This window comes from Gossypium arboreum, chromosome 10 (assembly GCF_025698485.1).
Source record: "Gossypium arboreum isolate Shixiya-1 chromosome 10, ASM2569848v2, whole genome shotgun sequence".
NCBI classification, from domain to species: Eukaryota; Viridiplantae; Streptophyta; class Magnoliopsida; order Malvales; family Malvaceae; genus Gossypium; species Gossypium arboreum.
In genome coordinates, this window is record NC_069079.1 from 119,004,732 (window position 1) to 119,148,910 (window position 144,179).

General features: G+C 33.1%; 8 protein-coding genes and 2 long non-coding RNA genes across 17 annotated transcripts; 2 read left to right on the plus strand and 8 right to left on the minus strand.

Moving 5' to 3' along the window:
* Positions 1–11,851: 11,851 nt before the first annotated feature.
* On the plus strand, positions 11,852–13,607 carry LOC108488751 (cytochrome P450 CYP94D108-like). Its single transcript, XM_017793034.2, has one exon. The coding sequence runs from the start codon at positions 11,978–11,980 to the stop codon at positions 13,481–13,483; it is 1,506 nt and encodes a 501-aa protein (XP_017648523.1). The 5' UTR covers positions 11,852–11,977; the 3' UTR covers positions 13,484–13,607.
* A 17,031-nt stretch (positions 13,608–30,638) lies between these two features.
* On the minus strand, positions 30,639–37,048 carry LOC108489609 (proteinaceous RNase P 1, chloroplastic/mitochondrial). Of its 2 annotated transcripts, XR_008271650.1 has the most exons (7): positions 35,421–37,048; positions 34,421–34,510; positions 33,395–33,564; positions 31,609–31,729; positions 31,185–31,253; positions 30,799–30,963; positions 30,639–30,706 (listed from the first exon to the last, which is right to left on the minus strand). XR_008271650.1 is itself a non-coding variant. In XM_017794273.2 (6 exons), exons 1-6 carry the CDS (start codon positions 36,594–36,596, stop codon positions 30,862–30,864), a joined length of 1,728 nt encoding a protein of 575 aa, XP_017649762.1. In that variant the 5' UTR covers positions 36,597–37,048; the 3' UTR covers positions 30,639–30,861. The 2 variants fall into 2 exon arrangements, 1 of the variants encoding a protein (XP_017649762.1); XM_017794273.2 differs by having other exon boundaries at positions 30,639–30,963.
* Positions 37,049–65,634: 28,586 nt separating this feature from the next.
* On the minus strand, positions 65,635–69,319 carry LOC128281440 (uncharacterized). 2 transcript variants are annotated; one of them, XR_008271652.1, is made up of 3 exons: positions 69,159–69,319; positions 68,427–68,803; positions 65,635–68,273 (listed from the first exon to the last, which is right to left on the minus strand). It is a non-coding gene; the product is annotated as an uncharacterized LOC128281440 (long non-coding RNA). The 2 variants fall into 2 exon arrangements; XR_008271651.1 differs by having other exon boundaries at positions 65,635–68,803.
* Positions 69,320–71,226: 1,907 nt separating this feature from the next.
* On the minus strand, positions 71,227–73,641 carry LOC108489171 (MATH domain and coiled-coil domain-containing protein At3g58270-like). 2 transcript variants are annotated; one of them, XM_017793496.2, is made up of 5 exons: positions 73,471–73,641; positions 73,140–73,341; positions 72,890–73,047; positions 72,107–72,414; positions 71,227–72,034 (listed from the first exon to the last, which is right to left on the minus strand). In XM_017793496.2, exons 2-5 carry the CDS (start codon positions 73,319–73,321, stop codon positions 71,363–71,365), a joined length of 1,320 nt encoding a protein of 439 aa, XP_017648985.1. In that variant the 5' UTR covers positions 73,322–73,341; positions 73,471–73,641; the 3' UTR covers positions 71,227–71,362. The 2 variants fall into 2 exon arrangements, with proteins under 2 accessions (XP_017648985.1, XP_052875609.1); XM_053019649.1 differs by lacking the exon at positions 73,471–73,641 and having other exon boundaries at positions 72,890–72,982; positions 73,140–73,289.
* Positions 73,642–74,055: 414 nt separating this feature from the next.
* LOC128281442 (uncharacterized) lies at positions 74,056–75,300 on the plus strand. The gene is made up of 2 exons (XR_008271654.1): positions 74,056–74,679; positions 75,102–75,300. It is a non-coding gene; the product is annotated as an uncharacterized LOC128281442 (long non-coding RNA).
* Positions 75,301–75,604: 304 nt separating this feature from the next.
* On the minus strand, positions 75,605–83,427 carry LOC108489172 (ubiquitin C-terminal hydrolase 12-like). Of its 5 annotated transcripts, XM_053019651.1 has the most exons (9): positions 83,209–83,426; positions 82,761–83,022; positions 82,581–82,649; positions 82,175–82,498; positions 77,769–78,356; positions 77,528–77,657; positions 77,273–77,439; positions 76,457–76,764; positions 75,605–76,384 (listed from the first exon to the last, which is right to left on the minus strand). In XM_053019651.1, exons 5-9 carry the CDS (start codon positions 77,773–77,775, stop codon positions 76,103–76,105), a joined length of 894 nt encoding a protein of 297 aa, XP_052875611.1. In that variant the 5' UTR covers positions 77,776–78,356; positions 82,175–82,498; positions 82,581–82,649; positions 82,761–83,022; positions 83,209–83,426; the 3' UTR covers positions 75,605–76,102. The 5 variants fall into 5 exon arrangements, with proteins under 5 accessions (XP_052875611.1, XP_052875613.1, XP_052875610.1 ...); XM_053019653.1 differs by having other exon boundaries at positions 76,457–76,593; positions 82,581–83,022; XM_053019650.1 differs by having other exon boundaries at positions 82,581–83,022.
* Positions 83,428–85,040: 1,613 nt separating this feature from the next.
* LOC108488118 (uncharacterized) lies at positions 85,041–86,605 on the minus strand. The gene is made up of 4 exons (XM_053019654.1): positions 86,431–86,605; positions 86,184–86,246; positions 85,939–86,075; positions 85,041–85,866 (listed from the first exon to the last, which is right to left on the minus strand). The coding sequence occupies exons 3-4, from the start codon at positions 86,017–86,019 to the stop codon at positions 85,204–85,206; spliced, it is 744 nt and encodes a 247-aa protein (XP_052875614.1). The 5' UTR covers positions 86,020–86,075; positions 86,184–86,246; positions 86,431–86,605; the 3' UTR covers positions 85,041–85,203.
* Positions 86,606–99,818: 13,213 nt separating this feature from the next.
* On the minus strand, positions 99,819–101,623 carry LOC108488119 (MATH domain and coiled-coil domain-containing protein At3g58270-like). Its single transcript, XM_017792424.1, has 5 exons — positions 101,436–101,623; positions 101,193–101,353; positions 100,570–100,754; positions 100,070–100,393; positions 99,819–99,965 (listed from the first exon to the last, which is right to left on the minus strand). The coding sequence occupies exons 1-5, from the start codon at positions 101,621–101,623 to the stop codon at positions 99,819–99,821; spliced, it is 1,005 nt and encodes a 334-aa protein (XP_017647913.1).
* A 22,132-nt stretch (positions 101,624–123,755) lies between these two features.
* Positions 123,756–125,475, minus strand: LOC108488120 (ubiquitin C-terminal hydrolase 12-like). Its single transcript, XM_017792426.1, has 4 exons — positions 125,469–125,475; positions 124,679–124,858; positions 124,151–124,287; positions 123,756–124,073 (listed from the first exon to the last, which is right to left on the minus strand). Exons 1-4 carry the CDS (start codon positions 125,473–125,475, stop codon positions 123,756–123,758), a joined length of 642 nt encoding a protein of 213 aa, XP_017647915.1.
* Positions 125,476–127,633: 2,158 nt separating this feature from the next.
* On the minus strand, positions 127,634–129,862 carry LOC108488608 (MATH domain and coiled-coil domain-containing protein At3g58270-like). Its single transcript, XM_017792895.2, has 4 exons — positions 129,426–129,862; positions 129,180–129,337; positions 128,510–128,796; positions 127,634–128,432 (listed from the first exon to the last, which is right to left on the minus strand). Exons 1-4 carry the CDS (start codon positions 129,611–129,613, stop codon positions 127,761–127,763), a joined length of 1,305 nt encoding a protein of 434 aa, XP_017648384.1. The 5' UTR covers positions 129,614–129,862; the 3' UTR covers positions 127,634–127,760.
* Between the last annotated feature and the right edge of the window lie 14,317 nt (positions 129,863–144,179).

The window sequence follows — 144,179 nt, forward strand, 5'->3', positions numbered from 1 at the left end:
GGTATATTGTGAGATACAAGTAATTTGGACATTAGGTTTAAAAAGGGACATAAATGTAAAGACGTACAAATATGCTTGGTTGTTGGCATGTCTTTACTAATTGAGGAATTTGTAACATCCTAATTTTTTAGTGGTGTTGGAAACAGTGGTTTTAAGGGTACCAAATCCGACGAGTAAGTTCGTAAATATTATTATTTAATATTTATGAGTCAAATATGGTTTTAAAAAGGTTTTTGATTTGGGAATTTATGTTTTATAACGATTTATTAGGTTCAAGTGATAAGACCCTAAGGTCAAGTGGTTTTAAAAAGTTAGGTATCAGGACCTTGTTTCTATAAACCAAGCTGTAAATATTTTTATAAATATTTATAGAGTTTCATTAAGGTGGTATCAAAGTTTCGTTGAAAAAATTTAACGTTTCAATAGTTAATTAATTAAAATAGACTAAATCGTAAAAGATGTAAAATATAGTCACTATTTGATTTAAGTGATTAAATGGTTTATTGAATAAGGAAAGGGACTTAAATGGTGATTAAAACATTCAATGGTTGGTGGACATTAGTGGGCTTTTAAATTGTTAAAATTTGATTATATTTATAAGGGTAAAATGGTATAAAATTTCATTATCATTTTCTTCATTTTAAAAGCCACCACAGAAACACTAAAGGAGAAGAAAACATTCGGTCAACTTTGGTTTGGTGATTTGGTAAGCAAACTTTACCCGTTTTTAATAATTTTTATATTTTTGAGATCGTTGCAATTAGGTCCAGCTAATCCTTACGTTCGTTTCCGATTCTGTTAAAAATTTTGGAAGTTTCTATTGATAAATATTAGATTTTTTTGATGAATAACATGGATTTGGTGCTTTTATTGTGTCGTGTGATGATTTTGTAAAGTGATTTTTGTTAAATATTGATTTTAGGATTAAATTGTGAAATTGTTAAAATATTAGGGTTTGATAGTAAATTTTAGGTTTATTAGGGCTATATGAGGGCCTATAATATTTGGATAGATTATTGATTTGATAAAATTAGGTAATTTGATAGATTAACTAATTAAGGGATTAAATTGTAAAAATTGTAAAAGTTTAGGGTAATTGCATAAATTTAAAAAATAAAAGGGTATTAATTGTAAAATAGATTGGAAATGAAATATATGCTAATAAATGAGTAATTTTATATTCTAGATCAAGATCCCGTAGATACTCGTAGAAAAGAAAAAATAGCGGAATAGTCCCTAAACTTCTACAATTACTACAATTCAGTCCAGGTAAGTCCGTACGGTTAAAATTTGATTATACTTCTGTAATAAAATTTCTCATACATAGCTAATGACAAGGTCGGAACATCAAGTGGCAGGGCAAAAGCAAGCGACCGATAACAAAATTGGTTTGTGCTCTCATAATTTGATTAAAAGCATGCTTTATTAGGTAGTAAAATATAATAAAATTAAAAAGGAATAAAACATGATACGAGGTATGTCTAAATTTGATTTTTGTAAAAATTCAGTTTAAAAAAAAAGGTTTTTAGCCATAGTGGAATTTTAAAATTTTAAAAACCGAGTTGATTTGTGATATTTATAGTAATAAACTTTTTCCTAAAAAAATATGTGCTTTGTGCACGACGAATATGTATTGTTCTTGATTTTCAACCGAACGATCTTTTCTGCTATCCTTGTACCTCGAATTGCGCCAAATGACTTGAGTAACAAGAACTAAACACAACCTTCTTTGCTATCCTCAAACCTTGAATTGCGCCGAGTGACTCGAGCAACAAGAACAAAACAGAAAAAAAGAAATGATTTTATTACTTTTAGTATTAAAGCAATTTCTCCCAATAGAAACCGATAGAAATTGTAATTTCTAGAAAATAGAATTTATTCTTAGAAAATAAAATCACACAACTTTCTAAGAAAATAACAATATATGAAACTTGTATGTAAAAACTTATGTGAATAGTTCTACCAGTGTCATCTATTTATAGGAAGAAATAGAAGAATATTAGTTGAATAATAGTAACACAAATAATATTTATTTAATATAAAAATTAGTTTAGTAGTTTAACTAGAAGAGAGAGGGGGACTCACCCTCTCGATTCCTTTAGTTGTTGCTGCCCCTCACATGTTTAATGAGGCAGATTGGGCCTCTCATGTATTGAGTCTAATAATATATATTTTCTAGACTTTTGACCCAATATTTTATTATTTAATCCAACCAAATAATTTTTTTTATTTCGCAAAATAAATATTATTTATTTATTTTAATTAACTAAATTAATTTCCGATTAAATAATTTTCTCAATTCAATTGAAATTTTGTTAAAGTTATTTTTCGGTAAAAAATCTATGAGAAAATATATTTAATTTCCATTTTCAACTAATTCATGATGACTAATTAATTTAATTTCATTTTAATTTCAATTATTTAATTATAATTAATTAAATAATAATTTGAAAACCTTAAATTAATTCTCAAGTCATTTTTATAGTGAGAAAACACATTCATTTTTTAACACGACCCAATTTTTAACATCATCATTTCTATTCATTTTGTTCATTTGGTTCTACATACAATTCATTTATGGTTTTAGCAAGTTAGAGGAGGGACCGATTGGAAATATATAATTAGAGCTCAAATGACTTATAATTAAGTTTCAGTTTTTGTCTATTAATTATAAACTCATTTAGTCACAAAGTCATTCCACTATAGTGTCATGACTGAGCTTTTTCTAATTACATACCATTACAAAATCTACTAAATCAATGTTCGTCCAATGACCTTGTCATAAGTGTGTTACCCTCATAGGATATCCTTAATCTATTTGGGATAAATTCGTTCTCCCGATATGATCTTATTTTATCTCATGGTAACCATTATATCTCCCTTCATGAAAAGTCAATAACTATCAAATAGTAATTAAGGCATTTATCACAAAGACAAACGACCCATGGTCATATTTTTTTTTTATCTATCACGTAATGCTGATAAGATGGTATCATTTACCCATTAGTTGAGATATAAATTCCACTATTGTGAATGATGCTACATACTACAAAAGTTGTATGCCTAACGCACCAGTTTTCAGTTCATTATCTATTTGAAATCAGACTTTTACTTACATCAAAGTATATGAGTCATGCATTCATAGTCCATCACCTATTTAGGATTTAGGTATGCCACACTAAGGACGCCACAAGTGAATAAATCCATAAATGGATTTAGGATTTTTTCTAAATTTTGAATTGTTAAATTATGTCAAGTGATTTAATCTGTTTTAGTGGTTAAGTGCCTTGAATGTGTGTTTTAAGTGTTGTGTTCAATTCCCTTCCCTTTGGATTTTTTCCATTAATTTTGAAACTATGTCTGACTTGGTTCGTAAGGGTTATCTTTTATTTTTGTAAGATTGTTAATAAGAATGAGCCTATTGGTTTAGTGGTAAAGCTTCATCTTATTTAGAGGTTTTGTATTTGAATCTTATGCGTGTGAAACAAATTTAATTTTTGCCTAGATTCTACTGTTGTCGCCCAATGGGTTAGATTTTATCAGATTTATTTTTATTTGAAAATATAAAAAACATCCCTAAAATCCCTTCCCATTTTTTCCATCAAGTATCTCCACTTCTCTTCACTTTTTTTCTTTCCTCTTTTCTTTTTTTCTTCTGTTGATTTTTTTTCCTCTTCTCTCTCTACCGTTTTCCTTTCTGTTTATTATTCTTCTTCTTCTTTTCGTTTTGCTTGGTTTCTTAATTTCACAGGCGATTCCTTGTTCGGTTGTTTTACCGCCGATGTCGGTCCTCCATTCTTAGTTGCTGGTTGCCTGTTAAGGGTGATTTAGTAGCAAGAGGTTCGTAAGACGCACAACCATTCTCCGGTGATTTAGGTGTTGTAGGACTACTGGTTTTTTTGGGACCTTGTTGTTGTTTTAGTGTCGATATTCCAACAACATCAAGGTGTGTGTTTCTAACCCGAAAACACCGAATCAGTCATGAAAATCTAGAAATTTTTGTGAAAATTCGAAACTGGTAGACATCACCAAATGACCATGTGGTTGGCCGTGTGATCCACACGGGTCCAGTAGGTTAGGCCGTATGAGCCACATGAGCGTATGGGCCTTTTCCGAGCAGATTTGTTCAAGTTGTGTTATAGACCGTATGTTCGAAAACAATGATCTATATGTATCCATAGATGGCAACAAAGTAATCAATTATAACTTTCCGGTACGTTAATGACGTTTGTATAAATATTGAAATCATGCTTAGTTATATAAAATTGGCATGTTCTGATCTGTTTTGTTAATAATGAACACAATATCTCTGTGTATGACATTTTGATATATCTGAATCTGTTTATGACTGTGCATATGCATTGGGGTGGGATACGGTAATGTGACAAAGGAAGTGTGTTTCTGGAAATTTTACTACAATTCAGGCAGTATACTCGTAATATATATTCTAGCAGCACAGCTGCAAAAATTTTGAGTGGTAGACGATCACATTTTGGTGTGATGGATGGATGGATTCTTGTAGCCTTAATTGGTGTGATTGGTTGGACGAAGTTGGTGTGTAACAAATGGGGGTAGGAGTGTTTTTTTTTATATATGCATTTACGCATGTGAAATATCTAGTTTGTCTGTTCTGATGAATACATTGAAGCATGTTCGGATATGATTGTTGCTTGTGGGACATGGCACACACTAGGCTTTTTAGCTCACTCTGGTTGTTTAACATTTTTTAGGTGATCCTCAAACTTATGATTTGGCAGTGCTCGGGAGCTCGATTCGATTTACTGTTTTTAATTCTTTTAGAAAATTTTATTTTGGATTATCTGGACTATCGGGCTGTTTTATTTTTTTCGGACTTTAACTTTGCTTTAAAGTTTATTAAATATTTTTATTTAGTTGGTAATTTGTTTTTAACTGGGATGATTTCTGATAATACAATTAGAATGAACAGTTTTCAAAGTTAAACAACTCTAAGAACTTTTTCGTTGCAAAGTTTTGATTCAAAATATGTATTTTACGAAGTAGGTAACTAAAGCGTGACGGTTTTATAAATATTGAGTTTATAAGAAAATGGTTTTAAGATGCTCTCACACGTTTTTGTAACAAACATTCTTACCAAGATATAAAGCTAGTTTTATAACTTCAAATTTTCGATTTTCAAAATAATAATTGTTTTGAAAACAAATGATCAAAGTTTTATTTTTTCAATGTGACCTTCGTAATCCGGCTATAACATTTGGGCCGAGTTTGGGGTGTTACATAAGATCTATTCTACTTGGGTCATGCCTGATGTATTTTCAATTTAGTCAGTCACATCTATGTCGCTATGTTCTGGAAGCCATCCACTTCAATACTCAAGATAAAACATCTCCCAATTGGATTTGATAAATGACATATTAGTTTGTTAATCGGTTTGCTCATTTCCAATTACACAAAGGACTTGTTTAGGTTCATCTACCAATACAAGTTGTCTTTCCGTATTACTATCTAACCATATAATACCGCCTATTATTAGTCAAATGTTATATAACCAGTGAGCCATTATTTTCTTCCATTTTGCTTTGCGTGCAAAAATTGTTGAGGACATTATACAAAGGGTATTAACGTAATTAATGGATATTTTTATTAAATCAATTTGTTTGAAAAATATAAGTATATATAGACGAAAATTGTAACACCCCGTACCCGAGACCGTTTCCGGAGTCGAACACGAGGTGTTAACGGACTTAATTCATTAATTAAAGAGCTCATACAATTCATTTTAAAATTTCCAGACAAGCTAGCTAACTGCATCACAGTCGCTTTAAAAATCATATCTGGAGTTACGAAACTCGAAATCCAATTCCGTAAATTTTTCCTGAAACTAGACTCATATATATATCTACTAATTTTTTTCTAGAATTTTTGGTTGGGCCAATTAGTACAGTTTATTAGTTAAAGTCTCCCCTGTTTTAGGGCTCAACTACTCTGACCTCTGTGTATTACGAATCAGATATCTCCCTATACAGACCTTCAATGACTATGCCGTTTGTCTCTAATAAAACTAGACTCAATAAGGAATCTGTACATATAAAGTGTGACTTCTAATTATCTTTGTAAAATTTATGGTGAATTTCCAATGTCAGAACAGGGGATCCAGAAATAGCTCTGGCCCTATTTTACAAAAATTTAAACATTTCATAAAATATAGCTCATATACCTGTTTCGCTTATTCCATATGAAAATAGACTCATCAAGCTTCGATTCCATAACTTATTCATTATTTAATTCCATTTCTACTATTTTTAGTGATTTTTCAAACTCACGTCACTGCTGCTGTCTGAATCTATTTTATGGTAAATTTTACCTATTTCATGGTTTCCATGGATTAGCTAGCAATTTGACATACATAATACCAAATATGATCATGATTAGCCATTCCAATGGCTAATCATTACCAAGCATTTCTATTTCCATACCACTCAATAACCATATCATAAGACCATATATACAAAATGATTATAATGCTATACATGCCATACTCAAAATATACAAGCCATTATGCCAAGATGGTATACGGATAGTGTGAGCGTGCCTCCGACCGCTTCCGATTTCGAGCTGGCTTGTCAACACTACAAGGAATGAAAAGGAGGAGTAAGCATAAATGCTTAGTAAGCTCACATGCAAATAGCAAGTAACATAACCATATAAGCAAACATAAAACATCATTTGCATAATCATCACCAAGACATTCATATCACCTTTTCATTTATCATCTTACCATATTGTTGTTATATCGAGTTTTCAACCCGAGGGTTAAGTACATACCTGTTCAAAGTATCCATTTCACAACACTTACCAATATGTCCCTTTCATCTTGAGTATTCCTCCATTTGAGTAGAACTTTACCCGTTGAACACATCGGAATATAATTCGGATACATGGAAAGTTTGCACATAAGTGCCACATATGTAGCCAAGCTACCATGTAACCCGCCCATAAGTGAACTCGGACTCAACTCAATGAGCTCGGGCGTTCGCATCCATAAGTGAACTCGGACTCAACTCAACGAGTTCGGATGCCTAGTTACATCTCACGAACTCGGACTCAACTCAACGAGTTCGGACGCTCGCATCCATAAGTGAACTCGGACTCAACTCAACGAGTTCGGATGCTCAACCATCCTAGTGACATCTCACTTGTATCCTAATCTATTCCTAAGGTTCAAACGGGCCTTTTTCCTCGATCTCACATCTTTTCCGTCTTCCACGGAATATCGAAATCGATACTTGGTGATAGTTCATACTCATCAAGTAATTCACATAATTACATATTATCAAACAATTATCACAAGTATAATATTTCATAATAATTATCATATCATTTAAAAACATTAAAACATTTAAAATAATAACTATGTTACCAACATTTACATATGAACTTACCTCGTATGCTAAAATGGCTATTTTACCATTTCGTCCACAACTTGGTATTTTCCCATTTTAGCCCAAATTTTAGTTTTCCTTGCTCTATCATTTAAAATATAGTCTAATTAGGACTCACATTATTCAAATTGACCCAAAATCATATTTTTGAAAAATTACAATTTTGCCCTAAACTTTTGCATATTTACACTTTTGCCCCAAAGCTCGTAAATTAAAATTCAGCCTATTTTCTTATGTTTTATGACATGCTGATCATTTTTCCTTCTATGGCAACATCAAATTCTCACTCTAACATGTACTTATGACTATTAGGTATTTTTACCGATTAAGCCCTTTTGCTCGTTTTCACTTAAAACCGAGTAGCACAAGTTGTCTAACATAATTTAAAACCTCATATTCTATCATAAAACACCAAAATACACAAATTTCACCTATGGGTATTTTTCCAAATATAAACCCTAGGTTAAATTATTGCTAGCATAAGCTAAATCGAGCTACGGACTCCAAAACGTAAAATCATTAAAACGAGGCTAGAACGGACTTACAATCGAGCTTGGAAGCTTGAAAAACCCTAGCCATGGTTTCTCCTTGCTATATTCGGCCATGGGGTTGAAGATGAGCAAAATTGGCTTTTAATTTTGTATTTTAATTCATTTTACCCCTAAATGACCAAAATGCCCTTACTACTAAACTTTCCAAAAATTCCATCCATGTCCAATTTTTGTCCATAGACTTAGAAATTGGTAAAATTACTCTTTAAGGACCTCTAATTAATAATCTAATTCAATTTTATGCAAAATACTTCTAGAACACAAGTTTTGCAATTTATTCAATTTAGTCCCAAATTTCAAATTAAGTACTTTATGCATAAAATTTCTTCACGAAATTTTCACACAATCATGCAATCATATCATAGACCTTAAAATAATCATAAAATAATTATTTATATCTCGGATTTTGTGGTCACGAAACCACTATTCCGACTAGGCCCAAAATCAGGATATTACAAAAATATTATACTTAGGGCACTAAATTCAACATTAATAATTACTCAATTTCGATTGAGATATTTTAGACATGAATATATTTTGATTGTGGAATTATTTTATGATAATATTATGCTATCCTGGCTATAATGTATTTTAACGTTTGATATAAGGTGGAATATAAATTAAATGCAAATGTTGAGTTACCAGGTATATGTTTGTGATTTAGATATGTATATAAATATGTTTGTTGTTTCTAATATCTATGTTTTGATATGAAATGATATGGCGATAAATGTGCATGAAATTTATGGATAGGTTCTGATAATTAGAAAGATGAGATACGCCTTAAATATGATTTGTATACATTAACTATCTATGTACAGGGGCGAAGCCAGAAAATTTTTTTAGAAGGGGCCGGATGAAATTTTAATTTTTTATAGTTTATATATTTTTAATTTATAAAGTATTAAATCGAATTTTTATAATTTTAAGGGGCCAAAGAGAAATTTTATCTTTATTAATTTAAAATTTTAAAAAAAATTAAGGACCTAAAATGTAATTTTACATTTTAGGGGGGTGGGGCCCATGCCAGCCCCCCTGGCTCTGCCCCTGTCTATATATGTAAGTAATTATGCTATTGTGATTAGTTATAAAGATTCATATGATATTAAGGTAAAAATGGGTCATTTTGACGAGAATATATATGATAAAAAACAGAAATAGTATTCAATTTTAACTGTTACTATGCATTAATAATTGAATATGATTTATATAACATTAGAAAATGATATGTCTATCGAAAATATTATTTTATTTGTAATGTGATTTAATTATAAATGAAACAAGAAAATGTCTATTAACAATGTTGGATAGAGTTACGGGTATAGTTGATATGCCATAGGGTTCTTTTGATAGGTGGGAGATTCAACGCTTTATGTGTGTTATATTTAGCGCTTTATGCGTGTTATAATCATCACTTTACGTATGTTATATTTGATTCAATGCTTTATGCATGTTATACTGGTGTGGTTGGTGGGATCGGTCTATTTATGCTAGACTAGCACTTTAGTGCGTATATTAATGTGTTGGTGGACTGATCTGTGTATCTGTCCTCAAATCTAAGTCAATTAATAAGGGTCAAAATGAGAAATGAATGTGAAATATAATTGATAATTAAATGTGATTTAAAATGGGAAATTATATGTTAAGTATATGTGTTATTGAGATGGGAATATAATGACAATGTGAGATATGTATTTGATATGATTAAACAAATGCAAATACCTTGAAGGTTCATTGAAACTTCGATATGTGTAAGCAAACATTACATAGATACGAACATGGTTAAGTGATAAATGACTATGGAATACCCTGAGAGTTTATTCAAGTTACTTAGCTTATTTATTTGATTTTTATTATGTTATAATTGAATTTAAATTATGTTAGCATCATTAAGTATTCAATACTCAGAGTATGGTTATGTTTGTTTCTGTGCGCAAGTTTTGGTCAGAGTTTTAATAAATCGAAGTCGTAAAGCATCCACAGTCAATAGCTTAGCTCAACTCTGCTCAGTTCAAGTTTATGCCTTTTTGTATGTACATATTTAGTCATTGGCATGTACTTAGATGGAGTCTCATGACTTGGTGCACATTTGATGGTTTTGGCATGTTTTGGTGGTATGGACTTATAAGGTCTTAATTGATATATTTCAATGCTTGATTATGAGATTGATATGCATGTCTATAGGTGTTTGTTTATGTAAATAACTTTACTAGGTTATGAGGCCTTGAATGTCATGTTGAGAGGTGTATGATTATGTTGAGGTTAATTTGATGTAAATGTATTTGGTAACAAGTTGGCATAAGTTAAGTGTCAAATTAGTCGTGGGTTGTTTGCATTGAAATGTTCATTTTAAGTAAATTTACATTAGTGTATCAAGACATCAAGAACATATCTCGAGACCTCAAGCACAAAAGTGACCATTTGGTGCACCTCATTGCATTTAGTCTCGAGACTAACCAAGTAAGTCTCAAGGCAAGTCTTGAGACAATGACACATCAAAGCTAAAATAGTTTTTTTTTTCTTATTTCTTGTCTCGAGATAACCTAAAATCAGAGCTAAATTAAGAAAACAGAAGGCCTATCTATTCATTGTCTTGAGACACATTGAAATTCTATGATTTGGGTTTGGAATTGAGTCCTAACTCTGTAATTGACCCCGTTAAACCCCTAAATACATAGAACATGGTTGATTGGCATTCACTTTAATCTCTCAATGTGTGTGGGTAAGAACGTGTGGTAATTTTATTATTTTTGAATATCAAGTTAATCAATGATACGAATTGAAATGGTCTGAGTTGCTCCAACAACGTGATGTGATGTCACACATCTGGATCCAATGATTGGGTTGGGTGTGAGGTATCACAGTATAAAAAAAAACTATTTAAAGAAATCTACAATTTAACTAAATAATGGTTTTTTCTAAAAATAACAGTAGCTTTTTTATTTGAGAAAATTTTCTAAAAAGATGGTTTTAAAAGTAGGTAAGGTTGTTAAATAATTTTAGATAAATTAAAAGTCACTAATATCGAATTTACATTGAGTAATAATTTTTAAAATGGGCTTTTAAGGGTTAATTAAGTTTTAGCTTAGTTGACATGAACATTATTATTAATGTAAAAGGTTTCGGGTTAATGTGCGTTTTATTTTTTTATTTAAGGGTTGAGGAGAGATTATAAATAATTCTTGCACTATTGATATTTGATTAACTTGCCTTGTTCAACATAAGTTAAAATATATTGTCAGTCTTTATCCTTCTACAGAATTTGAGATTTAAATCCATATACTTTAAAGTTGAAAATTCAATCATCTTACTTTATCAATTTGAAAATCGTAATCCAATTATTATTATTTTTTGTTAAAATTGTCAAATTAACATGTTTTTTTGTCAATCGCATACAACGTTATACGAGGACAGTCAAATTAATATACTAAGTTGACAAACTTTGATAAAAAATACTAATAAGGTTACTGATTAGATTGGTGATTTTAAATTAAAAAAATCAGAAGACTTAATCTTTAATTTTTTTGATATAGCTACAAGTGTTATTATCATTTTTATGATTTGAGCGAACTAAAATAATATTTAGATAAAATTCTCTCAATAATATTTACTCTAGTATTTGAACTTCATTCAAATGTCAGGGAAGAAACTTATTTCCATTTTCTCCAACCAGTTTTGATTAATCTTTAATTTTTCAAATATATAAATTAAATTGATTAAAATAGATCATATTTTAACCTCAAATTGTATAATATAGATAAGTTACAACTTGCATACAAAGGTAGCGTTCACAGTAACTCTCAACCTGCTTCATGTAAAAAGTAGGAAAGGTTCCCCCAAGGGCAGCTATTAGTGACAGTGATCCCTTTCCTATATATCAGTTCAAAAACTATTGTGATTCGGTGATCTATCCCCCATTTCCTCCACCATCCAATCCCCACAAACCAACAAATCTTATCTCTTCACTCAATATCTCCCACCTTTTTCCTCTCTCAACCTCTACCCATGGCAATGGACCTCTTTTTCTCAGTACAATCTTTACTACTCCTTTCTCTTATCTTTCTTTATTCTTACTACTGTTTACACCATAAGAAGAAGGGTAATGATCAAGGGTTCAAAACCTACCCCATACTCGGTGCCTTGCCTGAGTTTTTGAGGAACCGACATCGGTTCCTTGATTGGACGACCGAGATTTTAATCCGGTGTCCGACCAACACTGCTGTTTTTCGTCGTCCTGGTAAGATCCATGGGATCATTACTGCCAACCCTTTGAATGTCGAGCATGTTCTCAAGACCAACTTCGAGAACTATCCCAAAGGGGAACGGTTCATTTGGCTTCTCAAGGACTTCCTTGGGCAAGGTATCTTCAACTCCGATGGTGATTTATGGAAGATTCAAAGGAAGACAGCTAGCTACGAATTCAACACCAAATCGTTACGTAATTTCATCATGGACAACGTCAGGCTCGAGATTTCAACGAGGTTGATTCCGGTCTTGAACAAGGCTTTGGAAACGAATCAGGTACTTGATTTACAAGAGGTTTTGGAGCAATTCGCGTTTGATAATATATGTAAATTGGCTTTCAATGTGGACCCTGGTTGTCTCGGCGGCGATGGAACATCTGGTTCCGGTTTCATGCGTGCCTTTGAGGAGGCTGCCACGCTTAGTTCCGGTAGGTTCATGTATGCTTTTCCGTTTTTATGGAAGATAAGGAAGATTTTCAACATGGGATCGGAGAAAAACTTGAAGAAATCAATCGAAATCGTTCACGAATTCGCAGATAACATCATAAAAACACGATTAGAATCCAAAGACCAAAGCAAAGACGAAGATTTACTATCCAGGTTCATTACAAGCTACGACAATTCACCTCAGTTTCTCCGAGATATAATCATAAGCTTCATATTAGCGGGCCGAGACACCACATCATCAGCTTTGACTTGGTTCTTTTGGCTTCTATCACTAAACCCAAACGTTGAAAAAAACATAATAACCGAACTCGAAACGATTCGAACCCGAAACAGGAAAAACATCGGAGACGGATACACATTCGATGAACTACGAGACATGCACTATCTACACGCAGCGCTTTCAGAGAGTTTAAGATTATACCCACCAGTTCCTGTCGACACAAAAGCTTGTCTAAACAACGACATACTATCAGACGGGACATTTATAGGGACTGGTTGGTTTTTCACTTACCATGCGTATGCAATGGGGCGAATGGAAGCTATATGGGGCAAAGATTGCAATGAATACTTGCCTGAAAGATGGCTTGATGAAACTGGGAACTGCAAACAAGAGAGTCCATTTCGATTTCCCATATTCCATGGTGGACCAAGGATGTGTTTAGGGAAAGACATGGCGTATATTCAGATGAAATCGATTGTAGCAGCAATGTTGGAAAGGTTTGTGGTAGAGGTACAGGGGAGTGACAAGTGTCCTCAACACTTGTTGTCTTTAACTCTTAGAATGAAAGGTGGGTTACCAATTAGGGTCAGGGTAAGATGAGTGGACTGTTTCTTTTTTTGCCTTTTTTTTATATGTTCTTTAGCTTATTTTTCGTTTTTCCCTCTTATAATACTATTCTGATAGAATGAGTATGATGAAAAATAAAAAATGAAAAATATTGATATATTTGGTAGGAATATTTTCATCCATTACTTATTGAGACAAAATGATAAAAGATATATAAAAATTTTTAAAATTTATAGTGATATAAATAAGTATGTTTTTATCCATTAGAATGAAAAGTTGATTTTTTTATTTTTATTCTCTTTTATTTTTACTATCTGCTTTCATTTTATTGATATATTTTTATAAATCATATGTTGAGTTTTTAGACTTTATAAGTAAGTTAAGAGTTTGATAAATGTACTATAATGTTTAGAAAAAATAATTATTTAAATAAATGCGACAGTTAGTTGTCGTACCCTCAACCTATTCATTGACGGAGTGGCTATGTATCAAATAATTATCCTATTTTTATTAGAATAATATTTGGTATATTATTGACAGAGATTTTAAACTCCACAAACGACAAGTATCTTATAAGAGTTAATAAAATATTAAAAGAATAAATATTTTAAAAAACACATGACACTTTTTTACAACTGCTTGTGGAATAAAAATATATAATGGTAATAAATCAAATATTAACTCTTTTCATTTATTCAATAGAGATAAAATAAATAATAAAATAAAATATTTTTAAAAAGTATAATATTTTATATTTGCATTTTATTTCTCTTTTCTTTATTTTTATCTATTAAGATGAAAACTATCATTCCTTTTTCTCTCTTCATTTTTCCTATTAAGCATTTTTAATTTTTTTCTCTTGCATCCCTAGAATGGCTAGATTTTAAAAAAATTAAAAGAAATGGACATGTTGGATTGAATCAAAATATCTCTTATTTTATGCTGAACATATTAAAATAAAGGAGGAGTTCTATCAAGTTGTAATAGGATCAATTTGTTTACACTAGAATATTAATGGTTGGAAATTAGAATATGGATGAATTTGTAGTTTGTTTTTTATTATAATGATGAACTCACTTCAAGTTGTTACATAAATTTTGGTTTGGTATAATCATATACATAAAATTTTAATTTTAATTCAATTGTATATTTTTAAAAAATAAATACATTAATTTATTTATATATTAGATAAATATAATTATTTATGTATATAATATGTAAACGTAAAATGGTTAGATATTAATAATTATGTTAGGCCAACAACCTCTTAGCCAGTAGTAAGAGTATTATGTTGAAGGCATGAGAGCTTGAGTTCGATCCCAAGCAATCCTATTCCCTCTCCAATTATTAAAAAGTAAAATAAAATACTAATAATTATGTTAGTGATTTTTGAAAATTGTATTAAATAAAAAATTCACATATAAAATTACATAAAATCTAAATTTATATATAACATTATACATTTAATCAAAGTTAGATAACGTTTACCCTTTTATTTTTTAATTAATTCATATTCTTTTTAAGAATAATTCAATTGAGTTAGATAACGTTTTATATATGAAGTGGTTGTTTCTTTTCGTGGACGACATTGAAGGTCACATATATATGGTATTTGCGAAATTATTTCTTTCGAAAATCCCCCAAAGATGGAAGGGTGTAGAGGAATGATTTTGATTGCTAAAATGCCGAAATCTATTTTAGGAGAGATATTTTGCCAAAAAAATGAGATATTCTTCACTGAGGAAGTTAGAGGAGGCCACGTATATATCTATTTAGATTAGAAAGAAAATCTATGATAAGACATAAAATAAAAATTTAAATGCGTTACTGGTGGTACAGTTAATTCAACGACATTTTGAGATTAATTATACTCTACATATTTTAATTAAAGATAATTTTAACTTGATAAATGAGGGATGGTTGACCGAAATTAAATACATTCATCGTGAAGAAAATAGTTGCACGAGCCACTTGGCGAATTTAGTTCTAAACATCAAGAGAAGTCTAGATCGTTTTAATATGCCGTCGACGAGTCTAGAACCCTTACTCCATAACAACACTTATAGAAAGAGGTAATTCGAATTTAGTTTCCTTATTTCCTTCTTTTGTACAAAATAAAATTTAATATGAAATCTCAATTATTGAAGAAAGAATACTTTATTATTCAATTAAAATTTTATTTCACCACAATAAGAATGATAAATATCCTATGCTATGTAGGGTGTTACAGCTTTCATATAGCTGCCATTTTATTTATTTATTTATTTTGTGTTTTAAGTTATAACATAAATTGAAAAAGAGAGTTAAATACAGTTTTTGAATTTGGAAATTATTTTCATTTTTTTTTGCTTATATTAGTTTACTTATAACTTTTATTAATTTGATCTTTTAAATTTATGTGATGATTTGGTATTATGAGATTATATCATATCATCATACATTGATAATAAAGCTTAAATTTAAATTTTAATGTTAAAAGATTAAATTAAAATTAAATTAAAACGACAAGTGAAAAGATGAAATCCAAAAAGTTATCAAATTTAAGAAATGAATGTTACGTTATTCATTAGGTTGTATGAGTGTATACAACTATCTGGAACGTGAAATGCATGTATGTTATGAAATCTTTTGTTGTTAAAATAATAATTTAATATTATAATGTAGTATAAAAAATTATGTTAAATTATTTATATTTAAAATATTAATAAAATAAATATTATTTTTAAAATATATAAAAAGGTAATAATTTATAAATATATTCAAACCCGTAAAATTTAAATAAACATAAATCGTTATCTCGATTCATGAAGCCTGGTCAAATACCAAGTTTGTGAATTTTCTAGTCGAGAGAACTCCTTTGAAAATTATCCACAACGATGGAAGGGCCTAGGGAGTAGAAAGATTATTTTAAATTCTATAAGGCCGAGAATTAGTTTTTGTGAATAAGATAAACTCTGACAACTTCTCAAGTATAAATTGATGGCTAAATAAATTAGAGGATGGATCAAAATCCTTTTTATGATGATATATCGAGCAAAGGGTTTTACTTTTGTGATACTAGCAGATGAGATGTAACACCTTAAACTCGGCCTAGACGTCTAGATCAAGTCCAGAGAATTATATTATTGATACTAAAAATATTTCATTTATAATGTAGTCAAAATGAACCATTCATCACATAATATCTACCATAGCAATTAACTAAGTATATAATCCTCCCAAACATTATAATATCATAGAATATCGAAGTTCCTAATAGTAGTATTTAAAAGAAAGATAAAAGTTTGACCTAGTTCCTGTGGCGTCGACCTGTTCAAGTCTGAGAACCACTTGAAATCCAATCAATAACAAAATGGGTTGTAAACTCAATGCATAAAAGATGTTTGTTTAATTAGAATACATTTATCAGATAATTCCCAAATCCCAAGATTCGGTTTGGTAACAAAAGCAATTTCAGTTCAGATTCAGGATAGATCAGTTACATATACAAAAGCAATTTCAGTTTCATATGCAGAACAAATCAGATTCAGATACAAATGTTCCTACCTTCATCCGCTACACACCATCTTCGGCCATCTCAACACACCATTAAGGGCGTTAAATGCTCAACCAACCCTACACACCGTAGAGTGTCTGTCTGGCATGTTTACAGAGACGCAGCTTAGCTGCTAGATCGAAATGCGACAAAGCGTCAGATTCAAATTTATACGCATTGTGGCTTAGCCACTAATTCAGAGTAGATTACTTTATTCGTCACAATATCTCAATCCACGCAAATGCAGAGTACAATATCCACAATATGTGTTCAGTCATTCTAAATTATTTCACAATTAGATAATACATTGCAATATCAGAAATAACTACCACAGTACACATACATTTATATTATTCATATGTTAGTCACAGAGCATTAGAGAGTTCTCGTACAATCAAATTCAGATCATTCATACATTAAGGAGGTCAATATTAGTGTTGGGAAACACTCACGGTCCCAAAAACAGGATTCAGACCCTATTTATATGCCACACGACTTGGACACACACCTATGTCCTTGGCCGTGTGGCTCACACGACTTGGACACACGCCCGTGTCTCTACCAATGTGACTCACACAGCTTGCGCGCACGCGCATGTCCTTGGCCGTGTGGTCCTAAGTCATAAATAATCAGTTACACGGCTTAGACACACGCTCGTGTCCTTTGCCCGTGTGAACCCTACACTAACATAGTCATGCATGGCCTAGACACACGCCTGTAGGCCTTGCCCGTGTGGCCCCAAATCGATGAACAGTGAGTTACACGGCCACCCATACGGCCTGGCACATGGCCATGTTTTTCGGTGACTGAAATTCACAAAATGAGGTTTTCGGCATGCACCTAAAATAATTTTGATGCAGAAACGACGTAAGAGGATTCCAGAACCTTGCATGTAATAGAGGAAACCGGACTAACGCGGTGAAGGAACGTCTCTCTAAGATCCTCGTACAACAATCACACAACTGGCGTAACAAGCAATGAAAGAATTCCCAATTAACGCAGAATCAAGTATAGAAACAAGCAGAAAGGATAAAAGAAAAGAAAGAAGAAAAACAAGTACTAGAAAAAAAATAAAAGGAAAAGGACGATAGAATTAATCTCAGAATGATTTAAGTTAACCACCAACCAGCTTTCAAGTGTTTAGCAAAAAAATATTTCCCTATCATATACTTTGGGATTCAAACATAGAACCTAACGGAATGCAAATGCTTAACCAATGAACCAACAGGCTCATTCTTAAGATAATTTTACACTAACTTGAACTTAACTATATAATGCATGATTAACGGTTGTTTTTAAAATAACAAAACTTTTAATGATGCGACTCGAACTCCAAACCTTAAACACAGTAATAGAACACAGAACCACAAATACAAAGATTTAATTACTATAGATTCTCACAACTAAATCCTCAAAATTTTGGGGCGTTACATGAGAAAATTCTCCCAAAAGTTGTCTAAATTGGTGGAAAGGGCAAAATTAGAAAAATTTCTAGGGGCTAAAAGTAAATTGTAATTTTACTGTAGTAAAAATATAATTTCATCATTTTACTAGATTATAATTTTAAAGGATTAAATTAAATTTTTATATTTTTAAGAGGTCAAAATGTAATTTTACCTTTACTAATTTAAACTTTTAAAAATTTTAAAAGGCCTAAATAAAAAAATTTCTATTTTAAGGAGATCGGGCCCTACCAGCCCCCTAATTTCCCCCCTGGTGGAACGGTTTAGAGGAATGAATTTCAATATTACAAGATTTAAGTGTCATTCATTGCTAATTTCAATATTACACGTTTGGGTTTATATATATTTATATTAAGTGTTTTTATGGAGTATGATGTTACAAGTCAATCAAAAGCTAATTCATTTAAAAATATTACTAAAATACTCATTATATGCAAAGTAATGGCTTGTTTGATAAGCAATTGAAAATATAAATCAACAGAAAATGGATATTTTAAGTGATTTAATTTTTTAACTATGTTTGATAATCCATAATAAAAAGCAAATAATAGAAATTTTCAATGAAAAGTGTGGAAAATGATAAGTAGCAAAAGTAGATAAAAGCTACTTATCACTTAATAAGTTGAAAATTTTCAATTCTTTTTATTTCATTTATTTTAAAATTATCCTTTAAACAATTTACCTTTAAAATTTTAAAATTAATTTTATCAAATAGTTCAATTATAGTCCATACTTAAGTTTAAGAATTATATCAAATAGATTTTATAACTTAAATTAAGTACTTAATTTTTCAGTTTAACAAACAACACCTAATTTATGTTATTATGAAGGTGTAATAAAAACTTAATCATATAGTAAAATTTGAAACTCGAGAAACAATGGAATTTAAATAATTAACTTGACCATTTCAACTAAATGTTTATTTGATTTTTATATAAACTTTTAATAAATATATTTACTATATAATTTTTTAACCCACATCGTGGGTGTGCCGTAATTTAGCATCGAATTAAAGATTTTAATAGAGGTGCCAAACGAGCGAGCTTTGGTAGAGATGGAGGAAGTCCTTGACCTTGAGGACTACAATGGAAACAAAAGTCAAGGTTGGAATGGCTTCAATGTGGAGATTGAAATACTAAATACTTTCATAGTAAAACCCTTGATAAAAGAACGCAAAATCCTACAGGTGTGTTAAAACTTAGTAATGGAGAGTGGTGCTTTGAAGAAGAGACTCTAAAAAATGAAGCTACCTCTTTTATTTCAATAAGGTAGAGGGCCCTCGAGAAAATTTCCACTCCATAGCCTCTTCCTTACACTTCAACTAGAAGATATGTTGATATTGCAATTTGAGTAGGGTGATAATGGAACTAAATGGGTGTTAGAGATGGCCCCTCTGAAGGCATCGAGAATCGTGGGTTACATGCTCAATTTCATGAGAGTCAGTGGTATACTATTAGTGCTTCAGTTTCTTTGTTGGTGAAAAAAGTGTTCTAAAGTGAATGGTTGGAGCCCTTTTTAAAATAGAACCTTATTGGGGTTGTTTCCGAAAGTTCCTAGTCCAGAAGACTTCACTCAATTTAGACCTATCAATTTGTGTTCAACGCTCTATGAACCGTAACTAAAATATCTGCAATCAACTTAAATGCATCATGCCTTATATTAGTGCTCCAAATTAGGTCAGCTTTATATTAGACAAGAGCAAATAGTTTATTCACCAGCTGTTGATAAATGACTTATGCATTTTTCAACCCAAAAGATATCATCTTATAATAGAACAACCCGTCTTTAGTGATGAAAGTTGTTTTTTTTCTATCATTCAAATCAATAAAAATTTGATTATATCCAAAGAAAGTGTCTATGAAGCTCATGAAATCATGTCCAACCGAGTCCACTAACCGATCAATGGAAGGCAATGGACTATCTTTGGGGTAGGCTTTGTTCAAATTTGTGAAGTCCACACACATTTGCCATTTGTTTCTAGGCTTAGGCACCATTACTACGTTTGACACCCAGCCCGGGTAGGTGACTTCACGAATAAACCTAGCGATTAATAATTTATGCACCTCTTGTATTGTCGCCACTACTATTTCCGAAGAAAACCATTTTTTTTTTTTTACTGGTCGAACATGGGAGTTCACCCCCAAAGGATGTTGAATAAGGAAGTATGAATACCGGGCATATTAGCAGCCAACCAAGCAAAAACATTCTTATATTAGTTAACGACCTGAATTTTAGTGGTGTCAAAAATATGATTTCAAAACCCAATTTTTATAAACCGAGTCCTTAAAGACGAAATATAAAGGTTAATGAAACTGTTAAGAAAATATATTGAATTTTGATTTAGTAATTCAACGAAGAAAAAGTAATTAAAGCTTAAGGATTAAATTGTAAAAATTTAATCATTCTTGATTTTTAATTTTAAAAAAGCTTGGAAGACTTAGATAACAATTATCTAAAGGACCAAAATGGTTACTTTAACCATTTTCCATCATTAATTAGTGGAATATGATGATCCACTTTGTTTAATTAATAGTTATTTAAGAATAGTGAAATCTTAATTAAACCAATTAAATAAGCTTAATTAAAATCTAAACCAAGTATATATACTTGAGATAGTGGAATGAAAGATGAAAGAAACATTCTCTTCTTCATTCTACAGTCCACAATTGAAGAAAAAGAAAGAAAGAAAACCTTCAACCATTTAAACATTCGGCCACCTATTCAAGTAAGTCCCTAAACTAGTTTTTTATTTATTTATAATTTTTATAGATTTATGATCATAGGATTTTGATTTAGCTAGACCATGTATAAATTTTTTCAATTTTTAAGCTTTTATAAAGTTACCATTACAGATATATAACACCCTTAACCCGTATCCGTCACCGAAATGGGGTTACGAGGCATTACCTATCATTATACAATTCTGAACAGACTTTCATTTCAAAGACTTTCATTTCAAAGTTAATCATCTAATAATTTTTTTTTAATCTTTTATTTATCTAACTAAAATACTTTGATTCTATAATTCATAATGTTATTCAATTAATACAACCAAATAATCATAAGAACCAAATGTTAAACATGTAACCAAATATGTTTCATTTCACATGCCAAACATATGTGTTTACTTAACTCAAGCATACATATATCAATCCATTTCACATAAGTAATAGAATACATTATAGCATTTGTTTACCTCAATACAACATTTGCATATCATAAATACATATAAGTAATATTCCACTTAACATATGCCAAATATTACTTTATTGCAACTTTTATAATGCACAAAATATTCAAACCATATTACACTTCAATCCCATACCAAATAAAAATCATACCTAAATAGAACTCACAAAACCAATTACATTTGATCACATCATTTTGACTAAACCGGGCATAAATGCATCATGTAAAGTTCATATTACCTATTTGTTTTACCACTACAAATTTTACTATTCATTTAGTCATTTATTTCAATGCATTAACCGAATGTTATAAATATGCTTGTTAATCATGTTATGTTCAAGGTTACATTTTCTTTATTTTTCCCTATCACTTCATATGCATATATCCTATCATGGAAATGAATTATTATACATATACATATACAAATGCCGAATCATAATTAGTTCATAACCATCACTTACATTTTATCACCTAACCAAAAAAAAAAACAAATATTTTTACCCAAACACAAAACTTACATACCATGAGACAAATATATCAAAATATCTCTTACCATGTTCGGACATAATTAACTATTCATCGATGCTAAATCACATGTAATTCCTTAACCGAAATTAACAATCAAGTTCACATGTATATTTTGTCTATGCATAACCATAACCGAATCAACCATAATTTCATCCAAAATCATCAACCATTTCCAAAGCATATAACACATATAAGCTTATCTAATGTTTCATATTCTCACATAACATATTAGCCATTTTCGCATGGCTTAATATATACATACTTCAAAATTTACCAAAAACAATCTAGCTTATACATGCCATAGGTTCAAGTGTAAACTTATCAAATACCAACAATGATCGATAGTGTGATGAACTTTGCTGATGATCCTCGAGCTCATAACTAGATCTCAAAATCTATAAAATAGAGGCAAACATAACACACATTAAGCTATTTAAGCTTAGTAAGTCATAAGCAAACCTATAACTCAAAGACATTATCAACTTAAGTTAACCAAAACCAAGTTATAGTCACATTTAATCTCAAACTTACAATTTCATAAATAATATATACTTTCATACATAAATGTTACCTTGGCCAAATGCTCATATAATTATATTAACAAAATATCATTCAACTTTCAAAGCCAAAATGTCATTATATAACCAAGTATACTTACACTCATATACACAACTCATGAATTAAAATATAACATCATATACATACACTTATTATATGGCGAATATACATAACCTTATATACACATATTCAAGAATCATTTAAAAATATTCATATTATTTATTCAAAAGGCGAATACACTTTCCATATTCACATACATTCTTTATTTACATCATACATGATTTGCAATAAATATCAAGTAACTTACTTACCTTATTTCAAGTAGGTTGTTAAATATGACTACTATTTTCAGTCAAATTTGAAAAATAGTCTTTCAGTTAAACTCTATTTACTTGTTTCAATCAAACACTGATTAGTTTAGATTATTTTACTATTATTTGACTTATGAATTTAGCCTATAAATAGGCTCTTTTACAACCTTAGAATATATACCCATTAGAGATTAGAACTCATAACACATTTAGAGAATTTTGTATTTACGTTTTGTGGGTTCTTTGTTTTCGGGTTTTCGAGGTTTAATTTTTATCTCCATCTTTTGTACTCTTCGTTCTTTTGCCATTATAATAAAATTATCTTTGCCCGTGGTTTTTTATCCTCTTTAGAGGGGTTTTTCCACGTTAAATTTGTGTGTTCAATTTCTCAATTTATTCTGCTATTTTCTTGTTCGTTGCTTAATCGGGTCGAAATCCTAACAAGTGGTATCAGAGCTAGTTTAATTTTTATAGATCAGCCCATTCAGAGATAGTAACAACAAGGTTTGAAATTGAGAAGTTCGATGGTGAGACAAATTTCAATCTGTGACAAGTTCGGATGATGGCAATTCTAGTTCAATCAGGCTTAAAAAAGGTTGTTATCGGGAAAAAGCCTGAGAATCTAAATAAAACAGAATGGGAAGAGCTTGATGAAAAGGCTTTATCTGCAATCTAGTTGTGCCTCACGAATACGGTATTGCAGGAGGGATTGATGGAGAAGACCTCATTTGCCTTGTGGAAAAGGTTAGAAACTCTTTATGCGACTAAGTTTCTGGCTAACCGTTTAGTGTTGAAACAATGTCTATTTACGTTTCGCATGAACGAAGGTGAGCTTCTTAGAAATCACATCAGTCAATTCATTACTCTTTTAAATGATTTAAAGAATGTTGAGGTTCATATTGGCGATGAAGATCAGGCTATGCTATTATTGTGCTCTTTACCCCCTTCATACAAGTCTTTCAGGGAGACCCTGATTTATGGCAGAGACAAACTCTCGTTCGAAGATGTGAAGGGTCATTTGTTGAGCAGAGACAAACTCGACAATGATCTTCATTTGGATAGCAAGACAGATAGGCAAGCTTCCGTTTTGGTAGCATCAAAGAAACGATATAAAAGGTGTCGCTATTGTAAAAAGTTAGGTCACGTCAATGCAGATTGTTATAAACTGTGAAATAAAAAAAGCTGCTGAAAGTATCGAGGAAGATGTAGCTGGTGCTAATTTGGCCGATGGAAATGGGGATGATTTCTTGTTAGTGTCAACAAGTGATAACACCAAGCTCACGTCCAAGTGAATCCTAGATTCAGGATGTTCTTTCCACATGTGTCCCAATAGAGAATGGTTCTCCACATACAGTTCGATTGAAGGTGGAGTTGTGCGCATGGGAAACGATTCATCTAGTAAGGTAATTGGTATTGGTACTGTTAAAATTAAGATACACGATGGGACGATTAGGACACTCTCCGATGTCAGATATGTACCTGATTTACAAAAGAATCTCATCTCCTTAAGTATTTTAGACTTGAAAGGATGCAAAATCAACATCGAGTCGAGCGGTATTAAAGTATCTCGTGGAGCTCTCGTTTTGTTAAAAGGAAAAGAACCGCATCTTTATATTCGGAAGGTTATACAGATGATGAGTGAAATCGGACGTCCTCGTCTGCTACTGAGTTGAAGTCAACTTGTTTGGAGCGGAGGCAACTTGGTCATAGGAGGGAAAATGTATGACTGTTTCGTTGAAGAGAGGTTCTTTTTTAGATGCAGGTTTTGAAAAGTTAGGGCACTGTGTTCGTGAAAATTAGACCCGGGTTAGTTTTGATTTGGCAGTGTACAAGTCGAAGGCTAGAAGTCTTCCAGTTTCTAAGCACAAATTCGACTCAGTTAATTCTCTGCATAGTTCAAGATAGGCTCGTGGCGGGCTTTGGCTAAGATGGTGTTGTGGAAATATGAGTCAAGGTGGAGATTTGTTAAATATGACTCCTATTTTCAGTCAAATTTGAAAAATAGTCTTTCAGTTAAACTCTGTTTACTTGTTTCAATCAAACACTGATTAGTTTAGATTATTTTACTATTATTTGACTTATGAATTTAGCCTATAAATAGGCTCTTTTACAACCTTAAAATATATACCCATTAGAGATTAGAACTCATAACACATTTAGAGAATTTTGTGTTTACGTTTTGTGGGTTCTTTGTTTTCGGGTTTTCGGGGTTTAGTTTTTATCTCCATCTTTTGTACTCTTCGTTCTTTTGCCATTATAATAAAATTATCTTTGCCCGTGGTTTTTTATCCTCTTTGGAGGGGTTTTTCTACGTTAAATTTGTGTGTTCAATTTCTCAATTTATTCTACTATTTTCTTGTTCATTGCTTAATCGGGTCGAAATCCTAACATAGGTAATAAGCTAACTCATACCTGGTCATTTTAGCTCGTTTTAGACATTCAATCACAACTTATCATTGCCCGATGAACCATTCGAAATTGGATAGAACACTCAGATAATCATATATATCGTACAATGCCAACGTCCCAGGTGTGGTCTTACATGTAATCACATATCGATGCCACTGTCCCAAATAGGGTCTTACTCGCATACATATATCGGAGTCACATATCGATGCTAACATATAAAACGTGGTCTTACTCGCACACATATATTGATGCAATGGTCTTACTCGCACATCACATATTGGAATCGTATGTCATGACATATGTATCCTAGCTATTCCTAAGGTTCACATGGGGCTTTCAGACGTCATAACTCGATCAAATCGAACTCGTAAACTTAATTCTTAAGCATATACACATTCAGTCATTAAGTATATAAAATCATAAAATTCAATTCAACATTTAAAAAACATATATATATATATTCAAAATTATTAACACTTATTTTCTTATAAACTTACCTCGGACGATGAAAATTGAAACAGGACGGCTAATCGACAACTTTAGTTTTCCCCTAATCCAAATCCAATTTCTTTGGTTCTTGATCTAAACATATTCAAATTAAACTCATTCAAACATATTTTCATTCAACTTAGTCAAAAACACATAAATGGGTAAATTACCATTTTACCCCTGACATTTCACACTTTTTACAATTTAGTCCAAATTGCACAAAACACAAAACATACAAAATTTGCACACACCATGCCCAGGTCGAATGTTCCTAGTGTTCATACAAGTCCATACATTTCATTTATTTTACATTTTAGTCCCTCAATTTATTATTTTTTCAATTTAGTCCTAATTACTCAAAATTATCAAAAATTTCAATACAAAACATGTTAATCCAAAACATATCTTTCATATTTCATCAACTAACATCACATAGCTCAAATATTCATCAATGGCATAAAAAAAATATTCATCAAAATAAAAAATTCAAGCTTGGGCTTTGTAGATAACATAACAACGATCTCAAAAACGTAAAAATTATCAAAAATCGAGCTAATTACATACCTTGATTGAGCTTAGCAATGGCCGAACATGAGAAAACCTTATTCTTTTCTTTTTCTTTTAAGTTTAGGCAAAAACAAACATTATGAAACCATATATTTATTTTTATGCTTTATTATAACATTATTATTTACCAGTTTACATTAATATTCTTTATAATTTAATAACTAAAACATATATATCAAGGATACAACCGTCCATCACTAATCCCAATGGTATTATTGCAACATAAGTACTTCATGAAATAAAGTCAACATCAATTTGGCCCTTTTACAATTAACCACCAAGTTTTCATTTTACGTGATTAAGTCCTTTTATTTAATCGGACGCTCAAACGACAAAATTAAAGCACGAAAATTTCACATATAAATTTACACATAATAAATACAAAAAATAATTTTAAAATATTTTTCTGACTCAAATTCGTGGTCCTGAAACCACTATTCCGAATAAGGTCCAAATCTGGCTGTTACAAGATAAATTGATGAATTAAGATTGAATTTGATAGATATTAAGCTTAGATCATGAAAAGGACTAAATTAGAAAGTAAATTGAACTTGTTAGATAACTTTGTAACATTAGGGACTAAATTGAAAAGTTACCATGAGATTATGCTATGAATAGAAAGTGTAAGGTCCCTAACGAAAGAATATGAAATCGAATGTTAGTCCGATGCTAGATACTGGGAAATATGCATATCCTGAGTATAGGGACGAAATTGAATAAAATGTAAAATATGAGGGTAACACACACATGACGAGGTCATTGGACAAAGCAGTTGGATGAATTGCTTTTGTAAAGAGTATACAATAAAGAGTTTTCAATCATGGTACTTCTTGTGGACTGACTCAATGATTAAGTAACTATGAATTATCGGAACGATGCTTCTAGACATAATTGCAATCATTAGAGCCTAATTATATATGTCTAATTGGTCCCTCTACTAGCTTAACAAAAGCTCGATTGGACTGCATTTTTATCAAAGGAAAATTCTATGACTTTGGGAATAATTTAATTGAATTGATTTATTCGGTGTGGAATTAAATTAGATGGTCGTAATAATTGTTCAACTAGAGAATTTGATTAAAGAATTTTCTTGAAAAATTAATTTGGAAAATCTAAGTGATTTTTGGAAAAATTAATTTTGATCAAGTAAAATTAAATTAATCAAAACAATTAAAATTAATATGATATTTTTGGAAATTAATTTTCAAGTCAGACAATTGGCCCAATAGATAATTGAACTTGAAAATTGGACCTAAAATCGTAAATTGGGCCCGAGAGCCCAAAACTGATACCAAGACCCAAAAATTGGTCTAACCAAGCCTGTTATGTGAAATTGGGTCGACGGTCCAACTGGTGGCTAGACTAGACTGGTCAGGTCGTCACTGACCCAGACCGAATTGGCAGCAACCGAACCTGCTTGGGGTGCCATAAGGGTGTTGCACCTGCATTACTAGACACGACAGTACCAGTGGCTACGACGGCAACGACCCTGTGGCCGGTGGGAGTTGGTCATCGATGGTTGAGTAGTGGAATAGTTACACTCCTACTGAGACTCTACCAGAGAATTTGATTTCAGATTAATTTTTTCAAAAAAATATTATTTTAATAGTTTAATATTAAATTTAATTTAATATTTATCTTAATATTATTTTGATAAGATTTAATATTAAATTTAATCTAATATTTATCGTGATAAATATTATATTAATTTAATATTAAAGTGATTAAGTTTAATAATAGTTGAACTTTCTAAACTCTCCCTATATAAAGAGAGCTTTGGATCATTATTTACACACTTGAATTCAATAGAAAATTGTAAAGCGAAAATTCTCTGAAGAGATTATTCTAGAAATTGCAAAATTACCCCACTGGTAATTTTTGTGAAAAATTTTCTGATTTGAAGCGAGCCTACACTCGGTAGACGTGAGCTTGAAGGTAACGAAGAAGATTACTCGGTTGAAGTGCTCATCCTAGACTAATTGGAAAGGTACAATTTTGATTAAGTGTTTATTACTTTAGATATCATAACCAATATCTTCTTTTGGAAAAAAATTTAAAACTTTAGTTTTTCTCTAAATTTATTTTTTGCTATATTTTCCAAACTCGATTTTCTAACATCATCACCTTGGGAGTATCATTTAGTACTCATAGTTCTATAATTAATTGCTCATTACGAGCATTTTGCAAATCCAGGTTGCGTTAACGTTCTTGTTGCTCCTAAAATTGGTGTTGCTGGGTCAAGAGTTGTTATTGCATAAGACATATTTTTTCTTGCATCTCACTAACTTACAATGAGACTCAGATTCTCGTTGCTATGGGGAAGTTTGATTTGAGGATGTAGTAACAGTAGCAGGTTGAGTCTACATGGTAAGAGTTGGTATATGGGATCTAAGGTCGAAGTATTGGTTGAAACTTGTGTATTTGGTTAGTTGATGAAACATTTATGGTAATAGCGAGGTTGGTCGTAATAGAAGGCAGGGGAATGTTAAGAGCAGTTAGGAATCGTTCTAGGGGAGTGAAAGTTGGGTTTTTTGTAGGGTGCCAAAAGAAGTTTTTGGCTTGAAAAGATCTCTTCATGGCTAGGATATTCACCATTCCCTTGAGAAGAAATAGTAAGATCCTTAAATTGCCTATGATTGGCAGGTTTGTGGGTTGAATCTTTCTGAATCTGAGACATGTTCGATCCAAGCTCACCGTTTCAATTATTGATACAAATACAACAAGGGAAGAGGTCAAGGTAGGGTAATAGAGGCCAGCTCACCTGTAGAAGCCAGGAGTCGAGATAAGGACAAGAGGACAGGTTGATCGAGAAGACAAGTGTTTAGAGTAACTTTACAGTGCTAAAAGGTCCATCCACTCTTCATTATTTTCTAAGGTATTTATAGGAGAGGTCCCATTGTACGTGAAGATGTCATGTTGGGATATACATTTAGGCCCATTAAAAGCATAATAAATAATCATTGGCACATATCATAGGACTCTAACGGTACAAGGTAATTAAGCCTAAATAGACTCTTTATTGCCTTGAAAGTGTGTTCACATTAAAGTAATATTCACCCTTAAGCCCAAGTAGATGGTTGCATTTGAGGTTGGACAAGTGATCATGCTTAGGAATTCAATGCGAAGTTAGCAAAGCTTTTTGGGTTGACACGTGTCCATTTGATGGAGGGATATAAAAATTTTCACAAGAAAATAAATATTAAATTAATATATGATGATAATTAATATTTTATTATCTTTAATGTAATTTTATTTAAAACATATTTATATTTAATTAATGATTTTATTATTTTAAATTAAAAATAAATTTCATTTATTAAAAGTAGTGACGACACCAAAGTAATGGCATTGACTCCTCAAATGGTAAACTTTCTTTTTAGTCCTAAAATTTTTGAAGATTTAAGTTAATATTAATGGTTAAGTTGTATTTTGGCCCATAAGATGGTAAAATTTCTTTATAGTCTCTTTAAAATTATAAAATAATATGTTAATACAATGATAAAATTACAGTTTGACCTCCCTTAAAATATAATTTAATCTTTGGCCCCTTAAAATAAATTTCTAGCTTTGTCACTAATTAAAAGAGATAATGATTATTCATGTCCTAAAAAAGTTGAAAGTATCATAGAGTCTTTGTACTATAAGTGAGATCCAATTCTACCTCATACTTAAAATGGATAAATTAGTCCATATGCATTAAATTAAAAAGCAAATTAATCCTCCTAAAAAATTCATCTATTTTTATTGTTAAAAACTAATATTTACATGTTAACATGAACTACATGTGAATCTATATTATTGATGTTTATTATTTATTATTTTGAATAATGTTGCTTTCTATTATTGATATGAATTAATATATAAAATACTTTAATTATAATTTAAATTTTATTTATTACAATAATATTTAAATTGTCAAATAAATTAATATATTTTAATTATATTGAACAATTTGAATAATAATTATTACTTTACACTAAATACAATAATAAAAATATATTATTTATCTAATGGACCCTACCACATTTGTTCATTATTTTACTAACATTTTCATTTTAAATATTTTTTATTTATTTTGTAAGATTCATTATATATATAAACAAGAGCTTATGCAAAAATAAAAAAGAAAAAGAAAAATCTTGGATCAACTAGTAATATATTCATAATAAATATTTTCTCAGCCAAAATCCTTCCATTATTCTTTTTCCTAGTTTTACAATAATAATTATTAGAACAAGAATTTGGAAACATCAAAATACATAAATTAAAAAAAAATTAAGTTAAATTGCAGCATCTAACCTTCAAAAGAATAAAATACATGTTTCCCTCTTTCAGATTTTCCACTTGCTTGTTCAAGTGCAGTCATGGCGTTTTCTTGCTTCTACAAGCACACAGCCATTGTCTTGGATTCAAAAGATCATCGTCTGCTATGCTAGGAACGTGCCAACTACCGCTTTCCGATTCCTACATTGAAATTAACAAACTTTTAATATGAAAATATAATAAATCCATAAGTATATTTTATTTGGTTGCTACTAAGGTTTTAATGTTAAATATAATAACTTATTCATAATATCATACATCAAATAAGAGTTAATTACTTTGTTTCCTTAACCAATAGAAACATGGCATCTTAAAGCATGAAATATCCAGTGAAACCCAAGGATTTAACCTGTCTCTCTCACCTGAATAACAATTGAATAAGGGGGTGGCATACGAAGCACAAGACCAGTCCTCGTCATAGATAACCGAACCTACAAATTATCAAGAAAATGAACATTATTTCATTTTTTTTACAAAGGTTAATAAATGAGATTGTTGGTTAAATATATTTCATTCTTACCAGTTAATCTTGAAATTGCCAATAGATATACAATATAGAAGAGGTTCTAAGTGGTTAGATTCAAATCCATACCTACTGAAAGTCGTTCTTAAGAGTGGCTACATGGACCAACTAGGCTCCTAATTCTTATATTTAGGGATTTCTTTTCAACAATTGATTGCTGCTTCTCTGACTATAATAACCACCTGAAGTGTGCGTGAAGCTAGTTTCGCAAAGTGTGCACTGAAATATAGAAGACAACATGAAGAGAGCGAGTGAGAGAATACCTGATGCTTCTCTTTCCATCTTGGAAAAAAGGAATTCCCTAATAATTGGAACAAGTGGTCCCTCATTTCATCATTTGTCACTAGTAAACACTTGCAACTAACAGCAGCATATAGCCAATACCTACAAAAATAATCATTCAATTGTCAACACTTCCCATAGTACAAGATTTTGTTTATTTGAGTTTTCAGTATTATATATCAGTATTTACTAGGAAAGTTTCAACTTCAATCCATAAGTTAAAAGGGCAAACCTATTTCGATCTCAAATTTTAAAACTAAATCATCAACAAATCAAACACAGCATTCAACCCTTGATGTATAGAAAACATCTTTCTAGTATATGTTAGTTGGTTAGCTCCTAGTTTGATACATGTAGCAATAAGTTTATGAAAAGAAAATAAACATAAACATATTTTTGAAATTATAACCAATGAATAGCTAATAACTAAATTTCCAAATAACTTTTATGACTTTGACATGGTGTGTTTTATTTAAGAAAAAAATGCATACTATATTTAAGTAAAGCTTCGTCCGACAAATCTAACACAATTGTTTGGGCAAAGCCAGGACCATAATCAATTCACGCCATTGCTGTCTATCACCAAAAGTTTAATACGATAATGCATTAAGTAGAATGCATTACCTGTGTTGAGTTTAGACATTACCTCAATGTTCTGAGGTATAAGCATTTGAAATTAAAAGTTTAATCTATGAATATCATAGCGAAGTTTTAAAGCACTAGCGATGGAGGATACTTCTAAAAATCAATAATATAGATACAAAAGCATAAATATGTTCTGAACTATATAAAAACACTCTAAACCTATTGAAGCAATTCATTTTAACAAAATCAAATGGAATGGATATTCCATAAAGTAAATGTCTGAATAATAAATAGGCCCAAAAGTAGTCTGCAGGTAAATGAGCTTACAATTTAACTTTTGCTTCAATCCCATCAGTAGACCTCAGCAAGTCTTCAATTGGTGCTAATCAAAAAACCTAAAGTTTATTTTTGCAAATGAACAATTTTTTCCCCTTTTCATTTTCATTTAAAAACGATTGGATTAGCATTCAAACCAATAAATTTAACCAAAATGATGCCAGTCAACTTCAATTAACAAATCACTTAAATAATTTGGCATTTCTTTCTAAGTTGTTTCCATTAGCTTAAGACTTATTATAAAACACAAGAAGAGCATAAACCTCCCTATAATGCTTATGCCTCACACATATCGATAACACCTAAACTTTGATGTGCCTAATAGCTGCCTCCAAGACATCACCCAAAAGGTAACAAGGTAGAATAATCAATTAAAAGCAACATAGCTACGGTTGTCACATAAATGGATAGTTCATTGATTGATAAGATGTGGCTCTGATTACACAATGAATATCTATAAGGTCTATAAGACAGAAAATGAATGGAAAGCAGAGCCACAATTGTTTGCAATATCACTCAGCTAAGGGTCATAAATGCAGATGATACTGGATGAAGGAAGACATACAGAGAAATGGAGATGGAAGGGAAAAAGATGGGCAATGCATGGGGAAGAGAGGGGAAATCTAATTGCAGATTTGATTAAGTGCATATTTTCAAGGAAATTTACATGAAAATACATGCACTTGCATTGACACCCCCCCCCCAGGCGGGCCCAAAAAAACAGATTAAGGAAAAGTAATAAAAAAAAAAAGCAGAAATTGAAATTGAAATACAAAAAAGAATATGACCATTTGAGGGGAATATATTGGGAGTTTCCCCGTTTGAGAATATGAAACAAGAACTTACCAATCATCATTTGATCCGTAAGGAGTAGCATAAAGCACCCCAGCCCTCTGCCACCTCTCTAACCACTTCCTCTTATTAGGATCCCGTGCAATCCGACTTCGATGCAAAATAATAAGTGGAGACCTTTTTGTTGGACTCATTTGTTGTAATTTATTTACAACATTTTTAAGCTACAACCACAAATAACAGTTAAAGACATCGTAGATCTATGTCTTGCATCAGTAATCATCTGTCATGATTATTTCTCTCGACCTCTATTCTTATGTAATATAATGCCAGGTACCAATCCATATGCTGCTCTTTAATCAGACTCATAACTCGTTTAGCCTCAATTAAAAAAAAAGATTAATTGTTTAAGAAAACATAATCATCAATGAAGGTAACATCTAAATTGATCCTAGTACAAATATGCAACATACATCCAACACTTCTACTTAAAATAATTAGGAAATATAGCAAGTACAGGTATCAAGATCTTGTTCTAAAATATATAATTTATCAACAAAGTTAAAGCAAAAATAATCAAATTTTAGAAGTGTGAAGTCAACTTTTACTTTTAATGGTAAGTGAAACAAAATCATTCATCTATTATAAAAGAGTATATACTGACCAAAATTCATTGTTCATAGTAGCATTAAACATGCAACATGATTTGTTTTCAGTAGAGAAGCAAGATCATCTAGCAAGATATATAAGAACCCTTTGAGATTACCTTTATTCTTTGTTATGAAAACATAATTTTCAGGGGAGAAAAACAATTTGGACACTATCCTGATTGATAATTATCTATGACTTAATGTAAAACAATTGATTTGATTTGATTTGACTTGACTTGACTTGACTTGACTTGACTTGATTTAAGATAAAATACACAAATACTTCAACAAAGAAATGGGGATGATGACATGGAAATATTTTGTTTATGGGGCAGAGGCCTGGCCAAATATTTCAGACAGATGATCTAAATCCATGATCTGTCTTGCTTAACATAAAACACATTATGCTTCTTGCAATAGCCCCCCTTACCTGGTTCAAATTGAAAGCTTCTGAGTTGATGAGAGCCACATTTGCACCATCTACAACTGCATCAAATGGTCCATGCTGCTGCAACCACTCCTGGATCAGTGCACTTTCTCATCAGCTATGTTATTATTGAGAACCACTTGAACTAAATATGAATCACTTGCCAAAAGCATACAGAAGTATGCAATGGCATCAGAAAAAAGTAAGTGGCATCAGAAAACCAGAGGAAACTCACTAGTAAGTTATGCTATTTGTAGCAAGCTGAGGACTAAAAATGAAATGCGATCACCTCTAAATGTTATTAGATTTGTTCACAACATTACAAAAACGGGCATGCCAAATTTTGAAACAATTCTGGTTTTTCCAGTACAGAACAGAAAATTACAGCTTTATATTCATGAAAAAGTGTAATATATAAAGCACTCAATCAGCTACCACAGAGGAGAAGTGAAATAGTATTGGAGAAGGATAAGCAAGAGAAACAATGGATGGGAGACAAAAAGACAGACTGGAAATTGGATGAGAACAAGGGGCAAAAGGAGAGAATCAAGGATAAAATCCCTATAATAAATCTCTTAATTAAGTTCATCATTCATCATTTACATAACACAACTGAAACTGAAGTAACATAAGCTTCTATAGCCTATAATCCCTGTTACTTGTTAAATTAACAGACTAACCAGTATAAATAACCTAAAAGTCCCTTCATTACATACATACATGCATACATACTTACAGACACAAACACACACACACGCACAAATCAAAAGAACACACCCAAAGGTTATTGCATGAACTTGTTCTCTCCAACAGTGTTTAAAATTAACAAATTTGCACATCGCTATCCAGTAGATTTTAAATGCCAAAACTTAAAAGTTTAAATGGCATCACAGGATAAGACAACAATGCAATTGCAATACTTAGAACAACTAGCAACAGAAACTCCCAATTTCTCAAAGTTATTATATCAGAAACTAGAAAACGATAAAGTTTAAAGACTTACCTGGAACTGAACGAAATCAGCTCTAACCTCTTTACTGCATGCTAATTCAGTTAATTTAGCAGCAAAATTCTCCGTCTCTTTTGGATCAATATCAATACAAACAAGCTTCTCACCACAGGAACGACACACACCATTCTCAGTCATTTCAGTCCTCACCACCCTCCATCTCCCACTTCCAAGCCACCCTAGCCCATGCCACCCTCCTCCTCCTCCTATAACTGCTTCCTTTATCTGCTTCACATCCCATTTCTCAGCCCCAACACTTGCAGCATCCTTTGATTTAAACCAATCCTCAACAACTTGAAGGGTTGATTCCGAGACTTGCCTCACTGAGGCTCGAAATCTTTGCAACATCTCATACACCTTGTCGGCCTTCTTCGTATTGATGCTAACTTTCAGAAGAGCCGAAAGCTCAGGCTCCTCAGGCGTCACCCCTGATTCAAACATATGAGCATCCACTTCATATGCTTTCTCTGCATTCCCTTTCTCACAGAATCCAAGCAAAGCCGGCCCGTATGACCTTAGTCTCGGCGGGATTCCAAGACTCTTCATCTGCTTCACCAATTCAAAAGCCATATCCGGGTCTTCCCTTGCTACTGCCAACCTTGCCATGCTTGTAAAAGTAGTCTCATTGGGAGAAACTTCATCTCCAACCATTTTCTGAAAAATCTCAAAACCCCTCTTCAGTCCTAATTCCTTCAACTCATTCAACTGACTCCCATCTCCACTCGCTTCACGAGCACACAAATAAAGCAACATATTGTAATGGTGAAGTTTCAGACTAACCCCATTACTGATGCTTTCATCATACAAACGAAGCGCTTCCTCAAGTTTGCCGTGCTTCGAGCACATATCAAGCTTAATTTTAAGCAGAAACTCAGGTGATTCCATTCGTGCTTTCTTCTTTGCTTTGTTGGTCATTTCATTAGTTCTACTACTACTAGACGCATTCAAGCCTGATTTCTTAGCAGTAGCAACCGCAGATAAGTTTCTTGTTTTATCAACAGCAAAGAAATTTACATTAACGTTCGAAATACTAACAAGTTTGGCAAATGAATTACAATGGCCAGCCTCAAAGATGCGAAAAGCGCGCCGGAAACCACGCCGGTAAAGTAAAGAAAATGGGATTTTATTAAACATTGAGAGTGAAGGGACAAAAGGGTTTACCTTTAACATCACTTTTTGCTTTCAAAAATGACAAATTTATAGAAATAGGAACGAAGTGAATAACAAAAAAACTATTATAGCTGCGAACACCATTGCGTTTTGGTGGACTACATGGATGCCAGTAAACTGTTCGATGAAATGATTGAAAAAAGGAGAAAAAAATGGTCGGGCTGGCACCAAGCGTGCCAGAAGTAGTAGATTCACAGGGCAAGAAAAAGCGAAACTTTAGGAATTTGAGAGGGATAAGGTGATGAAGACAAATACGCTGGCTCCAATCGGCAGCAGGTAGTTGCCGGAAGAAGTTAGGATTCTCGGGTGGAGAGAGGCGTCTAGAGGGTGAATTTAGAGGGAAGACGAAGAAAGAAGCCAGCTAGGATAAGCTTTTACAAGCCCATTATCCGGCCACTGTCACAGAAAAATAATAGTTGCCTAGCTTTAGACATGATAAAATATAATTTGATTTCTATAATTCGATTTAAAAGTACCTCAAGACTATATTTTGCTCTTTTATTAAAAATTAATAAATTAGTACATCCATAATATATTAAAGGGTAAATTAATTTTTATTAAAAATTTTATTTATTTTATTATTAAAATTGATATGACTGGGAAAATAACAATATGAATGTGCCTGTATTTTTATGTCTTATGTGCAAGGTTTAAATAGGGATTATTCTTATTTGTTTAATCTAGATCGCCAAGTAAAAATTTTAATAGAATCAAAATTATTATCAAATGATTTTTTATTCAATTATTTTAGTAAAATTAATTTTATATGTGATAAATCTTATAAATAATAAAATATATTTAAAATGAAAAGTTAGTAAAATAATGAACAAATGTGATATTGGTCATTATTTTTACAATAAATATTTTTAATTATTATATTTAGAGTAAAGTAATAATTTTATTCAAATCGGTGGACATAGTTAAAATATATCAACTTATTTAACAATTTAAATATTATTATAATAAACAAAGATTGTTAGAAAATCAAGGTTTATTATCTTTTGATGAGTGAATCGTTGATCGTAGTGGACTTTGTGGTTGGGACCAATATTGATGTCTCAAATTCAGGCATTAGTCGAATCACTGAAAAAGTTAAACGACGACTAGAATTGTCGGCTGAAACTAATGACCCTATTGTGGATGGGGATGGAAGGAAGGTGCTGAAGGCTACTGTGTCGAGGCAACTTATAAGAATACACTGATGGAATTGTCGAACTCAAATGATTCATTGCAGATGTTAGAGGATTTTGAGATTCAAGAAGGGGATGTGCGGACTGAGTTGTTCGATAGGATCCCATCAATTATGTTCTCTAACAAGATATAGGATTTCATTGAGAGAAAGATAGCCAAAACGATCATTATTAAACTTTTGGGAAGGAATATTGCTTTTAATGCCCTGCTGAATAGAGTCACAATGTTATGAAGAACCAAGTGCTCATTCCAACTTATGGATTTTGAGAACGATTACTACCTAGTTCGCTTTAATGATGAAGAAGACTATAACAAAGTGTTGACTAACTGGCCATGGGTGATTTTTGGGTAGTATTTGACAGTGAGGCCTTGGTCACTGGATTTCTCGACAGCACAGGTTGAGGTAGGCATCCAAGTTGTGTGGGTTTGTTTACCTAGTGTTTCGAAAAGCTACTATTCGAGTTTTCTCCTTAAAGTTATTAGGTAGGCCATTGGATTAGTAGTCAGAATTGATGAGAATAATGATAATGCAAACAGGGGAAGATTCGCAAGAATGGTCATTTGTGTAAACCTTCGAAAACATTTGGTTTCTAAAGTTAGAATTAATGCATGTATGCAGAGAGTAGAGTACAAATCTTTACCAAACGTATGTTTCAGGTGTGGGCTTTATAGTCACGGGATTGACTTATGCCCGAAGGAACGCCCCCATCATCGATAGAATAGCCTTCTGTTAAGGTGCCAGTGCTAGAAAAATAAGTTCCTTGGGATTTGCAACAGAGGATAGAAGAAAAAGATTACAAGTTATAGATAATAGTTGAGCGCCGGAAACAACAGAAAGGGAGACGTATGGGGGATAATGAATTAATTAAAATTTCAATTCGATTAATAATTAATTCATTTGTTACCTTACAATTATAATGCAAGTATAACATAGGCATGATTTTATTTAATTGAACAACTTACCAAAGCCAAAAATAATAGAAACATGATTTTAATAATCTAAGCGAACAAAATGAAATCAATCTAACACAAATTAGATTTAAGTCATTTTAATTAAATCAAGAACAACAAAACAAAAAATATTCATGTTCATAACCTTAACATAAACAAGAAAAAGTAAAGAGAAGAGAACTAGGAAACAGATCCCAGTGTTTTTCCCAAGCTAGATTAGTGCGCTCCTATTTTTTTCCGCTTGTTCTGTCAATTCAAGGCCTTCACAAACACTTGAATGTTGCTATTCCAAGATGGATGCAAACCCTTTTTCAAGAGTAGAAATCGGTAATGGAAGAGAACAAAGGAAATGGAAGAGAGAAATGAAGAAATGTGTGGGAAATGAGTTGTGTGAAATGAAGAAGGGAAGAGGGGTACTTATAGGTGGGAATAGCTGCTAAAAATAGCAAAGAATTATCAGCCACTCCCTCTCTCTTAGCCGGCCATGCATTGAGCAAGTTTGAATGATTTAAACTTGCCATTTTTAGCTTGGGGAAAAAAGTAAAAGGCACAAAAAGTGGAGGGGTTTGAATGGTATTTAGGAGAAGCTCAAGGGTTGTTTTGCAAGTGTGAAAATCAACTTATTGGGTCAGCTATATGGACGGTTTGGGCTGCCTCATTCTTGTTGGATCAGTCCTCTTTTATTTATCACAATTGGGTAACTTTCTTCTTTAGACTTTATATTAATTTTTAAGCCAATTAGTGTTGGATAAAAAATAAATATAAAGTATGTATAATAATCATTATTGGACCGTCCTTGGCTGGAAAAAAATAATTAGCCTTACTCTTGATTCACTTGATGCACAAATTACCCCAACGGTTCAAGTCTTTCAAGGTGTTTGTTGAGCCAATTTTCACATTTTATGCAAAATTGTCGAAAATAAACCAGATTTGTGAAAATTTATTATAAAAATAATTAAAATTCAATATATTAATAATTTAAATTCAATTTAGTTATTTTATAATAAAATTATGAATTTCAACAAAAAATATTACGAAATTGCATGAATTAAAGTTCAAAAGGTGCTAAAAAGTCTATATATTTTTGTGTTTCCAATTGTTTTCTTTTGCACTAACAATTTACCTTTTTGGGACATTAATTTGTATTGGAGTATTTTCAGCTGGTATGTGAGATTTTGTAATTCTCTTTAGGCTAGTAAATGAATCTGGCAGTTCTTTTGTAAAATGAATTATCTGCTGAACTTTTAGCTCACGTTGCTTTGTAAGCGTATATCAAACAATGATAATTCATTTCAAGTACTTTATTCATCCAGCTTTTTATTCTCTCCCCTAATGTTGGGAAAACTATCTCATAATAATTAACACCTCATGTCATAACTAAATCTCGAATTAATAGCTCAAAAATATTTAATAATATAAGAAGACTCATATCAATATATTTTCCCAATCATAGGCCCATCTTTGTGCGTTGTGGTAGAGCAGTTGGAACATATATCGCACATCCAAAAATTTTAAGATGGAAAATATTTGGCTCTTGACCAAAAGTCAATTGCAGTATTTACTATAACTTATTGGCCTACTGCACACAAGTATTGTTGCATGCAAAATAATATATCCACAAGCTGTAACAGTGAGTTTTATTCTCATAAGTAATGACCTAGCTATTAGTTGGAGGCGTTTGATAAATGATTCAACTAAATCGTTTTATGTGTGAAAATGAGCTGCAGGATATATATTCAACTTTTATCCCAGTTGACATACAATAATTATTGAAAGCTTAAGACATAAACTTACCAGCATTAGCAAAATGAATTGTTTTAATTGTTTAATCTAAAATTAATCATTTAAACAAGCAATCTTGCAAACGACAAGTTGCAAGTTGATAACACACGATTATTTTATAGATGCATCTACCAATATCATATAATATCAAAACCATCCACATGGTGGATGAGTGAGCCCATATTTATTTCAGAAATGCAAGACATTAAATCTCAACTTTAGCTAGTGATTTTTAAGTAATCAATTATCACTGAGAACAAGCAACATATGAGAATTTTTTAAATTAAAGAAACTTTTGGTTCTTTAATGAATGTCCATATGAATTCTCAATTAATTTTTGCATAATATATAATCCAAGATGGTCTAACTGGTCACACCAAGTAGTAAATGTATTTGTATCAGTTAACATGTTTTTCAATTGTACTAATAATGTCAATATAAATTTTGATAATAAATAATTTTATAAGCGATTGTGACATTTACTTCTAGAAATCTCTAAATTAATGTGAAGTTCATAATATCATTAACTCAATAAAAGAAATATAATTTGCAAACAATTATTTGTAATATTCACTTCAGGGAATATGCCAAAATCTTTAAAGGTCCAAATTGACTTTAATAATCAAAAGTGATTATAAAATATTTATTGCAAACATTCACTTCAAGGAATGTGCAAAAAATAATTCGGACAATAATATAAGCTGTGAAAAAAATAAAAAAATAAAAACACACAAAGATTTTACGTGGAAACCCTTTCGGGAAAAAACAACGGGCAGAGGAGAAGAAAATTCACTATGTCAAATTCGAATAATTACAAGATGAATAAACTATGTCTATTTATAGGCTTGTAAAGCCATATTCTAGTAAGACTGAAACACCTTATTCTAATCAATATCAAATAGATAGAATTTAATAAGGATTAAAAAACCTTATTCTAAAATAAAATAAAAGAAGTGTAATTCTATATAGATTCTTCTTTTATTTTATTTTACCACTGTATTTTATTTAAATAAGGATTCGAGTCACTTAATTCTAACAATCTCCACCTTGACACGAATTCTTAATGAACAAGTTCTTCATTGTGAACTCTCAACGAACAAGTTCTCCACCTCTTCCATAAAGCCCCTTAAGGGTTTAACTTCAACAATGAACACCAACCAAGTCTAAGCAATGCTCAAACTTGGTTATAGGAAGTGACTTAGTCATCATATCTGTAGGATTTTCATGAGTACTAATTTTGCTCACAACAATATCACCGCGAGCAATAATATCACGAACAAAATGATACCGAACATCAATGTGTTTTGTTCTCTCATGAAACATTTGATCTTTTGTAAGAAAGATGGCACTTTGATTGTCACAGAATACTGTGCTGATTTGAAGGTCTTCATTGAGTTCACTAAAAAGTCCCTTCAACCAAATAGCTTCTTTACAAGCCTCAATAATCGTTATGTACTCAGCTTCAGTGGTAGACAAAGCGACTGTAGATTGCAAAGTGGCTTTCTAACTGATTGCACAACCTCCGATTGTAAAGACAACCTGTGAGAGATCTTCTTCTATCAAGGTCTCCAGCAAAATCAGCATTAACATACCCAATGAATCCATCTCTAGTTCTTCCAAACTGTAAACAAACATCAGTAATACCTCGTAAGTATCTTAAAATCCACTGAACTGCTTTCCAGTGTTCTTTACCAGGATTCGTCATGTATCTGCTAACTGCACTGACTGCATATGATAAATCTGGACGCGAACAAACCATAGCATACATGAGAGATCCCACTGCACTAGAGTATGGAACATGTGACATGTACTCAATCTCATCATCTGATTGTGGAGACAAAATCGATGAAAGTCTGAAATGGGCTGCTAAAGGAGTACTAACAGGTTTAGCACTCTGCATATTGAACCTGCAAAGAACTTTCTCAATGTACCCTTTCTGACTTAGGTACAATTTACTTGCTTTTCTTTCTCTGAGAATCTCCATTCCAAGTATCTTCTTTGCTGGTCCTAAATCTTTCATCTCAAATTCTTTACTTAGTTAGGCTTTGACCTTTCTTATCTCTTCTTTATCTTTTGTTGTTATCAACATGTCATCAACATAAAGAAGTAGATACACAAAAGAACCATCACTGTTTTTCTTAAAGTAAACACAACTGTCAAAACTACTTCTTTTGAAATTATGAGAAGTCATAAAGGAATCAAACCTCTTGTACCACTGTCTTGGTGACTATTTCAAACCGTAAAGGGATTTTTTCAGCAAGCAAACATAGTCCTCCTTTTCTGAGACTGTAAAACCCTCTGGTTGTTGCATGTAAATATCCACTTCAAGTTCTCCATGCAAAAATACAGTTTTTACATCTAACTACTCAAGCTCCAAATAATGCATGTCCACAATACTAAGCAAAGCTCGAATCGAACTATGCTTAACAACTGGGGAGAACACATCTATGAAGTCCACTCTTGGAATTTGACTGTAACCTTTTGAAACAAGCCTTGCTTTATATCTAGGTTCTTCAACTCCTGAAGTCCCTTCTATCTTTTTAAATACCCATTTACAATGAACAGTCTTCTTCCCTTTAGGAAGTTTCACAAGATCCCATGTTTTGTTTTTGTGGAGTGATTCTATCTCCTATTGCATAGCAAACATCCATTTTTCTGAATCTTCATAGCTAACTGCCTTAGAATAATTAAATGGCTCTTGATTCCCATCAATATCTTCAGCTAAATTTAAAGCATAAGCAACTAGATCAGCCTCGGCATACTTCTTTAGAGGTTTAATTTCTCTTCTAGTTCTATTTTTGGCGATATAGTATTGTGGTGAAGAAGCAACTCTATTCTCAATTTTTGTACTGGCTTGAGGAGTTGACTCTGTATTAATCTGATACTCTACCTGCTTTTGATTTTCTTTATTGGAGGAGTCTTTAAGAGATAAGTTAGGTAGCATAGCAGTTTCATCAAAAACAACGTCTCTGCTAATCACAACTTTTCTATTTTCAGGACACCATAACTTATACCCTTTTACACCAGCTTTATAACCAAGAAAAATGCATTTAATGGATCTCGGTTCTAATTTTCCATTATCAACATGAGCATACGCAGGACACCCAAAGATCTTTAAATCAAAATAATTAGCAGGACTACCATACCATACCTCTTGTGGAGTCTTTTTCTCAATGGCAACGGATGGAGATCGGTTGATCAAAAAACATGCAGTAGAGGCTGCTTCTGCCCAAAACGACTTTGATAAGTTGACATTTGACAACATTCATCGAACCTTCTCCATGATCGTTCTGTTCATTCGTTCTGCAATACCATTTTGCTGTGGAGTATGACGAACTATCAAGTGTCTCACGATCCCTTCTGACTTGCACAATCTATTAAACTCATCAGAATAGAACTCTAAGTCATTGTCTGTACAGAGGTATTTTATTTATTTTCCAGTCTGTTTTTCAATCATAATTTTCCAAGACTTAAATGCGAAAAACACATCACTTTTCTACTTCAAAAAGAACACCCAAACTTTTCTAGAAAAATCATCAATAAAGGTTAGCATATAATTAGCTCCACCTCTCGAAGGCACTCTAGATGGCCCCCACAGATCAGAATGAATATATTCCAATGTCCCTTCGTGTTATGGATTCCTCTAGTGAATTGAACTCTCTTTTGCTTCCCAAAAACACAGTGCTCACAGAAATTTAGTTTACAAATTCCTTGCCCATCAAGAAGTCCTCTTTTGCTCAATTCTGCCATGCCATTCTCACTCATATGCCCTAGGCGCATATGCCAAAGTTTAGTAATATCATCATCGATAAGGAAGAGGAAGCGACAGCTGCATCACCAAGAATAGAGAACCTCAAAAACATATAACTTGGCAATCTTTCTCTGCCATTTCATCACAACAAGTGAACCTTTGGAAATCTTTAACACCCCACTTTCAGCTGTGTATCTGTACCCTTTTGAATCAAGAGTACTCAATGAAATTAAATTTCTTTTCAATTCTGGAACATGTCGTATGTCACTAAGTGTTCTGACAACTCCATCAAACATCTTAACTTTAATTGTTCCAACACCTGCGATTTTACACGAAGCATTATTTCCCATCAAAACAACACCTTCAGGCACTGTTTCGTAAGTTGTAAACCAATCCCAATTGGGACTCATGTGGAAGGTGCAACATGAATCAAGTATCCACTCCTCGCTGACTTTAGAATCATTGACAGAAACGACTAGAAGTTCACCATCGCTATAGTCTTCTACAATATCAGCTTTACCAGAATTTTCTGGTTGTTTTCCCTTTTGATTCGCAGCCTCTCTTTTAATCTTACTTTGTAACTTATAGCACTCAGATTTAATGTGCCCTTTCTTCTTGAAAAAGTTACAAGTTTTACCTCTATTTGAAGACTTTGATCTACCCTTAGATTTACTGTGAGGATTCCATTCCTATGACCTTCCACGATCATCATCAGCATTCCGATATTGTCTCCTACGAACAATGAGACCCTCTCCTTGAGAGTCGGGTTTAACCAGAAGATGCTTCATCTTATCATACGAGGTCAAAGAATTATAAACCTCACCAACTGTGAGAGACTCACGGGTATATAAAATCGTGTCTCTAAAGGTTGAATAAGACGGGGGCAACGAACAAAGTAGAATCAACCCTAGATCTTCCTTATCATACTGAACCTCCATGGCCTCTAAGTTTGAGAGAATTTCTTTAAACACTGTTAAGTGTTCGTGTACAAACGCACCTTCCTCCAAACGATAAGCATAAAGACGCTGTTTCATATGCAACTTGCTTGTTAGAGTTTTCGACATACATATTTGTTCTAGCCTCTTCCATAATGCAGCGGCGATTTACTCTTTCATCACATCTTGCAAAATTTCGTTGGACAAATGCAGATGTAATTGTGTTAAAGACTTTCGATCCTTATGCTTCTTCTCTTCATCTGTTAATGTCGAAGGCATCTTATCTATCCCTAGCAGGGCATCCTCCAGATCCATCTGCGCACGAACTGCTTGCATCTTAATCTGCCACAACGCAAATTTAGTGTTGCGATCCAACAGCCGAATTTCATACTTCAAAGACGCCATTACCATGATCGAGATGAACAACCCGAAAGCTCTGATACCAATTTGTGAAAAAAATAAAAACTCACAAAGATTTTACGTGGAAACCCTTTCAGGAAAAAACCATGGGCAGAGGAGAAGAAAATTCACTATGTCGAATTCGAATAATTACAAGATGAATAGACTATGTCTATTTATAGGCTTGTAAAGCCATATTCTAGTAAGACTGAAACACCTTATTCTAATCAATATCAAATAGATAGAATTTAATAAGATTTAAAAACCTTATTCTAAAATAAAATAAAAGAAGTATATGGATTCTTCTTTTATTTTATTTTACCACTGTATTTTATTTAAATAAGGATTCGAGTCACTTAATTCTAACATAAGCGTATATCACATTTCTTACCAATAATATCATATAGATTTCATCTGCTTCAATGAATGATTAATTAATATAAATCATTGACCATTCTATTCTAAGAATGAACAATTAGCAACATTTTGAATCATCCATCTTCTTATCTATTTGCCAATAATGACAATAGGTTTCATTTTCATAATTGTTATGTATTGCTATATTCGCTTCGAGGAATAGAGTAAAATCAGTGGAACGAATAACTCGTTATTTTAATTGGCCATAAGAATGCACGAGATAAATTGAAAATACTTTTAAAATCATTTTCACAAGAGCTTTGCATCATCAATTAACTAGAATGAAATAGTCAAGTCATGCATGGAGTTTATTGTAAACTAAATGTATGGATAAAACTGAAATCTAAAATATCATATATGATATAATGCTAGTATTAGAAAAAAATTCATAAACCATTGTAGACATGCATGGAATTTACTTCAAAATACATTTCATGTTCACTAAAACCTTTACATTTATAATTGATCATATCATTTCTCTAAATAATTAACAAATGGAATAATATAAAGCATATGATCTACCTTTAACAGCTCTACAAAAGTAACAAGTTTCTTAGGGTTGTTCAATAGAAAAAATATAAGTCGTTTACAAAAGTAAACCACAAGAGTTTTTTTATGCTTCTTATCAAACAACAATCGATTAATACAAATGAGGTCCATAGAAAGGCCAATGGCCAAATTAATATAATAATTTTCATTTTTTTAATTTATGAAAATGTTTTTGACCAAAATAATTCAAGAATTGAAAATGACAATGACTTTATATTAGAATCAACTCAAAAATCAATTTAGACATTCTTCAAAATTGTCTTTAGAACTATGCATGTATTAGTATTCAAAAATTTCAAATTATATAACCAAATTAAGAAAAGACATTAGAGGAACGTAATCTATATTTGAACCAAATCAAATTAAACAACCATAAAATTCATTGGTTTATCGATACAAATTTGCCTACTAAATATGTTTTAGTCAAATATATTATTTAATTATAGAACATATTGTTTGACATTGAGTCTTGATGATTTTATCAAAAAGTAAGCCAATAAAGCTCCAGTAGTAGACTTTGAATCCAATCAAAATTCATCAATAACAAAATTTCAAAATAACTTATATGATACTAATACACCCCAATGTTAAGAACAATGAATCAAAATTATATCGATATCAAAATCCAAAAATATATGTTGTCTAGAATTTAGAATATATATATTCAAATTGAAACCATCAAATAAACACATAAAACAATTAGTTTAATGATAACTAAGAACTGATGCAAAGTCACATATAATGATGAACCTTAGGCCTGGATTAATAAAAATGATTGATAAAATTATGGATCGTTATTTACAAATCTATCGATTTATAACATTAAAATTAATCTATTATCATTCAAACATAATCACCAAGCAATTATCAAATAGCATATATTAAGAAAAATAATTTTTATGTACAAAAATCTAGGTACATATAAGAATGTGATGTGATAAGTAAATTTACCTAAATTTCTTATCTTCTACTAAAGTTTCAATAGCACAGCAAGCAATTCATAAAATTACTTTTGATCAAAATTTATATTGAGATCAAATCTTTTACCATCCTTAAAATATAAAAATAAAATAAAATAAATAAAATCAACATAATTATTCAAGACTTTTAAAAATTCCAATATGAAACTTTACATAAATACTCTCAGTAAAATTTTTGCATTTTGTGTCTAAAGCTTCAAATGAAAAATTATGGAGGATAAGTTTGATATTTAATAAATAAGAATTTTACTTCTAAGCTAGACTGTGCTGATAATTTATTATAGAACTAACATAATTATAGTAAGAATAAGAGAGGAGTAGACACAAAAGTGAAAGGATAAACCTACTTTCTTTCTTTTTTCAATAAGCTTTTTTCAATAAGCTTGTACATGCTCTCTATTTATAGGACCTCAATCACTATAGGTTACAAGTTTATAATACAAGTTTTGGAGTTTGATTGAATGTTAATTCTCTTTTCTTTTACTATTTAATTGTATCATTCCAGTAACGTCTAAAGTGTTGGTAAATTATACTTGTAAATGTTACTAGCTCTTTGTGCATATATAAAACACAACACAAAGATATGAAAAGTAAAACAAATTACTAACATATAATGATTTATACATTAAGCTAATGTTGTTGCAGACTTCTGGAAATTGTATATTTTTATGTCCTCCATTCAGGTTAATAAGAAAAAGGGAAAAAGGAGAGAAAATGAACCAAGGATCTATGCATATAATCTAAAGTCTAGCACAAAGCACCATTACTACAAAATTTCCTCCAAAGTTTCTAAATCTTTCCTTTAATGGAAGAGATGAAACCTTTGATTCTACCCCATTCCGCCTCAACAGTCTTCTCCTCCTCCTCAGCAGCCTTGGCCTTGGCCTCATACTCTGCCAATTCCTTTCCCAATGCTTCCAACTCCTTTTTCATTTTCTGGCAAGTTCTGAATATCCCCATTCGTTCGGCCAACAGGGCAGCAAATTCTGATTCGATTTCCTTGTATCTGATTAGATTACGATCCAAATCACGAGTAATAGTCTGCTTCATAGATTCCTTTGCAAGAAGGTGATTCTTGCCCTGCATTGCTTTAGCTGCTTGGCTAACTAATTCTTTCAAGCTTTGCTCCATGCCCAACAACTCGTTTTTTTGCTCAATTGTAAGGGCGGTAGACGAACAATCAAAACTAGCTAGTATCTTGAACGCCTGCTTAAGTGAAGAAAGCTCCCGAGAGCCGTAGAAATGAACAGGGGTCATATCCAAGGCTTCCTCTAATGTAGCCAGTGCTTCCTTCGCTTCTTCTTGAGAAAAAACAATGTTAGAGTTGGAAAGCTCAGACTCCAAGCTAGTGAAGAATGTGTTCATATCTTCCTCGGTAGGATCTTCAGGTTCAAAAGCCTGCAATGGCGGCAAAGAAAGCAATAATAGAGATACATAGATGCGTTATTATTAACAACTAATTTGGCTGACTTACCACACTCTCCTCGGAAGACTGAGTTGATGAATCAGCTTCATCGGTCTTTTGACTATCCGAGTCAGTTTTCATCATCAATTCATGTGAGATCAAACCCTCAGTCCTATCAGTAGAGACGTAGGCTCCAAGTAAGCATGCATCATTGAAGAGATAGCCTCTTTTAGGGTCATGTAATTCGCTTAAAGCTAACAATGAAGCGAAGCCCAAAATAGCGTTATTGGCCTTGAACTCTGCCGCACCATCTGCCAAAAGCGAGTCTCTATCATCACTAACCACTTGAGAATAAACTGCCCTAACACCATACCATGACCATCTTTGTATGAACATAAATAGAAAAATATTCACAAAGGGAAGAAAGCAGTATGTGTGTAGATAAGTATATTCAATTCTTCAGAATCAAATAACTATGCCTCCATTAAATACAGTAAAAAGGAGAACCATAACTATTACCCATAGTGATTAGATGTGTTTCGTAAACTCATTAACTAAGAATAACCATAAAAAAGCTGATCCTTTGTTTTGTAGAAATGTTATTGGTTCAAAAAAAAAAAAAAAACCTTTCGTAATGGAAAGTTCACGATCGAATTGATTGATGACTGCAAATCCAAATTGGGCATATCTACTCCATCCTGAAAGCAAAGTAGCTGAATCTGCAACTTCTAAAAAAATTGACAAAAAATCCACTTTGTTCCCCTTCGGGTAGATTCTAAGTCGCCTGCCAAATAAGTTTGCAAATCTAAGTTCGGTAGATAAAATGCAAACAAAAGCATAACCAACAAGAAGAAGATCAGAGTTACTATTTGTTGCCATCAACAATGAAATTTTCAGAAGAGAGCATTCCGTCTTTAATACTGGAGAAATTCTCGATCCTCCATGTGACCTTCGTTATTAGTCCATTAACACCCATAGAGTTGGACTGGCTATGAAGTGCAGTCAAAGTTTCAACCCTCCATGTGACCTTCGTTATTAGTCCATTAACATCCATAGACTTCAATTTTCAGTAGACCGTTCCTCCGGAGGATTAGAGAATTCGGGAAACCAAAACAAAATGGATGGGGAAAGATTTAGAAAAACTGCACTCAAAATCCTTTAGTTCCCCGTGAACCAAAAAATTAAGTAATAAATTTAAGTTATGATTTGATTTTTTTTTTTTAATTTTTCGAAACTGAGAGAAAATTTCATTAATGTAAGTATGATATCTTTAAATCACTCACAGAAAAATCCCTGGAAAAGCTAAAGAGATTTCTTTCACAATTAATTAATAACAATTATCAATTTTGTTTCAATTTCCAATAATATATCAATTCAAAAAACATTAATTCCTTTTATAAAAGAACGTTAATTTATTAATATAAATTAAAAATTACCAATTTTAACATTAATTAAGTAAAAACATTTTTTTTGCTGCTCTATTTTTTAAAAAGAGTTAAAATTTCAGAGCTGTGTTTTTAAATTTATATAATATATACTTTTCATAAATTGAAAAATTAAGTGTTGAATTTAAATTATAAAATATATTTTGAATATTAATTAAAATTAAATATAGAATGTAATTAAATTATTTGATAAATATAAAATTTAAATTATATTTTTTTAATTTTTACTTTATTTTTAAAAATATCTTAAAGAATAATATAATTTTTAAAAGTAAAATAAAATAAATTGAAAAGATTAAGTGATTAATAAATTCTTATCTTCTTATCGTTATCTTGCCTTTTATAAAAAAATTCTCCGATGATTTTTATTATATATTATCGTTTTAAATTAAAAAAATTAAATTGCTGAAAATGTTGTTTAAAAAATAGAGTGATTTCCATTTTCTTTTTTCTTTTTTCTTTTTTTTTGAAAATAAAGACTGAGCTTTCATTCATTTAGAATATAAAAACCAAAACCTAAGCAATTAACGTCTGGGCTCAGGATCAAATAAGAAACATAAATAAATGAAAGGCCTTGCCTTTTAACTATAGGAAAGAGCCCAATCCTTGAAAAGAAAAACAAAAAAGAAACAGGAAACCTAGTGCAGAACTAAAATATTTGGAGAAAATAGAAACTAATTAATACATCCAGTCAAATCAAACGACAGCCTAGCTAGCAATACATCGATCCTCTCATTTTGTCAATAGCTATACCGATTCCAAGATAGCTTTTCAAAGATTTTCCAACTTTCAGCTATCATGACTTCTCATTTCCCCATTTCAAGAGCAAATCAATCTGGTTCTTCTCTCCATCTACCTTCCAGATCTATTGTGTTATGACTCCTCCTTTCTCTAACCAGGTAAGATGCTTCCGTTTTCTCTAATGCTCCTTTCACTAGGTTATTTGCTTGGACATTCTCCGATCTAGGAATAAACTGTAACGCCCCGATTTTTGGGCCTAGAAGTATTGGGCCTTGAGTCTGGGATCGGGTAGAAGACGGCCCGAATAATTTGGATATTATTATTATTTTTATTATTATTTCGTATGTTTAGTGTAGTAATTAAATAAATTACGAAGGGTTACGGTGCGGAGAAAAGGTCCAAAGCTCGGCCTATAGCTTTAACAAAATCTTAAATTTTGCCTCATAAGGAAATCTGGGCATAAGGCCTTATAAATAATTGGGCAAGACTGGGCATGAAGAAGCGTACCTGGCCTAGTGGTTAGCATGCTAGGCAGTGGGAAGGAGAGTTGGGGTTTGACTCCCAGCATGTGCAAAAGTGTTTTATTTTTCTTTATATCAGGGAACAACACAGGGAAGCCTTATATATAGTTGGGGTTAAAAGGTAACACAAAGGGAAGCTCGGTCTAGTGGCAGAGGCGCTGGGAGTGTGGTATAGTGCCTAGGTTCGAGGGTTGGAGCACGCAAAGGCTTGTTTTTATTCTAGAAGCCAGGTCGCACTAAAGTAAGGTTTAAGAATATTTGCGACCGAGTTATGCTACAAGGACGCTTGTAGCGCAGTGGCAATAGGGTGCTAGAAGTTCCACAAGGGCATGGGTTCTAGTCCAGGCGCAGGTATGTTTTAAGTTTATATTTTTAAAATGAACGAGACTTCAGCAGGTAACCTTTAAGATAAAATGTGACGGTATATTGTTGAAAGCGAATGCGCGTCCCAGTGGCTAGCAGCGCGCTGGACAACCTGGAGGTCTCAGGTTCGAGCAGCATTACGCGCAAGAGAGTGCTTCTTTTTGCTGTACGCACATGGGAAGGGCCGTACGAGATTGAAACTCTATCAGCAACAGGAGGAGTCGGCTGAGTGGTGGCCTGCTACTAAGCAGTGAAGAGTTTGAATTAAATTCAAACTTTGAATTTGGCTATGAATTAAGGAGTTAAAGAAGGAATTAAAACTGGAAAATGACTTTTGTGCCTATTTAAGCACCTATTCGGGCATAAGCATGAGGTGCCGATTGCTTTTATTTTGGGGGGCCTTCATGAGTTATATCCCTCTTGGAGGTTTGGGATATTTTTTTTAGTGTGGTAGCTAATTCTCTCTTTTTCTATTTTCTTTCCTCGAAGCCAAATTCTATTTAAAACAATTTTTTCTTCTCAAATATTGGTTGCCGATTACTCCTTTGGTTGAAACTATATCTCATTTCCTTTTAATCTTTCAAAAGACTGAACCTCTAATCTTACATCTCTTCCTCTACTGATTGTCTCTTCGATGGTAAACTTATCGTCACCTATTTTTCTTTTAGATCGCAATATCCATATTCTAGGATAGATCCAAAAGCCGAAAAGCTTCATATTTTAGTGATTCAGGAATTAATATTTAGATCTATTTTCCACGCACGTTTAAGTTGGATTCATAACGGATCTGAGGTAGTAAGGTATTTGGAACGTTCTTCAACGAGTAGATCTCTTATGAGGATTAAAGGCTGCCGATCGAAGAGTGTGTGAAAAGCTTAGATCATCGGAGTGACTAAATCTTAGTCATCAATTTCGGTAAAGGAGAAATCGTGAAGGAGATCTCGTCAAGGAATATTGCAAATCAGGTGTGTAAACGACACCCACTCCTAAACTAGATCGGCAAAAGCTGAAAAGTCAAAATGCCGAAAAGCCGGCATCTTGTGAACTTGCGAGCGTGCGAGCGCTCGTGAGGTGGTTTGGTTGTTAAATTTTGGTAATCACAAGCGGTATAAATGCAGAGTGCGCAATTTCGTGCACTTCGGTATATTTGGGCTTAATGGGCCGAAAACGGGTTAGTGGGCTAACGGGACCAATTCGGTAAAAACGTTCGGTAAGTGTTTGTTAATGTATTAATGGTTATAATATGTATGTAAACTCTAGAATAGTAAATTTTACTAAAATACCCCTATGTATAGAAATTACCATTATACCCCTAGGTGCAAAATGACCGTTACACCCTTAGGGTCAATTTTGACCAAAATGCATGATATTTTAATTCTGTTGTTGTATGCCGTGACATGTATATCTGTTGCATGGGATTTGGGTTATGTTATGGAAGAAGAACCCGTTCTGGTGGCTGTGCCACATATTCTGATATAAGCAGCTTTGTTGCGGATTATAGTTAGTGCCACAACCGGTGCTAACACTGTAAGTGTAGGGATGGCCTGGGTGATTTATTCCCCACAGGAAGTGTAGGGATGGACGGAGGCAAGTGCAGGGTTGGATGGGGTTATCATGCATTAATCATATGAGACTGTTTTATTATGGGTCAACTGTATTGAAATGGGCCCAACTGTGTTAATATGGGAAAGGCCCAATATATCTCGACTTGTAATAGGGCTACGGCCCAGATTAATACTGATATGGGCTAGGCCTAATATACTCTGATACTGTAAGGGGCTATGGCCCAGATTAATATTGATATAGGCTAAGGCCCAGTTAACACTGATTTCTGAATAGGGCTTAGGCCTAGTAAAGTTTGAATTGATTTGGGCTCTGGTTGGGATACTTTACACACTGAGTTTTCCAAACTCACCCCCCTTTCTCTTTCATCTTTGCAGGTGAGCCCTAGTTGGTAGACTTGAAGCTGGGATGGATTCAGAGTGGCCATGAAGATTAGCTTCCTTTTAAATTTCACATTTATTTTTTATTATTTCTATTTTGGTTAAAGCTGTAATAAGCCCGCTCTATTATTTTTATTTTGGGTTTTAAATTACTTAAATTGTTTTCAACTTGAGATTCACATCACTGAAATTGATTCCTTAAAATTGGTTTGCTCTAGGGCACGTTTTATAAAAGTTACTTATTTTTAAAATATCACGATAACCGAGCAAAGCTTCCGCAACGTAAATGTTTTCAAAGGAAATAAATATTTTAAATAGACTTAAACTTAATTTGTTGTTCGTGGACAAGTAATAAGCTTAAAGTGTGGCAATGGATGTGTGCATGTCTAGGATTAGATCATGGAAGAACTAGGTACTTAAGTAGTCTAATTGACTCACCTCCTCTTTTCTTGAATCCTACTTGGTGCATAGTATCCATTTACTTTAAGCCATAACAAGGAAGGTTGGATTTTTCGATACTTAACTGTTTTTAAAATAACATGTTTCTACCACTACAAAGGTTTACAAGTTTTCAAAGTTTCACATAAGATTTTACAAGGTTGTTAATAATGTTTTGATTATTACAATGAATCACGTTTTGGAAAAAAAATAAGGCTAAGGTTTTATACAAGTTTAAACGGTAAAAGTTTCTAAACATCAAGAAGGGTTTTCAATGAAAACATGGTTTTCGAAAAACACTTCAATGTGACACGCCGGATTTGGTTGTAATGTCTGGGCCGAGTTTGGGGTGTTACATTTAGTGGTATCAGAGCCTGGTTGCAACAACTCGACTGTGGATCTGGTCCGAACATTTTTTATAAAATTTTGAAATCTAGTTCTACGGAAAAACACTAAAATCGATTTTATGGAAATAAAAACACTAAAATCAATTTTATGGAAATGTTAGAAAATTCTTTTAAATTTTGTTTCAAAGTGCACAAAGAATAAATTTGAAATTCTGATTTTTGAATAAGTGGCATATTGAATCCCCGGCACCAAGTCTGTAAGTACCTTTTCTGAACTTTACTAAGTATCTGTTATATTACTGAGACTCTGCTATGACATTGTAGTTGGACCTATATTGAGACTATAAGATTGAGACTGTAGTTAGGCTGAGATTTGCGAAAGCGAACTCTGAAACTTTATATGTGCATAAAACATCTGTAATAAACACTGAAATACTAAGCTATTCCATAAAATTCGCATGGTTGTTACTGGAATTAGAGTGCGCAGTTGAAGCATAGTGGTTTGACTTGAGTAATACGGTTGGTTGATAGTTTAAAATTTTGAGGCGAAATTTATTTAAGGGGAGTAGAGTTGTAACGCCCCGATTTTTGGGCCTGAAAGTATTGGGCCTTGAGTCTAGGATCGGGTAAAAGACGGCCCGAATAATTTGGATATTATTATTATTATTTTTATTATTATTTCGTATGTTTAGTGTAGTAATTAAATAAGTTATGAAAGGTTACGATGTGGAGAAAAGGTCCAAAGCTCGGCCCATAGCTTTAGCAAAATTTTTAAATTTTGCCTCTTAAGGAAATCTGGGCATAAGGCCTTATAAATAAATTAGGCAAGACTGGGCATGAAGAAGCATATCTAGCCTAGTGGTTAGCATACTAGGTAGTGGGAAGGAGAGCTGGGGTTTGACTCCTAGCATGTGCAAAAGTGTTTTATTTTTCTTTATATCAGGGAACGATGCAGGGAAGCCTTATTTATAGTTGGGGTTAAAAGGTAACACAAAGGGAAGCTTGGTCCAGTGGCAGAGGCGCTGGGAGTGTGGTATAGTGCCTAGGTTCAAGGGTTGGCGCACGCAAAGGCTTGTTTTTATTCTAGAAGCCAGGTCGCACTAAAGTAAGGTTTAAGAATAGTTGCGACCGAGTTATGCTACAAGGACGCTTGTGGCGCAGTGGCAGTAGGGTGCTAGGAGTTCCACAAGGGCACGGGTTCTAGTCCAGGCGCAGGTATGTTTTAAGTTTATATTTTTAAAATGAACCGGACTTCAGCAGGTAACCTTTAAGATAAAATGTGACGGTATATTGTTGAAAGCGAACGCAAGATCCCAAAGGGCCAAGAAGGTTGGGAAACCTGGAGGTCCCAGGTTCGAGCAGTGTTACGCACAAGAGGGTGCTTCTTTTTGCTATACGCACTTGAGAAGGGCTGTACGGGATTGAAACTCTACCAGCAACAGGAGGAGTCAGCTGAGCGGTGGACTACTGCTAAGCGGTGGAGAGTTTGAATTAAATTCAAACTTTGAATTTGGCCATGAATTAAGGAGCTAAGGAAGGAATTAAAATTGGAAAATGACTTTTGTGCCTATTTAAGCACCCATTCGGGCATAAGCATGATGTGCCGCTTTTATTTTGGGGGGGCCTTCATGAGTTATATCCTTCTTGGAGGTTTAGGATTTTTTTTTAGTATGGTAGCCAATTCTCTCATTTTCTATTTTCTTTCCTCGAAGCCAAATTCTATTTAAAACAACTTTTTCTTCTCAAATATTGGTTGCTGATTACCCCTTTGGTTGAAACCATATCTCCTTTCTTTTTAATCTTTCAAAATATCGAACCTCTAATCTTACATCTCTTCCTCTACTGATTGTCTCTTCGATGGTGAACTTATCGTCACCTATTTTTCTTTTAGATCGCAATAGCCATATTCTAGGGTAGATCCAAAAGCCGAAAAGATTCATATTTTAGTGATTCGAAAATTAATATTTAGATCTATTTTTCACGCACATTTAAGTTGGATTCATAACGGATCTGAGGTAGAAAGGTATTTGGAACGTTCTTCAACGAGTAGATCTCTTGTGAGGATTAAAGGCTGCCGATCGAGGAGTGTGTGAAAAGCTTGGATCATCGGAGTGACTAAATCTAGATCTAATCATCAATCTCGGTAAAGGAGAAATCGCGAAGGAGATCTCGTCAAGGAATATTGCAAATCAGGTGTGTAAACGACACCCACTCATAGACTAGATCGGCAAAAGCCGAAAAGCTGAAATGCCAAAAAGCCGGCATCTTCTGAACTTGCGAGCGTGCGAGCGCTCGTGAGGTGGTTTGTTTGTTAAATTTTGGTAATCACAAGCGGTATAAATGCATAGTGCGTAATTTCGTGCACTTCGGTATATTTGGGCTTAATGGGCCGAAAACGGGTTAGTGGGCTAACGGGACCAATTCGGTAAAAACGTTCGGTAAGTGTTTGTTAATGTATTAATGGTTATAATATGTATGTAAACTCTAGAATAGTAAATTTTACTAAAATACCCCTATGTATAGAAATTACCATTATACCCCTAGGTGCAAAATGACCGTTACACCCTTAGGGTCAATTTTGACCAAAATGCATGATATTTTAATTCTGTTGTTGTATGCCGTGACATGTATATCTGTTGCATGAGATCTGGGTTATGTTATGGAGGAAGAACCCGTTCTGGTGGCTGTGCCACATATTTTGATATAAGCAGCTTTGCTGCGGATTATAGTTAGTGCTGCAACCGGTGCTAGCATTGTAAGTGTAGGGATGGCCTGGGTGATTTATTCCTCATAGGAAGTGTAGGGATAGACGGAGGCAAGTGCAGGGTTGGATGGGGTTATCATGTACTAATCATATTAGACTGTTTTGTTATGGGCCAACTGTATTGAAATGGGCCCAACTGTGTTAATATGGGCAAGACCCAATATATCTCGACTTGTAATAGGGCTACGGCCCAGATTAATACTGATATGGGCTAGGCCCAATATACTCTGATACTGTAAGGGGCTATGGCCCAGATTAATACTGATATGGGCTAAGGCCCAGTTAACACTGATTTCTGAATAGGGCTTAAGCCCAGTAAAGCTCGAATTGATTTGGGTTCTGGTTGGGATACTTTACACACTGAGTTTTCCAAACTCACCCCCCTTTCTCTTCCATCCTTGCAGGTGAGCCCTAGTTGGTAGACTTGGAGCTGGGTGGGATTCAGAGTGGCCACGAAGATTAAATTTTTGGTTTTTAAATAAGTTTCAATTAGCTTTCTTTTAAATTTCGCATTTATTTTTTATTATTTCTATTTTGGTTAAAGTTGTAATAAGGCCGTTCTATTATTTTTATTTTGGGTTTTTAAATTACTTAAATCATTTTCAACTTGAGATTCACATCACTTAAATTAATTCCTTAAAATTGGTTAGCTCTAGGGTGCGTTTTATAAAAGTTACTTATTTTTAAAATATCATGATAACCGAGCAAAGCTTCCGCAACGTAAATGTTTTCAAAGGAAATAAATATTTTAAATAGACTTAAACTTAATTTGTTGTTCGTGGACAAGTAATAAGCTTAAAGTGTGGCAATGGATTTGTGCATGTCTAGGATTGGATCATGGAAGAGCTAGGTACTTAAGCAGTCTAATTGACTCACCTCCTCTTTTCTTAAATCCTACCTGGTGCGTAGTATCCATTCACTTTAAGCCATAATAAAGAAGGTTGGATTTTTCGATACTTAACTGTTTTTAAAATAACATGTTTCTACCACTACAAAGGTTTACAAGTTTTCAAATTTTCCCATAAGATTTTACAAGGTTGTTAACAATGTTTTGATTATTACAATGAATCACGTTTTGGAAAAAAAATAAGGCTTAGGTTTTATACAAGTTTAAACGGTAAAAGTTTCTAAACATCAAGAAGGGTTTTCAATGAAAACATGGTTTTCAAAAAACACTTCAATGTGTCACGCCGGATTCGGTCGTAACGTCTGGGCTGGGTTTGGGGTGTTACATAAATTAGAAGAAAACATCTTGAAACCTGACGCTTTTGATCTGAATATCTCGAATGATCGCTCCAATAACGGATTTATCCACTTTCTTCGATTTATATTTCTTAATAACTGTTTTCGAGTTTCCCTTTAATATTACTGTAGATAAATCTATTTTTGTTGCTAACTTGATGGCCTCTAACCCTGCTTAAGCTTCGGCTATGAATGAGGATGAGATATTTTCATGGAGAGTCATCTTTGAAGCTTTAAACACCCCCATCTGGTCCGGAACCACTACCCCTGAAGCCGATCGAATATTTTTCCCATTGAAGGCTGCATCAAACAGTACTGTTGCTCTCGATGTCTGTCCTATCTGGCTGTGGGTGTTTCTGGAAATAAATGTGAGTTTCTTATCTCTGATCCCTTCCAGTTCAGCCAAATAGCTTCTTATTTTCTCAACTAGATCTCGTACTGAAATGGATTTCCTTTCATGGACAAACTAATTCCTTGAGCTCCATAAGAGCCACAATGTACAGTAAAATATCTTGCACTGTTCCTTGGTACCTCTTGTAAAAAACCAGGTAAGCCATTCATTAATATTTTGAACCAGATGGGGTATACCCCAAGAGAGATTAAGGCTTGACCATATTTCTCTGACTGTAAGACACTGTTGAAAGACATGAAGGCTATGCTCTTCTCCAACACCACAGCGGGGGCACATGGTGCTGTTAGCCACCCTCTTGCAGCTTAGATTAACCATTGTAGGGATGAAATTCCAGTAGATCCGCCAAACCAGTATTGTAATTTTTGTTGATAGCTATATGTCCTATAGTTTTCTAAAGAAACTTTTAGTTTCGGTCTATAATAAATAACTGGTATGATCCATGCTAGCACATTGTAATAGTTTATAGGCGCTTCGTACTGATAAAACACCAGAAGGTTCCTCTTTCCACACTTGAAAATCTTCATGCTCCGCTTCTGCTAAGGGGATCTGCAAGATCTTTATGGCAGTTTTCGTATGAAATGTACTATTCACTAACTCCCTTTTCCATGGTCTAGTTGAACTATTGATTAGATCCGTTGCAAATCTCTATTTTCTTCTCTATTTTTCCAGCCCACTATATCACTCCCTAGAATCCAGTAGTCGTTCCAAATAGAGATCTCAGAGCCTTTTCCTACTCTCCAACCTATCCCATCTTGAAGTAAACCCTTTGCTGCCTAGATGCTCTTCCAAGTAAATGAAGGTAATTTTCCCAACTGCGTATTTAAAAAATTTGAATGTGGGAAATATTTGGCTTTAAAAAGACTATGGCTAATAATGAATTTGGACAACTAAATAGGCGCCAACCCTACTTGTCTAATAACAAAATATTAAATTGGCAAAAATTTTAAAAACCCAAGCAACCATAATCTTTTAGCAAGCACATATTTTTCCACGAACACCAATGAATTCCCTTTTTACCCAGAAATTAGCTATTATACTTTCTATTTCAGTACAAAATAATTTTGGTAACAAAAAACACGACATCGCATATGTAGGAATAGCTTGTAAAATAGCCTTAATGAATACTTCTTTGCCACCTTGAGACAGAAATCTGATACTCTAGTTATCAATACGCTGCTTGAGTCAATCTTTCAAGACTTGAAAAGACTCCTTTTTCCTCCTACCCACTATGCTCGGCAGACCTAAATACCTCTCCAAATCAGTTGAACTCCTAACTCTAAGCTAGTCAACCATCGATTGTCTATCCTCCTCTGATGTATTTTGACTGAAAAAGATAGTTGATTTATCAAAATTCATACACTGACCCGATCCTCTTCTGTATTTCCGTAGAATATCCTTAATTACCCGCGCCCCCTTCTTGTTGCTTTACCAAATAAAATGCAGTCATCTGCAAAAAGTAAATGGGACACTTGTGGGCCATTTCTACTCACCTTAACCCCTTTGAAGATCCCATCTCTTATTATTAGCCTCATCAAACTTGATAGACCCTCTCCACAAATTAGGAATAAGAACGAGCTCAGTGGATCTCCTTGACAAAGTCCCCTAGATGGATAAAAATTTTCCTATTCATTCCATTCACCACAACCGAATAGGAAACAATAGATATACATTTCATAATGGAATTCGTCCATTTTTGAGCAAATCACATTCTCCTCATAACCTGCCCAACAAACTTCCATTCCACTCTGTCATAAGCCTTACTTATGTCTAACTTGTATGCCATGTAATCCTTTTACCCCAGTCTCTTCTGTTTCAGCAAATGAAGAATTTCATATGCTAGCAATATATTATCCGAAATGAGTCTTCTTAGAACAAAAGCACTCTGCGTTTCGTCAATACATTTATGTATAACTCTCCTAAATTTGTTTGCAATAGCTTTTGCCAGTATTTTATAGAAAACATTGCATAAGCTAATAGGTAGGAACTGTTTCATATTAGACGGGTTAATGGTGTTCGAAATAAACACTATATGCGTTAAGTTGATAGAGCTGACCTCCATATCTTCATTCAATAAGTGTAAGCAATAGGAAACAACATCATTCCCAACAATCTCCCAGCATCTTTGATAGAATAGGGCTGGAAATCCATCTTCCCCTGGTGCCTTTGTGGGTCCTATTTCAAATAGTGCCTCTCAAACTTCCTCTCTAGTATATGGCGCTGTAAGCTTCATATTATCTTCTTTGGTAATACAATGGTTTATCCCTATGAGTAAGTGTTCATTACCCATAGTATCTTCTTTGGCGCTGTATGTTTTCCGTTTCACCTCCACTTTCATTTTGTAACTTATCAATTTGATTCCACTTCTGTCTCTGTGTAGCCTGGCTATCAAAAACTTTTGTATTCCTATCACTGAATTTTAGCCAGTTCAAACGAGCCCTTTGCTCCCAGTAAAATTCATCTTTTTCAATTTCAAAGTTCAACTGAATCTTTGTATCAATCAACTCAGCCAAATTCTTATCGTCCCTTTCAGCTTCTACTAATTTTGATAATTTTTTAGTTAAGAACTGTTTTCTCCATTTACTTTTTGTTTTTATATGTCCTATCTAAATTTTCAAACCTATTTGTAAAAAATCCAGCTTCTTCAGTAAGTTTCCAGCTGCCATCCTCTATAGCCACTTGACCTCAGCATCGAAAAAAGTTTCCAATGTCTACCAGGCTTCAAATTTAAAACCATTTCCTATCCGCCTATCATCTTCTCTTTTTATGACGAGTAAAAGAGGACAATGATCTGAAAAAGACTGAACCAGGTGCTGAATTTTTGCCCCGGGAAACATCAGCATCCAATATTCATTTGCCACCCTCTATCGAGACGTTCTTGGATGTTTGTCTCTGGTAAATTTCCTCTCTCCCATGTAAACCACCTACCGAAAAACCCAATGTCATGTAGCCGACACTCTTCTAATGTTTTTTGGAAATATTTCATCCATCTTTCATTTCTAGGTAGACCTCCCTTCTTCTCAAACTCGTACATAATTTTATTAAAATCCCCGTACACAAACCAAGGGATCTCATCATCATGATAAAGATTTTTCAAAGTAGTCTATAAGTCTTCTCTGTCGTGGGCGTATGGGGTACCATAAAACCCTATAAATTGCCATTTGTCTTTAATTTCAATATCTTCTACTATTACATCAATATGTCTTTTGGAAAAACTTTGGAGTGCTATATTTTCTCCATGCCAAACACAATCTTCCTCTAGTACTGTCCGTATCCACCTCAATACCATTTACATAACCACAGCTCCTTCTAACTCTCTCCATTTCAACTCTGCACAGTTTTGTCTCTATAAAGAAGACAACTTGGGGATTAAAAATCTTCAGTATATATCGAAGTCTTCGAATTGTCCATGATTTCCCCAAACCACAGACATTTCAACTTAAAATTTTCATTACGATCGGTCGACTGACCTCTTGGTAGCCGCCAATAATAAGTGATTTTGATCCCCCATTCTCCCGTTTCTTGACAATATCTTGTTGACCTCTTCTTTTCCTGATGAATCGTCTCTTTCCCTCCTGGACCTCTTTTTCCCTTCCTCTCCTAATAAGGTTGTATCTTCTAGATCGTGATCCATCGTAGTACGGAACTGATCTAATAGAAAATCTTTCTTCCCTTTGTCAAACCCTAATGAGCCTCCTTCTAAATTAACTCTAAGGATTAGATCTATATTCTGTACACCAATCTTTTTATTTTTTGCCATCCAATGTCTGTTTCCTATATTACCGACGTTTTCTTCAATACCACCCATTATGCCATCATCATCTTCACGTAGCCAAATACTTTTCATGGCTAGGGCTCTCCGGGATTGAGTTCGAAGAGATAAATCCTATCCCATTTCAATAACCTCTACTCCAAGTGACATCTATACTTCACAAAAAGAATTGATATGACCCAATCGTCCACAATAAAAGCAAAACAGTGATAATAGTTCATATTTTAAGTTGACATATGAGCGTCTCCCATAAAATAGAATATGTTTCTTTCTTTTTAGAGGACGTCTAACATCAAGTTGAACTTTAACCCTCATGAAATTTCTATTCTCCTTCCCCAATTTTGATCCGTCATATTCTAAAAAGACACTGATAAAATTCCCCATCTGTCTTGCCAAATTCTCAAAGAATAGACTAATTGGAACATCATGGATCTGTACCCAAAAAGGTGTCATAACTAACGGCACTTGTAATGGATCCTTCCCCCACTGTAGTTTATAGAGAAGCAGTAGATGATTATTAAAAGTCCAAGGAGAACCTTTAAGAACCCTCTCCAAATCCATAATGTGGAAAAATTAGAACAAATACCTTTTTTCCCCCAGATCTCGGATCTGAACTCTCCGAACCGGGTGCCACAAGTTCGCCAAAATACTCTTCATTACTGGAAAATGGATGATACTGGCTGTCAAAAAATAACCCACTAATTGAAAACTCTCCCCCGTTCCTTCTCTGCGCAGATCTGGTTGTATTTGAAAAACTTCGTCTTCTTCTTCATTTATTGAAAGTTGATCCATATCTTAATTTATTGAAAGTTGATCCATATCGTTTTCCATTCTTTGCAGGTGTAGATCTCAATCAAACAGAGGGGCCGACTCACAATAAAACAAAACCAACAAAAAACACAAAGCAACCTAACACAAATAGCGAAAAACCCTAACCTCTTGCCAAAGATGGCAGACAGTTTCATTTTCATTTTCTTAGAAATTTGAAAACATTAAAGAAACATATTTGGTTGAAAATTTTAAAAATAATTTTTGTGAAATAAAAATATGTGCAAATTAGAAAACAATAAAAAGTTGTTTAATTCACTAAAAAAGGTTGAGCACTCGATTGAAATGATTTAAACAATTTCGAGTTAGTCAAGTTGACAAGTCTCATTTTATCATCTTAATTAAATTTGAAATATTTTTTGTACCGAATCAAGTGAAATGAAATTTAAGTCCAGCGAAGTCGGATAAATTTATTTGGGTTAAAGTAAAAAAATAAAACCGCCATTTTGAAATTTTGTTGACAATATAACTAAATTTCAAGTTAAAAACATAAATACTATATAAATATTTGAAAACAATTTGAAAACAAAATAATTAATATGATAAACTTGATTTGATAATTTACTTGTTTTAAAACAGTTTATTTGATTCACATAAATATTTTTAAAAATTCAACCTTTAACAAAAATTAATAATTTTAATTTAAAATATAAATATTATTGGTATTTAATTTAATCAAAATATTTAGATAAAGTATTCTATTTTAATAATTAATTAATGGACTTTTACTTTAATAACGACTTTTCTATTAACGAGAATAAAAATAAAAATATTATTATTTGATATTAATGAAAATAAGATAAAATAGTTAATTAAAATTATTAAGGATACAAGTGTTTTTCACAATTTGCAATTTTAGAGTTGATATTTTATAAATAGATAGATAAAAATATTAAATTAAACGTCAGTTACTAAAAAATACGAACATAAAATAATATTAAATTAAACGTCAGTTATTAAAAAAATACGAACATAAAATAATATTAAAACATAAGTACATGACACAGAAAAATAAGTAAAATACAACATAAAGTAGATAATAAAAACTAACACAAATATGATATGATTGCAACAATGTCTCAAAATCATTGTAATACAAATTACTAGCATATAAAAATTATAAAGAACAAGAAAAGAAAGCATCAATTTAACTGAATAGGCACTAATATTGTTGCATAATCTCAATGTTGTGGACTGTAACACCTCCAACTTAGTTTAAGTTGAAAACGTTAAATTCGATTTCCAAAGTAATATTGTAAAGTCATTCTTTTATTTGCATTGATTTATAAGGAAATCGCTCTTCCATTTTTAGAAAAAATTTATTATTTAAAATCGATTTTACTTAATAATTCAATTACAATATTATTATGATGGCGTTTTAAAAGACGGTTGTAATTTTTGAGAAAAGATTTTATCAAAAATTTTAAGTATTTTGAAAAACTGTGAAAAACTTTTTATGACGAATGTTAATTGTCTAAACCATCTAGCATGCAATTATCAGATTTTTAATTAAATATCATGCTAAACATAAATATCTTAAATAATTTTAAACCTATAATCTAAGGGCAGCAAAATAATTAATAATTACAACCCACAAATAAAATGATTATAAAAAGCTTTAATGAAAACTGCTAATTCCAGGTTCCTTCGATGCTATTTTGAGTCTTAATTTTCTATGTTACCCTAGAGGTAAAGAAAATGAAGAAAGTTTATAACAATTTAGCGTGAGTTTAAATTATAAATCATTATATATAATTATACAATCAATTAAAGCATTAATTGATAGCATAATAGCAAATTAAACATAACAAATGGAACATATAGTGAACCAATGTATATACTAAAATGAAATATTATAAACAAGATTTTTGAACTACTAATCAAATCAATCAAGTCATTGATTATACAATTCAACTAATTCGTCCAGTTCAACTAAATAAAACATGCTAATAATTATAATTCAACACAAAAAAATTATATATGTTATTAAAACATAACTAATACAGAAACAAAAAAAAAAAAACCCACTTTTATTGATAAGGTGTGATTGCTTGTTGTTCAGAAAGAAACTTTAAGCTCTGGTGATTTGTTTTGATAAAGAAATGTTGGCCGACCAAATAAGAATGTCATTTCTTCACCGCAAGCAAGACCGCAAGCATTTCCTTGTCATAGATGGACAAGGCCTAATACTTAACTCCCAATGCCTTACTGAAGTATGCTATTGGCCGGCCATTTTGTTGCAAAACAGCCCCAACCCCTTGACCACTAGCATCGGTTTCCACACAAAAGGGTTCTTGAAAATTTGGTAATGCAAGAACCGGGGCCTGACAAACGACCTTCTTGAGCTGATCGAAAGCAATTTGTTCCTGCACTATCTATTGCCATGGTACATCATTTTTTAGCAAAACAGTAAGGGGCTTAACCAACAGACCATAACCTCGAAGAAAGCGTTTGTAGTACCCGGAGAGTCCCAAAAACCCTCGCAACTCATTGACTGATGTCAGTGGAGACCAATCTAACACACCATCCACTTTGGTACGATCCATGCTAACCACTCCTTGAGAAATCACGTGGCCAAGGTATTCAACCTGTGTAGCACCAAAAATACACTTGGACTTCTTAGCATAGAGCTGGTTAGACCGCAACACTTGAAGCACCTATTGCAAATGGACTAAATGATCAGCCCACCTTTGTGAATAAACGAGTATGTCATCAAAGAAAACAAGAAAAACTTTCTCAAACAGGACCGAAATATCGAATTCATCAAAGACTGGAAGCTCGATGGAGCATTGGTCAGGCCAAATGGCATGACCAAGAATTCATAATGACCCGTATGAGTTTTAAAAGTTGTTTTGTACACATCTTGCTCATACATTCGAATCTGGTGGTTGCCCGAACGCAAATCCAATTTGGAGAAAAATTGTGCTTGCCCCATTTCATCTAGAAGCTCCTCAATGATTGGAATAGGAAATTTATCTTTGACTGTCAATTTGTTAAGTTGCCTATAGCCCACACACAACCGCCAACTGCCATCCTTCTTTTTGACCATCACCATAGAGATGCGAATGGACTGTTGCTATCCCGAATTATGCCCGCATCTAACATTTTTTGTATCAACTTCTCTATTTCTATTTTTTGAACTGCTGGATATCGATAAGGTCGCACTTTGACAACCTTGGACTCATCCATCAAGGGAATTCGATGATCCTGCAATCGGTTTGGTGGTAAACCTATAGGAAGTTGGAAGATGTCTTCAAAGTTAGCAAGAAGACCTTCCAAATCAAGTGGAAGCTGAGCTAGTTGCATTGTAAGATTAGTCTGATCACAAGAAGTCAGTAACATCGGACACGGGCCATTATCGACCAAACTTAAGCACTTAGCAAGTTGGTTACTGGAAACAATCTGAAGTGAGCCTGGTACAATACCTTACAACACACAGTCCTGTTCCATGTGTTTAAATTGCATGGTCAAACTGGAAAAATTCCACACAATTGGACTAAGGGATAACAGCCACTGAATGCCAAGCACCAAATCAAACCCTTTTACTGACAAAATTAGAAAATCAGTAGTAATCTGATAACCCTACGTCTCTCATGAAACTGTTCTACATAATCCTTGAGTAGATAGTCGAACCCCATTTCCTACCATTACTCGCAAAGTACTACTCAGCTCCACCACTAAATTCAGCCTTTTATCCACCTTAAGTCGACAAAATTGTGTGTACTCCCAGAATCCACCAACACAACTACTTCAGTGTGGTCAATAACAGCTGAGGAACGCATGGTATTAGGTCCTTGTAAACCCTACAAAGCATACAACGACAACACGGGACTCTCCGAAATCGGATCCATTAAGTCCGATGGTTCAAGATAATCCGAAGACCCTTCAGATGATGGACTTTTAACATCAGATCCTTGTTCCTACATTGGTTCAATAACAAGTTGATACATTTGGGACTTAGAACACTTATGGCGTGGAAAGTATTTCGAACCACACCAAAAACAAAGGCCCTTCTTTTGTCTATCATCCAATTCTGCTTGGGACAAAGACTTAGATGGAATTCTTTGTCCCGTGTTACCTTGCACCGACCCCCTGTTGAAGGCGAACTCCCCATTCCTTGTTGTACTCGTAAAGTAAGAAATAAAGGTCGCGATGAACTAAAGCCACTGCCAGTACTAAACCCCTTCTTTGATGGTCCACACACAATATTTTCAACCTGCCTAGCTAGGTTGTAACCTTCCATCAACGATTGAGGTTTAAACAGCCTGAGATACTGCCCAATTTTCGGCTTCAAATTACTGATGAATATACTCAAAGCATAAGATTCAGGCAAGCTTAACTGATTTAACAAACTCAAAAATCCATCACGAAACTGATCACCGGATCCATGTTACTTGAGAGTTACTAACTCAGTCATGGGATCGAGAAAAAAGTCAAAACCAAAACGCTCCCTAATCTTCCTAGCATACAGCTCCCAAGTTAACTGATGTAACCCTTCATACCTCTGTACAAAGAAGTGATGCCAGTTTAATGCCCTCTAAATGTAACATGACCACCCTAATCTTAGAATGATCACGGACACTTTCGGCTTCAAAATTCTCACCATCAAAACGCGAACAGTCAACTCGAAAGGAAGTATTTACAGTTTCGACTGTACCTCCACGTGAAGACATACTCGAGTGTCCCAAATCTGGCATCGAAGACACTATGAGACGTTCTTTCGCAAAAAACCCAGAAGGAGAACCTAAAATTCCCTTCCCTTTCTCGACGCCAACCCAGTAACTAGAACAGGAGGAACCTGCCCAAAATACTGCTCAAACAACAAATGAAGCTCAGATCTAAGCTCAGATCGTATCTCTGACCGGACTTCCGACTTAAGTCCCTCTTGGAAATCCTTCAACCTCGCGTCAATCCTTAACTTGCAGCTGAGCAAGTTCCCCTTGCATCATACCAAGCTCTTTCTGCACCTTGGTCGTCACTTCTTCCACAATCATGAGGATCGAGAAGCTCTGATACCTTTGCTATGGAGAGAATCTGAAGCAACAAAATAGAGAGAAAAAGAGAAGAAGTCGAGGGGAGAAGAAAAGAGAGAGTTCTGAAATTTCTAATTCAAAAAATTCATAACCGTTTTCTGGCCTTCAATTACCAGTTTTAAATCGAAGCAAATAACTGCCTTACACTAATAGACTAAACTTATCATTTAACTAATACAAAAACGCACCGTATAACTAAAATGAAAGTAGAAATAAACGCAGTGTTCAGAACAAGAAAAATAATAGTAATAACAAAAATAGGAAATATGAAAATGGAACCATTCCATAATAGTAGGTTCATAATTTTAAGTAGAAGCTATCTAGCTATATATATATATATATATATATATTAATACCTTCCATTATGAGATAAAGTGGAGGTAGAAGATGCTATCTGCACAACGTCGAGAGGAAGATTCAAGGTTTCCTTTCCTAACGAGCGATGTTCCTCCTTTGATTATTGACAATTCGAGTCTTTTCGTTTTTAGTCTTATTGACTTTAACAATTCTTTTTTCCTTTTTCAAAGACCTTATTGCTTAAGCTACTTAGCCTTTAAGCGGTTAAATTTTATTATTAGTCCTTATTTTATCTTAAATTACTAATTTAGTCCTTATACTTTAGTTTTACATTTTTACTTTTTAGTTTTCCAAATTGTAAAATTTTAGTCTTGATAATTTTTCTCGACTTGATAATCTTGTTAAATTTATTAAATTAAATTCTATTATTTTCAAAATTTTATACAACAAATATATATTATCACATACTTAATATCTAGATTATTATTTATATATAAATACTCATAAAAATTGTCATTTTACTTATTAAATTTAATGGCTAGTAATGATTAAATTTTCAAAATTAAAAAAAGGAAAAATTAAATTATAAAACAATGATTAAACAAAAAAATTACTCTTACAATTCACTAAAAGTTATTTTTCCTCAAGATGTATAAACCCTAATCCCATTCAGCTGTAGGTAAACATGGAACCAGCTGGCTTGAGCAACTCGACACATGTGCTGCAATTTGGCAACAGGTGTCCTTTCTTGGGTCAAGATTGATAGTGATTAGCGTTTTAGTGTTAGAAACCTTTTTAGAGTTTAAACTGTAATTTATTAAGAATTAAATGAGATTAAAAGGTTCTATATTATCCTTAGAAAAGAGCATGAGAAAAAGAAAGAAAAAAAAAAAAGGAAGATAGAAAATGAAATACAAGAAGAGATGGGGCCAATTAGTAATAAACGAGACAAATCCTAGCCATGGGAGGCAATGACAAAATCATTAACTGTCGGAAAAATCCTGCATAAAGTCAAAACTATGGACCATGAGCAACTCTTAGCTCTTGGCAAAGAGCAAATCCTGGGTTGAGGAGATAATCATGTGGAGAGCCTACTGACGAACGGGAAAGAGAGCATGCAATGGGTAGTGTGTTTTTTTTTTTTTTAATAAAAAATTTGTTGATATAATGATACAATAAGCAATTATAAAGCAGAGGACTAGGGGTGAGTAAAATCTGATTCGATTCGAAAGATTCGATAAAAAATTTAAATTTTAAATTAAATAGTTCGAGTTATTTGAGTTAATCAAGTTATTCAGATTAACTCGAATAAAAGATTAAGTTTTTCGGTTTAACTCGAATATGAATTACACAATTCGAGTTATCTGAAAATCCGAATAAAAAAAGACAAAACTACATAGTTTTGATAAACGTTTACTTTATTAAAAGTTAAAATTTAAAATAATTAAGTTAAAAGCTAAAACTACGTCGTTTTGATAAATGTTTACTCATTAAGTTAAAAGACTAAATCATTATATTATTCGTGTAGTTAAATAATCTTGTACTTTATCTACCAGTTAAATAATCGGTCTATCTAAACACAACATTAAATATAAATAATAGGATTCGTTAACTCGACTCGATTTGACTCGAAATTTTTTGACTTGATTCGATTCGATTCGAAAAAATTTCAAATTGAGTTTGGTTGCTAAAATAGGATTTGTCAACTCGACTAACTCGAAAATTTTTGACTCAATTCGACTCGACTCGATCGAATACTCACCCCTAGAGAAGACCGTGATTATCACGGAGACCGGTTCACTTTATTTTTATTCTGTTGAAGAGTTGGAGATTGTAAAGAATGAAGGTTGAAAGCTGAAGGTAAGGAAAATTGGTGAAGTATAGGCTTAGTATTTAATTGTTTAAATTTCATTGTATCATTCTAGTAACGCCTGAAGTGTTATTCCTACCTTATTGTGCATATATAATATAAGTAAAGAACTATTCATCCATTAGTAACATTATGGTAAAAGTCCAGACTTGATAATACCATATACAACATAATATATGATTTTTTTTAATACAGGTTACTAACATATAATGATTTTAAAAATGTTGATTTCAGTATTAACTTGTTAGATGCTAATGTTATTGTAGACTTCTGAAAGTTCTATATTTATATATCCTTCATTCAATTTAAGGAGAGAAAATGAATCAAGGATGTATGCATATAATATAAAGTCTTGCACAAAACACCATTACTACAAAATTTCCTCCATAGTTTCTAAATCTTTCCTTTAATGGAAGAGATGAAATCTTTGATTCTTCCCCATTCAGCCAAAACAATACTCTCTTCCTCCTCGGCAACCTTGGCCATGGCCTCATACTCTGCCCATTGCTTTTCCAATGCTTCCAACTCCATTTTCATTTCCTTGGAACTTTTAAATATCTCCTTCCGTTCAGCCAACATATTCTCCCTTTCCTTTTGTGCTTCTTCAACTTGTACATGGAGGGCAGCTAGTTTTTTCTCTACCTGTTTCACCTCTGATTCCACCTCCTTATATCTGATTACATTACGATCCAATTTATGCGTAATTGTCAACTTAATAGATTCCTTCTCAGTAAGGAAATTCTTGTCCTGCAATGCTTTCGCTGCTCGGTCAGCTAGTTCTTTCAAGCTCTCCTCCATGGCCAACAACTCTTTTTTTTGCTCCATTGTAAGGGTGGTAGAGGAACAATCAAAACTAGCTAGTATCTTGAATGCATGCTTAAGTGGAGAAAGCTTCCCTGAATCGTAAAAATTAACCGGGGTCATATTCAAGGCTTTTTCTACTTTAGCCAGTGCTTCCTTTGCTTCTTCTCGAGAAAAAATAGTGTTGAAGCTCCAAAGCTTAGACTCTAAGCTGGTGAAGAATGTGTTCATATCTTCCTCAGTAGGCTCCTCAGGTTCAATAGCCTGAAATGGTGGAATGGAAATCATACTGATACATAAATGCATTAATATTACCAACTAAGTTAGCTGACTTACCATAATCTGGCAATAAGGTGGAGTTGGTGAAGGATTAGTGATTTCAACTGCTTTGGTTGATGTAGTTCTCTGGTTGTCCATGGCTGCCTTAACACAATCAGATTCCTTGGTCTTAAGTTTATCCGAATCAGTTTTGACTATCAATTCGTGTGAAATAAATCCAATACTCCTATCAGTGAAAACGTAGGCTTCAACCAAGCATGCATCATTGACGAGATAACCTCTTTCAGGGTTGCGTAATTCAGTAAGAGGTAAGAATGAAGGGAAGCCCCAATTATCCGCATTCACATTGAACACATGTGTAGTGACTGCCAAAAGCAGCAAGAGTGTCTATCATCACCAACCACTTGAGTCATTGAAGAGTGTCTATCATCACCACCGTGCCAGGCACAGGTGGAGAGGCTTACAAAATGAATGCTCAGCCCCCAAAGCAGATAAAGGCAAAATACCCAAAACAAAAAATGAAGCTGAACAAGGGATTTTGATCAAGAACAATCAGGAAACCAAATTATAAGTAACTTCGTTTTCCTAAAGCTTTAACGAAGAAGTGACCCAAGATAAATAACAAAAAGAATTGAATTATATAATTGGTTCATGTAGTCACCCTTAAGAGCTAGCATTCAGTATACTATAACCATCTTTGTATGAAAACAAATAAATTAGAATCAAATACCTATTACCCATAGTGATTAGATGTGTTTTGTACACTCATTAACTAAGAACAACCATAAAAATGCTGATCCTTTGTTCTAAAGAGATGTTATTGATTTAACAAAAAAATACCTCCCGTAATGGAAAGTTCACGATCAAATTGGTCGATCACTGCTAATCCGAAATGGGCATATCTGATCCATCCAGCAGGCAAAGTTGATGAATCTGCAACACCTAAATAAATTGACAAATGATCCACAGCGTCCCCCTTGGGGTAGATAATAAATCGCCTGCCAAATAAGTTGGCTAATCCAAGTCATGGGACATAATCATAAAATGCAAATTAAAAAACATAACCGAAAAGAAAGAAAATCAACGTTACCATTTGTTGCCATCAACAGTGAAATTTTCAGAGCAAAGCTTCTTGTCTTGAATAGTGGAGAAGTTCTCAATCCTCCATGTGACCTTCGTTACTTGTCCATTAACATCCATAGACTTACTATGAACATCACTCAAAACTTCAATCTTCCATGTCACCTTCGTTATTTGTTCATTAACATCCATAGGCTTAGACTTACAATCCACTGCACTCAAATTTTCAGTAAAAAAACAGGGCTTGGATTAGAGAAGTTGGAAATGCAAAACAAAATGTAGGGTTCATAATTATAAGTAGAAGCTATCTAGCTATTATCTATATATATATATATTAATACCTTAAATTATGAGATAAAGTGGAGGTAGAAGTTGCTATCTGCACAACTTCGAGAGGAAGATTCAAGGTTTCCTTTCCTAGTGAGCGATGCTCCTCCTTTGATTATTGACAATTCGAGTCTTTTCGTTTCCCATAAAGTCAGTCTTATTGACTTTTAACAATTCTTTTTTTCTTTTTCAAAGACCTTATTGCTTAAGCTACTTATCCTTTAAGCGGTTAAATTTTGTTATTAGCCCTTATATTATATTAATTTACTAATTTAGTCCTTATACTTTAGCTTTACATTTTAGTTTTTAGTTTTCCAAATTTTAAAATTTTAGTCTTGATAATTTTTTTCTGACTTGATAATCTTGTTAAATTTATTAAATTAAATTATATTATCTATAAAATTGTATACAAAAATATATATTATCACATGCATAATATCTAGAATTTTCATTTTAGTTATTAAATTTAATGGCCAGTAATGATTAAATTTTCAAAATTAAAAAAAATGAGGAAAAAAAATTATAAAACAATGATTAAACAAAAAAATTACTCTTACAATTCACTAAAAGTTATTTTCCCTCAAGATGTATAAACCCTAATCCCATTCAGCTGGTAGCTAAGCTTGGAACCAGTTGGCTTGAGCAACTCGACACATGTGATGCAATTTGGCAACAGGTGTCCTTTCTTGGGTCAAGATTGATAGTGATTAGCGTTTTAGTGTTAGAAACCTTTTTAGAGTTTAAACTGTAATTTATTAAGAATTAAATGAGACTAAAAGGTTCTATATTATCCATAGAAAAGAGCATGAGAAAAAGAAACAAAAAAAAAAGAAAAAGAGAGAGAAAGTGAAATATACGAAGAGATGGGGCCAAGCAGTAATAAACGAGACAAATCCTAGCCATGGGAGGCAATGACAAAATCATTGACTATCGGAAAAATCCTGCATAAAGTCAAAACTATGGACCATGAGCAACTCTTAACTCTTGGCAAAGAGCAAATCCTGGGTGGAGGAGATAAACGTGTGGAGAGCCTACTGATGAACGGGAAAGAGAGCATGTAATGGGTAGTGTTTTTTTTTTTTTTTAATAAAAATTTTGTTGATATAATGATACAATAAGCAATTATAGAGGAGAAGGCCGTGATTATCACGGAGACCGGTTCACTTTATTTTTATTGAGGTGAAGAGTTGGAGATTGTAAAGAATGAAGGTTGAGAGCTGAAGGTAAGGTAAATTGGTGAAGTATAGGCTTGATATTTTTGGAGAGTCCTGGAAGGTATTTATAGACAAGAGTTTTGTGTAATACGATGTTAAGTGTTAGACTAATTGTATAATTATCATTATGGAATGTGTAATGTGTGGTATAAATGTCATCGATAGGATGAGAATGTCTGTAATAAAATAAATTTTATCATTTATTCAGACTCGATGACTTGGAACTTATTCGAATGGTAATGGTTGTGGTGGGTGAGTTCTAGATTTGTTGCCCATCATCTTGTTGTTGGAGTATCCTTTTTACTTACTACGTGGCCTCACACTAAATCTCACAGAACTTGATGTTATATTCTGTTTTGAAAGTAGCTTCTATTGAAGTATATAAGGTGCCTAGGCAATACTTCTCTAACTAAAGTAGTTTGTTTTTGCAGAAAGAAAACATTGAAGATTTCAAATATTTTAGGGAGGTGGATGTATAATGATATGAACAAGAGGGACAATGATCATGTATCGAAATCCATTTTTTTTTTCTGTAAAGGACATCTAAATCATCTATTTGACTCTTTTTTTTTTTTCTTGTAAATGAACTCAATTTTATCAACAACAGAAACGAAATCAATTTAATAACAACTTTGTCATTCAATTTCACTCGCATTGCCGACAAGCGGAATAAAAAAAATATGGTATAGATCTAAAGAAAAATCTCAACATGAGCTTTGAAATAATGACATTTCTTATATGATAGATATATGAAATTCTAACTTCAGCTTAGTTTTTCAGTTTATTCCTAAGTTTATGTTTAATAAACTGCTAAAAAATAAGTGTTGAAAAAATTAAATTATTTAATAAAAGGATAATATAATCATAAATGAAATTGAATAAAATAAAAAATAATTAAATTCATTGTCTATTAAATTATAATGATGTTGTAGGCTTCTGGAAATTGTATATTTATATATCCTCCATTCAGTTTAAATAAGAAAAAGGGGAAAGGAGAGAAAATGATGCATATAATATTAAGTCTTGCACAAAACACCATTACTACAAAGTTTCATCCAAAGTTTCTAAATCTTTCCTTTAATGGAAGAGATGAAGTCTTTGATTCTTCCCCATTCAGCCTCAACAATATTCTCTTCCTCCTCAGCAACCTTGGTTTTGACCTCATACTCAGCCCAATGTTTTTCCAATGCTTCCAACTCCATTTTCATTTTCTTGGAGCTTTTAAATATCTCCTTCCGTTCAGCCAACATGTTCTCCCTTTTCTTTTGTGCTTCTTCAACTTGTACATGGAGGACAACAACCTCAGATTCAACCTCCTTATATCTGATTAGATTACAATCCAATTTATGTGTAATCGTCAACTTAATAGATTCCTTCTCAGTAAGGCAATTCTTGTCCTGCAATGCTTTTGCTGCTCGGTCAGCTAGTTCTTTCAAGCTCTCCTCCATGCCCAACAACTCTTTTTTTTGCTCAATGTAAGGGTGGTAGAGGAACAATCAAAACTAGCTAGTATATTGAATGCATGCTTAAGTGGAGAAAGCTTCCATGCCTCGTAAAAATTAACCGGGGCCATATTCAATCCTTTTTCTACTTTAGCCAGTGCTTCCTTTGCTTCTTCTCGAGAAAAAATAGTGTTGGAGCTCCAAAGCTTAGACTCTAAGCTAGTGAAGAATGTGTTCATATCTTCCTCAGTAGGCTCCTCAGGTTCAGTAGCCTGAAATGGTGGAAAGGCAATCATAGTGACACATAAATGCATTAACATTACCAACAAATTCAGCTGACTTACCATAATCTGGCAAGAAGGTGAAGTTGGTGAAGGATTAGTGATTTCAACTGGTTTGGTTGATGTAGTTTTCTGGTTGTCCATGGCTGCCTTAACACAATCGGCTTCCTTAGTCTTAAGTTTATCCGCATCAGTTTTGACTATTAATTCATGTGATATAAAACCAATTTTCCTATCAGTGAAAACGTAGGCTTCAACTAAGCATGTATCATTGACGAGATAGCCTCTTGTTGGGTTGTGTAATTCACAAAAAGGTAAGAATGAAAGGAAGCCCCAACTAGTAACACTACACGTGAAATCTTTCATAATGACTGCCAAAAGCAAGAGTATATATCATCACCAAACACTTGAGTAAACAAACTAATGACAGATTCTTTAAAAAAGAATGGCATAGGTAACATGTTTGGCATTTGTCTGTTTTAACCATGCCAAAGCCTCAAACAAGCTGAGCTACTGGGGAACAATGGGAGGTTACTTCTCATAGAATTCAATTCCTGCTTTCAACACAAGACCAATATGAATTCAAAGTGTCCGATTCTAGTACATTTTTTCTGTTTCTATGTATGAATGTACGTATGTATGTATGTATGTGCAAAGAAGGGACCAAGTAAATAACAAAAAGAACTGAATTACACAATTGGTTCATGAAGTCACCCTTAAGAGCTAGGGATGACCCTTCCCCGATTATACTATGATAATTTTTGTATGAAAATAAATAATTTTTTAGAATCAAATAACCATTACTCATTAAATAAGAACAACCGTAAAATGTTATTCCTTTGTCTATGTTATAGAAATGCCATTGCTGCAACAAAATACCTAGTGTTTTCGAATTTTCACGATGGAATTGGTCGATGACTGCTAATCCGAAATGGGCATATCTACTCCATCCGGAAGGCAAAGTTGCTGAATCTGCAACAGCGAAAAAAATAGACCAAAAACCCACATTTTTCCCCTTGGTCCCCCTTGGGTAGATAATAAGTCGCCTGCCAAATAAGTTTGTAAATCCAAGTCATGCATGGGAGTTAAAAAGCAAATTAAAACATAACCAAAAAGAAGAAAAATCCAAGTTACCATTTGTTGCCATCAACAGTGAAAATTTCAGAGCAGAGCTTTTTGTCTTTAATTCTGGAGAAGTTCTCAATCCTCCATGTGACCTTCGTTACTTGTCCATTAACATCCCTAGGATTAAGGTCCCTATACCCTGCACTCAAATTTTCAGTAAAAAAACAAAAGACAGGGGTTTAGACAATGGAGGCTTCATGATTATAAACAGAAGCTATATATATATATATATATATATATATATTAATACCTTCCATTATGAGATAATGTGGAGGTAGAAGATTCTATCTGCAAGCACAACTTCGAGTGGAAGAATCAGGGGGTCTCTAACGAGCGACGCTCCTTCTTTGACTATTCACAATTAATGTCTTTCACTTTCCCATATAGTCTGTCTTGATGACATTTTAAAGGCCTTATTGCTTCGTCTACTTAGCCTTTAAGCGGTTAAACTTTATTATTAGCCTCTATATTATCCATAAATTACTAATGTAGTCCCTATACTTTAGCTTTAAATTTTTAGTTTATGTAATTTTTCAAAATTTGAAATTTTAGACTTGTTAAAACTTTTTTTTGACGGAATAGTTATATTTGTCAAGTTCTATTATTTTTTAAATTTTATACAACAAATATATATTATAACATATGTAATATCAAATTTTTTTTCAACCATTTATTATTTAAGGTCTACTACCCTAGCACGCGAGAATTCTGCCGCTCTGGCACATTTTTAGGTTTTTTTTTGTTTTGCTCTCTTGTTTGTTTGGCTGATAGGAGGCAGATACGTCATTCAATATTGTTTCTGCACCTACACGATTGTTTTCTGGTTAGTTCCCTTCGCCTGCAATCAATGGAAACTGGGTTAGCGGGGCTAACGCTGAATGAGGATAAAGAGGCAGTATTACAAATTCAAGATGAGTTAATCCCAAATGGAGAGGAGGAGGTTTTCAGGTTAGTGGGCTGTTTTTTAATAGCTAGTATCATTCATTTCCCAGCCATGAAAAGTACTATGGCCAATCTCTGGCATCCCGTTCGGGGTGTTCAAATACGGGATTTGGGAGATAGGCGTTATTTGTTCCAATTTTATCATGTTATGGATATGGAAAGGGTCTTGAAAGGGGCGCCTTAGATGTTTAATAATCATCTACTAATGTTACATGTAGTACAGTGGGGGGAGGATCCTTTACAAGTGCCGTTATTTCTGACGCCGTTTTGGGTACAGATCCATGATGTTCCTATTGGCCTATTCTCTGAAAGTCTGGCAGTGCAATTGGTTAATTTTGTTGGAAGTTTTCTTGAATATGATGCATCGAATTTGGGGAAAGAAAACAGAAACTATATCCAAGTAAGAGTCCAGATTGATGTTAGACACCCGTTGAAAAGGAAAAAACAGATCATGTATCGAGGAAGTTGCACATATGTGAAATTTAAGTATGAGCGATTGTCTTTATTTTGTTTTTATTGTAGACGCTTGGGTCATAATGATTCGTATTGTGAAGGAAAGATGGCATTGGGTGTGGAAGTTGCTGAGTTGGGATGAGATCTATCACTGAAAGCTCAATCTAGAAGGGCTTTATCCATGAACAGTGTTTCACTAAGGGAAGAAGGCGAAGGGAGAATGAAGGGGAAAAAAGATGGTGATTATATGGAAGAAAATTTTGCGTGGATAGCTAGACATAAAAATCAAGGCTGTGGGCGATTCATCGATCCAGTATTGGGAATTTGTTTGGAAGGTAATGCAGCATTCTTAAAGTCGTATGGGGAAAAACTGATATCTGTCCCAGTGCTTACTGAAATAGAGCATGATTTGGAAGAAGGGGTAACCATTTGTGAGGAGGAGAAAAAGAGAGCTAGAGGAGAATTGGGGATACCAGTATAGAAGGGAGAGATTAGCAACTCAGTAGCAAGAAACAGAAAAATGATGGAGGTTAACCAGCTATCATCGGCGGCTACCAATAGGCAAGCCAACCGAATGCAATGAAAATCTTAAGATGGAATGTCCGTGGATTGGGGAGTTCATGGACGGTACGCAGACTTCGACACATGCTAAAGACACAGAATCCCCTAATAGTCTTCTTTATAGATACCGAGTTATACAAGAGTTATATTGAGAAAGTTCGTTTTATGTGTGGTTATTCACATGGAATTAAAGTTGATCTGGAGGGTACTAGAGGAGGGTTATGTTTGGCCTGGAGAAACGAGACTTCTGTCACACTTCAAAGCTTTTCTATAAAACATATTGATGTTATAATAGATGATAGTGAAATGAGAGGTGTATGGCGATTCATGAGATTTTATGGTTCCCCTTATACACACGATAAAGAGGACTCTTAGGCTATCTTGAGGAATTTGTATACTGAAGAGGGAATCCCTTGGTTGGTGTGTCGAGATTTTAATGAAATCATGAATGGGTTTGAAAAAAAGAAAAGACTACCACGAGACGAAAGGCGAATGGAAAGTTTTCGTAATGCATTGGCAGAATGTCAGTTGACAGATGTCGGGTTCTCAGGTAACTGGTTCACATGAGAGAGGGGAAATTTACCTGAAACAAATATTCGAGAACGACTAGATAGAGGAGTTGCAAATGGAGAGTGGTTAAATTTGTTCAAAAAGGTTAAGATTTCTCATCTTGTTCACTCTTTTTCTGATCATTGCCCCTTTTTAATTAATATGGGGAGATTTGACAAAATGGTGAATAAAAAATAGTTTAAGTTTGAAGCCTGGTGGATTATAGAGGAATCTTTTGAAAAGGAGGTTAGAAATATTTGGCTGGCGTCTTCAGGAGATTTGTTGGAAAAATTAGATACTCTAAAGTCAGGCTTAGCAGGCTGAGCGGATAGAGTTCGAATCACTAGATGATGGCGCAAAGATTTACTAATTGCAAGGATGTCAAAATTGGCTGAAGCTGATCCGGACGATGCTAATCTGGCAAAAACGATTGACACAGATTCAACTGAATCTTGAAATTGATAAAGATGAACATTATTGGAAACAGAGAGCTCGTATTATTAAAGATAGAAACACGTCTTTTTTTCATAACCATGCAACACAACGTCGTAGAAGAAATTGCATTCAGAAACTAAAAGATGCTGAAGGGATTGCAAGATCATATTTTCAAAATCTTTTTATGGTTGAAGCGAGAGGGGATGGTGATCATTTGCTGTCAGGAATTGATAAATGCATTTCAAAGAAGGATAATCAAAGGCTTACGGTGCCGTATAGCCCGAAAGAGATTCAAGAGGCTATTTTCGTATTGGGTCCTACAAAATCCTCCGGTGAAGATGGGTTTTCGACTTTATTTTATCAAAAGTGCTGGCACGTGGTTAGAAGTGATGTAACTAATTTTTGTTTACAGATTTGTAACAAAAGTAAGGAGTTTAGCCAGGTTAATCACACTCATATAGTACTTATCCCCAAAGTAGCCAATCCGTGTGATATAAAACAATTTAGGCCAATCAGCTTCTGTAATGTAATTTATAAAATCTTTGCAAAAATTATTGCCAACCGGCTTAGGAAAATTATTGAGAAATGCATTGATCTAGCTCAAAGTGCGTTTGTCCCAAAAAGATTGATAACAGACAATATATTGCTGGCTTACGAAATTCTTCACACACTCAAGCTGAAGTGGCAGGGGAAAAGAGGTTAATGGCTGTGAGGCTCGACATGAGCAAGGCATAAGACAGGGTCAAATGGAACTTTATCAAAAATATAATAATTCAAATGGGGTTTATTGGAAACTAGGTTGATACTATTATGAAGTGCTTAACTTCTGTAATCTACTCGGTTGTAGTTAATGGATATACAGGAGAAAGCTTTAAACCAGATCGGGGACTTCTCCAAGGAGACCCATTAAGTCCATTCCTTTGTCTATTATGTAGGGAAGGTTTATCTAGTTTGATGCGCCTTGCAACTAAAGATTGATTATTGAAAGGTGTTAAAACTAGCAGAAGTGGACCACAGATTTCGCACTTGCTGTTTGCTGACGATTGTATTTTGTTTAGCGAGGTGACTGGTAGAGGGGGCAGAATATTGAAGGGCATCCTACGAGAGTATAGAAGCTGCTTGGGTCAATGTGTAAACTTTGACAAATCTATAGTGTTTTTCAGTAAAAGTACACCAGAGGAGGCAAAAGGCGAGGTAGCAAGAGTATTGGGGGTTCGATGTTCAAATGACCCAGAGCGTTATCTTGGGTTGCCTAATATGGTAGGAAGAAAGAAGAAGGCGTCGTTCTAGAATCTAAAAGATCGGATAAAGAGATAATTAGAGTACGAGACACTTATCTCAAAGGGGTAAGGAAGTATTTATAAAGGCCGTTCTCCAAGCCATCTCTACTTATTCAATGACTTGTTTTTTATTGCCGAAATCATTATGTTTAGAATTAGAAAGCATTATAGCGAGATTTTGGTGGCAAAAAATTCCTAGCAGAATAGGAATTCATTGGAGTGTGTGGAGAAATCTTTGATATTTAAAAGAGGGAGGGCGTCTCGGATTTCGCAATCTTTGCCAGTTTAATATTGTGCTATTAGCAAAGCTATTAGCAAAGCAAGGTTGGAGAGTTCTTTTTTATCCAAATTCGTTATTAGCAAGGGTTCTCAAAGCTAAATACTTCCCGCATTCAGATTTTCTTAATGCTCGTTTGGGTAACCTACCTTCACTTACCTGGAAGAGTGTCTGGGCTGCTAAGCGATTGCTGCAGGACGGGTTGTGTTGGAGAGTCGGACGAGGAACCAGAATATCTGTATGGGATGATTGTCGGGTTCCGGGATCCTAACTTTTATTTAATACAGACCAATCTAAAGGATTTCTATGGTAAGCTATGGAATTTACAACTACCTGCCAAGATAGCAATTACAATATGGAGAATATTTTGGAACTATATCCCTACTCTAGCTAATTTAAAACATAAACGGGTGAGTAATGATGCGGCATGTCCTCGCTGTGGAAGGGGGGAAGAAGACATCACCCACATCTTTAGGTATTGTCCTGCAACAGGTGAAATATGGCCATTATTAGATCTGTTGTGAATCAGTGAAAGTACAATTTAAGGATTTTGGGAATGGATTACCTGGGTTTTCAGAATGAGTACCTCTGGGCAGTGTAAGATTTTATGTTGTGGCATGCGGTTTATTTGGAACTCAAGGAATAAATTCATACATGAACAGAAAACAGAAACAGGGAGGGAGTTATCTCTCAAAGTTTAAAACTACATAGCTGAACTCGAAGGGTTGAGGATGAAAACAAGTACCTTAAAACCGAGCAGCAGTTACAGGTAGCAAGAGGGAGGAACTAGAGTGACGATTCAGTTCGACGCAGCCTTTGATAGCAGGAATTTTAAGTCGGCATCCGGCTTGCTGGTCTGGGGCAGGGGCGGACGACTCATGGCGACGAAGACGGTTTTACACCAGAATGTTTACTCTTCATTTGTTACTGAAGCCCTTTTGAGTTTACAGACGGTTAAATTAGGGAGTAAAATGGAGCTCCCCTCTGTGACAGTTATGGGGGATTCCCTAACAATCATTAAGAAGTGCAAAGTCATTAAGAGACATAAATCAACCATAGGAGCGATTATTCACGATATTCATAATAGGATTAATCGATTTGAAGATATCAGATTTTAGTTTCTAAACAGAACAGAAAATGATTTCACCCATAAGATTGTAGTAGAAGCGTTAAAGTAAAAGGAAGAAACATACCTGGTACGAGGGAGAGACGATTTTTAAGAAGGACGGTGGAGCAGAGAACCAGATTGAAGAATACAAAGTGAAGAAGGAAATGTAGAGGGTAGCAGGTAATGAGGATATGAAACGGCTACCAAGGGAACAGATGGGACAGATGATGGGAAAAGACTATGGAAAGTGGAGTCCAACTGTTACTAAGTCGACTAGCATTAATTATTTTGATTTCCTTTTTGCATAATATTTGGTTTTGACTTTTCAAATATGTTTTTGAATTTTGTATTGCTTTAGTAGTAAACTGATCAAAACAGGTAGGCCTAAGCCCAGGGTGTGATCCAATGTGGGTTTCTTTTTTGAATATTAATAAAAGCTAGTCGAATTTCTTCAAAAAAAAATGTTATATCATATTAAGTTATTATTTATATAACATTAATAAAAAAGATTATCTCATTTTAATTAATAGAATAACTCAAATTAGGATGATTCTAAAAACTAAGATTTTTATGCACTAATAAAATTTTGTCACATCATCAAATTTTAAAGACATGAAATTATTATTATTATACACTCGTCCATAGAGAAGTAATTTTATGAACCCTTTCCACCACATTTTTCATGGTCCCTTTTTAATTATTTAATAATATTTTAACAGTTTTTTTCATGTCATTGACACATAATTTTGGTAATTTTTTTTCTCCTGAATCTAGAATATCAAACCCTAAACCAAAAACTTAAAACCTTGAACCCTTACACCCTAAACTCAAATATTAAACATCAAACTTGTAATCTCCCTAAACTGTTGAACCCAAACCGATAACCTCAAACTTTGAACCTGAACCTTGAATCTCGAACCCAAATCTTAAACTTAAACCCAAACCTTGAACCTTAAATCTCAAACCCAAATCCTGAATCTCGAGTTTGTGGTTTAAGATAAAATAATTACAAAAATTATATGTGAATGACATGAAAAAATTACACAAAAATAGAAAATATTAACTTATAAAAAACAAAATAATTAAAATGTGAAAAAAATAAAAGATGTTTGTTTATAATTTTAAAAATTAATTATTTTAAATAATTTAATTAAAGTTAAATTAAGTTGGAGAAGATATTAGATATAGATGAGTGTATAATAATACTTTGTTATTTTTAAAATTTAATGACGTGATACTATTTTATTGGTGCCTAAAAACTATACTTTTAGGATGATCCTAATATAATTTATTCTCATCCTAATAAAATTTATTCATGTGTAATAATATTTTGTTATCTTTAAAATTTAATGATGTGACACTATTTTATTAGTGCCTAAAAGCTATACTTTTTAGATGATCTTAATATAATTTATTCTCTTTAATTAATAGATTTAATGGCTACTATTTAATTCATGATGAAACTTCAAATTTTAAAAATATAAAAATTAAAAATAATTAAATTAGAGAATAATGATAAAAAAATTACTCTCAAATTTCACGAAAAGTAATTTTCCTCCAGATCTACAAACCCTAATACCATTCTAATCACTTTCAAATTTTACTTGTAAATTATCATGCAAGTGTTTTATTTCTTTTTTTTTGCCATTTTTATGCAATCTTTCTTTTTCCCATCTTTATGCAATTAGTTACTAACCTTATCATAAGTTGTTTTGCAAATATAAGTTACTCCACCGCTGAAAGTAAAACAATAAACAAACAAAATACACAAAAATTGTTTATGCAATTTAGTCTCTCTATATCTGTTGAGTCTAATTTAATATAAAATATTCACTATCTTCGACAGTTATAACAAGTGACTCTAATTTATCACACACCCACTACAATTTCCTCACCTTAGCACATTGAAGAATGAGATTCTCATCACTAAATTTCACTTAATTTCACTCAATGAAATTTGACGAAGGGGAAAAAAAAAAGAGAAAATGAACTTGTTCTAATGGTTTACATCAGAGATCTACTTATATGCATATAATCTTTTGCTTAAAACACCAATACTAAAACATTTCATCAACAGTTTCTAAATCTTTCCTTTAATGGAAGAGATGAAGTCTTTCATTCTTCCCCATTCAGCCAAAACAGTATTCTCTTCCTTCTCAGCAACCTTGGCCTTGACCTCATACTCTGCCCATTGCTTTTCCACTGCTTGCAACTCCATTTTCATTTCCTTGGAACTTTTAAATATCTCCTTTCGTTCAGCCAACATTTTCTCCCTTTTCTTTTGTGCTTCTTCAACTTGTACATGGAGGGCAGCAAGTTTTTTCTCTACCTGTTTTACCTCTGATTCCACCTCCTTATATCTGATTAGATTACGATCCAATTTATGCGTAATTGTCAACTTAATAGATTCCTTCTCAGTAAGGCAATTCTTGTCCTGCAATGCTTTCGCTGCTCGGTCAGCTAGTTCTTTCAAGCTCTCCTCCATGGCCAACAACTCGTTTTTTTGCCCAATTGTAGAGGAACAATCAAAACTAGCTAGTATCTTGAATGCATGCTTAAGTGGAGAAAGCTTCCCTGAATCGTAAAAATTAACCGGGGTCATATTCAAGGCTTTCTCAACTTTGGCCAGTGCTTCCTTTGCTTCTTCTCGAGAAAAAGTAGTGTTGGAGCTCCAAAGCTTAGACTCTAAGCTAGTGAAGAACGTGTTCATATCTTCCTCAGTAGGCTCCTCAGGTTCAATAGCCTGAAATGGAGGAAAGGCAATCATAGTGATACATAAATGCATTAAAATTACCAACTAATTTAGCTGACTTACCATAATCTGGAAAGAAGGTGAAGTTGGCGAAGGATTAGTGATTTCAACTGGTTTGGTTGATGTAGTTTTCTGGTTGTACATGGCTGCCTTAACACAATCAGCTTCCTTGGTCTGAAGTTTATCCGTATCAGTTTTGACTATCAATTCATGTGAAATAAAACCAATATTCCTATCAGTGAAAACGTAGGCTTCTACTAAGCATGTATCATTGACGAGATAACCTCTTGTAGGGTTGTGTAACTCACTAAGAGGTAGGATTGAAGGGAAGCCCCAGTCAGCCTCATTCTCCGTGAACTCTTTCGAAGTGACTGCTAAAAGCAAGAGTGTGTATCATCACCAACCAGTAGAGTAAACAAGATAATGACAGATTCTAAGAAAAAGGAATGGCATAGGTAACATCTTTGACCATCCCAAAGCCTCAAACAAGCTGAGGTACCGGGGAACAATGGGAGATTGGTGTGTCATAGAAATGCCATTGCTGCAACAAAATACCTAGTGTTTCCGAATTTTCACGATCGAATTGGTCGATGACTGCAATTCCGAAATAGGCATATCTACTCCATCCGGTAGGCCATATTACTGAATCTGCAACAACTAAATAAACTGACAAAAAATCCACATTGTTGCCCTTTGGGTAGATACAAAGTCGCCTGCCAAATAAGTTCGCAAATCCAAGTCATGCATGGGAGTTAAAAAGCAAATTAAAACATAACCAAAAAGAAGAAAAATCCAAGTTACCATTTGTTGCCATCAACAGTGAAAATTTCAGAGCAGAGCTTTTTGGATTTAATACTGCAGAAGTTCTCAATCCTCCATGTGACCTTCGTTACTTGTCCATTAATATCCATAGGCTTAGACTTACTATCCCCTGCACTCAAAATTTCAGTAAAAAAAAAAAACAGAAGACGGGTTTAGACAATGAAGGCTTTATGATAATAAATAGAAGCTATATATATATATATATATTAATACCTCCCATTATGAGATAATGTGAAGGTAGAAGATGCTATCTGCAAGCACAACTTCGAGTGGAAGATTCAGGAGGTTTCTAACGAGTGACGCTCCTTCTTCTTTGATTATTCACAATTCAAGTCTTTCCGTTTCCCCCATAAAGTCAGTCTTGTCGACTTTTTAAAGACCTTATTGTTTAAGCTACTTAGCCTTAATTTTTATTATTAGCCCCAGTATTATCCGTAAAATACTAATTTAATCCCCATACTTTATCTTTATATTTTTAAGTTTTGTAGTTTTCAGAATTTGACATATTTGTCTTGTTAAAAAATTTTGACTGAATAGTTATATTTGTTAAGTTAAGCTTTATTATTTTCAAAATTTTATACAATTAATATATATGATCACATATATAATCTCATGTTAGGTTACTATTGATATATAATTTTCATAAAAAATTTATATAATTTTAGTTAATAAATTTAATAGCTATTGTTTAGTTGATAACTAAAACTTAGAAAAATATAAAGATTTAATTAAATTAATCAACAATAACCAGACAAAAAAGGACAATTACTCTCAGATTTCACTAAAAGTACTTATCCTGTAAGTGTTTTCTGTTCTTTTTGTCATTTTTATGCTATTAGTGTCAGTAAAGTTTTCGTAAGTTTTTTTGTAAATATAAGTTGTCATGTTACCACATGAATAACATGAATTTGTTGTATTAGGAAATAAAGCTTTAAAATAATTACTTTAATAAAAGCTACAAACTGTGAAAAAGTGATAAGGAAGTAGACACTCGTTCATTGCTAAAAGTAAAACAGTAAACTAACAGAAGATATAAGAGTTGTTTATATAATTTAGTTTTTCTATGTTTGCAAAGACTAGTTTAATGGGAACTATCTACTATCTTCAGCACTTACAACAAGTGACCCTAATTTATCACACAACTGTAATAATTTCTTCACCTTTACAACTTAAAAAATGATACTCTCACTGCTAAATTGACTCCCTTTTGAATTCGATAATTAAAACCACAACACAATAGACTTTACTATCAATATGCACTCATATAATAAAGTTTCTCCCAATGACAAATTAAGTGTTTAATTCTCCTAGTACAATAATCTATACAAGTCACAAAATTAAATAGAATCTTATAAAAGTCACTCAATTAAATAGAATATTTCGAGACTTGTTTATATAAGAAGATCTATATCAATCCCTATTAAACAAGGATAGAATAAGATGAATACAATATAATAATAAAGTACAAGATAATCATGGACTCTTAGTAGCTAAGCAATCAGTGCTCCAATTCAATCCAACATCTACAATCCAAAAGATTAAATAGGGTGGCCCGATTTGATTCAATCTCCAAAATAAGTGATACGATTTTCAATAATGGGCTGAATATACGTTCAATAAATTACCAACATCTCAAATATGGAACTATCTAAAACAACTTCAGTGGTAAGAGAGTAGTCACTCCCTTGGCCCTTAATTATTAGTTTCATATTTTTCTACAAAAAAATAACTCCCTTTAATTTTATTAACACTTTTTTGCTTTTTAACTCCCTTTAACCCATTTTAGATAAATTATACATATGGTCACCCAACTATGCTCGCATATTTGTTTTGGTCACTAGCTTTAATAATTTTCAATTTAAGTACTAATGTTTGAATTCATTTTTATTTTGGTCACTCGTCGTTAAATTGATAACATAAAATCTTTTTTCTATCTTGTATAATGTAACACCCCAAAATTTAGTCTTTAAGAAAGAAAATTATTATAAAGGTGAATTAAGTATTTGGAGAGAAAGTATGAATAATGCAATTTATTAAGAATTAAATTGTAAAATTTTGAAAGTCGAAAAACTAAAAGTGAAATCAACCATTTTTGAAAAGGAGGAGAAATTGAATTAATATTTTTATGAATGTGATAGGTATTTCTCGTTTCTTTTACTATTTGATTGTTTAAATTTCATTGTATCATTCTAGCTAGTAACGTCTAAAATGTTAATAAAGTGTGTACTTGTAAATATTACTAGCTTACTGTAAACTATTCATACATTAATTAATAACATTATAGTTAAAGTCCAGACTTATAATAATATCATATTATATGATTTGGAAAGAAAAATAATTAAACACAACACAAATCATACCAATCCTATAAAATTCCTTATACAGTTTTTAAATCTTTCTGTTAATGGAAGAGATGAAATCTTTTATTCTTCCCCATTCAGTCTCAACACTCTTCTCTTCCTCCTCACCAACCTTGGTCATGGCCTCATACTCTGCCCATTGCTTTTCCAATGCTTCCAACTCCATTTTCATTTTCTTGGAACTTTTCAATATCATATTTCTGCTTCTTCAACTTGTACATGGAGGACAGCAACCTCTGATTCCAGTTCCACCTCCTTATATCTGATTAGATTACGATCCGGTTTATGAGTAGTTGTCAACTTAAAAGATTCCTTCTCAGCAAGGCAATTCTTATCCTGCATTGCTTTCGCTGCTCGGCCGGCAAGTGCTTTCAGGCTCTCCTCCATGGCCAACAACTCTTTTTTTTTGCTCATCTGTAAGGGTGGTAGAGGAACAATCAAAACTAGCTACTATCTTGAACGCCTGCTTAAGTGAAGAAAACTCCCGAGAGCCGTAGAAATAAGCAGGGGTCCTATCCAAGGCTTCCTCTAATGTAGCCAGTGCTTTCTTCGCTTCTTCTTGAGAAAAAACAATGTTAGAGATGGAAAGCTCAGACCCCAAGCTAGTGAAGAATTTGTTCATATCTTCCTCGGTAGGATCAGCAGGTTCAAAAGCCTTCAATGGCGGCAAAGAAAGCAATAATAGATACATAGATGCATTGTTCTTAACAACTAATTTACCTGACTTAACACACTCTGCTCAGAAGGATGAGTTGGTGAATCAGCTTCATCGGTCTTATGTCTATCCGAGTCAGTTTTGATCATCAATTCATGTGAGATCCAACCTTTAGTCCTATCAGTAGAAACGTAGGCTTCAAGTAAGCATACATCACTGACGAGATAGCCTCTTTTAGGGTTTTGAAATTCCTTTAGAGCTAATAATGAAGAATGGCCCAGACAAGGCTTATTGGCCTTGAACTCTACCGTACCAACTGCCAAAAGCGAGTGTCTCTATCATCACCAGCCACTTGAGTAAACAAGCTAATGACACAATCGGCTCATGCAACAGAAGATAAGAGGAAGCAACAGGCAAGGAAAATAAATTGCGTCAGAAAAAAGATGGTGAACAAGCAATTACACAATCTGTTCATGCAGTCATATCTCAAGTCGAACTTCCCCTAATCCCATACCATGACAATCTTTGTATGAACATAAATAAAACAAAATTCGCAAAGGGAAGAAAGCAAAGTGTGTGAAGAAGTAAAAAGGACAAGCATAAGATGCTCATCTTTTGTTTCTTTTATAGAAATGTGATTGCCACAACAAAATACCTTTTGTAATAGAAGTTTTACGATCGAATTGGTTGATGCCTGCCAATCCAATTTGGGCATATCTACTCCATCCCCAAGGCAAAGTAGCTGAATCTGCAACAATGCAAAAAAATTGACAAATGATCCACATAGATACCCTACGTGTAGATAAGAAGTCGCCTGCCAAATAAGTATGCAAATCTAAGTCAGGTAGATAAAATGCAAACTGTAACATAACCAACAATAAGAAGATCAGAGTTACCATTCGTTGCCATCAACAGTGAATTTTTCAGAATAGAGCCTTTTGCCTTTAATACTGGAGAAATTCTCAATCCTCCATGTGACCTTCGTTATTTGTCCATTGACACCCATAGACTAGGACTGGCTATGAACTGCACTCAAAATTTCAACCCTCCATGTGACCTTCGTTATTAGCCCATTAACATCCATAGACTTCAATTTTCAGTAGAAAACCTGGAGTTAGACAGTTACTCTGTTGGATTAGATTATAAGTTGAAGCCATATATATTTATTAATGCCCACACAAGATCCGTTCGTTTTCCGTGACTAAAAATTAAGTATTGGAATTAAAAATTTAAATATTAAATTTAAGTTATAAAATTTTAATTAAAATTAAATATCGAACATGATTAGATAAATTGATAAAAATAATATAATATTAAATTAGAATAAAATACAATAAAAATATTAAATAAAATATTTTATTTACTTATCATATTCTATACTTTTGTAGAAAAATTCTAATTGTAAATTATCAAAACGTGTATAGAAAATTTGATTAATGTAAGTATGATACAATGTTTTTGAAAGCTCTTTAAATGACTCACACAAAATCCTCGAAAAGCTAAAGAGATTTCTTTGATAATTAATTAATAAAATTATCAATTTTGTTTCAATTTCCAATAATATATCAAAATAAAAATTAATTTATTTGTATAAAAGAGCGTTAATTTACTAATATAAATTAAAAATAAAAAGAATTAACATTTATTAAGTAAAACATTTTTTTGCTGCTCTTATTTTTAAAGTTACAATTTCAGGTTGTGTTTTAAATTTATATAATATATACTTTAGATTAAATATTGCAAATTAAAGGTTAAAAATTAAGTATTGGGTTTAAATTATAAAATCTATTTTGAATATTAATTAAAATTAAAATAGAATATAATTAAATTGTTTGATAAATATAATTTATGATTTTTTATTTAACATTTTATCTTTATTTTTTGAAAAAATTAGTTATTTTATATAAAGCTAAATTTAAATGTAAAGTTCTTAAAGAATGATATAATTTTTGAAAAGTAAAGTAAAATAGATTGAAAAGATTCTCAATTAAGTGATAAGTAAAATAATATAAAAAAAATTCTATGAGTTATTTTTATTATATATTATCAAATGCGTTTGAAAAACTTAAATCACTAAAAATATTAGCCTTCATTTAGTTTAAGGAAATAGAGTTGATTTTAATTTTTAGAAATTTAAAAATATTAAAGAAACTACTATAAACAAAAATAACAGATAATAGATGAATATAAGAATATAATGATTTCTATTGTATTCTATACTTTTTCATCATACTTACAAATAGTATATTCCACTATATATACAGAGAGATTAGATTCTTCATATTCTAATACATAAATAAGAAAAAGTGGCTACAACGAGATGAAAGGTTTAAAGAAGATGGAAGGTAGAAGGTCAAGGAAGATGAAAGATGAAGGGTTGAACATCCATTAAATAACATTCATAATACTCCCCATTCGATGTTCATTGTATAAATGATATGTCTCATTAAAAACCTTATTAGAAAAAATCCAATGGAACAAAAACTTAGTGAAGGAAAAAAGAGTACATAATCCTTTGATACACAGCATGTCACAACTTAAAAAAAAAATATAGTGCGAATTTATTCCCCCTCATGCAAGCATCACTTAAGATCTTTAAAATGATGCAATCCAATGTTGAAAAATAACTTCTCAAATGTAGCAGTAGGGAGCACCTTAGTAAAAAGATCTGCCAAATTTTCACTTGAACGAATCCATTGAACATTTATATCTCTATTTTTTTGTAGATCATGAGGGAAGAAACTTTTTGGTGATATATGTTTTGCTCTATCACCCTTAATATATCTTTCTTTAAGTTGTGCAATGTAAGTTGTATTATCTTCATATAAGACTGTTGGAGCTTCCTTTTTAGAGCATAAACTACAATCTTTTCATATTTGATGAATTACAGACCTTAGCCACACACATTCACGACTAGCCTCATGGATTACCAAAATCTATCATGATTACAAGAAGTAGTAGCAATGGTTTGTTTCATAGAACACCAAGAAATTACAGTATCATTATATGTGAAAACATAACCAGTTTGTGATCGAGCATTATGAGGATCAAATAAGTACCTTGTATCTACAAAACCAACCAATCTTTTTTTTTGGTAGGTTAGGGAAAAACAAACCCATATCTTTTGTACATTAAAGATAATGAAAAACGTGCTTAATCCTATTTGAATGTCTTTGGGTTGGACAAGAGCTAGATATTGCTAATAAGTTGACAATAAATGATATATCAAGTTGTGTATGACTAGCAAGATACATCAATGCACCAATAGCACTTAAATATGATACTTCAGGACTAATAAAATCTTCATCATTTTCTCCAGGACAAAAAGGGTGTTTATTTACATCAAGCGACCTAACAACCATTTGTATAATCTTCTTAGCACTTTTTCTATATATGTTTTTTTATGCATAAGGATTCCATTCTTTAGGTTCTCAATTTGTAACCTTAGAAAAAATCTTGTTTTTCCGATATCTTTCATTTCAAATTCTTTCTTTAAACACTCCATTATCACTAAAATCTCTTCAGGAGTCCCAATAATATTTAAATCATCAACATACACAACAATTATAACAAATCATGATCCAAACTTCTTTATAAAAATGCATGGGAAAATGGGATCATTCTTATAGCCTTCCTTCAATAAGTATTCACTAAGGCGATTATACCACATGCGCCCAGATTATTTCAATCCATAAAGAGATCTATTTAATTTGATTGAGTAATGTTCTCGAGAACATGAATTAGCTGTTTTCACCAGTTTAAAACCTTTTGGGAGTTTCATGTAAATGTTATTATCAAGTGAGCCATATAAATAAGCTTTAACTACATCCATTAGTCGTAAATCAAACCCTTCTCTTATTGCTAGACTAATCAAGAACCTAAAAGTGGTTGCATCCACCACAAGAGAGTAAGTAGTTGCATCCACCACAAGAGAGTATGTCTCTTCTTAATCAATAACAAGTGTTTGTGAAAATCTTTGTGCAACTAAAAACGTTTTATATCTCACAGTTTATCCTTTTTCATTTCTCTTTCTCACAAAACCCCATTTATATCCCACAAGTTTTACACCTTCAGGTGTGCGAACTACATGTCCAAATACATCTCTCTTCGCAAGAGATTTTAACTTAGCTTCAATTGCTTCTTTCCATTTTGTCCAATCATCTCTTTGTCTACATTCCTCAATTAACATTGGTTCATTATTCACATTTTCATTCAAAATATATAGTGCTACATTGCATGCAAATATGTCATTGGCGTTGATTTGATTTCGGTTCCACTTAATTCTTGACATGACATAATTTGTTAAGATCTCTTCATTATCAGGTACTTGAGATTTTTCTTGAACTTTAGTCATGTCTAAAATCTCTTCTAGTGATTCTTTTAAAGTCATTACTTCCTCGACCTGACCATCTTCTATTTTTGCTCATTTTCTTTTTTGAAGATTCTTATCTCTAAAATCGATTAGTCTATCATGCTTCAAATGTGCTTTAGACTAAATAACAACTAGAGTTTGTCTTTCAGGGACATCAATTTTGATTGGAGCATTTACAGTTAGTATATGTGATTTTGTCACTCTTTTTATATCAGTAAATGCGTCTGGCAATTGATTTGCTAAACTTTGTAAATGAATTATCCTCTGAACATCCAATTCACATTGTTTCGGATAAGGATCAATAAGTGGCAATGATAATTCATTCTAATCTATTTCTTTTTCCAGCTATTTTTTTCTCCCACTAACATTAGGAAAACTGGCTCATTAAAATGACAGTTAGCAAATCAAACCGTACCCCATTGATGGCTCGAGATATTTACTTATTGATGGAGATTCATATCCAACATATATTCCTAACCTCCTTTGAGGACTCATCTTAAAGCATTGTGGTGGAGTAATCGGAACATATACATCACATCCAAAAGTTTTTAGATGGAAAATATTTGATTCTTGACCAAAAATCATTTGTAATGGGAGAACTTATAATAACTTGTTGGCTTGATTCGAATTAGTGATGCTATGTAACACTTCTAGCCCATTACCGTTGCCGAACTAGGGTTACGGAGAGTTACCGTATAAATCAGAATAGATAACTTCAAATCAAATTAATAATGCTATTTAATATTAATTATTTAAATCTCATACAAATCCAACAAACACACATATTTTAGCCTTAAATTAAACTTTCGATGCCCTAAAAATAGTTTGGGATCAAAATGAGACTAAATTGAAACAATTCAAAAAAATCTAGGGAAAAGTTAAAAAATTTAGAAAACAGGGGTCACACGGTCGTGTGGCCAGGATGTGTGACATAGCCCAGATGATGTAGTGTTCGAATAATGAGACACATAGCCATGTCCCAGCCCGTGCCTTAAACTATGTAACTCACTGACTTAGATCACACGGCCGTGTGTCAAGCCGTGTAACTCTCTTACTTGATACATACGGCGGTGTCTCAGACCGTTTATGGCACACGGCTGTGTGGCGGCCCGTGTCCCAGGCCGTGTGCACCAAAATGAACTTTAAACATCAAGTTTACCATTTCAAGCTTTCTTAGACACCAATCAACACATTAATCAGTTATTATACCTATTCAAATTATCATAAAACCTACTCAAATCATGCCAATTCAACCATTTTAAGTGTCTAACCAATGTGCCCTCATTGTTACAACAATTATACATACATATACAACGAAATAAATCATCAACCATTCAAACATCCAATCTTGTCATTTTAAGCTAATTACCTAACCTTATACTAGCCAAATCGAGAACAACATGTACCATAAGTTATTCTTAGCTAGTTTACCCAAAAACATAACCATAACTTCACAAATTGCACTTATATTTATCACCATACCTAGTAACCATGTAATTATCATCACATTATGATCAACGTCAATCTAAGATTAACTAGGTACATACTTCAAATATTTACATATCAAATGAGGTCATTAACATAACCACCTATTACATGCCATATAATCCAAAATAACGTTCAAAAATATCGAAATCGGATGGATAATATGACTTGAGTACTGATCTGATCTTCTGTCCCACAAAAAGATATCTACAAGAAATGCAAACCACACAAGTAAGCTTATTGAAGTTTAGTAAGTTCGACAAAGAGAAATAATGAATATTAGCGAAATAAACTTAATCAATACATAATATAAAAATGTCATAAATCATAGTCCTGCCATTCATAACCAAATCACAGGTGAGTCATAAACTTGTATACGAATGAATTAATTCAATCAATTATGTTATATCATTTACTATCCCCAATGAATGTTGTAATGGATTCAGATACACAGTTAACCAACCAAACACACCAAATCGCTCAAATGAGCTAACCAACCGAGAACACACTTGGGCACCAAGTGTCAAGCCTGTAGGCTAACATCCCTCCGAAACACACCTCGACACCAAGTGCCAAGCCCATAGGTTTCACATCCGCCTCCGTAACACACCTAAAATAGTGTATTATAGCGTGATAATTCACAACAAATACTAAACTTCGGTATATTCAGTAAACATGAATGAATTCATAATCATCATCTCAACATCAACCAATCCCATACAGCGTGCGATATAACCTATTAGCATGCTAGTTGTATCCTATCCTATGTTGATCGGCTCACATATTTATCATTTAACAACATTTAATACAATTTCTTTCCCAAATCAATTCACTTACCACAATTTAATACTTTCAAGTCAATTAGTAATTTTCAATCCACAAGCAACTAAATATTTAAATTATACTAAAATTTAGCTGTACGAACTTATTTGGACTGAATTGTAATAGTTGCAGAAGTTTAGGGACTATTCAACAATTTTTCTTTTTCCATGTAAGTCAACAGGGTCTTGATCTAAAATGCAAATTTTCCTTTTATTATCTTATATTCATATGCCAATTAATTCTACTTTTATACCCTTTTATTTTTTGAAATTACATAATTACCTTTTACAACTTTTGTAATTTAGTCCATTAACCCGAAAATCATCAAGTTAATCATTTTTTTCAAAATATATAGCCGAATAATCTTGGCCATTAAACAGTACTAATTATACCTCTAAATCACCATCAAACCTTGAAATTTTGACATTTTAACAATTTAATCCTTAAATAAAAAAACTAATAAAAATTACTTCACAAAACAACCAAATACCACAATCAAAGCTTCAGACACTTAATTATCATAAAATACAATAGAAATCCTCATATTCTCATATCCATCTATTATCTATTATTTTTATTTATAATACGTTATCAGCACGAGCGCTTACATCAATCCAACAGTCTTGCATTTTTTCATAGTTTGGATCAAGGTATGTAATACATTTTATCAATATGTCTACTACGATAAAATTACTTATATTTATAATTTGTTTTATTTTTTAAGGGTTCTACTAATCCTTTAATTTCTTAAAAACTTCTAATATAGTTAAATTACTTGTAATTTATTTTATGACTAAATTGTTGTAATTATTTGAGTAATTTTCTGTTAAGTTATGCTTGGAAGTTTTGTTAAGGGATTACTAATGTTTGCTTGAATGTTTGTTAATGAACTATTTATATTTATATTAGATTTATATTGTAGCTATATCATCAATGTTGAACCTTGCAAAACTTGAATTTGTGGCTCTTGACATTACTAGAAAGAACTAGTTATCCTAGATGTTAGATGTTGAAACACATTTAATGCAAAAGGTCTTGGTGAAGCTATTAGTGAAGAAAATGAAGCATCTAGTCAAGATAAGGCCAAATCTATGATATTTTTTTGCCATCACCTTCACGAGGGACTAAAAACTTAATATTTAACCGTTAAAGATCCACTTGTCCTTTGGAATAGTCTAAAAGAAAGATATAATCATCAGAAAACCGTAACGCTTCCTAAAACTCGTTACGATTGGCTATATTTGAGATTACAAGATTTTAAATCTGTGAGTGACTATAACTCGACTATGTTTAGAATCACTTCCCAATTAAAATTATGTGGAGAGAACATAACTGTTGAGGATATGTTATAAAAAACATACTCCACATTTCACGCAAATAATGTTGTCCTGTAGACACAATCGTGAAAAAGGTTTTGAGAAATATTCTGAATTAATATCTTGTTTTCTTGTGACTAAGCAAAATAATGAACTGTTAATGAAAAATCACGAGTCACGTCCAACTGGTTCTATTCCATTCCCCAAAGCGAATATGACATCATATAAGGGAAAGGATAAAGGCCAAACTAGTAGTCGTGGTCGAGGACATGGTTATGGTCATGGTCGCGGTCACAGTCGAGGATGTGGATGTGAACGAGGTAGTCATTTCAGGAATACCCACCAGAAAGTGGGATCATAAGGATGGAAAGAATGATAAAAAAAACATCTGGGAAAGTGGAAAGTTTGTGTTATCGTTGTGGAGGTAAAGACTATTGGTCTCATACCTGTCGTACACCAAAGCATCTTGTAGAACTAAATCAACCATCATTGAAGGATAAAGGGAGATGAAAGATGAAGGGTTGAACATCCATTAAATAACATTCATAATAGAACTGTATTTGGTTGAAAATTTTAAAAATAATTTTTACAAAATAAAAACACGTGCAAATTAGAAAACAATAAAAAAATTATTTCAATCACTAAAAAAGGTTGAGCGTTCGATCGAAACGAGTAAAACAATTTCGAGTTTGTCAAAGTTCACAAGTATTATTAAATCATCCTAACTAAATTTGAAATATTATTCACATCGAGTCGAGATGAATAAAATATGAAAGAATAGAAAATAAAATATTTAAAAAATCCATAATTTTGATCTAACATACTTTATTTTCTTCCAATTGGTAAGGATTGATTTTTATGCATTAGGATAGAAAATGATCATCTCCTCTATTTTCTTCCCTCTCATTTTTCTTTTCACTTTTTTTTTTTTATTTCTTCCTTCCATCCTTTCACTTTTCCACTAAACCAAATGTTAAAGTTGTGTGACCTAAATTCCTGTTAAATAAATAAAATATAGTGGCAAAATAGGAGGATCTGTGGGGGCGAAGGATCTCCATTAAGCATAAAACTAGACTAGGGTTGTAACTGAAGCCCCCGCGCGGTATGGACTAGGCTGCATAAGTAGAATCTGTATAAAACTACTCTTCTTCTATTTGATATTGATTGTACAAGTAGAATCCGTATAGAACTTCTCTCCTTCTATTTGACAATAATTAGAATAAGGGTTATCAACCTATAATTAGAAGTAGTCGAACCTCCTCTTGTATCATTTAAATTCGAAATTAGTGAATTTTATTCTCCCCTGCTCGTGGTTTTTCCCGAAAGAATTCCCACGTAGAATCTGTATGTTCTTATTTTTCCTTTTTTTACTTTACGATCGTTTTATATTGCCATTATCGATGTTCAGATTTTACAACAAACACTCAAGAAATTCTTTATCAAAGTTTATATAACATTTATTTAAAGATGTTAAAAGTATTATTATCTCTCCATATGAGTATCAACACTCAAAGAAGTCTAAGAAAATGGAGACCATCTTTATAATCGTATAAAGTTGAATTCCTCGTAATAGTTAATGTCATCTTTGTTGATATTTGAATTATATAAAATTGAATTGTTTTTTTAGTAAACTGCTTCTAATTTTATAAAACAAGTTTTGCAATTTAATTGAATGTTAATTCTCTTTCCTTTTACTAATTAATTATTTAATTTTGATTGTATCATACTAGAAACATCTAAAATGTTATTAAATTATATATTACTTGCTTATTGTGCATATATAATATAAGTAAAGAACTATTCATCCGTTAGTAACATTATGGTAAAAGTCCAGACCTGATAATACCATATACAACATAATATATGATTTGGAAAAAAAATAATTAAACAAAACACAAATCATTTTAATACAAGTTACTAACATATAATGATTTTAAAAATGTTGATTTCAGTATTGACTTATTAGATGCTAATGTTGTTGTAGACTTCTGGAAATTGTATATTTATATATCCTTCATTCAATTCAAGGAGAGAAAGTGAATCAAGGATGTATGCATATAATATAAAGTCTTGCACAAAACACCATTACTACAAAATTTCCTCCAAAGTTTCTAAATCTTTCCTTTAATGGAAGTGATGAACTCTTTGATTCTTCCCCATTCAGCCAAAACGATACTCTCTTCCTCCATGGCAACCTTGGCCATGGCCTCATACTCTGCCCATTGCATTTCCAACGCTTCCAACTCCATTTTCATTTCCTTGGAACTTTTAAATATCTACTTCCGTTCAGCCAACATATTCTCCCTTTCCTTTTGTGCTTCTTCAACTTGTACATGGAGGGCAGCTAGTTTTTTTTCTCTACCTGTTTCACCTCTGATTCCACCTCCTTATATCTGATTACATTACGATCCAATTTATGCGTAATTGTCAACTTAATAGATTTCTTCTCAGTAAGGCAATTCATGTCCTGCATTGCTTTCGCTGCTCGGTCAGCTAGTTCTTTCAGGCTCTCCTCCATGGCCAACAACTCTTTTTTTTGCTCAATTGTAAAGGTGGTAGAGGAACAATCAAAACTAGCTAGTATCTTAAACGCCTGCTTAAGTGAAGAAAACTCCCGAGAGCCGTAGAAATGAAAAGGGTTCCTATCCAATGCTTCCTCTAATGTAGCTAGCCAGCGCTTCCTTCGCTGCTTGAGAAAAAACAATGTTAAGAGTACGAAAGCTCAGACTCCAAGCTAGTGAAGAATGTGTTATATCTTCCTCGGTTGGATCTTCAGGTTCAAAAGCCTGCAATGGAGGCAAAGAAAGCAATAATAGAGATACATAGATGCATTATTATTAACAACTAATTTAGCTGACTTACCACAATCTCTTCAGAAGGGTGAGTTGATGAATCAGCTTCATCGGTCTCATGTCTATCCGAGTCAGTCTTGATCATCAATTCATGTGAGATCAAACCTTTAGTCCTATCAGTAGAAACGTAGGCTTCAAATAAGCATGCATCATTGAGGAGATAGCCTCTTTTAGGATCGTGTAATTCGCCTAAAGCTAACAAAAAAAAGGAGGCCCCAACAAGAATCATTCACCGTGAACTCTGCCGTATCAACTGCCAAAAGCGAGTGTCTCTATCATCACTAACCACTTGAAAATAAATTGCAATCGGTTCATGCAACAGAAAAAAGATGGTGAATCGGTTCATGCAGTCATGTCTCATGTCAAACTTCCCCAAACACCATACCATGACCATCTTTGTATGAACATAAATAGAAAAAAATTCACAAAGGGAAAAAAGCAATATGTTTGGAGATAAGTATATTCAATTCTTCAGAATAAAAAAACTATACCCCCATTAAATAAAGTAAAAAGGAGAACCATAAGTATTACCCATAGTGATTAGATGTGTTTTGTAAACTCATTAACTAAGAACAACCATAAAAAAGTTGATCCTTTGTTTTGTACAAATGTTTTTGGTTCAACAAAAAATACCTTTCGTAATGGAAAGTTCACGATCGAATTGATTGATGACTGCAAATCCAAATTGGGCATTTCTACTCCATCCCGAAGGCAAAGTAGCTGAATCTGCAACTTCTAAAAAAAAAAAATACCAAAAATCCACTTTGTTCCCCTTCGGGAAGATAATAAGCCGCCTACCAAATAAGTTTGCAAATCGAAGTCAGGTAGATAAAATGCAAACTAAATCATAACCAACAAGAAGAAGATCAGAGTTACCATTTGTAGCCATCAACAGTGAAATTTTCAGAATAGAGCCCATCGTCTGTAATACTGGAGAAATTCTCAATCCTCCATGTGACCTTCGTTATTAGTCCATTAACACCCATAGAGTTGGACTGGGTATGAAGTGCACTCAAAGTTTCAACCCTCCATGTGACCTTCGTTATTAGTCCATTAATATCCATAGACTTCAATTTTCAGTAGACCGTTCCTCTGTAGGATCAGAGAATTTGGGAAACCAAAACAAAATGGAGGGGTGAAGATTATAAGTTGAAGCCATATATATTTATTAATGCACACTCAAAATCCTTTCGATTCCCGTGAAGCCATATATAAAAGAACGTTAATTTATTAATATAGCTTAAAATTACCAATTTTAACATTTATTAAATTAAAACATTCTTTTTTTGCTGCTCTTATTTTTAAAGTTAAAATTTCAGAGCTGTGTTTGAAGTTAAAATTATCAATGAAATGGTCCAAGCATGATTTAAGTTTAACTTAAAATTCAAGTTTTAGTTTACACTTAATCCAAATTCAAACATATAAACAAACAAAATGTGTGATAATTATTCAAACATAATATGGGTGAAATTTAATTGTATATTTTTTCGTTTATTATAAACAAAAACTTTGAAAAAACTGTTTCCTGTTTCCAAAAGAATTTTAAGAAAAAAATTGTTAACCACATTTAATTGAAAAGTTAACGATGTTAATTATTTAAAATAATTAGAAAAATATAAAGACTCAAATGGTGTTAGAGATTAAAGTATAAGAATTAAATATCTAATTTAAGCATATTAGGACTAAAATTGAAATTAAAGTATAAGAATTATTTCAAATTTAAGCATATTAAAAGGACTAAAGTTGAAAATTAACCGATTTATAAAATGAAAAAGACAAAAAAGCAGGTGGGTGTGTGCCACGTGTCAGAGAAAAGGAGAGCAATAAAAATTCAAAAACCTTTCCATTGCCGGGTCTCCTGGGTGAAAGACAGATATCTTAACCATTGGACGACAATGGATTGATGTTTACAAGGTATTGTAAGTATTATAAATAGCATTGCTTTAATAAAATTGACAGAAATGGAGTATGAAAGGTCATCCATGATTAGATTTCCATTCGTGAATAAAAACTCTTTATTTCCCACATTTAAACTTGGCTCTTCCTTTCTGTCAAATTTACAACCCATTTGACTGATGCAACCTTCTGAAATCAGTCCATCACTCAAATACAAAAACTAAGGTGAGCATTCGATCGAATCGAGTCAAAAAAATTCGAGTTAGTTAAGTTGACGAATTATATTTTAGTAACAAAACTCAATTTAATTTTTTTCGAATCAAACCAAATCGAGTGAAAAAATTTCGAGTTAAGTCGAGTCGAGTTAACGAATCATATTATTTATACTCAATGTTGCATTTATATGGACCGATTATTTAACTAGTAGACGAAGTATAAGATTATTTAACTATATAAACAATATAATTATTTTACCTTTTAACTTAATGAGTAAATATTTATCAAAACAACGTAATTTTACCTTTTAATTTAATAGTTTTGACTTTTAGCTTTAGAAAAGGTAAACATTTATCAAAACAACGTAGTTTTGCCTTTTTTTATTCGAATTTTCGAATAACTCGAATTGTGCAATTCATATTTGAGTTAAACCAAAAAACTTAATTTTTTATTTGAATTGATCTAAATAACTTGATTAACTCAAATAACTCGAACTGTTTTATTCAAAATTTGAATTTTTTATCGAGTTTTTCGAATTAAATTGAATTTTGCTCACCCCTATCTCCCACTACCTCTTTCCCTATAAAACCATCAAACAAACAGACAAGTAGCATCCCCCACACTCTCTCTCTTTCTCAATGGCATAAAAGCGTTCAAGTCCTATTGAAGTCTCAGTAGCCGTTTTTTCCTATGAAGAAGATAAAGAGGTGACTTTTCTTAGGAAAAAGAAGAAGAGTCTTTGATAAGTGTCAAAAGTAATATATTTTAATTCTATTCTTAATTCGTTTTTATGGTGAATTTTATGCTCTTAATCTTTTAAATTTATGTTTTTTATATTTAAGAGAGCATTTGGGACAAAAATCAGACAATTGGAGTAGATTTCAAGAGTTACACGACCGACTACACGGCCATGTGCCAAAATGTGTGCATTTCGGAATTTGCACTTCAAATATGCGAAAAAAATATAATTTTTAGGTTTTTCGGGTATTATAAAACCTACATATACCAAATATAAGAAGAGTAAAAACCATCAAAGAAGATTCAAGAAAACAACTAGGAAAACACCATTGAAGCAGATTTCCATCAAGATTGAATGTCTCCTTTTGATTTTGTTAGAATTAAGTGACCCAAATTCTTATTTAAATAAAATACGATGGAAAATAAAATAAAAGTAAAATCCATATAGAACTAGACTTCTTTTATTTTATTTTAGAATAAGGTTTTAAACCTTATTAAACTCCATCTATTTTATATTGATTAGGATAAGGTGTTTCAATCCTACTAGAATATGGCTTTGCAAGCCTATAAATAGACATAGTCTATTCCTCTTGTATTTGAGTAAAAATTTTTCGACATAGTGAATTTTCTTCTCCTCTGCCCGTGGTTTTTTCCCGAAAGGGTTTCCACGTAAAATTTATGTGTTCTTTATTTTTATTTATTTTATTCTATTTTATTTTTCACAAATTGGTATCAGAGCTTAGGGTTATTCATCTCGATCACGGTAATGGCGTCTTTGAAGTATGAAATTCATTGTTGGATCGCAACACCGATTTGCGTTGTGGCAAATTAAGATGCAAGCGTTCTTGCAGATGGATCTAGAGGATGCCCGCTAGGATAGATAAGATGCCTTCGACATTAACAGATGAAGAGAAGAAGCGTAAGGATCGAAAGGCATTAACACAATTACATCGCATTTGTCCAACGAAATTTTGCGGGATGTGATGAAAGAAAACCGCCATTGCATTATGGAAGAGGCTAGAACAAATATGTATGTCGAAAACTCTAACAAGCAAGTTGCATATGAAGCGGCGTCTTTATGCTCATCGTTTGGAGGAAGGTGCGTCAGACACGAACACTTAATGTGTTTAAAGAAATTCTCTCAAACTTGGAGGCCATGGAGGTTCAAGATGATAAGGAAGATCTAGGGTTGATTCTACTTTGTTCGTTGCCCGTCTTATTCAACCTTTAGAGACACGATTTTATATAGCCGCGAGTCTCTCACAGTTGATGAGGTTTATGATTCTTTAACCTCGTATGATAAGATGAAGCATCTTGTGGTTAAACCCAACTCTCGGGAGAGGGTCTCATTGTTCGTGGGAGACAAGACCGGAATGTTGATGATGATCGTGGTAGAACACGAGAACGGAATCCTCGTGGTAAATCTAAGGGTAGATCGAAATCTTCAAGCAGAGGTAAAACTTGCAACTTCGCAAGAAGAAAGGGCACATTAAATTTGAGTGCTATAAGCTACAAAATAAGATTAAAAGGAGGTCGAATCAAAAGGAAAACAAATGGAAAATTCCGGTGAAGTGATGTTGTAGAAGACTACAACGATGGTGAACTTCTAGTTGCTTCATCAATGATTCTAAAGTAAGCGAGTGGATACTTGATTCAGTTGCACCTTCCACATGAGTCCCAATCGGGATTGGTTTACAACTTATGAAACGATGTCTGAAGGTGTTGTTTTGATGGGAAATAATGCTTCATGTAAAATCGCGGTGTTGGAACAATTAAAGTTAAGATGTTTGATGGAGTTGTCGAACACTTAGTGACGTGCGGCATGTTCCGAATTGAAAAGAAATTTAATTTCGTTGAGTACTCTTGATTCAAAAGGGCAGATACACAAATTGAAAGTGGGGTTTTAAAGATTTCTAAAGGGTCCTTGTTGTGATGAAAGGGCAAAGAAAGATTGCCAAGTTATATGTTTCTGAGGTTCTATCATTCTTGGTGATGCAATTGTCGCTTCCTCTTCCTTGTCGATGATGATATTACTAAACTTTGGCATATCGCCTAGGGCATATGAGTGAGAATGGCATGGCGAAATTAAGCAAAGAGGACTTCTTAATGGGCAAGGAATTTGCAAACCGAATTTCGTGAGCACTGTGTTTTTGGGAAGCAAAGAGAGTTCGATTCACTAGAGGAATCCATAACACGAAGGAAACGTTGGAGTATATCCATTACGATCTGTGGGGGCCGTCGAGTGCCTTCGAGAGGTGGAGCTAATTATATGCTAACCTTTATTGATGATTTTTCCGTAAAAGTTTGGGCGTTCTTCCGAAGCAAAAAAGCGATGTGTTTTCCACATTTAAGTCTTGGAAAATTATGATTGAAAAAGCAGACGGAAAAGCAGATAAAATACCTCCGTCATGCACAATGGCTTAGAGTTACGCTCGATGAGTTTAATAGATTGTGCAAGTCGAAGGATCATGAGACACTTGACGATTCGTCATACTCCACAACAAAAGCGGCGTTGCGAACGAATGAACGAACGATCATGGAGAAGGTTCGATGTATGTTGTCAAATGCCAACTTACAAGTCATTTTGGGCGAAGCGACCTCTCTCGCATGTTTTTGATCAACCGATCTCCATCCGTTGCCATTGAGAAAAAGACTCCACAAGAGGTATGGTCCGTAATCCCGCTAATTATTCGATTTAAAGATTTTTGGGTGTCCTGCGTATGCTCATGTTGATAATGGAAAATTGGAACCAAGATCCATTAAATGCGTTTTCTTGGTTATAAAGTGGTGTAAAAGGCTATAAGTTATGGTGTCTGAAAATAGAAAAGTTGTGATTAGCAGAGATGTTGTTTTGATGAAGCGCTATGCTACCTAACTTATCTCTTAAAGACTCTTCCAATAAAGAAAACCAAAAGCGGTGGAGCATCGATTAATCGAATCAACTCCTCAAGCCAAGACAAAAATTGAGAATAGAGTTGCTTCTTCACCGCAATACTCTATCGCCAAAAACAGGACAAGAAGAGAAATTAAACCTCCAAAGAAGTATGCCGAGGTTGATCTAGTTGCTTATGCTTTAAATGTGGTGAAGATATAGATGCGAATCAAGAGCCATTTAATTATTCGAGGCGATTAGTGTGAAGACTCGAGAAAAGTGGATGTTTGCTATGCAAGAGGAGATGGAATCACTCCACAAAAAGAACATGGGATCTTGTAAAACTTCCTAAAGGTAAAAAGGTCATTCGTTGTAAATGGGTGTTTAAAAGAAAGAAGGACTCAGGAGTTGAAGAACCCAGATATAAAGCAAGGCTTGTTGCAAAGGGTTACTGATCAAATTCGAGTGGACTTCACAGATGTGTTCTCTCCGGTTGTTAAGCATAGTTCGATTCGAGCTTTGCTTGGTATTGTTGCCATGCATGATTTGGAGCTTGAGCGGTTAGATGTAAAACTTCATTTTGCATGGAGAACTTGAGGAAGATATTTACATGCAACAACGAGAGGGTTTTATAGTCTCGAAAAAGAGGACTATGTTTGCTTCTTGAAAAAGTCACTTTACGGTTTGAAACAGTCACCAAGACAAAGGGTACAAGAGGTTTGATTCCTTTATGACTTCTCATGATTTCAAAAGAAGTAGTTTTGACATTGTGTCTACTTTAAGAAAAAGCAGTGATGGTTCTTTTGTGTATCTACTTCTTTATGTTGATGACATGTTGATAGCGACAAAAGATAAAAGAGAGATAAGAAAGGTTAAAGCCCAACTAAGTGAAGAATTTGAGATGAAAGATTTAGGACCAGCAAAGAAGATACTTGGTATGGAGATTCTCGAGAGATAGAAAAGCAAGTAAATTGTACCTAAGTCGGAAGGGTACATTGAGAAAGTTCTTTGCGAGTTCAATATGCAGAGTGCTAAGCTGTTAGTACTCCTTTAGCGACCCATTTCGGACTTTCATCGGCCTTATCTCCTCAATCGATAATGAGATTGAGTACATGTCACATGTTCCATACTCTAGTGCAGAGGATCTCTCATGTATGCTATGGTTTGTTCACGTCCGATTTATCATATGCGATCGGTGCAGTTAGCGATACATGGCGAATCTCGGTAAAGAACACCGGAAAGCGATTCGATGGATTTTAAGATACTTACGAGGCACTACTAATGTTTGCTTACAGTTTGGAAGAACTAAAGATGGAGTTATAGGGTATGTTGATACTGATTTTCTTGGAGACCTTGATAGAAGAAGATCTCTCACAGTTACGTCTTTACAATCGGAGGTTGTGCAATTAGTTGGAAAGCCACTTTGCAAACTACGATCGCTTTGTCTACCAATCGAAGTGAGTACATGGCGATTCTCGAGGCTTGTAAAGAAGCTATTTGGTTGAAGGGACTATTTAGTGAACTCAATGAAGACCTTCAAATCAGCACATATTTTGTGACGATCAGTGCCATCTTTCTTACAAAAGATCAAATGTTTCATGAGAGAACAAAACACATTGATATTCGGTATCATTTTGTTCGTGATATTATTGCTCGTGGTGATATTGTTGTGAGCAAAATTAGCACTCATGAAAATCCTGCAGATATGATGACTAAGTCACTTCCTATAACCAAGTTTGAGCATTGCTTAGACTTGGTTGGTGTTCATTGTTGAAGTTAAACCCTTAAGGGTTTTTGGAAGAGGTGAAGAACTTGTTTATTGAAAGTTCGCGATGAAGAACTTGTTCATTGAGAATTTGTGTCAAGGTGGAGATTGTTAGAATTAAGTGACCCAAATTCTTATTTAAATAAAATACGATGGAAAATAAAATAAAAGTAAAATCCATATAGAACTAGACTTCTTTTATTTTATTTTAGAATAAGGTTTTAAACCTTATTAAACTCCATCTATTTTATATTGATTAGGATAAGGTGTTTCAATCCTACTAGAATATGGCTTTGCAAGCCTATAAATAGACATAGTCTATTCCTCTTGTATTTGAGTAAAAATTTTTCGACATAGTGAATTTTCTTCTCCTCTGCCCGTGGTTTTTTCCCGAAAGGGTTTCCACGTAAAATTTATGTGTTCTTTATTTTTATTTATTTTATTCTATTTTATTTTTCACAGATTTCTTTGAAGTTTGTTATGGGTTTCTCTATTTCTTGTGGTTATACTATTTTTAAGATGTTTTTATTCATGATTATTAACTAATTTTCTAAATACCTAGGGGAGATGAACCCTATGATCAATTCTGTCTTTTGATTTCTGTTTTACGCAAAAAATACTTGAATACTATTCTCAGTTATGTGTACTTAATTCTTAATTTAATATTTCTGGATTATTAATTCATGTCTGATGTGCTTTAATTCAAAGGAGAAATAGACCCTGTTTAAGAAAATGGAGTTGCATGCAATCCTAAAAATAGTACCATATAAATCTATCGAATTAGAATCAAATTTAATAGGGGAATCCATAAATCGATTTAATGCGATAATAGAGATTTTAATTAGAAATAAATTTCAATTAATTAAGTTAGAGTCAATTGCTCTTAGTTTTGAAGGGATATATTAGCATAATTTAGGAATTTCTACGAATCAAGATATTAAGTGAAAAAATTGTTTAATTCAGATTGATAATGTGAGTGGATTCTTTCTTGGGTGTTGGTTCACTCCTTAGTTGTTAATCAATTATTGTCTCAATTAGTTCTTTGTTGTGTTCTTAGTTAATTAATTTAACTAATTTTAGTTTTAACCAATCATCCCAATTTGTAGGTTAAATAATATAAAGACGATAATTATTAATACTTTTAGTCTTCATGAGAACTAGGGATTTAAATAGCAATCCGATACTGCTATAGCGGCCGTTATATAGCGGTAGCGGCACCGTCCGAAACCGCTATTATTGTTTTACAATAAGTTGTGTGAATTTTTAAAAAAATTCACGACTGCGGTACCCGCAATGACCGCAACAGCATCCGTTATGTCCACAACTGCGACAAACGTAACGCGACCGAAAACGCGACCGTGACCGCAATTTAAATCCCTGATGAGAACAATATCTTACCCACCGTAATTATACTATTTATCAATTGGTACACTTATCTTTGTAGTATTTTTAGTTGGTTTTATGGACATTAGTCTTCTAAAGAAAAGATAAGAAAGATCCCAAAACCCACTCTACTCCATTGACCCACAAGACCCCACCACCCAGAAAGCTTGAAATCGCTTATGATGAATCTGGTTCTAATTCCGAATCCGACAACGCTGCACTGGATGCTATTTCGATGAAACCTAGATCTAATAAGCCCTTGGCTTCTTCATCTAAACGACCTGGGGAGTCGAGGTTGGATGCCATTTACCAAAAATTCCTACAAGGCATTGCTATTTTGCTGCCATTTACCAAAAATTCCTCACTTCTAAATCAAGCTTTTTTTGGTTCCAAAATTGCTTCACTTTGTTGTACAAATCAGGTACTGAACATGTTAAAAAATCTGCTGCTATTTGGCTTAATTTAATGCCGCTTTATCATCTCATTGTTCACCCATTATTTCCATTCAAATTGTTTTGAATTGTCATTGCACATGCTGCTAATTGCTCCACCGTTTGCCTCAAAAATCCAAAAATAATGGGTGATTGCTCCTTCAAGGCTTGCTTCCATAGCTGGATTGAACCGATTGAGGCCACTGTTGCACCAACCAAAATTCTTGGCACAAGCTACTGCGTTTTTGGTTTTCAATTGGCTACTGTGTTGTTGCCGACCAGCAGTTATTTGCTTTCATCACTAACCTTCAATTGGCTCTCTAAATAAATAAATAATTTCGTATATTGAACATATCAATCATAAGGAGAGGTGAAGGGGATATTTTAATAAACCAGTACAAAAACCTTAGCAGAAACACCAATGACTACAGAGAGTACCAATTAATTGTTATAATAGTGGGATCATGACCATGCAAAGAGAAAAACAAATCTTACTAAGAGGCTTCAGCCATTTATACAGAGAAGCCATCTATCTCAAAGGACTCGACAAAAACACAGTCATGAATTCGGATCCTATTAAAACAGCTGAAACGTAATTAAAGTGAAGATTTAGATTTAGGCTTAGGTTGGTAACTAAAGCCCCTGCATCGCCGCTATGGAAACTACAACACTCTCACCTCTTTTATGACAAAACCAGCTCTCCCTCTTTCTAAATTCCAACGAAACAAGAAATAAATAAATGTATCTGTATCCACTCAAAAGGTTTCTCTTACACTTCCAATCAATTTAATTCAACTACAATGTTTTCTTTTTTTAATCAAATATGTCCAACCTACGTTTCCTATTATTCCACGTGCCATTTACTTATTCGTCATTGCACCTCAAACCCCATTCCTACTTTTTCTTATTGCATCTAGGAATCTGAATTTCTGTCCTGTAAATATGTCAAATTCAATTCGAATTTTATTTCACTCGACTTGATTTAAAAAAAATTTAAATCAAATTAGAATGATATAATAAGATTCATCAACTCGAAATATTTTCATTCGGTTCAATTCAATCAAATGCTCACCTTTATTAACATGTCAAGTTACTATTACGACATATCACTCATAAAATAAAATTACGAATATTTTTTAAATTATTATTAAAATTTCAAAATTTAAAAACATAAAAATTAAAATTGATTAAAAAAATTAATCTCAAAATTCTCTAAAAGCCATTATTTTCCCTCAATCTACAAACCCTAATCCCATTCCAACTACTCTCAAATTTTACTACAATTCAATTATCAGGTAAGTGTTTATTTTGCCAAATATAAATTGTCATGCATATAGCTACTTAGATTTGGCGGTGTTAAAATATAACTTTCTTCAATTTTATATATATTGTATGTTTTTCAACATAACATATCTAAGCTATTGATAATACTCTAGAACGACATATTTTATGTGCTAATTGCGTGCTTATTTTGAGTATGATTCTACTAATTTGGGTTACTTTGTGTTCTTTTATCTTTTAGAGACTAAATTAGAGGCAAGAGGAAATTTAAGGGCAAAAAGTGCAAATTTAAAGATATAATGGGCCAACATGCAAAGAAAGAGATAAAAGGTGCCAAAAATGCAAACATGGAAGACCCAAGGACAAAAATGCAAAAGAAGAGATTTTATAGCTCAAGACTCTATTTTAATTTCAATTATATTAGGATAATTATTAAGGATAATTATTTAGATTTAAATTTTAAGATTTATTTTTATTTATATTTAATTATCTTTATTTATTTTTAATTATCTTTTAGAATTTAATTAGGAATAGACTAAGTTTTCTAGTACTATAAATAGGGGATGAAGTGGCACATATTTAACATCTCTTTTTTCTGTAAACACTCCCTCTCCCAAAAATCCTGCCTTTGTTCTCTCCATAATTTCTTCAATAAAAATCTCATTTATATTATATTTGTTTCTTTCCCAAAAATCATGAGCCACTAAATCAATCTAGCCGAAGGTTGTCAAAATTCCCCAAAAAGATTCATGAGGCTTAGAATTCGCGCTTAGCCTTCTCAACAACGTATTCATCGCTTCTCCGTATTACGGGACTGACGTTTCCATCCATGTCCCTTAATAAGTGATCTTTTCAACTTGTGCAAGGAACGACCGCTTTGTACGTTTTGGGAAGGTTTCACAGTCAGTTTGTTGGCTTTCTGCGTCAGAGGTTGGCGAATCCAAGAGACAAAATGGTGTGGTATTCGCCGTTGGGAAGATGTGATCTACTAAAAGATAGTCCCACAAAGGCGATTATTAGCTAGAGTCAGGCTCCGCCAAATCTTGAGTCCAAATCCTTGGAGCTGGTGGTCGTAGGCGTCCTCTTCCACTATAACTGGCTTATCCTCCTCTAGAAGGGTTACTTAAAAGCCAAGGATTGAACCCAAAGTGGAACGAGACAACCGGAAGCTGGAATCTTGCCACATAAGAAACTTTCTCTTTTCTCAACTCTATTTATTTTTATATTCCTCATTTTAATTTCTGCAATTTACTTAATTTCGTAATTTCAATTCACTTTTAAATTCTGTTTTTATTTTTCCAGATTCTTAATTCTTTTTATTTTTATTTTTCAGGAACGCAGGTTTTCTTGGCAAAGAAATTGTCCAGGATTTTAAGAAACGAGCATTCGTACAATCCGATCCCTGAGGATTCAACCCTACTTCCCCTTTACTATTATTTTTATTATTTTACAGGGAATATAATATTTTTGGTGCTCTCAATGACCGCATCAAATTTTGACCAATTCCCCCTACTTAGCCCATGCTTGCCCTCAAGTATGGTTCGTGTCCATTGTGAAAATTAAATCCTGGCATGAAAGAAATACTACTCCAAAGTTTTATAAAAATTAGTCAAAATGCATATGAAAAATAAAGAGAACCCTTAACTTGCTTTAAGTAAAATTAAAAAAAAAAATTCCAATTAACACACACAAAAATTAAGATCGACTTGGATTATTTCATGAAAATTAGGTAATTTACCAAACCTATCAAGACACCCTATTCGTTTCTACCTTTAGTCCTCACACTTTATTAATGTCTTTTTTTTTCTTTTTTTTTTAAATTTTTTAAATTTTTTAAATTTTTTTCTTTTTTTCTTTTTTTAATTTTATTTATTTATTTTTACTTAGGAATATATTGAACCTTTTGACGCGAAGAGAGATGACAGCTAAGCACCCCACCCCGGTTGCTCAGCCCAACACATTCCTAATTTTTATTTTTCTTAAGAATATATCGAACCTTTTGATGCGAAGAGAGATGACAGCTAAGCACCTCACCCTGGTTACTCAGCCCAACACATTCTTAAAAATTAATTCCGGTTAGCGGAGTTTTACCTAACACGTCACACAACCTTTTGACGCGAAATAGGATGACAACTCAAGCACCCTACCCCGGTTACTCAGCTAGTCACATCTTAAGTTGCACTCATAACAACGGAAACATTATTATTAAACGATATTTTAATTTTAGAGGACTTAGGAAAAACGATCAAGTGTCAAAAATAAGTTTTAGTAATCACCTTAATAGTCATGAACATATTTTAAGTATGCAATTGTATTAAGTGTTCTCTTGTATTTAGACTAAATCAAATTTACCAAAATCAAGATAGGGTTAACTCCATTAATCATAATCATTTAAACTAAAAGAAAAAAAACAATGGAGATGAAATCTATCAAGCAAAATCATAATTAATTCAGTAGATAAGGATCATGCATGTGGGTCAAACAGTAAGCAAGTCGTGGTCAAATTCTTAGGCATGAAAAGAAAAACAGAATATGCTAAAAAAATAATTGTGGGCAGAACGCAGCAGCAACAATGATATAACAGCAAAACAGCAGATAAAATGGCAGTAACAATGAAGAATACTTTCCCCTACTTAGAACACATTGTCCTCGATGTAGAAGAAAATAAACAAATAGATGGAAGAAAAGTTTAGAAGAACTCCCCGTGTAGTTACCGTCGTTCGCGCATTATAGTAATGAGTTCTTGCTATTGTTGCTTCAATTTACCTAGACAAAATAAGAGAATTTTATTAATATCTGAAAATAATAAATAATAAAATAATAAATAAAAATAAAATAAACTAAACTAAAAAAATAATAAAATAATAAAAATTGGGTTACCTCTCAATAAGCGCTTGTTTACGTTGCTAGCTTGATGCCCCAACTAGTATTGGGGCTGTTCTAGCTAAGTTTTTTCGTTTGTATGGGTTTGAAAATTCTCATTTTTTATCACGTCCACCATATTTGGGTTTAATCGTCCTTGCGCCTCTTTCTTTGGTTTTGTTTTTTCCTCCAAGGGGTTGATCCCTTTTAAGTCGGCAATGGTTTCATCATTCTCCAAAAATGTGCATTTGAAATGTTTAGGAAGTGGTTTTAATTTCAGATCTAGTGCCTGCACAACAGAAGGTAGAAGTTTAGTATTCATGGGAGCCAATAATTTATTAACAGATTCAAAATCATCAAACATCATTTTAAATTTATCCCCATAAGATGACTCAAAAGTTTTTTCTACTGATGAGTCAATTATATCGACACGGTTTACGTCCAAGACTTTATTTGGGTGACTAATTGATAATGCTCTAGAATAACGTATTTTTATGTATTAATCATGTGTTTATTCTGGGCTTGATCCTACTAATTTGAGTTATTTGTCTTTTTATCGATTAGGGACCGATTTTGAGGCAAAAGCAAAATTAAGGGACAAAAATGTGAATTTGGAGACACAATGGGCTGATATGCGACACAGGAAAAAGATTGTGCCAAAAGTGCAAGCATGGAAGATACAAGGACTAAAAACGCAAAAAGAAGAGATTTTCTTTTATAAGACTCCATTTTATTTATATTAGGATAATTAATATTAAGATAATTATTAGAATTATTTAAATTTAGGATTTTATTTTAATTATCTTTATTTATCTTTAATTAAATATATTTTTCTTTTTAGAATTTAAGTTCAATTAGACTATCTCCCTAGCACTATAAATAGGGGATGAAGTGACTCTATTTGAGTTCATCTTTTTCTGTAAACACTCTCCCCGTGAAAGTTTAGGCTTTTGTTTCTTTATATTTTCTTTCAATAAAATTCCCTTTTCCCTTTTCCCTTTTTATATTTATTTTCTTTTTCACCATTATCATGAGCCACTAAAACCTATCTAGCCGAAAGTTGTCAATATTCTCCAAAAAAGGTTCTTGAGGGCTGGAATCCGTACTTAGCCTCCTCGCCAAGTATTCATCGTTTTTCTACACTACGGGCTGACGCTTCCGTCCATGGCCCTTAAGAAGTAAGGTTTTTAGCATATGCAAAGACGACCGTTTTGTATGTTTTGGAAGGATTGCACAGTCGGTTCGTTAACTTACTGCGTCAGAGGTTGGCAAGCCAAAGAGACAAAATGGCGTGGGATTCGCCATTGAGAAGCGTTGATCTATGATTATTGGCTAGAATCAGGTTCCCTAAAAATCGTAAGTCTAATCTTTGGAGCTGGTGGTCATAGGCGTCCTCTTCCACTATAACTGGCTTACTTGAGTTGAGAAGGATTATTTAAAAGTCGAGGATTGAACCCAAGGCGGAATGAGACAACTGGAGGCTGGAATCTACCAATAAGAATTTCTTTTCCTTTAACTCTATTTATTATTTTTATTATTTTTGCAACCACAATTTCAGTCAACTTTAGATTCTATTTTTATTTTTATTTTTTTCCAAATCAAATCTTTAATTCTATTATTTTTTATTTTTTTCTGTCACGCAGGTTTTCGTGGGCATGATTCTGCCCAGGATTTTGAGAAACAAGCATTCGTATAATTCGATCCTTGAGGATTCGACCCTACTTCCCATTTACTATTCTTTTTCATTATTTTGTAAGGAATAGGATATTTTTGGTGCTCTCAACAACCGCATCAAATTTTGGCACCGTTGTCGGGGATCGGTAACGTACTAATCTTGTTTTTTGTTTCTTGTGACCAGATCTGCTCCAGGAACTCTTGCGTTTGATTCAGAAATTGAAAACACTGTGAGATCTAATCGTGAGGAAACAAAGCTAAGGGAAAAGTAGTCAGCGGTGGTTGGGACTCAAAGTAATCCACCGCCAAAAATCAGAATCGACGACGAATCAAAGTCTAGGATTAACGAAAACCCTACTCAAACTTTTGAAGGTGAAAAAGTAGAAGTCGATTCCCCAGAAGAAGTGCTTAACGCTAGAGTTAACGTAAACCCTAATTTAGCATCTCAACCTATGGCTCAAACAATTCGGCAATTGGCCGAAGCGCCGATGGAACAACCGCCACTATGCATCGCGTATCCTACTATGGATACTGATTTCGAGCTAAAATTAGGATTGATTCAGCTACTGCCAACTTTCTGTGGGTTACAAAATGAAAACCCCCACAAGCATTAAAAAGAATTCCTTATGGTTTGTTTGAGTATAAAACCTCAAGGGGTAATTGAGGATCAAATTAAATTGCGCGCTTTCCCTTTTTCCCTAGCAGATTCAGCTAGGGAATGGTTATTTTATTTACCTCATGGATCCATTACAACTTGGGCTGATCTATCTCGTTTGTTTCTTAACAGGTTTTTCTCAGTGTCGCGTGCAGCTGAGTTAAGGAGAGAAATCATAAGAATAAGGTAAAAAGACGCAGAGTCTTTGTACAACTACTGGGAGCAATTTAAGAAGTTGTGTGCACGTTGCCCACAACACGGTATAACGGAACAACCTTTGCTCTTGTACTTTTATGAAGGCCTAAAACCCATGGAGATGAATATGGTAGACGCCGCGAGTGGAGGAGCGTTGGTCAACATGACTCCACAACAAGCAGGAGACTTAATCTCCATGATGGCTGCAAATTCTCAGCAATTTCGAGCCAACCCTGAATCTCCTAGAAGGATTCACCAGCTAAGTAATTCGACCTTAGAAGATAAGGTTGATAGAATTGCTAATATTCTGAATTCTCTTGTTGCAGAAAAAGCAAAGATAGCCCGAGTATACGGAATATGTGCTACCCCTGAACATACAACTGATGCATGTCCCAGTTTGTATGATGATACGGTGGCTCATTTAGATACTGTGGGAAATTTCCCTAGGCCACCATAAAGGCAATACGACCCTTACGCTAATACCTACAACCCAGGATGGAGGGATCATCCTGACTTAAGTTATGGGGCCAACCCACGACTTAACCAGTTAAACCAAAATCAGTTTCTACAACAGCCTCGAGATTCAGGTAATTCTCTAGAAACCATGGTCAATAAATTAGCAGCTAATGTCCTTGATTTTTAACAGCAAACTCTTAATTTCCAAAGAGAGATGAAGGATTTCCAATAGAAAATCGAGGCATCCATAAGGGAGTTAACCATATCAATCGAGAGATTAAACTCGCAAGGGAAGCTGCCGTCACAAACAGAACCTAATCCAAGACAACACGCAAATGCAGTGACGTTGCAAAGTGGAAAGGTACTGGAACCAATTCCTGACAGATATCTTGGCCAAGAAATCGCCTAGGAAAAACCCGAAAATGACGAACAAGTCCGAACGAAACCCTCACTGCTGAAAATCCAACCTCCATTCCTAAGACGATTAAACCAGTGTCGAAAAAGTAAGGAAGACAAAGAGATCCTCGAAACATTCAGAAATGTCGAGATTAATCTACCACTGTTGGATGCCATCAGACAAATTCCGCGGTATGCCAAGTTCCTTAAAGAACTCTGCACCAACAAACAAAAATTAACAGGTAATGAAAAGGTAAGTGTTGGTGAGAATGTATCTGCAGTGTTACAGTGGAAAATGCCAGCGAAATGTAAAGATAGGGGCATGTTTGCAATACCTTGCAAAATAGGTCATTTAGGAATTAAGAAAGCTATGTGTGATTTAGGGGCCTTCATAAATGTCATGCCATTTTCTATTTATAAATCACTTAACGCGGGTTTTTTGACAAAGACAAGTGTTACCATTCAGTTGGCAGACAGGTCCATTATACATCCCGAAGGGGTCCTCGAGGACGTATTAGTCAAAGTCAATGGGTTTATCTTCCCTGCAAATTTTTATGTGATAAAAATGGAGGAGGATAACATTCTTGGATCTTCAAACATCTTGTTAGGGTAACCTATCCTTAGTACTGCGAATACTACGATTGATGTACGAAGCGGAACCCTCACGATAGAGTTTGATGGAGAGATCGTGAAGTTTAACGTTTATGGCACTATTAGTCACCCAAGTGAAGTCTTGGATGTAAACCATGTCGACATAATTGACTCATCAGTAGAAAAAACTTTTGAGTCATCTTATAGAGATAAATCTAAAATGATGTTTGATGATTTTGAATCAGTTAATAAATTATTGGCTCCTATGAATACTAAACTTCTACCTTCTATTGTGTAGGCACCAGATCTGAAATTAAAACCACTTCTCGAACATCTCAAATGTACATTTTTGGAGAATGATGAGACTATTGCTGACTTAAAAGGGATGAAGTGACTCTATTTGGGTTCATCTTTTTCTGTAAACACTCACCCCCTGAAAGTCTAGGCTTTTGTTTCTTCATATTTTCTTTCAATAAAATTCCCTTTTCCCTTTTCCCTTTTTATATTTATTTTCTTTTTCACCATTATCATGAGCCACTAAAACCTATCTAGCCGAAAGTTTTCAATATTCTCCAAAAAGGGTTCTTGAGGGCTGGAATTCGTACTTAGCCTCCTCGCCAAGTTTTCATCGTTTCTCTACACTACGGGCTGGCGCTTCTGTCCATGGCCCTTAAGAAGTAAGCTTTTTAGCATATGCAAAGGCGGCCGTTTTGTATGTTTTGGAAGGATTGCACAGTCGGTTCGTTAACTTACTGCGTCAGAGGTTGGCAAGCCAAAGAGACAAAATGGCATGGGATTCGCTATTGAGAAGCGTTGATCTAGCGTAGATTACTGGCTAGAGTCAGGTTCCCTAAAAATCGTAAGTTTAATCTTTGGAGCTGGTGGTCATAGGCGTCCTCTTCCACTATAACTGGCTTACTTGAGTTGAGAAGGGTTATTTAAAAGTCGAGGATTGAACCCAAAGTGGAATGAAATAATTGGAGGCTGGAATCTACCAATAAGAATTTCTTTTCCTTTAACTCTATTTATTATTTTTATTATTTTTACAACCACAATTTCAGTTAACTTTAGATTCTATTTTTTTTCCAAATAAAATCTTTAATTCTGTTATTTTTTATTTTTTCTATCACGCAGGTTTTCGTGGCACGATTCTGCCCAGGATTTTGAGAACAAGCATTTGTATAATTCGATCCCTGAGGATTCGACCCTACTTCCCCTTTACTATTTTTTTTCATTATTTTGTAGGGAATAGGATATTTTTAGTGCTCTCAACTCGTGAGTGTTTCGCTTCGTACATCAATCTTAGTATTTACAGTACTAAGGAAATGTCGCCCCAACAAGATGTCTGAAGACCTAGGAGTGTTATTCTCCTTCATTTTTATCACATAGAAATCTATAGGGAAGATAAGTCCGTTGACTTTCACTAATACGTCCTCGAAGACTCCTTCGGGATGCACAATGGACCTGTCTGCCAACTGAATGATAACACCTGTCTTTGTCAAAAAAACCCGCGTTAAGTGATTCATAAACGGAAAAAGGCATGACGTTTATAGAGGCCCTTAAATCACACATAGCCTTCTTCATTCCTAAATAGCCTATTTTGCATGGTATTGCAAACATGCCCCTATTTTTACATTTCGCTGGTATTTTCCGCTGTAACATTGCTGATACATTCTCACCAACACTTACCTTTTCATTACTTGTTAATCTTCATTTGTTGGTGCAGAGTTCTTTAAGGAACTTGGCATATTGCGAAATTTGTCTGATGGCATCCAACAGTGGTAAATTGATCTTGACATTTCTGAATGTTTTAAGGATCTCCTTGTCTTCCTAACTTTTTTGACACTAATTTAATCGTCTTGGGAATGGAGGTTGGACTTTTGGCAATGGAGGTTTCGCTTGGACCTGTTTGTCACTTTCGTGATTTTCCTGGGTGATTTCTTGACCAAGATTCCTATCAGGAATTGGTTCTCGTACCTTTCCACTTTGCAATGTCACTGTATTTACGTGTTTTCTTGGATTAGGTTCTGTTTGTGATGACAGCTTCCCTTGAGAGTTTAATTTCTCAATTGATATGGTCAATTCTCTTATAGATGCCTCGATTTTCTGTTGAAAATTAAGCATTTTAGCTGCTAATTTATTGACCAAAGTTTCTAGAGAATTACCTGAATGTTGTGGCTGCTGTGGAACCCGATTTTGGTATGGCTAGTTATATCGTGGATTGACCTCATAACTTAAGTTAGGGTGGTCCCTCTATCCTGGGTTGTAGGTGTTAGCGTAATGGTCGTATCGCCTTTGTGGTGGCCTAGGGAAGTTTCCCGCAGCATCCAAATGAGCCATAGTATCATTATAGAAACTGGGACATGCATCAATTGTATGTTCAGGGGTAGCACATATTCAGCATACTTAGGCTGGTCTAGCTTTTTCTGCAACAAGAGAATTCAAAATATTAGCAATTCTATCAACCTTATCTTCTAAGGTCGAATTACTTAGCTGGTTAACCCTTCTAGGGGGTTCAGGATTGGCTCGGAATTGCTAAGTATTTGCAGCCATTGTGGATATTAAGTCTCTTGCTTGTTGTGGAGTCATGTTAACCAATGCTCCTCCACTAGCGATGTCTACCATATTCATTTCTGTGGGTTTCAGGCCTTCATAAAAGTATTGAAGCAAGATTGTTCCGTTATACCGTGTTATGGGCAACTTGCACACAACTTTTTAAATCGCTCCTAATAGTCGTACAGAGACTCTGCGTCTTTTTACCTTATTCTTACGATTTCTCTTCTTAACTCAGCTACACGCGATGCTGGAAAAAACCTGTTGAGAAATAAACGAGACAGATTAGCCCAAGTCGTTACAGATCTAGTAGGTAAATAAAATAACCATTCCCTAATAGAATCTGCTAAGGAAAAAAAAAAGCACGCAATTTAATTTGGTTCTCAGTTGCCCCTTGAGGTTTCATACTAAGGCAAACCATATGGAATTCTTTCAAATGCTTGTGGGGATTTTCATTCTGTAACTCCCGAAAAGTTGGAAGCAGCTGGATCAAGCCTGACTTTAATTCAAAATCAGTATCCATAGTAGGATATGCGATGCATAGTGGCGGTTGTTTTGTTGGCGCTTCAGCTAGTTGCCGAATTGTCTGAGCCATAGGTTGAGGTGCTAAATTAGGGTTTTCGTCAACCCTAGTGTTAAGCACTTCTTCTGGGGAATCTACTTCTACTTTTTCGCTTTCAAAAATTTGAGTAGGGTTTTCGTTAACCCTAGACTCTGCTTCGTCGTTGATTCTGATTTCTGGCGGTGGATTACTTTGAGTCCCAATTACCGCTGACTGCTTTTTCCTTAGTTTTGTTTCCTTGCGATTAGCTCTCGCAATCTTTTCAATCTCTGAATCAAACGCAAGAGTTCTTGGAGCAGATCTGGTCATAAGAAACAAAAAACAAGATTAGTACGTTACCGATCCCCGGCAACGGCGCCAAAATTTGATGCAGTTGTTGAGAGCACCAAAAATATCCTATTCCCTGAAAAATAATAAAAATAACAGTAAAGGGGAAGTAGGGTCGAATCCTCAGGGATCGGATTGTACGAATGCTTATTTCTGAAATCTTGGACAATTTCTTGGCCAAGAAAACCCGCGTTCTTGAAAATTAAAAATAAAAAGAATTAAGAATCTGGAAAAATAAAAATAGAATTTAAAGTGAATTGAAATTACGAAATTAAATAAATTGCAGAAATTAAAATGAGGAATATAAAAATAAATAGAGTTGGGAAAAGAGAAAGTTTCTTATGTGGTAAGATTCCAGCTTCAAGTTGTTTCGTTCCGTTTTGGGTTCAATCCTTGGCTTTTAAGTAACCCTTCTCGAGGAGGATAAGCCAGTTATAGTGGAAGAGGACGCCTACGACCACCAGCTCCAAGGATTTGGACTTAAGATTTGGCGGAGCCTGACTCTAGCCAATAATCGCTTTTGTGGGGCTATCTTCTGCTAGATCACCTCTTCCCAATGGCGAATACCACATCGTTTTGTCTCTTGGATTCGCCAACCTCTGACGCAGAAAGCCAACGAACCAACTATGCAACCTTCCCAAAACGTATAAAGCGGTCGTTCCTTGCACAAGTTGAAAAGATCACCTATTAAGGGACATGGACTGAAGCGTTAGTCCCGTAATGCGGAGAAGCGATGAATACCCTGTTGAGAAGGCTAAGCGCGGATTCTAAGCCTCATGAACCTTTTTAGGGAATTTTGACAACCTTCGGCTAGATTGGTTTAGTGGCTCATGATTTTTGGGAAAGAAACAAATATAATATAAATGAAATTTTTATTGAAGAAATTATGGAGACAACAAAGACAAAATTTTTGGGAGAGGGAGTGTTTACAGAAAAAAGAGATGCCAAATATGTGCCACTCCATCCCCTATTTATAGTACTAGAAAACCTAGTCTATTCCTAATTAAATTCTAAAAGATAATTACAAATAAATAAAGATAATTAAAGATAAATGAAGATAAATCCTAAAATTTAAATCTAAATAATTATCCTTAATAATTATCCTAATATAATTGAAATTAAAATAGTCTTGTGCTATAAAATCTCTTCTTTTGCATTTTTGTCCTTGGGTCTTCCATGTTTGCATTTTTGGCACCAATTCTCTCTGTCTTTGCATGTTGGCCCATTATATCTTTAAATTTGCACTTTTTGCCCTTAAATTTCCTCTTGCCTCCAATTTAGTCCCTAAAAGATAAAAGACCACAAAATAATCCAAATTAATAGGATCATACTCAAAATAAGCATGCAATTAGCACATAAAATATGTCGTTCTAGAGTATTATCAGCTATTTATGATATAAGTACATACATATTTACAATTTGATCTATATATTTTAAATATGTTTTACATTAAATTTGAATCAATATTTAATACCAAAATTGATAGCTAAACTAAAGGACTTAATTGATATGTACGAATATTTTGAAGATTTAGTTAAAATATTTTGAAGTTAGGGGCCAATTTAAAATTTAAACGATAAATTAGGAACGTTTGGTGCAATTGACTCAAGTATAAACATTAAATTATGCACACATTACTATAACATATAGTGAATAGGCATTGATTGAGTCTTAACTTGACTGATATTGACATTGTTACCAATGCAGGAGGATGTAGGTTCAAGTGCGCTGAAAAAATTATTCTCCTATTTAAGGGCCGGGGAGATCTATAGGCAGTTTTAGATATTGTATCAAAAAGAACTTATATTATAACAACCTTTAATAAGATTAATGTTAATATATATATATATACAATGGATGGGCCAATATTAGATACCACATGACTACACCAATAAAGAATTTAAGTATGGCAATAACAAGAATACCATATATATATACCTACATATCATTTATATAAAATATATAAAGTCTTGTTCAGAACACCAATATTTAAATATTAACTTTAATGGAAGAGATGAAATGTTTAATTCTTCCCCATTCAGCCACAACAATCTTCTCTTCTTCCTCACCAACCTTGGCAGTGGCCTCATACACTGTCCATTCCTTTCCCAATGCATCCAACTCCATTTTTATTTCCTTGCAACTTCTGTATATCCCCTTTCTTTTAGCCAACATCTTCTCCTTTTTCTTTTGTGCTTCTTCAACTTCCTCATGGAGGGCAGCAAGTATTTGATCCACCTGTTTCACCTCTGTTTCGACCTCCTTATATCTGATAAGGCTACTCTCCAAATTAGAATTCATTGTCCGCATCATAGATTCCTTCGCAGTAAGTTGATCCTTGTCCTACACTGCTTTCGCTGCTCGATTAGCTAGTTCTTTCAATCTTTCCTCCAAGCCCAACAACTCACTCTTTTGCTCAATTGTAAGGGTGGTGGAGGAACAATCAAACCTAGCTAGGATCATGAATGCCTGCTTAAGTGGAGAAAACTTCCCTGAATCGTTAAGATTAACTGGGGTTATGTTCAAGGCTTCGTTTATTTTATCCAGTGCTTCCTTTGCTTCTTCATTAGAATAAACAACTCTAGAGCATGAAATCTCGGACTCTAAACTAGTGTAGAATGTGTTCATATCTTCCTCAGCAGGCTCTTCGGGTTCAGTGGCCTGAAATGGTAGAAAGAAAAGCAATAATAAGAGAGACATATTTGCATTAATATTAACAGTTGATTTAGCTAACGTACTACAATCTGGCTAGAAAACTGAGTTCGTGAAGGAGGTGTGATTTCTACTGGTTTGGTTGTAGGAGTTTTCTGGTTGTCTATGAATGCCTTTACACAATCAACTTCCCTGGCCTCAAGTTTATCCGAATCAGTTTTGACTATCAATTCATGTGAAATCAAATCTAGAGTTCTATCAGTGAAAACGTATGCTTCAACCAAGCATGTACTATTGACGATATAGCTTCTTCTAGGGTTGTGTAATTTAGGAAAATGTAAGAATGAATTGAAGCCCCAATCAGCCTCCCTCGTGAATGTTGAGTGACTGCCGAAAACAGAAGTGCCTTATCATCAACAACCAGTCCAGTACACAAGCTGACAGATTCTATGAAGAAAGGATGGCACTCAGCATATCAGTGACCCACTGGCGCTTCCCTTATTCCCATACTGTGTCCATCTTATATAGGTTCTTTAAATCAATTAAATAAGAACAAGAATAAAATGCTGATCCCTTGTTTGTACTACAAACTTGTGATTGCTGCAACAATATACCTCTTATAATGGAAGTTCCACGATTAAATTGATTGATGACCCCGAATCCGACTTGGGCATATTTACTCCATCCGTAAGGCAAAATAGCTGAATTTGCAACATCTAAATAAATTGACAAATGATCCACATCATTCCCCTTGGGGAAGATAAGAATTCGCCAGCCAAAAAAGTTTTGTAAATCTAAGCCATGGGGAGATAAAAATGGAAATAAAAACATAAAACAACAACAAGAAGAGAAAGATCAAAGTTACCATTTGTAGCCATCAACATTAATGTTAGAATTGTATGACTCAAATTCTTGTGAAAATAAAATATAAATGGCAAGATAGTTCCGTATAGAAGTTTACTTCCTCTATTTAATGTTAATTAGAATAAAGTGTTTTAAACCTTACTGAATTACTTCTATTTGACTTTTATTAGAATATAGTTTTACAAACCTATAAAAAGTCGTAGTCATCTCTCATTTTGTATTATTCGAATTCGACATATTGAATTATCTTTTCATCTGCTCGTGATTTTTTTCCAGAAATAGATTCTACGTAAAATTCTGTGTGTTTTCTTCTTCTCTTTTTTATTCTTAACCATTATCGACGGTCTAATTTTTTAGACGTAAAAACTTGAGAGTAGAGCTTTTTTACTTTAAACTGGAGAAATTATGAATCCTCTATATGAACTTCCTTATGTTTACATCAATATCCATGGACTGGAACTTACTATCCACTGCACTCAAAATCTTAAACATTACATACATAATAAGAGAAAAAGAATTATAAGTAGAAGCTATATATACCTGCCATTATGAGAGAATATGGTGCTACCTGCAATGCAGAAACGTCGAGGGGAAGAAGATTTGTTTTTAGTTTGATTAAATATTGACAATTCCTCTTCTTTTTTCCAGAGGTCTTGTTCACTTCAACCACTTAGCCTATAAGCTATACTTTTTTTTCCTTTTACTATTTTTAAAAATTAATAGAATGTTATGTAAATATAATTTTCTATTTATTTAAAAAAATAAAAAAATGATGGCAAATTCTATTAGTTGAGTCACTCAAGTACTAATGTATTTGTATTTTGGTCATCTAACTTTAAATATTTTCAATTTTATCACTAAAATTATCGATGTTGATTTTTTTTATATGTCAAAAAAACCCTTAAGAAAATGCAAATAACAAATCAATTAAGCCCCTGTATTAAATTCACACCCAATTAAGTTCCTGTCCATAACAAAAATAATCAATTAAGCCCCTTCGTTAACAGTTTCTGTCATTGACCATGTTGAAATAAATTGATAGACTAATCAGATGGTGACACATGACAACTTTTGGTTTAATCTAATATTTTTCTCTTAAAAATAATAAAAAATAAAAAATTATAAAAAATATTTAAATTGATATAAACTTATAGATATTATAAAAAATATAATAAAACTAATAAAACTTATTTAAAATATTTAAAATAAAAATATATTAGAATAACTTTTAAGAATTATAAAAAGATTATAAAAACATGAATTGGACCAATTAGCTCAAAATTGGCAAGTGTATCGATCCCAAAAAAAGCCTAATTTGGTTGACTTGGGAACCAAACAATAATTGATTCTTTTTAAATAATTTTTATCAAACCAAAATTTCATTATCCAACAATTAGCAATAACATATGCAAAAATGAAATATTCTGACTAAGGTTTTCATAACCGAATTGCTGGTCGAATCAGTCAAACTATTGATTTTGCAGTTTTATTGATTCGTCCAGTTCAATTAAATAAAACATTAAAAAAATAAAAAATATAATAAAAAAAGTTGGTTCAACCGTCCGATTCCCAGGTCAACCGGTCTAATAGCTTTCTTCGGATTGATACCCTTGCCGATTTCTGTCTAATCGATCCAACTGACTGATCTGCTCCAATTTAAGTTTTTATGATTTTTATAATTTTATTTCAATTTTAATACTTTTAATATTTTTATGACGTTTTATGATTTTTTTAGTATTTTAATACATTTTTGTAATATTTTAAATATGTTTTATTAATTTTATAATTTATTATAAATTTTATATCTTTTATAATATTTATATTTTTTAAGTTTATATCAATTTTTATATTTTTGAAATTTTTTCTGATTTTTCCTTTTTATGTTTTTATGGATTTTAAATATTTTTATGGAAAAATTATTAGATTAAACTAACAGTTGTCATGTGTTACCATTTAGTTGGTCCGTCAATTTATTTTAACAATTAATATGGCCAATGATAAAAATCGTTAAGGGCTTAGTTAATTAATTCAGTTAACGACAAAAACTTAATTAGATGCGAATTTAATACAATAATTTTCTTAACATATAAATCTTTTTTTCTGTCACTACTCAATCAAATCTCTAAGGTTTACACAATTTTCAATTTATCCCAAATAAATAATAAAAAATTGATTTTGGGCCGAACTTCATTAATAATTCAAAATTGGGCCTTGGACTAGACCAATCTTAAAATAATTGGGCATTTTTAAACAAAACGGTTTAAAATAGACAAAACTAATCAATATCTTACATCTTTAGCCAAAACTCATTTAAACATAATTAAGATTTAGAACCCCATATATGGTCAAAGAGTGTTCACCGTTTCGGTATGACCTGAATTCAAGCAGCACTAGTTGCATTTATTGTTCGAGCTTTACCTTATTATTGTAATTCACAAAAAAAAAAATACAATTAAAAATTTTAAAACAAACCATTCAACAATCTATATCTCAAGCTACCTAACTATTACCATATTTTATTTTAATATTATCAACATTTAATATTTTAATCATTCCTCTATTAAATTATTAACAAGAACTAAATTGTTTCATTTAGTTTTACAAAGATTAAAATAATCCTATAGTACAAGGAACTCCTGGATATTTTGGGTTGTAATAGATAATATTCTACCCTTGCAAGTATGATTAGTTAAAGAGAAGGATAATTTAGAAAATAATTAATTTAGAGAAAATATTTTAAACACAATATTAGACAAAAGCAAAACCAATTACACAAATTAAGATGCATATCTACCTCAAAATACCAATCCTATAATATTCCTTCAACAATTTTTAAATCTTTCCGTTAATGGAAGAGATGAAATCTTTGATTCTTCCCCATTCAGCCTCAACACTCTTCTCTTCTTCCTCACCAACCCTGGCAGTGGCCTCATACACTGCCCATTCCTTTCCCAATGCATCCAACTTCATTTTTATTTCCTTGCAACTTTTGTATATCCCATTTCGTTCAGCCAACATCTTCTCCCTTTTCTTTTGTGCTTCTACAACTTCCTCATGGAGGGCAGCAAGTATTTGATCCACCTGTTTCACCTCTGTTTCGACCTCCTTATATCTGATAAGGCTACTCTCCAAACTACGAGTCATCGTCCGCTTGATAGATTCCTTTGCAGTAAGTTGATTCTTATCCTGCACTGCTTTCGCTGCTCGGTTAGTTAGTTCTTTCAATCTTTCCTCCAAGCCCAACAACTCATTCATTTGCTTAATTGTAAGGGTGGTGGAGGAACCATCAAAACTAGCTAGGATCATGAATGCCTGCTTAAGTGGACAAAACTTCCCTGAATCGTTAAGATCAACTGGGGTCATATTCAAGGCTTCATTTATTTTAGCCAGTGCTTCCTTTGCTTCTTCTTTAGAATAAACAATTCTAGAGTTTGAAAGCTCGGACTCTAAGCTAGTGAAGAATGTGTTCATATCTGCCTCAGCAGGCTGTTCAAGTTCAATGGCCTGAAATGGCGGAAAAGCAATCATAGTGATACATACATAAAATGCATTATTATTGACAACTAATTTGATTGACTTACCAGAGTTGGTGAAGGATTAATGATTTCTACTGGTTTGGTGGTTGTAGTTTTCTGGTTGCCTATGGCTGCCTTAACACAATCACCTTCCTTGGTCTTACGTTTATCCAAATCAGTTTTGACTATAAATTCATGTGAAATCATATCTACAGTCCTACCAGTGAAAACGTAGGCTTCAATCAAGCATGCATCATTGAGGAGATAGCCTCTTTTAGGGTTGTGTAATTCAGTAAGAGGTAATAAATTGAAGCCCCAAGAAGGGCCGATCGCGTTGAACTCTTTCTTAGAGGCTGCCAAAAGCGAGAGTGTGCATCATCACCAAAAACTTGCGTAAACAAGGTAATGACATATTCTAAGAAAAAAAAGAGCATAGATAACATATTTGACATCTGGTCTTCGACTGTTTTAACCATGCCAAAACCTCAAACAAGCTGAGCTATTGGCGAACAATGGGAGATGATACGAAACCCATGACCATTATGAATTCTAAGTTTCCCTTGTAACCCCCCCCCCCCCGGGGCCGAAACTTCTTCTAGTGGCTCTGTTCCAATTTTTATCGTCATTAAAACAACATAAGAGGTGTTGGTTCTAGTCTATCTTTTCTATTTCTATGTATGTATATGGAATGCTCAAGCATTCACCACTGAGCGAGAGAGGGCCCAGGTGAGCATACCTAGTGTTTTGGAATTTTCACGATCGAATTGGTCGATGACTGCAAATCCGTAATGGGCATATCTAGTCCATCCGGAAGCCAAAGTTGCAGAATCTGCAACAACTAAATAAATTGACAAAAAATCCTCATTGTTGCCCTCTGGGTAGATACGAAGTTGCCTGCCAAATAAGTTTGCAATTCCAAGTCATGCATGGGAGTTAAAAAGCAAATTAAAACATAACCAAAAAGAAAGAAAATCAACGTTACCATTTGCTGCCATCAACAGTGAAATTTTCAGAGCAGAGCTTTTTAGCTTTAATACTGGAGAAGTTCTCAATCCTCCATGTGACCTTCGTTACTTGTCCATTAAGACCCATAGACTTACTAGTACTACCAACATCACTCAAAACTTCAATCTTCCATGTCACCTTCGTAATTAGTCCATTAACATCCATAGGCTTAGACTTGCTATCCACTACACCCAAAATTTCAGTTAAAAAAAACAGGGCTTTAGACAATGGAGGGTTTACGATTAAAAAATATAAGCTATAGAAGATGATATCTGGACAACGTCGAGAGGAAGACTCAAGGTTTCCTTTCCTAGAGAGCGACGCTCCTCCTCCTTTGATTATTCACAAGTCAAGTCTTTTCGTTTCCCATAAAGTCAGTTAAAGACCTTATTGCTTAAGCTACTTAGCCTTTAAGCAGTTAAATTTTATTATTAGCCTCTATATTATTATTAAATTACTAATTTAGTACCTCTACTTTAGTTTTAAATTTTATACTTTTTCAAATTTTAAAAAATTCTAGAGTTAATAATCTCGTTAATTTTATTAAGTTAAATTATTTCATTTTCAAATTTTCTTCAACAGTTTTTTAAAATATTTCCTTTAATGGAGGAGGTGAAATCCTTGATTCTTCTCCATTCAAATTAATAATCTTTTTCAGCTTTTTTTTTTTCAAAATCAATCTAAAAAAAATAATTAATTACGAAAATGATATATTTTTTTACAGTAAAAGTTGATGTCGTCAACCTTACTGACGGCACGACCATTCATCATTACTCGATGATTGTCACTTATACCATTATATTTGATAGTATCGATATGCATTTTTTAAAATATATTTTAAATATGTAAGTAGGGGTGAGTAAAACTCGATTCGGCTCAAAAAAATAAAAAAATTTAAATTTCGAGCTAAACGAATCGAGTTATTCTAGTTATTCGACTCAACTTGAATTTTTTTGAATTTCAAGTTCGAATCGAGTTGAGTTTTCAAATTCAAATAATTCGAATTATTCGAATATGAAACTATAATATTTTACATTTTTACCCCAAATTCCCAAACCTTTTTATTTTTTCCTCAAAACTTTTACTCCCCTCCCATCCCAACCCCCTATCTCCCCAAAATCTATTTCCCACCAAAATTTTACTCTCCTATTTATTTTTCCTCAAAATTTTACTCCAAAAAACCCTCAAAACTTTTTATTTTCCTCCAAAATTTTTGTTCCCTCCCACTTTTCACTAAAACTTTTACTCCTTTCCCATCCCATTCCCATCCACCCCAAACCCATCTCCCCCCGATTTTTTAAATGTTTTCTCTCCAAAATTTTACCCCTTATTTACTTTCCCACAAATTTTTATTTTTAAAAACTTTTTTATTTTTCTCCTAAACTTTTATTTCTTACTCTTTACTCCTAAATAAAAAATCAAAATTATTAAAAAAAAAATCCCTAAACATAAATTGTAATAATTTTATTTATATTTACTATTTATATTATTAAATTAAATTCACGTTTATATTATTTATAATATTAAATTATTTAGTCATACTGAATATTTATATTAAAATTGAATTATATTAAATTTAATATTTATTAAAAAGAGAGAACGAGTACTTTGTTTTTTAAATCAAGTTTGATCGAAGTGTGTTAAAGAAAAAAAATATATAGGGTTTTTTTTTGCCGCTGCTCTGCTCTGGTTGGCGGCACCATTTTAATGTTTTATTATAATTCAAATTCCTAGTTACATACTGTCAGAAAAAACAAACCTTTTAGTTGGATTAGCTTGATTGGAAGTTGTGAGAAACTGTAGAGAAGTGCAAAACCAATTACACAAATTAAGATGCATATCTACATCAAAACACCAATCCTATAAAATTCCTTTAACAGTTTTAAATCTTTCCGTTAATGGAAGAGATGAAATCTTTGATTCTTCCCCATTTAGCCTCAACACTCTTCTCTTCTTCCTCACCAACCTTGGCAGTGGCTTTATACTCTTCCCATTCCTTTCCCAATCCATCCAACTTCATTTTCATTTCCTTGCAACTTCTGTATATCCCATTTCTTTCATCCAACATCTTCTCCCTTTTCTTTTGTGCTTCTTCAACTTCCTCATGGAGGGTAGCAAGTTTTTGATCCACCTGTTTTACCTCTACTTCAACTTTCTCATTTGGTTCTAGTTCATCATTTCTATTTCGATGTACGCATGTATGTCGAAAGCTCAAGCATTCCCCAGTGGGACAGAGCCCCAGGTGAACATACAAAATAAATGCAAAACAGAAGAAGAGGAAGCAATAGCCAATGTTTTCCTAAAGCTTTGACAAATGACAAGTAACAGAGTAAATAACAAAAAGAGTTTAAATACACAATTGGTTCACGCAGTCGCTCTTAAGAGCTAGCATTCAACATATCAGTGACCCTTACCCTATTCCTATGCTATGGCTATCTTATATAGGTTCTTTAAACCCATTAAATAAGAACAAGAATAAAATATTGATCCCTTGTTTGAACTACAAAATTGTGATTGCTGCAACAATATACCTTTTGTAATGGAAGTTCCACGATCAAGTTGATCGATAACCCCGAATCCGACTTGGGCATATTTACTCTATCTGTAAGGCAAAGTAGCTGAATCTGCAACATCTAAATAAATTGACAAATGATCCACATTGTTCCCCTTGGGGAAGATAAGAATTCGACTGCCAAATAAGTTTGTTAATCTGAGTCATGGGGAGATAAAAAAATGGAAATAAAAGCATAAAGCAACAACAACAAGAAGAAAATCAAAGTTTACCATTTGTAGCCATCAACAGTAAAAACTTACAGAGTAGAGCTTTTTGACTTCAAGACTGGAGAAATTCTGAATCCTCCATGTGAACTTATTTGTTTTTTACATTAATATCCATAGATTGAAATTTACTATCCACTGCACTCAAAATCTTAAACATTACAAAACATACATAATAATAGAAGAAAGGATTATAAGTAGAAGCTATATACCTGCCATTATGAGAGAATGTGATAATGCTCTAGAATAACGTATTTTTATGTATTAATCATGTGTTTATTCTGAGCTTGATCCTACTAATTTGAGCTATTTATGTCTTTTTATCTTTTAGGGACCGATTTGGAGGCAAAAGCAAAATTAAGTGCCAAAAGTGAAAATTTGGAGACGTAATGGGCTGATATGCGACACAGAAAAAAGATTGTGCCAAAAGTGCAAGCATGGGAGACACAAGGACTAAAAACGCAAAAAGAAGAGATTTTCTTTTATAAGACTCCATTTTATTTATATTAGGATAATTAATATTAAGATACTTATTAGGAATATTTAAATTTAGGATTTTATTTTAATTATCTTTAATTATCTTTAATTAAATGTATTTATCTTTTTAGAATTTAAGTTCAATTAGACTATCTCCCTAGCACTATAAATAGGGGGTGAAGTGACTCGATTTGGTGTTCATATTTTTTTGTAAACACTCTCCCCCTGAAAGTCTAGGCTTTTGTTTCTTCATATTTTCTTTCAATAAAATTCTCTTTTCCATTTTTATATTTATTTTCTTTTCCACCATTATCATGAGCCATTAAACCCTATCTAGCCGAAAGTTGTCAATATTCCCCAAAAAGGGTTCTTGAGGCCTAGAATCCGTACTTAGCCTTCTCGCCAAGTATTCATCATTTCTCCGCACTACGGGCTGACGCTTCCGTCCATGACCCTTAAGAAGTAAGCTTTTCAGCATATGAAAAGGCAGACGCTTTGTATGTTTTGGAAGGATTGCACAGTCAGTTCGTTAACTTACTGCGTCAAAGGTTGGCGAGCCAAAGAGACAAAATGGCGTGGGATTCGCCATTGAGAAGCGTTGATCTAGCATAGATTACTAGCTAGAGTCAAGTTCCCTAAAAATTGTAAGTCTAATTCTTGGAGCTGGTGGTCGTAGGCGTCCTCTTCCACTATAACTGGCTTACTTGAGTTGAGAAGGGTTACTTAAAAGCCAAGGATTGAAACCAAGGCGGAACGAGACAACCAGAGGTTGGAATTTTGCCACATAAGAAACTTTCTCTTTTCCCAACTCTATTTATTTTTCCTCATTTCAATTTCTGCAATTTATTTAATTTCGCAATTTTAATTCACTTTAAATTTTGTTTTTATTTTTCCATATTCTTAATTCTATTTTTTTTATTTTTCAGCAACACAGGTTTTCTTGGCCAAGAAATTGTCCAGGATTTCAAGAAACGAGTATTCGTACAATCTGGTCCCTGAGGATTCGACCCTACTTCCCCTTTACTGTTATTTTTACTATTTTACAGAGAATAGGATATTTTTGGTGCTTTCAACGACGCATCAGAATGTGGTGCTAAAAGATCCTACCTGCACTGCAGAAACGTGGATATAAAGATTTAGGGTTCCTTACCATTCCAAGATGATTACATGTGGCAACTTTTAGTTTAATCTAATATTTTCTCCTTAAAAATCATAAAAAATAAAAAAATATTAAAAATGATATAAACTTATAAATATTATAAAAATATAATAAAAAAATAAAAAATATATTTAAAATATTTAAAATAAAAATATATTAGAATTTTTTAAAAAATATTTAAAATATTAAAATTGATATAAACTTATAAAATTATAAAAAATTCGTAAAAAATTGAACTAGACCAATTAGCCTAAAATCGATTTGAGAAAAGCCATTAGATTGATTCACCTGAGAACCAGACAATTGAATCGATAAGCATATGCTAGGATGAAATATTGTCGAATTAGATAAGCCACTGATTTTGCAGTTCAACTAATAAAACATGCCAATAATTATAATACAACACAAAACAATATATATGTTATGAAACCATAACTAATATAGAAACAAAAAAACACAACACAAAGAAATAATGAAAAGTAACACAAATGTGATTTTAATATAAAGTCTTGCACAAAACACCATTACTACATAGAGTTTCTAAATCTTTCCTTTAATAGAAGAGATGAAATCTTTCATTCTTCCTCATTCAGCCTCAACAATATTCCTTTCCTCCTCAGCAACCTTGGCCTTCACCTCATACTTTGCCCATTGCTTTTCCAATGCTTCCAACTCCATTTTCATTTCCTTGCAACTTTTAAATATCTCCTTTTGTTCGCCCAACATATTCTCCCTTTTCTTTTGTGCTTCTTCAACTTGTACACGGAGGATAGAAAGTTTTTTATCTACCTGTTTCACCTAGGGGCGAAGCCAGAACAAATTTTTACGAGGGGTCGAATGAAAATTTAATTTTTTACAGTTTATATCTTTATAATTTTTAAAGGATTAAATCAAATTTTTATAATTTTAGGGGGGCCAAAGTACAATTTTACCTTTACTAATTTAAAATTTTAAAAAAATTTCAAGGGCCTAAATATAAATTTTCCATTTTAGGGGGGGCCAGGACCACTGCAAACCCCCCTTGTATCCGCCTCTGGTTTCACCTCTGATTCGACCTTCTTATATCTGATTCGATTTGATCAAATACTCATCCCTGTTAACATGTCAAGTTACTATTTCAGCATATCACTCATAAAATAATTTTAATGAATCTTTTTTAAGTTATTATTGAAATTTCAAAATTAGAAAAATATAAAAATTAAAATTGATTAAATTAAAAAACAATGACTAAACCAAAAAAAAATTGATCTCAAAACTCTCTAAAAGCCATTATTTTCCCTCAATCTACAAACCCTAATCCCATTCCAACTACTCTTAAATTTTGCTACAATTCAATTATAAGGTAAGTGTTTATTTTGCAAATATAAATTGTCATGCATATAGCTACAATATGGATAACTTAGATTTGACGGTGTTAAAAAGTAACTCTCTTCAATTTTATGTATATTGTTTGTTTTTCTACATAACATATCTATACTATTTATGCAATAAGTACATACATATTTACAATTTAATCTATGTATTTTAAATATGTTTTATATCAAATTTGAATCAACATTTAATACCTAAATTGATAGCTAAACTAAAGGACTTGATTAATACGTACGAATATTTTGAAGATTCAGTTAAAATATTTTAAAGTTAGGGGCCAATTTAAAATTTAAACGATAAATTAGGAACATTTGGTGCAATTGACCCAAGTATAAACAATAAATTATGCATGCATTACTATAACATATAATGAATAGGAGTCAATTGAGTCTTAACTTAATTGATTGATATCGACATTGTTACTAATGCAGGAGGATGTCAGTTCAAGTGCGCTAAAACGCATTATACTCCTATTTAGGGGTCGGGGAGAGCTATGGGCAGTTTCAGACACTGTATAAAAAAGAACTTAAATTATAGGAACCTTTAATGAGATTAATGTTAATATATATTTATATATACAATGAATGGGCCAGTATTAGATACCACATGACTACACCAATAAATAATACCATATATATACCTACATATCATTTATATAAAATATATAAAGTCTTGTTTAGAACACCAATACTTAAATCTTAACTTTAATAAAAGAGATGAAATTTTTTATTCTTCCCCATTCAGCTACAATAGCCTTCTTTTCTTCCTTACCAACAGTGGCAGTGGCCTCGTACTCTGCCAATTCCTTTCCTAATGCATCCAACTCTATTTTCATTTCCTTGCAACTTCTGTATATCCCCTTTCCTTTAGTCAACATCTTCTCTCTTTTTTTTTTTTTTTGTACTTTTTCAACTTCTTCATGGACGATAGCAAGTTTTTGATCCACCTGTTTCACCTCTGTTTCAACCTCCTTATATCTGATTAGGCTACCATCCAAATTACAAGTCATCGTCCGCTTGATAGTTGCATTCGCAGTAAGTTGATCCTTGTCCTATACTGCTTTCACTTCTCGATTAGCTAGTTCTTTCAATCTTTCCTCCAAGCCCAACAACTCATTCTTTTGCTCAATTGTAAGGGTGGTGGAGGAACAATCAAAACTAGCTAGGATCACGAATGCCTGTTTAAGTGGAGAAAACTTCTCTTGTAACACCTTAAACCCATCCTAGACGTCCAGACCAAGTCGATAGAGTTATATCATCGATATTAAAATACCACATTTATAATGTAATAAAAACTAAACCATTCATCACATAATATCCATCACAATAATTATCTAAGTATTTAATCTTCCCAAACATCATATTATCATAGAATATTGAAACTCTTAACAATAATATTTAAAAGAAAGATAAAAACTTGACCGAGCTCTCGCAGCGCCGACCCGTTCAAGTTTGAGAACCACCTGAAATCTAATCAGTAAATAAATGAGTTGTGAACTCAGTGCATGAAAGATGTTCATTCAATTAAAATACATTTGAAAGAGAATTCTATAATCCCAAGATTCGATTAAGCAACAAAAGCCATTTCAGTTCAGATTTAGAACAAATCAGTTATATAAGCAGAAGCAGTTTCATTTACAGAACATATTATATTCATATCCAGTTGTTCCTACCCCCAGCCGTTACACACCATCTTTAGTCATCCCAACACACCGTTAAGGGCGTTAAATGCCCAACCAACCCTATATACCATAGACTGTCTGTTTGACACGTTTACAAAGACGCAACTTAGCTGCTAGTTCAAAAATGCGACAAAGCGCTATATTAATATTTACATGCATCGTGGCTTAGCCACTAATTTAGAACAAGTTACTTCCTTTTTCACAATATCCCAACCCATGCAAATGTAGAATACAAGTATCCACAACATGTGTTTAGTCATTCACATTCATTTCACAAATAGATAATACAGTTTAGTATCAAAAATAGTTATCACAGTACACATACAGTTATGTTATTTATATGTTAATCACAGAGCATTAGAGAGTCCTCGTATAACCAATTTCAGATCATTCATACATTGGGGAGGTCAATATTAGTGTTGGGCAACACTCAAGGCCTCAAAATAGAATTTAGACCCTATTTATATGCCACACAGCCTAGACATAAACCCATATCCTTGCCTGTGTGGCTTACATGGCTTGGACACACGCCCATGTCTCTGCCAGTGTGGTTCTAAAACATAAGCAGTGAGTTATATGGTCCAGACACACACCCGTGTCCTTACCCGTGTGCCTTACACGGCTTGGGCACACGCCCATAACCTTGGCCATGTGGTCTTAAGTCACAAACAGTGAGTTACACAACCTAGACACACGCCTGTGTCTGTTGCATGTGTGAACCCTGCACTAACATGGCCACACACGGCCTGGACACAAGCCCATGTGGCTCCAAATCGATGAACAATGAGTTACAAGACCACCTACACAGCTTGAGACACAACCGTGTAGCTCACACAGTCTAGGCACACGACCATGTCCCTAGCCGTGTGGCGTCAACAACCATATTTTTCGGTGATTGAAATTCACATAAATTGAGGTTTTCAGTACGCACTGCAGAGATTTCGAAGTAACAACAACTCAAAGGATTCTCGAAGCCTAAAACAACCATTTAGATACACAATTCAACCATTTAATCAACAAAATTTACCAATTACACACATAATGCCTATGTTGAAGGTTTCAACACGAAAGCTTCAACTGTCCCAAACTTACCAAAACTTTAGTGACAATCACGGAACATGTCATTTGCTATTCCTTACTGCCAATATTCCCTTTTATTAAGGAAAAAAGGATTGTTTATCAGAAATTCTCACAACTCACAAAACACCCAATTCAAAACAAGTTATGGAAATTAAGGAAAATTGTGAAAATGCATAAATTGACAATTACTTACTCGATAGCCTTTCGACCAATGACTAACAGCAAAATTCAATTAATCATGTATCCCTCATGACCTCAATTAGCAAAAATAAAAGAAACGAAAAAAAAAGTATCGAAGAAGAAAAGGAAAAACTAAAGAAGGAAAAAGAACTAACGTTAATTAAAATTTTAACTTCCAAGCAGCTCTCTAGCATTTGGAAAAAAATATTCCTTATCAATCTCTCACGGATTTGAACTCGGGACAAGACAGAATATAAATGCTTAACTAGTGAACCAGCAGGCTCATTCTTGACACAAGTTTACACAGAATTGCACTTAACTATGTGATGCACGGATAAGAGTTGAATTTTAAAAGTAATAAAACTTTTAACGGTGCAACTCGTACTCCAAACCTTAAACATAATAGCAAAATACAGAACCACAGATATGAAGATTAATTACTGCAGATTCTCACAATTAACTTCTTGAAAATTTTGGGGCGTTACATCCCTGAATCTTTAAGATAATTAGAGGTTATGTTCAAGGCTTCGTTTATTTTAGCCAGTGCTGTAACGCCCCAAAATTTTAATTTCGGCTTTTGATAAATTTGACATAAAATATGTATCTACTTCAATGGTTAAGTGTTCTGGGTGTGTATGGGAGGTTCAACCACTTAGCCTTTAAGCTATCCTTTTTTTTTTCTTTTACTATTTTTAAATTAATAAAATGTTACGTAAATATAATTTTATATTTATTTTTAAAAAATAAAAAAAATTGAAGGCAAATTCTATTAACTGGGTCACTCAAGTATTAATGTATTTCTCGTTTGGTCATCTAACTTCAAAACTTTTCAATTTTATCACTAAAATTATCAATGTTGAATTTTTTTTTTACTTATATGTCAAAAAAGCTCTTAATAAAATGCAAACAAATCAATTAAGCCTATCTATTAAATTCAAAACCAATTAAGCCCCCTTTGTTAAATAAAATAATCCATTAAGCCCCTCCCTGAATGATTTTTGTCATTGATTATGTTGACCATTAAAATAAATTGACGGACCAATCAGATGGTGCCGTGTAATAACTTTTAGTTTAATATAATATTTTTTCCTTAAAAATCATAAAAAATTATAAATTAAAATAAAAAATTAAAATTGATATAAACTTTTTAAAATTATAAATATTATAAATACTATAAAAATATTAAAAAAATTATAAAATTAACAAAACTTATTTAAAATATTTAAAATAAAAAATGTAACACCCCAAACCCGACCCAGACGTTATGGCCGAATCTGGAAGGTTACGTAAAATGTTTATAAATCTGACTTTTGATTTGTGAAAACATTGTGTATCTTTGCTAACTAAAAACCCATTTTATATGAAAACATTTTTCATACTTAAATAGTTAAAAATCGTTAGTTGTTTACATTTTAAAATAAATCGAATAATTTGCAATGGAAGTTTTTAAGACGTTACATTTTAGTAAAATCGAGTTTATTTTCTTAAAACCAATTAACCATAGAAACAGAGTCATTTTTTGAAAAATCGTTTTATCGAATGTCATGCTAAAATCCAAATTAAAAGTCCAAATCCAAAAATAAACTCAAATGTCCAGAGTGTCCAAAATTACAAAACTCCCAAAACGAAATTTCAAATAAGCAAATTTATGTAAATAAAGTTTTACGGAATTGTGGAAATATCTGAGCTCCCGTCACACCGACCCGCCTAAGTGTAAAGGTTACCTGAAAGTAATAGATAAACAGAGAGTGAGTTTTATAACTCAGTGTGTAACTTAACAAAAATAGAATCACATATATAATACATAACAGAACATGTATTGATGAATGTCTCATGCAGAACTAGAGCCATATGCAAATCACAATCCTATCATCATCTGCTACACACTATCTTCGACAATCCCAACACACCATGTGGGTATAAAACATCTACCTAGCCCTACACACCACTTAGTATCCTTATGACACTTTCCAAAAAAATTGCAGCAGTGCTGGCAGTATAATGGCGAGTTAACGCCTCACACAGAACACTTCCTCCACATAATTTGTAACCCACCCCATAGCCAGATATAAACAGAATACTATAAATAATAGAAATAACAGATACCAAAATTTATATATTATACATGCTCGTATAACAGATGTTAAACATGTTTAAACATAACATATCATACATATCGCATCACATTATATGCATTTAGGCGTTATTTACGTCAAATTTCATACTAACGGATTAACAAATTTCATGCTTTAAGGCTTATATAAACACATACCGACCCCACGGAAGACCCATAGTCAATTGGGACGACATGTATGACCTTAGGGAAAATTTCTAAAATTTGAACCCATACGCTCGTGTGGCTCACACGGCTTGACACACGGCCCACACGACCTAAAATGGCCTAGACCGTGTGTCACACACAACATGTCACATGGCCGTGTGTCGCACATGGCCTACCACGTGTGGCGTTAATATGCTCCAATTTCGGCTTTCGCCGTTTGCTGTTTTTTCAAATTTCTCGTTACACACCTCGTTTGATTTTAACGCAAATACCACCATGAGTCCTCCAAATCCTATGACATCATTCAAAAGATTAATTCTTAGTAACGATTCGCGAATTACTAATCATAACCAACACCACTAATAGCATTAACCCTTGACAAACCAATTAAACTTTCTAATGCTCGTTCCCTTACCGAGACAGATACGGCAGTCCAATCAACACTACACAGGGGAAGGCAAGTTTTGTCCTTCTTGATTAACACCTATCCATGAAAGATCACAAAAATTCAACCCCCACACCAAACTAACGAATTCACCATTAAACAAAAGCCTTTACAAGAATCTAAAGAAATACACACTTACAACTATTCGGATATTCAAATCGCAAGAAAGGAGAAAAAGACCCCCACCCCCCACAAGGCAAGAGCACAATCGAAAGTATTATGAGTCCCAAAATCACAACAAATTGAAGAAGTAGCAAAGAACGAAAGGAAAAAAAGAACAAAAGAAAAAGAAGATGGAACTGAACGTGAAAACAAAGTGAAAATCTATTAACACAATAAAATCAAAAAAATAAAAATAAGATAAAATCAACTCCCAACTAACAGATTTGCTTCCACAATTTCACTCTAACCCAACTACCTCTTGACAGGCCACAAACAATCATTAACAAAAAGATAATACCCTCCCTCATACATCAAGTCTCAAACTCCTACATCATTTATTCACTATAACAAATATTTACTCATGAAATAAATTCACGAACCAAAACTTAATACTTTTGGAATGTTACAAAAAAATATATTAGAATTATTTTTTAAAAAAAATTAAAAATATTAAAATTGATATAAACTTATAAAAATCATAAAAACTTGACCAATTAGTCCGAAATCGGCAAGTGTATCAGTTTGAGAAAAGCCATAAGATTGGTTGACTTGGGAACAGGACAATCAGTTCGATTTTTTATTTTTTAAATAATTTTTATTAAATCAAAATTTCATTATCTAACTATTAGCATGTGCTAAAATGAAATATTTTGTCCAAGGTTTTCATAACCAAACCGCTAGTCAAATCGATCAAGCCACTGGTTTTCTAGTTTGACTCATTCGTCTAGTTTAACTAAATAAACCACTAAAAATAAAAATATATATTAAAAAATTAGTTCAATCGTTTGGTTCTCAGGTCAACCGGTTTAATGACTTTATTCAGATTGATACCCTTGTCGATTATGATCTAATCGGTCCAATTGATTGATCTAGTCCAGTTTAAGTTATATATATATATATTATAATTTTTATAAATTTATATCAATTTTAATATTTCTAAAAATTTTATGATGTTTTATGATTTTTATAGTATTTCAATACATTTTATAAAACTTTAAATATGTTTTATTAATTTTATAATTTATTAGAATTTTATATATTTTATAACAATTTTCATATTTTATAATATTTAATAATATTTATATCTTTTGATAATTTTTCTGTTTTTTCATTTTTATACTTTTCTAATTTTTTAATAGTGTTATGAAAAATATTAGATTAAACCAATGACTGTCATGTGTCATTATCTAATTAATTCGTCAATTTATTTTAACAGTCAACGGATCAATGACTGAAATCTAGCTTAATTGATTGCTTTAGTTAACAACAAAAAGGTAAAATAGATGCCAATTTAATACAATAGCACCACAACTTGACAAAGCTCATTTAAACACAATTAAAATTTCTATAACATGAACCATTCAACAATCTAAATCCCAAGCTGGATATAAAAATATTTAAAATTGTATTTTCCAAAACCTTATAATTATTTTTAATAAGAAATGTTGTGGCTTTTTCCTACTAATATATTTAATAAAATATTATTAAAATAAATAAGACTATGAATGCCGTCATTTACCTTGTAAGAAATAGTTGATACTTTTTAAAGTATTTGATATAATTGCATTCTCGTGTACCCTTTAAAAATCTTCAAAAACCACACTAAAATGTGTATCCCATTGTTTTCTTACATTTCTTGCTTCGCAATGTTTCAATATCATTTCAAATAATTTTTGAATTTTCTGCTGCTTCTTTAAATGATAAATACCAAGTACCATTTACCGTTAAAAGCTCTTGAAATGGAGTTGGACCTCTAACATATAATTCAACAATAATCTAAGGTAGAATCTTTCACCTTCTTTTTTATTAACACTATTTATACGACCAATATCTTCTGTGTGATAATTTCTCATCCTCAAATTAACCCTTCCCATAGATTATTGTCTCAATGAATAATTAATTATAGGCGTGAATTTATCCTTTGTTACATTAAAAAAAAAAAGAGATTTAAAAATAATTCAACCTCAGACCCATTTGAATGTAGCAGATAATAGCAGGACTCGAGAATTGATGTGTATTCGAGTCATAGAAGCTAGTAATGGCTGATATGCTCATATTGGTAACGTTATTGTTGTAGTGATCAAAGAAGCAATACCAAATACACCTTTAGAAAGATTAGAAGTGATCAGAGCTGTAATTGTATATACTCGTAAAGAACTCAAATGCGACAACGGGATGATAATACGATATGATGACAATACTACCGTTGTCATTGATCAAGAAGGAAATTCAAAAGGAACTCGAATTTTTGGTGCGATCGCCCGGGAATTGAGACAATTAAATTTTACTAAAATAATTTTATTAGCTCCCGAGGTATTATAAGACGAAACCCAAGTATAGTTAAAGTATTTAAATGACATTCGTCTTTCTCTTATTCCATACATAATGCTTTGGAAACTATTTATACAAATATTACCTTGTTTTGTTATGTTTTGCACAGTTCTCTGAGAGCTTTGTTCTTGATATATGATCTTATCTCAAAACATGTTCTAGATTTTGATTTTTTGAATAGCACACAATTTATTTAGTGGAAGGTGTAACTATAAACTAACGACTCTTGGAGATATTTCATTTAGGTCAAACTCAAAATTCCTTCATGAGGAGAAACCTACCTTACATCTTGAAACCGTTTTATTTCATCAACAACATTTTCTCCATTATCTTGTGCGATGTAAACAATTTTATCACGTCTTAAATATATTTGTCAATAGACAAGGATTGTTTGGTACAACCCACTGATTGATTATTCACTCTTTTTTAAAATTTAATAACATGAACATGAGCTGCAAGTTTTTAAAAAGTTTATCTTTGAGATCTTGCGACTTTGCTCAAAATATTCTACATGTTAAATGTTGCCCCAAGAATCATCCTTTTCCAATCTAACTTCCTCTTATCTCCTTAACCATTACACTGTTAACAATATCAAGATATGATTTTTGATTGTTTATTTCTGGAATAATCAAGTCTTGCCATCTCAAGTTTTATATACATATCTACACTAAATTGCTGGAACAATCTTTTCATGAGTATGTGCGATCCTTCTCGTATTTACATTTTCTTGTTTCTCTGTATTACTCCCTAGATTAGCAAGAGAATAAAATAGATTATAATAATATT

Excerpts from the sequence above, each read along its gene's own strand:
- LOC108489171 (XM_017793496.2), bottom strand. The coding sequence starts at position 73,321 with ATGGATGTTAATGAACAAATAACGAAGGTGACATGGAAGATTGAAGTT. Across the intron at positions 73,048-73,139 it reads ACTGTTGATGGCAACAAATG|GCGATTTATTATCTACCCCA; the intron begins GTAACGTTGATT and ends CTTATTTGGCAG. Across the intron at positions 72,415-72,889 it reads TGAACTTTCCATTACGGGAG|TCACTACACATGTGTTCAAT; the intron begins GTATTTTTTTGT and ends TGCTTTTGGCAG.
- LOC108488120 (XM_017792426.1), bottom strand. Across the intron at positions 124,288-124,678 it reads TGGAACTTCCATTATAAGAG|TCAAAACTGATTCGGATAAA; the intron begins GTATATTGTTGC and ends ATGAATTGATAG. Across the intron at positions 124,074-124,150 it reads AGTTTTCTAGCCAGATTGTA|GCCACTGAACCCGAAGAGCC; the intron begins GTACGTTAGCTA and ends CTACCATTTCAG.
- LOC108489172 (XM_053019652.1), bottom strand. Across the intron at positions 77,440-77,527 it reads ACTGTTGATGGCAACAAATG|GCGACTTATTATCTACCCAA; the intron begins GTAACTTGGATT and ends CTTATTTGGCAG. Across the intron at positions 76,385-76,456 it reads CACCTTCTTGCCAGATTATG|GCTACTGAACCTGAGGAGCC; the intron begins GTAAGTCAGCTG and ends CCACCATTTCAG.
- LOC108489609 (XM_017794273.2), bottom strand. The coding sequence starts at position 36,596 with ATGTTAAAGGTAAACCCTTTTGTCCCTTCACTCTCAATGTTTAATAAA. Across the intron at positions 34,511-35,420 it reads CTGATTTCGTTCAGTTCCAG|GAGTGGTTGCAGCAGCATGG; the intron begins GTAAGTCTTTAA and ends GCACTGATCCAG. Across the intron at positions 30,964-31,184 it reads CTTATTCAATTGTTATTCAG|GAATCGGAAAGCGGTAGTTG; the intron begins GTGAGAGAGACA and ends ATTTCAATGTAG.
- LOC108488751 (XM_017793034.2), top strand. The coding sequence starts at position 11,978 with ATGGCAATGGACCTCTTTTTCTCAGTACAATCTTTACTACTCCTTTCT.
- LOC108488118 (XM_053019654.1), bottom strand. The coding sequence starts at position 86,019 with ATGTACAACCAGAAAACTACATCAACCAAACCAGTTGAAATCACTAAT. Across the intron at positions 85,867-85,938 it reads CACCTTCTTTCCAGATTATG|GCTATTGAACCTGAGGAGCC; the intron begins GTAAGTCAGCTA and ends CCTCCATTTCAG.
- LOC108488608 (XM_017792895.2), bottom strand. The coding sequence starts at position 129,613 with ATGGATGTTAATGGACTAATTACGAAGGTGACATGGAAGATTGAAGTT. Across the intron at positions 128,797-129,179 it reads TGAAAATTCCAAAACACTAG|CCTCTAAGAAAGAGTTCAAC; the intron begins GTATGCTCACCT and ends CGCTTTTGGCAG. Across the intron at positions 128,433-128,509 it reads TTAATCCTTCACCAACTCTG|GCCATTGAACTTGAACAGCC; the intron begins GTAAGTCAATCA and ends CCGCCATTTCAG.
- LOC108488119 (XM_017792424.1), bottom strand. The coding sequence starts at position 101,623 with ATGGATATTAATGGACTAATAACGAAGGTCACATGGAGGGTTGAAACT. Across the intron at positions 101,354-101,435 it reads ACTGTTGATGGCTACAAATG|GCGGCTTATTATCTTCCCGA; the intron begins GTAACTCTGATC and ends CTTATTTGGTAG. Across the intron at positions 100,394-100,569 it reads ACCCTTCTGAAGAGATTGTG|CGAAGGAAGCGCTGGCTAGC; the intron begins GTAAGTCAGCTA and ends TTTCTCAAGCAG.